The sequence below is a fragment of the Camelus dromedarius genome, chromosome 12 (assembly GCF_036321535.1).
Source record: "Camelus dromedarius isolate mCamDro1 chromosome 12, mCamDro1.pat, whole genome shotgun sequence".
In the NCBI taxonomy this organism is placed as follows: Eukaryota; Metazoa; Chordata; class Mammalia; order Artiodactyla; family Camelidae; genus Camelus; species Camelus dromedarius.
The window spans coordinates 23,230,299-23,374,477 of record NC_087447.1 but is presented as its reverse complement, the minus strand read 5'-3'; the positions used below and the strand labels follow the sequence as shown (position 1 = coordinate 23,374,477).

The window sequence follows — 144,179 nt, the reverse complement described above, 5'->3', positions numbered from 1 at the left end:
TCAACACTTCCAGTAATTATAATTTGGCTTCAACTGTCATTGATTAAACCAGAAAAGGGCTGAAAACTGAGAAAGAAGAAGTCAAACTTCTTAAAGTGACTCACAGGAAGGAAACTTGGTGAACAGACAGTTAGATGATTGGCTTCTGACTCACAGGAACTTTCTTTGCTAGAGATTTGAGGCCATTTATCACCGTTAGTTTGCTATCAGCAAAAGACTGAAGCTTCCTTGGCAGCACGCAGATCCTTGTCTTCGTAAAAGACTTGGGTTTAGAAGAACTACTGGGTACTTGCTGGTTCTACATATTGAATTAAAGTGGACCTTTTTCTCTCTTTTTTTCATTTACAAAAAGACTCTTAGATTAAAAGCAGAAGGCTCCGTGAGGGCTGTGCCCGTGGTTTTAAAGCATGATGTCAGCCCTGCGTTCTGTAAAGAGGGTCTTAGGAAACGTTGAGAGAAGTCAAATCTGTGTGACTCGCTTTGTGCTGTGGTCACAGTGGATTAAACCTCACCTGCAGTGGAGAGGATGTGGGTGAAGATTGTGCTCGGTGATGACTTTAAAGAGATCGGGTGATATGTAACATATGTAGAAAATATTAATCCAATATGAATTTCATCAGCCCCCCCTCCATCTGTCACTTCTCCAGCAGCCTTTCTCTCATTGTGATAGTCTCAGAAGTGCCCACTTGGGTCTCCCTTCAAGAAAGAACTTGCTGTTCTGGGGGAAGGGTATAGCTCATGTGGTAGAGTACCCACTTAGCATGTGTGAGTTCCTGGGTTCAATCCCCAGTACCTCCTCCAAAAATAAATAAATAAACCAAATACCCTCTCCTCCAACCTTAAAAAAAAAAAAAGAACTTACTGTTCAGCTGTGAAAAGTGCAGTGAGCACACAGCCCCCAGCTCTGGTGCCTCAGGACCCACCGTGCTTTTAGAGCTGGGGCCACGCTCTTCTGGGGGCAGCCCCCAGCCAGCGACCGAGCACAAGCAGTTGCTGGGCCCAGCCATTTCTTTTCAACATGAGACTCCTCTGATGAGCCATCCTTGTTCTAGAATTCCTCATTGAGTTGGCCAAAATAACTGATCTGCACTGTGGTCTGGGGCTCTCCTTGTCCAACCCTACTTTCTCCCTTTTCTATCTTTCTATCTTCAGTGTTACTCACCAAGAAACCTCTTGTGATCTTAATTGTCTTGACACAACCATGATGGCCCCAGGAAAGTGGGAAGAGCAGGTCCCATCTCAGGAAAAACACATGTTGAGGGATACACCCTCACCAGAAAGGAAGGCGGGGAATGGGCGAACTCCTTTCTGTCCAGTAGAGCACGGAAATGAGGAGAGAGGTGGAGACAAGGTAAGCCCTTCACACATCAGAGTGTTGCCTTGGCTCTTCCAAGAGGCCAAGGCTTTGCGGGGAAGAAACTAAAAAATATTCAGAAAAGTATGGAGAGACTAAAAATATTAGGGCAAGTGACCTACTTTCTCACACATAGCCTGGAAGAATCTGAAAGCAACCAAGAGAAGCCCAACTTCTGTCTTGGCCCCATGTCTAACCTAGCTTGGGTGGGACAGTGCAGCGTTAGCACATGGAGGGGACCTTGGTAGATCGTGATGTGATGTATCCCTGTATTTCCACATGCCCTGCTGAAGGTCAGGGAGGTTCAAGATGGAGCGCTGGAAATACAAAGGCTTGAAGTTGGAAACCAGAGGCCAGAGAGCTCAAGTAGTTTGATGTCTAGAGGCAATGGCAGTGTCAATGTCCCATGAGAAAGTTTGTCCATTGCATGCCAATGGACAAACTTGACCTGGAGCATCTCAGGGGACAGTAGCAGAGGACCTCAACAGCCAGCAGGGCTGTCTCTCAAGACCAGAGAGGTCACCATACTGATTCCCACACCCAGCCACATGGTAATGACCCCCCTACCAACCAAAGACCCAAATGCTAATGTCAGGAGACCAGGGGATACAAGAAGAGGCCAAGATATACAAACTGACTATGTAAGTCCAATCTTTTCCTTCATGATCCATAGGGCTGAGAGAATACAAGGAAGATGAGATCAGTTATGGAAAACCAAAGAGCTGCCTGTATCAGCACATCTGAGTGTGTGAATCACTTGGTGACCCCACTGCACTTGCATAAAACATTTTACATTTTGAATTTTAGTCCAAGCCATGGAGTTAAGGAGGGTCAGACTTAGTGTCTCTAAGTCATATCTGAATAGCCTGCCAAGAACCCCCACGGGTTGGATAAATTATAGCATCTGTGGATGGTGAACGTTTGGTTTTTCTCTAGACCGCATTTTCCAAAGGGTGGGAGATTTTAGGTTGTGTGTGAACACCTCTAATTAACACTGAATCACACCCAAAGCATGCCATTTCCAGTTTTTCTCCATCCTCCTGATCACGTAAGAGGAAGTCTGGGTGGCGCTCTTGTCTCTAACCTCCCCAACACTTTTCAATTCCACTTTTTAACAATGTGAGAGCAGACTGCAGACTCAGAATATCGGCAGTCCTCCACCCTCAATCTATTCTCCATGAAGCAGCCACGATGATCCTTAAACAGAAATCAAACCATCCTCGTCCTCTGCTGAAGACCCTCCCATGCCTCCTCATTTAACTCAGAGGCAAAGTCTGAATCTTCTCAGTGGCCCCCAAGCCCGACCTGGTCTGACACATCACACTCCAGCCTCACCCTCTCTCCTCTTCCTTCACTCACTCTGCTTCAGCCACAGGAGCCTCCTCATTGGTCTCGGGCTGTTTCTTCTGTGGATACCAGCACCGCTCAAGTCCTCACCTGCCAGGACTTGACTCAGAACCACGGTTGTAGTGAGGACTCCTCAGTTCCCCTCTCCTGGATCGCAACTCCTTCCCATGCCCCGTGTCCTGCGTCCTGCTTTATGTCTATGTGTACGCACAATAGATTTTACATATGCATACTGTTTTGTTGTAATTTTGTCATTTGAATTTCCTGCCTCTCTCACTTAAATGTAAGCTCCATGAAGTCAGGAATTCCTGCCTATTTTGTTGACTGCTGCATCCCCGCCATCTAAAACCGGGCCTGGTATGTAGTGACTGCTCACAGTGTTTAGCAAAGGAATAAATGAATTCTTGGCCCCCTCCTACTTGTGGTTGTCAGTATCATGTCTTCCCTTTCTCACACACCTCCCTTTTAATTCTACTTCCTTTCCTGGCAAAGTAAACACAAACACACAACAAAGAAAAACCACAAGATACTGTTAGTTCCCTCCTCATCATGGAAGTTCTAATATATCATATATAACATATATTTTAAAATTGTATATAAAACACATACATGGAATATTTGGTATATAATGTATTTATGTATATATATAAAGTGTAGATATAATGTTTATATAAATATTAAAACGTGTTATATAAAAACATGTAATATGAAAAGGAATAGTACATATATTTTTATATAACACATTTTTATATTATATACATTATATATACATTTAATACATGCATTATATATCATATATAACATATATACAGTTTACATTGTATGTATCATATATTACATATATTTTTATATAACACATGTATATATTTTATATATACTTTTATATATATATAAAATTATATTTGTATATATACACATTATATTTATATACACATTTTATATATGTATACACATTGTATTTTCCTTTCAGATGGGAGATTTGGGGTGTGGAGTGCCAAGGGAAAAGAATTTGGGGAATTCTTGACCTGGCTGACCTCTGCCTTTCTCCCAGTTCTGGGTCCCTCTTCCTTCCCACCCCGGGTGCTCACACCCCTCCCACATTCCTGCGTGGTGAGTTGCTCCTCAGCAGCCTGGAGCATTTGGACTGGGATGGTTGGAGGCTCAGCATTTCTAGCATCCCCTCTTGGACTGGGCGGGGAGCATCAGAAACATGTGTGCCAAGACGCCTCTTTGGGGGGCCAGAATTTGGCGTCGCTGTTCTGTTTGAGTGAATGACAAGTCACGAACACAAATCTAGAACTCAGGAATGGAGAGCCAGCACGAAGGAAGGAGTGAGCCGCCGAGTTCCCCACAGCTGACTGATTCTGTCCGCCTGTTTCCTCTCGGCAGCAGTGTCGGGTTACCAAGGAGATATAAGGGAACATACTGGTGAGACCGTCTCGGGGCGTGGGCGGCAGCAGACGGTCATGGAGGACCATGCCCTAATCCTTGGCTCCGCCCCTCCTCCCACGCCCCAGAAGAAGCCAGACAAGGAGCTGGAATTGGAGGGGCTGCCTTTGAGATTCAAACCAGAGCTTGCCCACACGTGCTTTCTGGCCCGCCCTGCCTCCAAGCTTGGATCTTGCTGTGAGCTTGGATCTTGCTGTGAGCTTGGATCTTACTGCTGGATCTGTGGGCTTTTCAGAGGCTGGGGGGATTGTATATATATTATATATATTGTAAGAAAACTCCTGGGTTTCTTCAAAGATCAGACAAGATGAGCAGCTGAGCTCTTCTGCTCTCCTGTGGATGGGCGGCTGTGACCTGGGGCCCTTGATCACCATGGAAACCCTGGACAATTTGAAGGAGACATTCCAGGAGCCAGGCCTCAGGGCCTGGATTCCTTCTCTGAGCTGACGGCCTTTAGCAGAACAAAGTGATAGCAGGGAGACATCCACACTGAACTTTGAGAAGGAACAAGGCCATCTAACCGCTAACTCCGAGGACAGCCAGCCCTGTTTGTACATGCCAGGGCCTAAATGAGACTGTGATTGGATTTGACAAGCTTTTTGGGATATATAGTAATTCCATAATCATGCTACTAAATGCACCCAAGGCTTCCATCTTTGCAAAGCTTGTCAGGTCTATGCTCAGTCTTCTTCCCACATGACGAGAGTTTTATTTCCCTCATTTTACAGATGAGAAGATGCAGGTGGAGCAACTTTCTGCTACCATAAAAGCAGCAGGAAAGCATTTCAAACCCAGATCTCATGCCCTACACATGGGGTGTTTCCCACTCACTCCTGGTAGACGAGTTCCTTAAACAGGAGCCACACGAGTCTGAAGCCTGAAACCTCAGGGCTTACTGATGCAGCTGCAAACTGCAGCTCTCAGCCAGAAAGAGAAAAGTCAAGGAGAAGAGAAACCCCATTGCACTGGTGGACCTTAGTGTGTCTCACACATGCTGACTGTTTACATGTGTTCCCCACACGGTCTCCATAGCAACTGGCAGAGGTGCAAAAATGCTTCTCGCTGTTTGTAAGATGAGAAGTGGGTAGGGCAGAAAGGTTTCCATCCACTGGCTTTGTGATTTCTCCCAGCAGCCACTTGGCAGGAAGGTTTCCAGCAGAAGGGAGCTCATGAGTCAGTTCAATCTACATTTGAACCTTGCAGGATGGAAGGGCCTCATCTCCTGCTCCCGCTTCCAGGCCATTATGCACAGAGTCAGGAAGGGATTTTGTTATTAATAAGTCTCAATGGTAAGGAGTTGAGAGGTTGTGGTTTCCAGCTTTTAACCACAACATTTAAGGCGTGGCTCCATCTTTCTTATAGTTTTCCAAGTGCACATCATTACCTAATTCTCCCTGGTGAATTGAAATTGCTTTATGATGCATATGTATCAGTGATGCTGAGACTCGGAGCCAGGAAACTGTCTTTCTCAGAAACCTCCCTCCCATGTCCCTTTTTCCATGTTGCACCTTAAAATGATGACTTCTCCCCTTTCTTCCTCAAATGGGCTCCTTGATCAGGAATAAAGCCTACGTTGCTGTGATTAAAACTGTATTTCAACTCCTCATATGTACCACAGAATATTTTATCTCCAACATTTCAGTTTGTGACAGACTATGTGATTTATGTGCTGTTGGTTAATGTGTTGTGCGTCCAAAGCTTTTAAGTGCTTTGGGAGAAACAGGAATAAAAGAATTACTGACCCCAGAGATCTTACAATCTATTTTAGCTAGGCTCTTATGTTGCATTCATTCAATTCATTCCCAGCATTACACACTCAACATGTGACCAACACATCTATTAAGGCTCATATGAAAAACTGAGCCCCTCCGCAATTGTCCCTGGTGGGGCTGGATTGATGGTGGGGCAACTGGTGTCACTGCTCAAGCCTTGTACTCAGAAAGACTTGCTTGGGGTTTAATGTATTGCCACTACTGTCTTGCATTTCTTAATTTATCTTCGAATTTGTGTTTTGTAAGTGAAGTCTAATGAGACAATGGAGCTCAGTTCACTGGTGGTCCTGCCTCCCACCTCCAGCCCCTGTTGTTCCAGACCTCAACCTACTTTCTCTTTCCCATCCCCATTCCATGACTGCTGCCCTATTCCATCCAGGGTGGGTACCAGATCTTGTCAGCATGCGGGGAGACCTCATTCTGCCTCTGCTCCCTGGAGGAGACCTGGGAGCTGATGTAGGAAGAGGCGTGGTTGGGCATGCACCCCACGGCATCTTGGGGAGGGACATGACAGTGCTGTCCCTGCCCTGAACTGGCAGTGTCATGGTGCATTTGACTTAGTGGAGGTTTTTCAATCACCTCGACTGGTGTACCCAGTGCGTGCTGGAGGTTGTAATCCCTTGAGGGGCACCATGGGTTGACGTTACTGACAGTGGGAAGGGGAGATTGACTTCCCTGCCACGTTTTCATTTCATACTTGAGCCGGACTAAATGGACTCCAGTGACTTCCTCCTTTCCATCAAAGCAGGTCTTGAACAGCTGTCATGAAAAAAGCCCGTGTAAGTCCATCCTGCCTCCCTATCAGTTCAATGAAAAGCAAATTGTACTGTGTTCCTCAGAACCCATTTCAACCATAAAAGTACCAAAATTGTGGTGTTGCAGAAAAAATGTGTTACAGCTCAGTTGTGACAGCAACCTGGATCAGGGCGAGAGACCAAACAGCACTCAGAGAATTGGAGAACTCAGGTTTATTATGCCAGTGGGCCCAAAAGAGTTAACACTCCAAGCTCTGGACCCTGTCTGTGGGTTTACACAGGCTTTTATAGGCTGCCAGTTTATACTTGGCAAAGTCATATGCAAATAAGGTGTAACAAAAGTTGACTAATTAGGAACAAACTTTGTAGAAATGGACCAATCAGGTCGGAGAGAAATAACCAATCAGGAGTGAGGGAAATGGACCAGTCAGGAGTGAGAGAAATAACCAAGCAGGAGTGAGCTCCATGCAAATAAAGTACTATAAATGGACCAATCGGAAGTTAGGGAAGTGGACCAATTAGGAGTGAAGGAAATCACCGATCAGGAGTTAGCTCAGGGAACCAATAGAATTTTAGGGGTAAGTTCCACTTTCCTAGAAGTAAGCCCTTTCAGAGGCAAAAACTGAGATAGAGCCTCTGGGCCAGAGAACCAGATGGTGCTGGCAAGAGAGTAGTGGCCCTGCCTGGGGGTCCTGCTGGTCTTTTTATGGGGCTTCCCACCTCAGTGGAAGTGAGATGTGAGTACTATAAAGTCACTTCCTAAATGTATTTAATACACTTGATGCATTTAATACATTCAGAATAATCACGATCTTTAGAATGTGCTATTTTAAGACGTGTTCTACATCTTAAGCTTTTGCAAGCTTTTGCTTATTATGGAAAACCAAGCACAATGTGAAATTCACATCATAAACGTGCCTTGTGGGAGATTTTCCTGCAGAGACTGAACTGACTAAAGTTTTGTTCTCTAAACTCGGGCAGACATGTTAAGTGTTGAAAAGTGTCATTTTGATGACGATTTCTTTCAATGCTCTTCCAGCGTTAGAAAAAAGAGTTACAAATAACAAGGAACGAGATTCCCCTCAGAGGCTTATTTTTAGCAAAATAACACCTTGTAAATTTCCCCCTCCTTGCGCTCAGCAGGGAGGCGATGGCGTAGGAAGTGGGTCCAAACTGACACATAGTCATTGGGCATCTGCCATGATAGGAGCTGAACCCTGGGCCCTGGGCAATGTGGAGGAGGTAGTGATGAATAAGACTGTCCCTGCTTTTAGGAAGTATATACGCCCCTCGGCTAGGGAAGAAGTGTAAATTTGTAGCTGCTGAAGGGAGCTGGCCAAGAGCTTCTGGGCGGCTGGCAGGCCTTTCTTAGTGGCTTACTCCTTTGGGGTGCCATATTGTCAGCAAAAGGCTGCTTGGCCAGACTGACTGTGGACAGGGCTTGGTCACTGACAGACCACTGGGAGTGGCTGTCCACAGCTTGACACACTGAGAGCCTGGCTTTCTGTTCTCTGTCTAGGATAGGAATTGCTTTTGGAAAAGCACCATTTCTTGGGTCAATATGCTGATCACCCTGTGGAAGACCCTGAAAATATAAACTATGAGCAGATATTTTTGAAGACTTGCTATTTGTGAGGCATCATGCCAGAGTCCAGGCATATACTCTTTGCTTGGTGTCATGGTAAATTAGAGGAGCTGTGTCTATAAGCAAATGACTAAGTGCATGGAAATTGAACATGGGGAAGTGACAGTCAAAAAATCTAATATCCAATGTCAGCTCTGACCAGATGGCTCTGTGACTTTAGTCACGTCCTGTAACTTCTCTGGATTTTGGTTTCTTTATTTGTAAAATGGGTTTGTAGTTGGAAAGGAGAGAAGGTGTCTATCTGGTCTCCAAGTTGCCTTTCTGTTTTAAAATTGCCTGTCTCTTTGAACCTCCTAGAAATAACCTGCACTCCATAGGTAAGATTCTCCCTGCCCTTGTATTCGTTTTTTAGGTCTGCTGTAACAAAATGGACACCCAAATTGAGTGTTCTCAATAACAGACACTGTCTCATGGCTCTGGAGGCTGGAAGTCTGAGATCAAGGTGTTAGCAGTTGGTTCCTTCTGAGGGATGTGAGAGTCTGTTCCATGCCTCTTCCTTAGTTTCTGGTGGTTTGCTGGCAATCTTTGACATTCCCTGGCTTATCCATGTTCTATCTTCATGTTCATATGGTGTTCTCCTAAGTGTATCTATGTTCAAATTTCTCTTTGATGTGGTTACCAATCTTATATATATATATATACTGAGGTCATATATCTCAGTATAACACTTTCTTAACTGTATAAGCTCATCTTAACTAATTATGTTTACAATAACCCTATTTCCAAAGAAGGTCACATTCTGAGGGTTAGGACTTCAACATATGAATTTGGGGAGGGGACACAATTCAACCCATAATAACCAGTTTTATCCATTTCTACCTTGGAATCCTTGGTCCATTCTTATCCAAGGTGGTAGATCTTTTTCATTTTAGTTATCAGCTCTGATCAATTGGAGAGATTATCTGGAGTGTTGTGTAGAAAAGTATTCTGAATTGATTTCCAGGATTCATTGTAAGGTGACTAGAATTGGCTCAAGTTTTGTTTTTTGTTTTTTTTTCCTTCATGGCTACAGGAGATAAGGAATAGGGGTCTGTCATGTGCCTGCTCTCCCAAGGAACAGAAGACTTAAAAATTCTGCTGCTCATCCCTAAAGCAAGGACCTCACCATAAAGTGAGAAACCTTCAAAAGAACTGCTTTTTTCAGATCTCTCCATTTGAGCTGATCCTCTAAAGGTGATTGCCAATTTGCAGTCTTGCCACACGAAATCATCCTTGCACAGCCTTCCAGCCTAGTGCATGAAGGTGTTGCAGTCTTCAGCAGGACTCGGCTACTCCACAGTGAGGGGGAAAGGAGTTTGATCTTTAGAAAGACAGGAGCAGTCTGGGCTTTCTGAATGCTTTCTGGAGCCAGATAGGAAGTGAGCTTCTGGAAGCACCAGAACTAGATCCTTACTCCCACTCTTGACACCTTTAGCACCAGAATCATCAGATGATGGCAATTGCTGTAGAAATCTAAGTCAGCGCAGGAATGCCCACCTTGAGCCAGCCAAGCTTGGTACAGGAGACAAAAACTGGGAAGTGACAGGAAGCCAGTCGTGGACACAAAGGAAGTATTTTCAGAGGGGAAGTGACTTGGGACCTTAAAGGCGGCTTGGACTATTTCCAGGGAAGTCCTTCATTTTTGTTTCATCTGCTGAGTTCCTTGGTGAAAACCTGGCAGACTGATCAACACCAAAGCCTGCTCACCAGCAGAGAATATTTTGATTGAGGCCTTTGCACTCATGACATTCCTCTGAAGTATGATTGTCACTGATTTGAAACATTTTCCATCATATAAGAGGATCAGGGTCACACCTAAGGCCTGTTTTAAATGTTTCCCTCTAGTAAAGGCTACATTCTCTTCTTGTCCAGAAGCTACATTTCTGCTTGTCTCTCTTTGACCCTGGCCCTCCTCATGAAAATATGTCCAGGCTAATCTGCTGGAATTAAGTCAGAGACACATGATAGAGAACCAGGTCATCTGGCCAAAGCCATCCTAGATGAACTATTCCCCGGTCACCTATCAAACTGACCACTGACACAAGCTTGAACCCAGCCGTCATCACCCAAGCCCAACGCAGACCAGCAGAACCACCCAGCTGAGTGATAGTCTTGTGAGAAATAAAAGGAATGTTTGTTATTTTAAGCCATTAAATATTTGGATGGTTTGTTATACAGCAATAACTAACTGTGACACATGGTCTCCCACACGTAGGGGTAAAGAAGGAGGGTAATAGATTAGGTGCAAGCTGTGTGCACTGTTGGAATTCAGCTGTGACTAGGAAACTCTGAGAAGTTGATGGGGCAGATCTGTTAGAAGGCTATTTGCCTAAGGTGCATCCCAGAAGAGAATTCATCCCAAGGGATGAACAAGTCAAGCAGAGAAGCTTGGCCTGGGAACAATGACTTAGACGTGAGAGACTGAGAAAATCCACCACAGTGTCTGTCATTCTGATGGGTCTTCTGGCTTAAGGTCAATGGATTCTTGTCTGACTTTTATGGTTGAGCATACACGGAAGGTACAGTTAGAAAGTATTATTTCACTGACACCTCTGTAGGACATTGGGGTACAAGATCCCCAGATTTAGGATCAGTGTAGGAGTTTGTAAAGCTGAAGGAGCATGAGAGAATCTATGGACAAAGCAGAAGTTTGGTACCCAGAAGACTTCAGCACCTCAGTCAGAGATGGAGCAAAGATAGGGTACCCAGGAGAGGACTAAGTCACATGTGTCTAAATAGCTACATTAATTCAGTATTTCATTTATTTCTGTGTTCAACAAACACTGAGGGGAGACAAATGCACTCCTAAGGTAGGGTCCCTGCCCATAAGGAGCCCACAGACTGGTTCACATTTCAAAATAGGTTCTATCTTGTGTGCTCTGATTGATTGATAATGGCTATCTAGAGCAATGACTGTCTTGAGGAGAATTTGAGTGGCTGCATTCTGATTCAGAGGAGTGCTGTGATTGACTAGCAATGTCTGCTTTGGCCACATATGTGGGATCCTGGTAGTCTAGATTTATATCCTGGCTCCATAGTACTATTTAGATCTATAAACTAGACCTCTTGCATATATTCTATGTAAATCCATCTCCCACTGCCTCTTCCTATCTTGGCTGGGTGACAAAGGGCTGTATTGATGCTAAGGAAGGTGGTTCTGAGTTGGCATTCTTTATTAACAAACAAAGGAGCGTGACATTTTCTCTGTTTCTCTTTCTGCTCCTCCCCTGTAAGTCAGAAACATAATCCTTAGAATGAGGATGGGGTAGAATGGAGTATGGAAGGAAACCTATGTACAGTGACAAAAAAAAAAAAGCCTCCACCATCCTCCAGCAGAGTGATAAAGGTTTGGAGGTAAAAAGACCATAACCCAGTCTTGAAAAGAAGCACTGAAATAACACCAGCCCATTTGGACTTGGCATCACACGGGCAACAAAATAAGAAAACCCAACCAGTCAGGTTTCTTGTGTTTATCTAGTGCGAATGTGGTTAATCTGTTGACAGCCTTGGCAAGCCTGTGAGTCCTCGAGAGGGCTGGGCAGTGCTCCCAAAGGGCGTTTCACAAACACAGTGGAAACTTTTCAGTAGCCCCCCTGGAGAGCCCAGACTGGATTGGATGCACAATATCTGGACAACTGCGGGGAGATGAAAGATTTTACATTCACTGCGCTGCCCTGTTCCAGAAGGTCTGTTCACTTTGTGAGCCATCTAGAACTCAAAAGGCTGAGTACTTCATAAGCACTTAATCCAATATGGCTTCTGTCATCCACAAGACCTGCTCCCCAGTCTCTTCTCTGCCCTTCTCCACTCGTGTGACTTTGGAAAAATGCCTTAACCCTCAGGGTCTTCATTTGAAAAATAGGGATAAGAATAGAACTTACCTCGTGGCTTTGGTGAAGATAGAATGCATATGTAAAGTACTTAACAGAACGCCTGGCATATAGTAAATGCTCAATAAATGACAGCCACAATTATTAGCAATTTGGTTCTGGACTCTTTGGGAGAATTTCCCACACCTCATCCCCTTTCTGCTTTCTCCGCCTTACCCACAAGTGGCATCAGGCTCTAACTGCCCAGGGCCAGAATTTCTGGGTGCTTGCCCCCAGTGGGCCTGGCTCTCCCCTCTTCCTTCCCTGGCCCAGCCTCCAGCTGCCTGCCCTGCGAACACAGGCCGTGTGGGGGTGCACGCGACGCCCTAAGGAGATGCTGTTTTCTCAGCAGCACAGCTCGCATTTCCAGGCCCCTTGGGCCTGTGTCACTGCAGACAAAGCCCAGTGTGTCTGTGAGGCCCCAGCCATTGTGACACTGCGTAATGAGAGGGCTGGGCAGAGGAGGAAGACACAGAGATGCTGAGCCAGAGCCAGCAGGACAAGAAGCCAAGGTGCTCCAGGCCAAGGGCTGTTTACACCCGGCTTTGGACAGTGCCTGCTGTCCAGGGGGAGGGTTTCAACACTGGAAGCTGTAGGGCCCGGGTAGGGCTACCCCTGCCAGACTGCCCTGCTGGGCCACAAGGATCCAGTCATCTGGCCTGGATGGGGTGGTGGGGATAAGTTTTAGAGGGAAAGAATGCTAGGGAGGTGGGAAGGATGCCCTCTGGTTCTCACTCTCTGAGCTTCCATTTCCTTTACTCGATGGGAAAAAGCACATGCCCCATTGTAGTACAGTGTGGGAGGAGCACAGGACTTGACAGAGGCAGCTTGGCTTCAATATCTCCCCTGCTGCCTTCCATCAACATATTCTTGGGCAAGTCCCATTGTCTCTTCTTGCAGCCTCAACTTGCGTATCTGTAAAATGGGGACAACCACAAGGTTGACACAAGGATCACAGGAGATAATGTATGTCTCAGCCTTTTTAAGGCCAGCAGTTGTGTGCACAAATACTTCTTTTGCTTATTTGCTTCCTCTCTGTGCTTTCTTTTCCCTTTGTCCAGCCTCCTTCCTATCTTCATTTATTTCCTTTTTTTTTCCAGGCCAGGGATTTTCTTAGGTCAGGGATTTTTCAAACATCTCCACCAAAATGCCCCTAACAACCAAAAAGGGTAGAAAAGATTCAGCCTAAATTTCCCAATATGGTGTGAAATTTCATTGGCATCTCATGTGTATTTCTGAGATTCCTGTGAATCTTGCGTTTGGCTCCGTCATAGATCCATGTGGAGCAGTTACCGTTCTTGGTTGGAAACGACAGAACCTGTTCTCAGCAGCTCAGGCAGAACAGGAATTGAAGGGCAACTGTGGACTTTGTAGGTGAACCAGAGAGTCGAGCTCTCCGCACACAGGAAACACGCCCAGCCGCCCCTCGGGGCCTGCCCCAGAGAATCCCCAGTAGCACTGACCTTGAACACAGACACCACAGCTGCCAGATGGAGCTGCTGGCTCTGAGCCCACTGGGGACGGGATACCCACCAGGCTTCACCTCTGCTGCATGTGGAAGTCGGTGCCCCTGCCACCATGCTGCTAAAACTTGGGTACCCCAAGGCCTCCACCCTCACGTGGCTTTCCGCTGAATTGAAGACTTGCGTGAGTGCGTCCGTACGACGCGGCCTCAGGCACAGCCGGTAGCCCGGCTTCACGGGAAGAAGAAAGAGCGAAATCCGTCAGGCGCCCCCACCCCACCCCATGTGGGACATTTTCCCGATAGTGAGGAGACTTTAGAAGACACTAAGTGGTCATAAAAAGCCTCACCTATACCCCATGTACTGTAACATTATGTTTTAACCACCGATCTGCAAGTGAAATGAATGGTCCCGAAACATATGCTGTTTTCCTTTGCTTTGTGTACCTGTCACAGTTTGTGTAGAGACTCAGGGACAAAGGTGCTCCAGCTTGAAAAGCCAGGCCTTAGACCCTCCACAGGCATTCCCCAGCCTCACCAAGTGTACCCGGGGTTAGAGTCCTCTCCCTGGAAAGAGCACCCAGTTTCTCTGTCCCCTAGGAGCGGAAGCAGGTTGGAGACATTTGAATGGTGCCGGCTATGTGACTGTCATAGTGGACCACTGGAGCTGACACTCTTTAACTGTGCTGGTCACCAGTCCCAGTGTGAACATCACCTAATGTTTCAGTTGATGTTGGTTTCCATGGCTTCCTTCCCCCCTTTCCTGTGAAGGCTTGGTGCCCGTCTGGTGCAGGTAATTCAGACCCACTCAGCCATCTCAAGTCCGGTTTTGTTTATAGTAAAGCATCAAGCCCCTCCCCTATCCTGGTCCATAATTCCTGCTCAGAATGGAACCCACTGGGAGAGAGCCAGGACAGGATTGCTGCTCTTTTCTTGAACTTTGACTTTTCTTATACTTCCTGAAATTTTCCCATCTTCATTAGCTGAGAGCCCCAAGGCCATCAATGAATCACCGAGAGAAACAAAACACGGTTCAAATTTCCCTGTGGCTGAAGGTAGTCGGGTCGGTGCCATGGAGGTTCACATCTTCTCTGCACAATGCAGGCTGACATTCTCCTAAAGGCAAGGGCCTGTCATTGTTGGGAACTGCAAACCCTCTCCAGGGAGTGGACTCTGAAACCACTGGCCAGATTTCAAATATGTACATGCAAAATGAGAGCTATTTTTCCAGTTGGTCACTAGAAATAGAACCCTAAAATTGGAAAGTACATTTCATAGCAGTTTTTGTTCCCCTAAAAATAGAAAAGTAGCTTTGCTGTGCGAGAGGCAAGACTGGGGCCCTAGCCGGGAAGGAGAGGAAGGCTGCCTTGTCTTGACCTGGTGAGACTGGCTTCCCCGCTTGGGGAGAGGCCTTAGCTCCACAGCCCCCCTGCTGCCCAGCCCCGCTGTGTTCCACACAGAAGGTGTGACCCTTCCATCTCTCACCATCCTGCCCAGAACCGTGTGCTCGCTTGCCAGAGCTTACCTTGGCACAGGTCTGGGGTCACTGATACCATGTGTACCTGCCCCAAGAAAAACCAATGTGTGGAGGAGGCATTAGAGAGATACTTAAGGTAGTGCTGCGTGTTTGCTGAATGGAGGAGGATATGGGTCCGTATATTGTCATGTGAATCTGAAATGTGGCTTGTGTTTTCTCTGTGCACCCAAGGCCACCGCTCGGTTCCACAGCACCTGGAAATCTCTGCTCAGGATTTTCTCCCAGCTTGTCTCTCCCCAGGACTCTCACGTGGCATCCATAGAGGGCGCGCCGACATGGCCAAGCGACATTGCCATACTGGACCCGGATCCCACACTGGCTGCTTTGCCGTCAGGCCAAGCTTCTCTCTCCTTCAGGGTCCAGTCCCTGCTCTGCGGCTGACTTGCTGAGTGATCTTGGGCAAAGCTTTTGACCTCTCTGGGTTTCAGTTTATTTATCTGTAAAACACAGGAGATGTGCTAGCTTGTTTCTGTAATCCCTTCTGTTTTAGGATTTGATGGCCCTTTGGAGGCACAGTGCCTTAGCAGCCAATACCCAAGAAGACATGAGCTAGCTCCATGAACCAAGCAGTGCCAGGTGCCCTGTAAATAAGGACTTGTTCTCTCTGATGAGAAACAGGCTTCTCTGATCATCACTCTGTTTAAAACCCTCCAGTGGCTTCCTGTCATAAGTAGAAAAACTCCAGACTCAGTGGCTTCCTATCTTGGTGACATCACCTCATACTTCTTTTACTCTTATTTAATACACTCCAGATGCACTAGCCCTCATTTCATCCACGGAACATTCTGTGTCCTTTATTCCAGGGGATTTGCACGTGCCCATCCTTCTGTCTGGAGTGCTCTTCTCCCAGACCACCCAGGACTGGTCCTTTCTCATCATTTGGGTTCCTGGGGGGCCTTGCTTAACATCCTCCACTGCCCAACCTCGCCACCCTACCCTCCTGTCCCAAGGTTTGGCAAATTACGGTCCAAGGGGAAAATCTGTTCACACCCATTTATTCACACGTTGCCTGTGGCTGTCTTTGTGTCACAACAGCAGAGTTGAGTACCATGTATGTGTAGCAGCAAACGAGACCATACGGTCCATAAGGCTAAAGCTATTTACCATCTGGCGCTTGACAGGAAGTCTGCCAACCCCTGCCTTTCGCAGAGCCTCTTTTCATCCACGTCACCTTTCAGTGTCTGAACTACGAATCAATGTTTCCTTGCGTTTTGCTTTCCTCCCCCCACAAGAATGTAAGTGCCATCCAAGGACTCATCTGTCTTGATCTGAGTGCTTTCATTCTTTCTTAGCACAGTGCCTGACACAGAGCCAACAAATAACGGTAGCCCAGATGATGGATTCAGGTCTATTTCCTTTTGCTCCATTGCAGCAACAATGACATTCAGTATATACCTTAAGATAAGCCCCATCTCCTCCATGGTCACCTTCACACCCCCATTACCAACTGCCAAGCTCTCCTCTGCTCCCATCTCTTGCCCCCATTTTGTCTCTTTCTTATCCTGCTTGGACATCCCCAGCTGCCCGTGTCTTCTTGCTTTTCACCTTGTGTACTTTTTTTAACCCAGTTCTCGACCTTCCAGGAAGCCAGCAGCCCTCCATGCAGCAATTCGTCCTTAGGAGGTCGACCAAGGCAACATGGCGTTCCTCTCAGATATTTCTAGGTGGAACTGTGAGGTGTGATGTTTTGAGGTGTCTTAAAGACTCACACACATTTTTGTACCTTCATACCATGTAGAGTTTCTCTATGGGAGGTTATTTGAAAAATAAATCCAGGCTCTTTAGGGAATGGAACTCAGGGGTCAGGGGAAATTTATCTAAGAAGCTCTAGATGTCAGATATGGAGAAGCTTTGTGTAATCACCTGGTGCTTCTCAAGTTTCTCTGCCAAAAGTCACCCAGTGGCAAGTGAGAAGGACACTTTTCCCCAGCAGGGAGTGGAGGTGTTCCTTAAACCTCACCTCCCAGAATTCATTAGAACATGGTATTTTATTTCATATTAGATTTTTAAAGAAATAATCATTTTTTCCCAAGTCTTCAAGAGGAATTGTGAGCCACGTCACACCATGGCTTTATCCATCCCTCACACTCTCCTGCCTGTGCCCTCACCCCCACTGGTACTGGGACAGCTTGCTAAGTGTGGAAACTAACCAAAGTTTCCTTTAATGAGTGAGGAAACTGAAGACTCAACAGAGATGGCAATAGAAACGGAGCCTCCTTACCTTTAGGCCTGCTCCCTTCCTGCCTTCTTGGGAGGGTGAGCTAATCTGTGGTGGGATTAGGCGTGTGCTGAATGGCCTCTGGCCGCCCCTCCAGACCCACCTGCCACCCTCCTCCCCACGCTCTGTGACCCAGGAGACTGATATTTACATGCTGCATCTATGTCTCTCTTGCCCGCTGACTTCTGATCAGGGACCAATGGCAGACAAGGGCAGGGGAATGGAGAATGGGATGGCCAGCAGATAGACAGGCCCTTAAATTAGGAAGCCCACCAAAGTGTGGGTCCTTGCCGCCGGCTAGGAAAGAATTCAAGCAGCAGAAGAGGCAGAGGGACAAAGTGAACAGCTGCTCTATTGCTCAGAAGAGGAAAAGGAAAGAAAGTGCTGGAGCGGAAAGAAGGAAAGAAAGGCTCTTGAGGCAAGAAGAAAACTCCTGAGTGGAAAGCCATCAGCCAAGATGTCCAATAGAGACTGCTCCGGCTGTAGCTCGGGCCACGTGGACTTCCATGGAAGGCTTCTGCCATCATGTCCTCCTTCCTGGTGTGCTGGAGCCAACCGCCTTTCTTTTCTGTCCTAGAATGGGCTTCTCCAGTGCTTGTCATGGCAATCACCAACCGTCACTGCGCTGGTGGGTGTGTCACTTAGCATGTTAATACATTTCAGTGAACATACAAAGAGGCACAAGGTCCACTGGAAGTCAAATCTTCTGCCATCTTGGGCTTCACAGATTCTAACCAGTTCTTCTCTTTGCCTCCTGAGACTTAGGTAAGAGTAATTGGTTTCTATTCAAGGGAGAGGCAGGGGTAGGATCCTGGGGGCAACAGCCTAGTAAACCAGAACCCTGCCCCATGGCTACAGTATTGTTCCTTGACTGTTCCTCTTTCATTTCTGTATTCCCTCCCTTCTCTGATTAACAACTGTTTGAATCTGCCCTTTGGAGCTCAGGGAAAATCAAGGAGGCCGAATGAAGCCTATTTCCTACAAACAAGAAACAGGGAACATGGAAAGATTTGTACCAGGGAGGACCCCACAGGGTCCTGCTGGGTATCACGATGAGAGAGTGGTCAGGGTTTTTGTTTTGCCGTCCCCCTCCCTGCCAGGCCTCAGGCTGACAGTGGCTGTGCTCCTCTCCCGCAGCCAGCTCCCCCGTCCAGTTAGAGGCCCCTTTGGGGTGTGGGAACTACTCCTTTCTCCTCCTTTAATCTAGGGGTAGTAGCAGCTTCTTCACCTGTCAGCCCTAGGGTGTTTCACTACCCCAGCCGCACGTTTGTCTACAGTGCCGTCATGACATTGTCCTCAATCCCCTTTGTCCGAGTGCCATTTGTTTTCTGCCAGGACACTGATCATAAATGGTACCAGAGCAGCCCAAGGAAACAGCCCCTTAAATGGGATTCTGGGACTGGGCTGCTGGCACATTTATCAAGCATGTGTGTGTGTGTGTGTGTGTGTGTGTGTGTGTGTGTGTGTGTGTGTTGAGGTGGGGGGGTAGCACTGGTTATTGTGGTTTGTGGTGCCCTCACGATCACTTGAATCATCACCAGCTGTAGCAGTGGATGGACTGGGACACACAGGGAGGGTATTACGTTTTGAGATCAGTGCCTATGCCACTCTGGTGACAGTGGTGTTTATGCAGGCTGGCTACCTCTGGAGACTCTAAAGAGTATTTGCAGACAAAAGGAGAACTGAAAAGTTTTGAATATCCAACTGAGAAGGCAGATAGAAGGCAGATAGATCAGCAAGCCTCTGTGGTCTGGAAGGCACAGCGCGCTGTCTAAACAAGTGGCTCAGACCCCCACAGCCCTCACTCCTCCTTGCAACCATAACTAAGGCACCGCGGAAGTTTCTCCTCCTTCTCCTTCTTCCTCTTCCTCATCCTCTTCCTCCTCGTCTTTCTCTTCCTCCTCTTCTTCCTCTCCTCCTCCTTCTTGCAAATGACAATGACAGGCCAGGTGATTGGGGGGATACATACAGCATCCTGACACCAGCAAGAAGTGGATGGTCTGGCCGCTACTTACACACCTGCTCAGGGGTGACCGTAAAAAATAGTGGTGATGAGAAATCCACCAAGTGGGTAGAACTTTGGGCAGTGCAAGGACTTCGGCTCTGGCAGGATTAGGGGACTGTGACAAGGAGGTCCTGGGAGAGGTAGGTAGATGGATCTCTGGGAGTGGGTGCAGAGTATAAAGACAGCTGTGTCCTATGAATATACTCACCAAGGGCACTTACTGCAGATGAGGTTCCAAATGACCAAATGGCTGAGATGATCTGTCTGAGGGATGCCAGTCTTTCTTCCAGGTGACCCTGTGCTCACTCCACATGCAAAGTGGTCACGGCAGCAGGGGTGAATGGCATGCATGGGCCCAACAACATAGATGGCCCCTTACCAAGGCTGCCCCAGCTATCACCATCACCAAGACTGTCATGTCAATATAAGCCTCTAATGTGGCTCTATTCCCCCAGGAGCCAACAGCCACTTGGTAGCAGGATCATTACATTGGACCCTTTTATTTGGAGAAGGCAAGGTTTCCTCTTCGTGGGAAAAGATACCCATTTCATTTCTAGAGTTTGCCTTCCTTACCCACAATGCATTTGCCAGCATTATCTTTCAAGGATGTAAAAAGAGCTTTATTGATTATGATGGTGTTCCACACCAAGCAAGGAACTCATTTTATAAGAACAACAGAAGTATAGCATTGGACTCATGACTACAGAATTCACTGGGGGTTCTAGATACCCTATCGTCCAGAAGGAGCTGACCTAATATATTAGCTATCTATTGCATATTACCCCAAAACTTAGCATTTTAAAACAATAAACACTATCTCTCAGTTTCTTGATGGGTCAAGAGCTTAGCTGGGTACCTCAGATTAGAGTCTTTCACAAAGCTGCAAGCAAGATAAAGGCCTGGGCTTTTTTCTTCTCAGGCCTTGACTAGGGGAGGAGTCACTCGCTCACATGGCTGTTGGCAGGCTTCAGATCCTGGCTGGCTGTTGGCTGGAGAGATCAGTTTCTTGCCGTGTGGACCTCCCCAGAGAGCAGCTCACAACGGAGCAGCTGGATTCCATCAGGGCAAGCAAACCAGAGAGCAAGCGAAAGCCAGCAAGACAGAAGCCAGGGTCTTTGTAATCTTATCTGAGAAGTGACACCCCATCACTTTTGCTGTATTCTGTTCAGTGAAAGCAAGTGACTAGGTCTAGCCCACATTTAAAGGGCGGGGAATGCACAAGGGCAAGGATATCTGGAAGCAAGGATCTTTAGGAACCTTTTTAGAGGCTTCCTGTTACACTGCAAATAGCAGTGAAACAGCCTGATGAAGCCTCCTTTGTGGTTCTACTTGGCAGACAACACCCTGTAGGTTAGGGTCCTGTCCTACAGTCTATAAAAATGAGTAACAGCTAACCTAGGGCACCACCTCTCCCATCCAGAGAATGCACAGGTGTAGAAAACCAGGGATTGAGGTAGAAGTATCCTCTCTCACTATTACAAGAAATAACTCACTTAGAAAAATTTTGCCTCCCTTCCCTGTGTCCTTGAGCTTAATGGATTTGGAAGTTCTGGTGCCCAAAGGTAGAATGCTTTCCCCAGAGCCCACAACCTTGGTTCTAATAAATTATAAGTTGAACCTAGTACTCTTCGCCTTTTTGTCCTGATCATTGCAAAATGATGGCATCCAGGACTTAGATCTGGTGGGAATGATGGTTTGGGTTGCAACAGGTAAAGGATCTTACCCAACTAGCTTGCTGGCAGAAGGTCTGGGAAGAAAAGAATGGATGGCAGAAGAAGGAAACTCTGGTCATTACCTTAAGCTTAATGTCTAGGGCTAGGTGTGGGGTCTGTAGAAGCCATATTTTATGTTCATTATTCCTTTGCCTCTGTTCTCCCCACTACTTTATAAGAATAGCTCTGGTGGTAACTGAAGTTTTAGATTTCAGGTAATGGTGTGACAGAATATCATCCTGAAATGACACCATAGTTGAGGGGCTTTGAAACTGCTGAGGGACAAAAGGGGTGGATGGAAATGAATAGTTTCTATTTGCCTATCCTGATCCACTCTGTTCTCCTCCATCTGTCTTCTCCGTGCCTTGATCTTTACAGACCTTATCAACTGGGTTTTCTTGCCTCTGGCTTCTGAGAGGTCCTGGCAGGACATCATGGGGCTGGAAGGACATAGGCAGTGTTACTTATCCCTCTAGTTCCTGCCATGTCCAGTCTCAGATTGACAGTGATTGTGTTTCTCTGCCCACGATTGGCTTTCTGTGTTTAAGTTTGCATTCCCTTGAAAGCAGTACCTGAGTATTGGGGGTTTACTTGGGAATTGATCCCAGGAAGCAGAAGGAATAATAAAGTGTTTATTAATAACCTGGTTATTGCCCTGGGCAATGGGGTTCAGCCACTTTGAGGACTCTCTGAGGCACTGATAGTATGTGCCCCAGAAGGATTCCACGGAGATTGAGAGGTTTGGCCACTTATCCACTGACTCCTAGTCACATTGATTGATGTTGCTTCTGCAAATACAAACTCTGTGAATTTCTGTGTTGTACCTGTGTTGACTAAGTGGCCTCCTGCAACCTTGGAGAAAGCTCCAAGCAACAAAGTAGAGGAATTCCTTGAACAGTCTCTCTGTCCTTGATGTGGGACCTTGATGTGTGACCTTGATGTGGGTAAAAAGCACGGAACTGTCCACCACATGGTACCAGAGTCAGGTGGACAGAGGGTCTACGGTGGAGTGTGTCACCAGCGTCTCCTAGCTCTCTCACAGCTACAGGACCCCAGGGCTACTTCTTTCCTTTGTCCCTTCAGACCCAATCATCACAACAACAGCTCCCTGCCCTTACTAGCCTCAGGGTGCTTCATTATCCCTTGTTTGTTTCCGCTAATGAGGACTGCACTTTGGTAAATAGCCCCTCCTTGAACTCTCTTCAGTCATCCTTTGAAGTAGCCATCTGTTTTGTGCCAAAACTCTAACAGATAGAAAGAGTCTCCAGAGATGAACATATAATGAGCTAAAATCCAGACAGCTGGTCTAGACAAGGTCTAGTGTTGCTATAGCCACCCACCACACACATATTTCCTCCTTATTGAAATGTTCACAGAATCAATTTTATGGCTCCTTGAGATCCAGAGACTTTGAGGAAGCACTGTTCATGCCAAGGAAACACATGCTTTCTTTCAGAGCTAGCATGCAAGTGTCTTATTTTTTTTACAATTCTCTGCATGACATGGAAATACCAGAGGAGGATTTGTTTTTTTTTTTTTAAGGAAATGAAAATTGTATAGTGTTTAATTTCCTGAAATTAGCAGATATCTATCATTTTGTTTGACTGCCCAGGATCTAAATCTCTTTGCTATGTCAGTGGGCTAGGAAGGAGAGCAAGGATCCCAGGTTGTATCGCCCCGCCAAACTTCGTGGGAGGGTGTGAACCTAGAAAGAGACCGAGGGGGCTTTAGCAGATAGTCTTGCCGCCTCATCTGTGATTTTCTTCAAGGGACTGTCATCACTCCTGCACAAATAAACTGCAAGTTTGTAGGAAACATATGAACTTTGCATTCTCGTTAGTAATGTATGGACTTCCCATGCTTTTCCAAAAGAAGGCAAAGAAATTATATACTTGGATTTCCAAGTTGGATAACTTGGATACAGAAAAAGTGTGAATGTTTTGAGGAAACACTGAAAATAGCAGGTTTTGAGGAGAAAGTCACAATAAAGGAAAGAGGAGGAGGAGACTGTTAGAACCTTCCGGAAGTCTTGGAGAAAGTAATTTTACAAGTCTAAAAATAGCAGATGTTTAGGATAGGGAGACAACCTGACAACGATGTCTGTAAATGTTTCCCCATACACAATCGTGTATATTCAATCAGGCTCTCCATATGCTGTGGGATGTGCTGTCTCTCAGTCAGGATAATCACTTGGCATCAGAATCGGCCGGAGGGTTTGCGTGAGTTGCCTTCTGGGTCATGTAGTGGCAAGTTGAGGGCAGTCATGATGGGCTGTGGGTGGTTAGGAAAAAGCAGTGGTTCTGTGGGAGGCTGGGAGAGTTATTTACAAAGCTTTGTGTATTTTAAGCAAGCCATTCTAAAAGCTGACTTTTTCAAAAATATGCCAACAGAGGTTTCAAAATTGGCCTGAGATGAGATGGTTCCTAGGTCTAAGGCAAGTTACCTACGTCTCCTGGAATTAGAACTTAAAGTGTTCTTCCCTTCACTGATTCAAGAAAAGCGTATAAGAAGCTAATGTTTGCCGGAAGCTGTAATGCCCTGGGGATGCACTGGTGATCAACACAGTGTGCAGACCCTGCCTTCCCTGAGCTTGTGTCTGGTGGGGACTGTGTGTAAGCAAGTGACTTTCATAGTGCAGTGTGGTAAGTCCTTCGTGGGGTCTTGGATGATGCCCAAGGTGGTACTGACCTGGTCTCTGGAAGTAAGTCAAACTGCGCTTGACTGCAAGATAGCAGATTCCATCTCCTCACCCTAACCTCTTCCCAGGGAGGGGGAGAAAACGGTGGTTTTAACAACTAAGAACTTCATATTTCCAGAAGTAGGCGGTCCAGGCAGCTCAAAGATGTCATCAGGACCTTTGCTCATTCTTAGCATATGGATTGTGTCCTCATGGTTGCAAAATGGCTTTTAAAGGTCTACGCACCAATTCTGCATTCCAGGCAGAAAGAAGAGGAAGAACAGTGGCACAATGCCAGGTGAACATGTTGGAGGTTTTCCAAAATTTCAATCCCGTGCCTTCTTATCTTTTTGGCCACAGCTCTGTCTCATGGCTACTCTAGAAGCAAGGGTGGTGAGGAATGTAGCTTTTGGCTCAAAGTCTTGCCCACCCAGGCTAAACCCACTTGTTCATCAGGAAGAAGCTGAAGTGACTACTGTGGAGAGGCTTCCAACAATCCGTCCCAGGGGCCAGGGCCGGGGGAGAGGGCAGGCGCCCCTTCCTGTGCTGTGGCCCGCGTGGTTTGCTTGCTTGCTGGCTTGCTTGTTTGTTTGTTTTCAGCTCTTCCCACTCCAGAAGTTGCAGTTGATCACAAGGCTGAGGCAGGTAAGGAGGACTCGCCGAAGCCTAAAATCCCCTCCCCCATTCCTCCCCTTTCTGGGCAGAACCACCTGCGAGCACCATGGGTGTGCTCAGTGTCAGATGCAACAGGGAACCGGACGGATTCCCCCTGCTCCGAGATGCTGCATTCAGTGAAGACGTCAAAAACACAACCATTCCCACTTGAAGCATTTCAGTGTTTTTTCACGTCGTATTAATCCCTCCCAGCAAGCTTGAAGGGAAAGCAAGCGTGTGGTCTCATTATAAGGGTAAGGAAGCAGAAGGCCACAGAGGATGGAGACAGCCCAGGGCCACGCTGCAGGTTAGGGGCAAACGCTGGGCTGAGATGCAGGGCTTCTGCTTCTCTCCTGTCCAGGGCCAGGCCCTGCCCCGGGGTGGGTACCCACGAGCTGCCTGTGCTGAGCAGGACTGAGAAGAAAGCCTAGCTTGGGGGAAGGGGCAGGTCAGAGAAGGAGGGCGAAGTGGTCAGACATGGCATCAGAGCGGTCAGACATGGCATCCACCAGGCGGGCTGATGGGTGCCCACTGCCCTGGTCCTTGCAGGGGAGACGGTGCTCACTCTTCCCACAGTCAGAGGCTTTGGGAAGGCGTCCCCGTCCTCGGCCGGCTAGGCTGCCACCTCCCTGGACAAGTTCTCTGTCTTCTACGAGTCAGGCCCAGCTGCTTCGTTCCCCTCCGCCAGGGGCTTGGGCTGTCTTCTGTTGGCCTGATTTCCATCCCTCCCTGCTCTCAATTCCTGCGGAGCCTCCTTGGCCAACAGCAGCGTGTTGACTGGGTTCAGGGTGGAGTAGCTCTGAACCAGCCTTGGGAAGGAGCGGCCCTGGCCCTCCCCTAAGACTTTCGCTTTTCCTCCCCACCCTCCCAGCGGTGGCTCTGGCTGTTTCTCCTTCCTGTCGAGTCCTGGCAGCCAGGGCCTCAATATTAGATGCTAGGAGGAACTTTCGGGCTTCTCCCATGGACCACGCCTGGGCACTGAGCCTGGGCACCAAGCTGGGCCTCCGTGGAGGCTTGTGAAGGAGGCTGTGTGGATGGAGTGTGCTGAGCCGTGCCTCTCACCACCGTTCCCACTGCCTACTAATGCTATCCCTGCTCCTGCGAGGCCAACATGTGACTTACAACTCAGTTCCAGTGTATTTCCTTTGGCAGGTCTTCCCTGCCCTCTGTCCCCTCCACCGTCACATGCTTATCTCGTCAGTGTTAGAAGATCCCTTGCCAAGGCCCACAGGTGTCAAAGCATCAACCTTCCTCTGCAGGGTACATGTCTGTTTGCCCACCTTCCTTCTCACCCCCCGCCCCCCTGCCTCCGAGACTGTGAGCCCCTTGCATTCTCCAGGTCTAAACAGTGCCTGGCACTCAGCAGGCTCTCAACACACATCAGGTGAATTAAGGACATATTCTGGTGCAGAATGTAATGCAAGCATCTCTCAAAGCTTCTCTCACACTCTTGAGGTACCTGAAGCTGAAGCAGTTGCTGAGAGGGAGCGAAATGATCATAGTCCATGTTTGCTGAGCGCTTGATACACGCCAGGCACTATTAAAGGCTCGCTGAACCCTCACAACCAGCCTGCAAGGTGTGTGCGCTCTCCATTTTGCTCATTAGGAAACAGAGGCACAGAAAGGTCAAGTAACTTGCTCAAGGTCCCACAGCCAGGCAGTGGTGGAGGAATTTCAACTGTGGTGATCGAGCTATTAACCCTTTACCACACTGGCTGCATCTTTAGTGCCAGCTCCCCACCCTCCCAGCCGCACAAGAGGATCAGCTAGACCAAAAGGCAAGACACAGCCTGCCCAGCCCTTACCACTCCATCCTTGTCCAAGTGCTCACGTGGGAGTAAGAGGAGCAGGGGGAGGGCTGAGGGCCGGACGGGAGGGAGGGCTGGGGGAGACTTCCTCAGAAAAGGTGCGTCCTCATCTGCCTGGCAGTATAACTGAGCAGGGCCCTCCCCCATGTCCTCTGCTGCAGCTCCTCTCTGAAGTACCCAGATAATAGTATCTCGTGTATATTTCCTGAGTTTTTCAGATGCTTAAAACCATCACCAAGGGGCAGAAATTAACTACTTGATGATCAAGAGCACATGGCCCCCAGACCTTCTGGCGCCTAGGGGTTGATAGTTTTGACCACCTTGTTCCCTCCAAATCAGCCAATCAGAGAATTGTGCATAAGCTGATCACGTACCCTGAGACCTGCTCCCTTACCTGGCCTTTAAATATGCTTTGCTGAAACCCTGCGGGGAGTTCGGGGTTTTCTTGGGCATGAGCCACCCCGGTCCTCCTTGCTCGGCCCTGCAATAAACCCTTCTCTGCTCCAAACTTGGATGCTTCAGTCTGGCCTCATGGTGTGACGGGTGTATGAACCTGCCTTCGGTAACAGGAGGATGCAGAGCAGCAGGTCCTGTGCTCACGCCTGAGGAACTGACACTGTTCCTCCGTGATCCCTGCCAAGATGGGGCAGGGGGCAGCAGCTGCACGGAGACACAAGCCAAGTGGGCAAGGTGCCAAGGCTTCCCCACCACCCGAGGAGAAAGGTGACTCCTGTTTGTCAATCCAGGGTGGGCTGGGAAGGTCTCGGTCAGACAGTGTCTGACTTTGGGAGCAGAGGGGGTTGTCTCCCCCTCCTCCAGCTGAGCTAGGAACAGAACCACCCTGGCAGGACTTGCTGTCACCCAGCAAGGTCTCCGTTCTGGTGCTGCTACACTCTCTGAAATGCCGCCATCAGTGAAAGATTGGGAAACTTATGCCTTCCTCTTCTTTCAAGATAAAAAGAGCTTATTTCATCTGAGAACTTGTCACGAAAAGCATTCAAGCTTCCTTATCTCAGTTGAATCTCCCAGGAGGGCTGGGAAGCCCGCAGGGGTCTATAATAGTTGTTGAAGCACCCAAGTGATGCAGCTGTTTGACTCCCACACAGGCTGTTTGAATCTCACTGCCGACAAAACCGGGACAATTCACCTAACCTCCCGTTGCCTCAGCTCTCTTTGCCCATAAGTGGGGTGATGAGAGGACCTCCTCGTAGAACTGGTAGGATTAAATAAGTGACCGATGTGACTGACATCACCCAGCATTGTCTGGCACGTGGCAAGCGGTAATGGAAACATGAGCTGTTATCATTATTCCATTTTATAGGTAAGGGAAACCGAGGCTCAGAGAGGTGGGGCACCTTTCCCCAGGCCACACAGCCAGTTGATGGCAGAATGAAGATCCAGTCTCTGTAACTTGACTTTCCGACTCTGAGCCTGATAATCCACAGTGGGGAGGGTCCCCCTCCTTCATCAACCTCCCAAAACAGTGATGCTCCCTGTCTTTGGGACAGGACCAAAGGTACCTGGTGGAGAGGATCAAAAAGATGATGAGAAGGGAGAGGAATGCTTGTTAACATTCTGCCATGGCCCAGACTGTCCAGATCAGGGGTTGGCAAACCTTTTTCTGTTTAGGGCCAGATAGTAAATCCTCTAGTCTTTGTGGGCCGTCTGGTCTCTGCTGCAACCTCTCAGCTCTGCTGTTACCACCCAAAAGCAGCCACAGGAAATACATAAATATGACTGCATGGTTGTGTTCTCATAAAACTTTATTTACAGATACTGAAGTTTGAATTTCATATAATGTTCATCTATGGTGAATTACTACTCTTCTTTTTATTCTATTTTTCCAGCCATTTGAAAATGTAAAAACTATTCTTGGTTCGAGGGCCACACAAAAACAAGCAGGACCCCAGGTACCCGAGGGTGGAAGTGTGCTAACCTCAGAGGTAGAGGTTTAGAGTGAATTAATCCTGCCAGCACCGCTGAGGTGCATTTTACACGAGAGGAAGGTGAAGCTGCGGGAGGTCCCATAACCGGGCCCAGAGATGGGCTAGTGGAGAGCAGAGCCGGGACTCAGCTCCTCCGCCCCGCGTGTTTGCTCCATGCAGCCCTCTCACCTGGTTGTTTGGGTTCCCTCTGCATTTGTCACCACCTTATGAAGACATAGTGAGACCCACCCTTTATGAGACAAGAAAAGCTGTCCTAATGAAAGTGCCCCTTCAAAGTATGATGACACTTCCTGTGGCACCTGGGCCCTTTGGTGAGACGTGGATTAGCCGATATCCAGGAAGCAGGGGGCCCAGCCCTGTCACTGGGCAGGCGCCGCAGTTCTGACTTGGTATATGGCATGGGACGGTGTTCTGTCTAAACTAAACCACCTCTGGGCTCTGTGGCCCTGGGGACAAGATCTGCCTTTCCCTGGGCTGTGCTCAGCGAGAAGGAGATTGGGAGGTCCCCCGGCAGGCAGCCCTTAAGGGCTAACCCAGAAAGGTAGCTTGGTCTTGGGGACGTTGGCATCATAATGGGTACGTGACAGCAAAACGGGAATAAGATGCGTGTGTCTGAGAGACAAAACTGGGCCAGGCGCTTTCCTGGAGGGTGTGGCCGGGCCTGGCAGAGCTCCCAAGAGGGCCACCCGGCCTTCGTCTGGCTCTTGCCCACTCTCCACACGGCAGGCCTCGGGCACACACGCGGCTGAGCCAACTGGGAGGCCGGGGACTGGCGCCTGGCCCTTCCTCCCCGGTGCACGCTGGAGAACCCTGAGCCCGAGCTGTGGCTCCAGACGGCAGCAACGCCTGTGGCTGCGGTCCTCAAGCCCAAGCTTGCAGAGGCTTCACCAGAAAGGACAACGCCCCCGCCTTGTGCAGTGGGTGCGGCCTGTTCTGGGATCTTCCGCGAGCCAAGCCCAAGCCCGACTGAGGGACGGTGACTGGGGACCGGGCACTTGTCTATTTATTCTGCATCCTTTTAATATTGCTCTTTCAAACATGAACACTCCCAAAGAAGAAATTTTAGAAAATATGGAAAAGGCAAACGAAGAGACAAATCTGTAGCCCAGCCTCTCGGAAGTGAGTTTGATTTCCCTTTCTTTCCAGTCTTTCTTCTGCTGGTGCACACGTGTGTGCTCGTGTCCTTAGCCAGATGGGACTGTAGGATGCTTTCTGCCTGGGGAATCTGTTTCTTCTTTATTTCACATTGTCAGGGGAGCACACTTCTATGTAAAACTACATTTATCTTTGCCAATACTTTTGCCCACCATCTGTTCTCAGCAAGTTCTCGTTTAAAGGTGTGTGGAACTTGGATCAGGGTTGCGGGTCCCACCTGGATCCCAGGATCCAGCCCTTTTTAGGTAAGAGTGCTGGGGCAGGCTCTGTGGTTTTGAGTAATGGAAAAGCCCCAGGCTCGCTGTGTGCAGCCAGCATTCCTGCCCCAGCCCTTCCCTGACTCATGGGGCCATCTTAGACTAGTCACCTCACCCCTCTAGGCCTCAGTTTCTTTGCCTATAAAACGGGATGGTTGGATTAAGGGCTTTGCCAGCTCTAATGTTCCATGACTAAGCACTTATAGACTCACGGGATTCCAGAAGCCTCTGGGAGCGTTGGGTGCTGAGGGGAAGTTGCTTCTTCCTAGGGAGTAACCCAGAGTCTGGGTCTAGGCTAGCCAGGCTGGGGGGGCTCAGTCTGGTAGAGCTAACGGCTCCTCCGGGGTAGCCAGTGCCCTGTGCTGTGGTTCCCAGGGCTTCCCAGGGCTGGGTTCTCTCCATCTTCTCGCTCCCCACCCATGTGGAGAGGGAAGCAGCTGCTCCAGGGCCAGCACTGACCTCAGAGCTCCACCACGTTTCAGTCATGGTATTAATAGATGGAACCAGCGGCCAACAGCTGCTGGTTACATTTTGAAATACAAACCACGTGATGGGGCAGGAAGCGCAGCTTCAGCAAGTGCTGGGGCCATACTGCAGAGCTGGCAGGATCTGGGAAGGGCCTGGCAGAAGTCTCCTTGGGTGGGCAGGCCTTCTCCACCTCCTCTCTCCTAGCCCCCACCCCCCCCCCCCTTCCTCCTTTGCTCCTGGAGCAGCAGCTGGCTTTTGTCGGTTGGGTTTGAAGAGATCCTGACGTGATACTTGGAGGCCAAGGCAGCTGCCGTGTGGAGGCTTCAAAGGGGCAGGAACATTGTGAAATAGAAGCCGAAGAACCCTTCTCCCTGAGGCATGAACTGTTTGCCTTCCACGTTCTCTTGTAGAAATAATAACAATCTTAGCAACATCGCTGCCATGTAATGAGCGTCTGCTGCGTGCCAGGCAATGAGCCAGATGTTCACTTGCTTCCTCTTATGATGGGGAGTCCTCGTTAGACAGCTGCCCAGAGTGAGGTCCTGCTACTATTGTCTCCCTTTTACAGATGAGGACGTTGAAGTTCAGAGATGAAGCCATTTGCCCAAGGCTCCCCAGCTAATGCAACTGGACTCAGGACTGTCTGACCTCAAGCTTGCTATCTTTAGCATCCCGCCCTTCCACCTCCTGGAACTTCATGCCTCTGTTGGTCAGGATCCTCCTACTGTCATTTCAGCTTTTTCTTTGTATGCAGAGTTTCCCAGAGACTTCATAATTTTCTTGATTTCGGGCATCTATGTGCCAGGTCCTGGACTCACCGAGGGGTTACCCCAAATGTATGAGGCTTGGTCCCAAAGCTAGAAATTAGTTGACGAGACCAGGGATGTAGATCCTGTGATCCTGGGATGCATTTGTCTTTTTCACAGCATCATGGAAAGAGCTGGTATTTCAGAACTACGCCTGCTGCAATTTGAATCCCACCTCTGCCATTTACTAGCTGGGTTGCTCTGGGCAAGTCTCTTACCCTTTCTGTGCCCCAGCTTCCTCATCTATGAAACAGGGGTAATACTACCCATTTTATAGGTTGACTCTTAAGGATTAAAGAGACTATGTAGAGTACTGTCACATGATAGGCACTTAATAAATATTAGCTATTGTTTTAATGACTGAAAGAATAGGGTCCCGTGTCAGATAGACTGGGTTTGACCCTAAATTACCTACTTACCAGTTACATGACCTTGAATTGTTTACTTTTACCACTATGTTCCTCAGTTTATTCCTCTACAAAATGGGGCTAATGATAGGATTATTGTAAGGAGTAAATGAATGCATAAATGTGTGTCAGAACAATAGTAAGTATCTCAGTAAATATTAACTAAGTACCTTGGAAAATATTAACTGCTCAATATATGCAACTCTTCACTATTAATTATTCTTACTTTACTATTAGCATCATGTTGTTATTAATATTACTATTAGTCGTGCCTCTGACTTATGATAACTTAATCTCAAATCCCTTTAAGTTTTCTTTCCCCATCTACTGTTTTCCTGTCAGTTCTGCCTGGAATGTTTCTTCCATCCAGACTCTCTTTTCCATTCCCACTGGTCTCATATGTCATCAGTCATTTCTGGGAGCCTCTCCTGGGAGCCATTTTTGATGTGGGGAGAAGCAGACGTGGTGGCAGTAGGTACGTGGTTCTTCCACATCCACTCTCCTCTGCTTGGACATTTCTGATCACCACACCCAAGTAATTATGCCCTGAACTTAGTTCTCTCTATTCTCCTGCTGGAAAAACAATCAATAGCTCCCCCATGCCTTTTATTTTACGTACAGATTCCTGAGGCTGAGACTTAAGACTTTCCACAGTCTGGTCCAAGCCTGCCAGGAGTCACTGTTGTTGACTTTCTACCTTGCATGTTGATTATACAATTATTTTATACCATCCATACTAATTCCCCTGTGATTGATTGGCTCAGGATTGGGCAGTCCTTCGTATCAGTGGGATCTGAGGAGAGATTTGCTTAGGGCTTCTTGGAAAGAAAAACTTTTTTTTTTTAATTCTCTCCCTTTCAACATGAACACCCTATGCCCTGGATGTTGCCAGCAGCCACCTTGTGATCATGAGGCATCATGAGGATGACTGCCACGAGGGCAGCGTCAGCACAGAGCAGAGGAGAACCAGGAGAAGAACAGAGAAACAGCACGGATCCTTGGTCAAAATGCTTCTGGAGTTCCCCTGCTTTCACCTACAATGTGTGAGATACATTAAAACATACTTTGGTGACTTGCAGCTCAAAGAACCCTAACTGATACATCCACCTTTCCAGCTTTATCTCAAGCCATAGAGAAAACCTTACCTGTTCTGAGAGTTCCCACACATTCCCACTTTGGTGCCTTCACTTATTTTTGCCTTCACCTGGAATGTTCTCCCCTAGACTTGACTTGTTAAAATCTTTTGCACTCTTCAAAGTCCAGATCCAAAAGCACCAACTCATCCTCTCAATCAGAAGGACTCTCTTTCTTTTTGACTCTCCAAGATGCTTTGTATCTGCCTGATAGCAGTAGAATATTTAGCTTTAGAGAATGCTCATTTGCCTCCCTCACTGGATTGCATATTCCATGGAGGCTGCTACCCTTTCATCATCTTTGACTCCCTTAGTCTGGACCAGATACGCTTAGAACGAATTTGTGGAATTGAGATGTGAAATTCAATACAAACGACTGCCAGATCTCAAAAGATGTTAACGAAAATAATCATTGTTCTGTGGACTGAAAAGTGAGGAAAGGATTCTTAGGACTTGAGACGTGTCCCCAGTGAATGGGTAGAATTCAGATAGGCAGGGCTGGGGATTTCTCCATGCAGAGGGCCAAGCAAGTGCAAGGGGTCTGTTTCTCAGCTCTTCTAGCCTCTGCAGTATGTTTCAGAGGTTCTCTATAACTACTGGGAAGTCCCAGTAATTAAATTCTAGTAAAAGAGGGAGAAAGTTGGCTGCAAATGGCACCTGCTGGGCAGAGGCTGGACAGTCCTTGGACACTGACTCTACTCCTGTTCTTGGGGTCCCACCTGGTCCTATCACACAATGGCCCTTCTTTTAGGTCCCATAGACCTTCTCCCTGATAATGCTCCTCTGACCCTCCTCCCTCCTCTGCCTTTCATTTTGACAGATACTGCCAAATCAACTTACACACACACACACACACACACACACACACACAACACACACACACAAGCCCATTTCAAGTCCCATCGACTGTCTATGGGGTGGGGTGAGTGCCTAATTCACTTTGTACTACCTAGCACTTTATATTATCAAGCTTTAATTTTTGAAAAATTTTTATTGCAGTAAAAATGCATAACATCCATCTCACCATCTTAACCATTTCTAATGTACAGCTCGATGGCATTAAGTGCATTTGCATTGTTGTCTGACCAGTCTCCAGAACTCTTCCACCTTGCAAAAAAACTCTACCCACTAAACAAAAACGGCCCCTTTCCCCTCCCTCCATCCTCCCCCCAGCAGCCGCCATTCTACTTTCTGTTTCTATGAACTTGACTACTCCGGATGCCTCACATAAGTGGAATCATGCGATATTTTCTTTTTGTGACTGGCTTACTTCTCTTAGCATAATGTCTTCAAAGTTCATTCAGTTGTAGCATGTGACAGCCTTCCTTTCTTTTTAAGGCTGAATAATGTTTCATTGTATGTATATACCACGTTTTTCTTTTCCATTCATCCATTGGACACTTGGGTTGCTTCCACCTTTTAGCTGTTGTGAATGGTGCTGCTACGAACATGGCTGTGCAAATGTTTCTTCAAGACCCTGCTTTCAGTTCTTTTGTCTATACATCCAGAGGTGGAATTGAGAAATCATACAGTAATTCTAGTTTGACTTTTTTGAGGAACCTCTATACTGTTTTCCATAATGGCTGCCATCATTTTGCTTCCTACCAAGAGTGTACAAGGGCGCACTGTCTCCACATTCCGGCCAGCACTGGTCACAGTAGCCATCCTAATGGGTATAAGGTGACGTCTCACTGTGATTTTGATTTGCATCTCCCTAATGATTAGTGACATTGAGCATCTTTTCATATGTTTGTTGGTTTAATCTGCTTTGGCTTTGTATTTCCATTTTTTCATTCTATTCAAAGGGCAAAGAGGAACTTTCACCCCGATAACGAGATGTTTACACTTTCAGGTCTTACAAGGACTACCCCAACTTTGCAAACAACTGCTCAGGTCTGCGATGAGCGGCACCTCAGCGGTGGTAGGAGAAGCTCATGTTTTGATCATCACGTTCATCAGATGCAAGGTTTACACAGCACTTTGTAGTTTACGTGTTATCTCACTTGATCACAGCAGCTTCGCAAGATGCAGAAGGCAGATGAGGAAATTGAGGTTCCGAGATGAGAACAGAGAAATAGGTAGAAACTAGTTCTTTAAAATCATAACCGCTGAGACCTAGTGATGCACAACAGACATGGCTGGCTGCCTACCCGACATCCGTTCTCTCTTTTTCTTTTTGTCAGGGCCCTAGTTTTGCTGGGGTATCCATCCTTGCTAGTCATAACTCCATGAGGAGGTCTCAAACAGTAACAGTGGTCCCGGCCTCTTGCTTAGAGATTGGTTTTGCAGTTGTCAGTATGGTGTGAGGGGGATTCTAGGAAAGATTTCTTCCTTTAAAAAAAAGGTGAAACAGGGGCAGCATGGTCTCTTCTGTCTCTTTTCTTTTTCTGGATGAGGTGGTCCCTGGACGGGGTGCCTGGAATTTCAGCACCTATCTTAGGAACACAAGTGGGACCAATTTTAGGATGAAGTCAAATTTTAGGATGACAGAGCAGAAAGAGCCTGGGTTCAGTATCACTGAGTCATTGACAAGACCACATTCAGGTTTTCCCTTGACGTCGTGTGAGCTAATAAATATCCCAGATATAAACTGGGCCAGTTTGATCTGGGATTTTTGTTTTGCTTGTTTGTTTTTGGTTTTGTTTTTTGTTTGTTTTTGCTTCTGACATAATCCTATTCTATGATGGATGGACTTATATATACATGGACAGGAAAGCAGTGTGAAACCATGAATTAAGAGCCGTAAATGTGAGAGCTGCGTCCCCATGTTGGGGGTTGTCAGCTTTAGGCCAACACTGTCCGGAGCAGGGACTGCCTGGGGCTGACAAGGGGAGGGCCAGGGAATAAGGAAGGGGAGAGTGGGTTTAACCATGGCTGTGAGACAGACAATGCAAGATCCAGATGGTGAGACGGGAATTATGCCCAGCAGGTCAGCACAGGATCGAATACTGGATCCAGAAAGAGACCTGTTGTTCCCTTGCCTGATATTTTCATGTGGAGAATTTCAGCTAAAAATACTCCTGGCCTCTCTGATCATCCTTTGCTCCCTCTTTTTTTGCGGGTGAGTTTGGAGAAAAACTGAACATTCTCCACTCGGCTCCTCCCTCTCCCCTCCTTCAGATCTGCCTGCCTGCAGCAAGGGACCATTCTGGGCTTCCAGCCACTCCGTGGCAAATGGGAGAAGCCTGGAAGTTCATTTCGGGAGGCAGTATTAGAAAGCTCTCTGTGGCCACATATTTAAACCATATTCTTTTCTTCAGCTTTTCCTAGCAATAAAGCCATTATCTCCACCTCCATCTATCTGACTCCTGAATGTATTTCTTCTTTGGTTCTGAATTCAGGAAGGAAAGTGAAAGTCATTATTCACTGGAATAATGAATCAAAATTATCAGGTACTTAATTTAAAACAAAACCTCACATTACATCTGCTAGTCTATTGCTTCTATATAATTCTATTTCCTGCAGGATATGGAGGCGGGCGGGGGAGTTTTAATATACCTGATGTGATCTGGAGTATGGTTTCTGAAACAAAGAGGGCCAGGTTCCCACAAAGACCTTTAAAGAGCCTGAAAAGAGACCAGGTCAGGACCGAGATTTGATTAAAGACTCAGACTCTGGACAGACAGGAGATGCGTGCAGGGAGCAGGTGGCGAGGCTGAGAGATGTGCATGAAATAAGAAGTTCTAGAATAGTTTGACCTGTAGAATGATTGCAAACCAAATTCTGTTTGCCTCTAAGAAAATATTTTGGGTTTCAGCCACATGGTTTTGAGTCAGCTGAATGTAAAGAACAGAAAAAAAACAGTGTTCGTGTTAGCAGCAGTTGTAGCCAGGGGAGTACTAGTAATAGGTAAGATATATGGAATGCGTTGTATTTTATTTTATTCAAGTCCTCACCACAACCCTATGGATTAAGCATTATGTATTAGCTTTGTTTTACATTTGAGGAAATTGAGGCTTAAAAAGATTAAGTGGTTTGTCCAAGGTCACACAGCTAGCAAGTGCCAAACTTATGTTTTTAACCTGGTCGTTGGAACGCCACTCAATACTAACTCTGTACTGCAATCAAGCAGTTCATGACCATTCGCATTCCTGATATATTTTCTGAGGAAATAATTCAATTTAAGCAAAAAGCTACATGCATAAAAAAATTTTCCTTAGAATGTTTTATGTAATTGTGGCCAGAAGAAGCAAATTACGTGTACCTCAACAGGAAAATATATTAATAAATTATGCTACATCCACTCAGTGGAATGTTAGTCACAATTTTAAAATAGTAAATTGTGGAACTTACAGTGAAAACTGAGCACTAGAGAATACAGTGCTTAGGGTACAAAACAGAAAAGAAAATGTTTTGAACAGCGTGACAGCAAACAGGGTAGAAAAAAAGTCTGAGAGTGCATGTGATTAAAAACTGAAAGGAAATATGCAAAAGCAAAAATAACTTTTAATGCCAAATGGGATCCGGGTGAATCTTTTTTCTTTTTACCAAAATTGTTTTCTGCATTGCAGAGACACTACCTTGTCAATAAAATCAGAACAGATCTGCACGGGGCGCCGTAGGCAGAACTACGTGTTTGTGCATCAGTTAGTGCGTGGGTGGGGAGAGGGTCCCTGGGCATATGTGGGACGGCTTGATGGGGTTCAGCCTCCATCTGACCCGTAGATATTAGCCTGACCTTGTGAGGGCTGCAGTCGGGTCATGTTCTCCCCTTTCCTGATCTCAAATCTTTTTATTTCAATGTTTCAATAGAGTTTAATATAAAATTGATCAAAGAATTAAATTAGGTGACCTGAATTTACTCTTAGTATGCTTTTATTTCATTTGTTTTTTTATGTTAGTTTCTGGTATACAGCATAGTGATTCAGTTATATATATTCCTTTTCATATTCTTTTCCATTATAAGCTATTATAAGGTATTGAGTATAGTTTCTTGTGCTGTACAGTGGGACCCTGTCATCTATTTTATATATAGTAGTATGTATCTGTAAATCCTAAACTCTCAATTTATCCCTCCAACCCCTCTTTCCCACCTTGTAACCACAAGCTTGTTCTCTATGTCTGTGAGTCTGTTTCTGTTTTGTAAATAAGTTCATTTGTGTTTTTTTAGATTCCACATATAGGTGATATCATGTGGTATTTTTCTTTCTCCTTCTGACTTATTTCACTTAGCAAGACAATCTCCAAGTCCACCCATGTTGCTGCAAATGACATTATTTCATTCTTTTTATGGCTGAGTAGTATTCCATTATATAAATATACCACATCTTCTTTATCTAGTCATCTGTTGATGGACACTTAGGTTGTTTCCATGTCTCAGCTATTGTAAATAGTGCTGCTGTGAACACTGGGATGCATGTATCTTTTTGAATTAAGCTTCCCTCTGGATATATGCCCAGGAGTGGAATTGCTGGACCTTATGGTAAGTCTGTTTTTTGTTTTTTAAGGCATCTCCATACTGTTTTCCATAATGGCTGCACAAAACTACCTTCCTACCAACAGTGTAGGAGGGTTCCCTTTTCTCCACAGCCTCTCCAGCATTTCAACAAAATATTAGCAAATCAAATACAGCAACACATAAAAAAGATTATACACTACAATCAAGCTGGATTCATCCCAGGGACACAGGATGGCTCAACATGTGCTAACCAGGTCTCCATTTAACTTGAGGAAGACACTGAAATCCTGAGCGCAGCTTCCTCTAAGCATCTCACAGGGAAGGGAAACTTTGACCCTGACTCCAGACAGCTAGAATCCCGAAGCACCACGGAGCGGGGAAGTGTTCCACAACTTGCCCAAGGGGCTGGTGACATCACTGAGATGTGGGTGGAGAAGTGCATGGGGCAGGACAGGAGAGGAGGTGAAGACATTTACACCAAAAACTTATCTAGAGGAAATGAGATGCAAATGAGTAAAGGGCAGGAACGAGGGAAACAAGTATTGAGGTGTTGGATGGTAAGAGACTTTCTCAGATGGTTACGACAGAAAAAGGAACTCCAGTGAGCCAGTTTCCTCAGTCCACGGAGGCCCTCACTGCAGTGGAATGAACAAGTGCTTTGACAGGAGACCAGGTTCTGTCGCTGGCTCCGTTGCTGTGTGACTATGGGCAAGTCACTTAGTCTCTCTGATTTTCAGATTCTTTATCCTTAAGTGGCAATAGCCAGTCCTACAACACAGAATTCAGTGAGACATCCTGAGGTTGCCCTTCTCCCAGTGCCTGCCTGATAACATAAATGGTTCTTTCTTTGTCCTCCATCTCTTTCCCTGTGGAGATGGGGTTCTTTATAAGCACTGAAACTGGAAGGCATTTCCCATGCCCCCCATGCTCATTCCATGAGATAACTTCCTAGCATTCTGTCTTCCCCCCTGCTTGAAGAAGCCTGTCCCTACTTTCTGAGGGAACAGAGAAGTGTGAAACTGGAATATCCTGAGGGCTGCACCCCAGAGCCATCTTTCTACTCTGAAGGTGAGTTTCCAGATTGCGTGTGATGAGAATGGAAACACATGAAAAACTTAAATCAGGCCGCCTGGGGCTGACACTCTGTGGGTGGGGAAAGAGAAGGGGACAAACCCCTGCTGACGAGGTGGCAGATGGGCAGACCAAAGAGGCGGGAGCAAGAGTGAAGTTTTAAGAAAATGCATAAATGTGGCTGGTGGGAGGGGAAGCCAGCCAGCCAAGATGTAGGAGTGAAGGGAAACTGGGGAGAGGTTGAATAATGAGGATGTGAGGTGGGCAGAGGAAAAGCGAGAGGGACAAGTCAGGAGAAAACAGAAGTTAAAAGAAGATGGAAAGAGTGGGGAGTGAGAAAGATGAAATGTATCTGAGAAATTGACAGACTGCCCGTCATTCGTCTGCATCCTGCAGACATCACCCACCTGGTCCCAGCCTAGGTGCATCATGATACAATGTGGATGTGAGCAGGAACCAGTCATTGGACAAGGGGCAGTTTCTCCACTAGATGAGGCAATGGAAATGCCATTGTTGGTTGATTTCTCGGTGGAGATCCATGACCCCTTGTCCTGGGGATCCCCCTCCTCCGCAAGCCTAGGCCAGAATGAAGAAAGTTTTCCATCCTTGAATAAGGCAAGCCCGGTCTTGACAGCACCAACCATCACTGGTGTGGCCCCGTTTGGACTGGGAAAGGGGCAGTGGTTGCTTCTGAGAAGCCAGATTAGGTACAACTGGAACAAAAGCCAACTATAACTTAGGTACAGTCTGTCTTTCTGGGTTTTCCCTCTGGTTTTTCCTGAGTATTCAGAGTTCTCATGCCCTCACCCACATCCACCATCCCTGAGCCAGACTTGCTGGTGAGGAATGATCTTCTAAACTCTCTGACCCAGTGGCTAGTTTAGATGGCAGATGTCAGGGCATCTGCTGTCTGGCAGAAGAGGGGCTGACGGGACCTTCTCTGAAGGATGTCACATGGTGGTCCTGCCTCCTGCTTCCCAGCTGTGATAAACTCCCTCACATTGCTTTCCAGAGGCCACCAGTCTGGACCACTCACTTTTAAGACTGGACCAGATTCCCCTTGGCCCCATTTCCCACAGACTGGGATGAGAATGGGCAGGATTTCCCTTCCAGGTCTACTGCAGGCAGAACAGGTCCACCCAGTTTGTGGTAGAGGCTGCCTTCGGGACCCGGGTGTTTCCCTAGAGATGATGTGGGCGCCACTCAGCGTATGTGTATGGGGGTGTGTGTGTGTGTGTGTGTGTGTGTGTGTATGCTTGTGCACGCACCTGAAGATACCAGTGATGCTTACTGCATCTTAATATGTTTTTAAAATGTGATTGTTAGATTCAAAAGTAATGTATTTATGGTATAACTGAATCACTATGCTGTATACCAGAAACTCATACAACATTGTAAATCAAAAAATAAAGATTAAAAAAATCAACAAGTTTTATATATATATATAAAATGATTCATATGAAAGCTTCTGGTGGAGAAAATTTTAAATCACCCATAGGTGGTTCTGTTATTGTAAAGAGCTCTTATCTCTTACAGTCACATATTAAAGTATTTATAGATAAATAGATATGATGTCTGGGATTTGTTCCAAAATAATCCAGGGGTAAAGAAGGAAGTAGGGGGTGCAGATAGATAAAATGGGCCATGAGTTGATATTGTTGAAGTTGGGTGATGTGTACGTGGGAATCCATAATATTTTTCTCACTTCTTGTTTATCTATATTTATGATTGAAATTTTCTATTATTTAAAAAAACCTTTTAAAACTTCTGGTCTTCCTTTTGTGCCATATATATCCTTCCATTAAATCTTCATTGCCTTATTTGGAAAAAAAATCACCAGCATCTCACCCCAGTCCTTTTTCAGTACACAGATTTACACAAGGTGAAACTGTACTCTATTGGGATTTGTAACAGTGCGTTGAAAATAAGACCTTGTTTGGTCAATATTAATATTTCCACACTTTATTGTGTGGATTTCAAAATTATGTTTATAAAATAAATTATGTTTATATACTAACTTTCTGAGAAATTTCTTTAAAGAAAGGGGGAAGAATCTGCAGTCAAATAATTTTGGGGAAAATTGCATACCTTGGCCCCCTCTTGGAAACGTACATTGTGTATTACATACTATGGAGAATCAAGACTGCGTGGGCAAATACACCGCTGACCTGCAGTTCCTGGAACAGACAAATATTCCACAAGTGGCCAAGGGGTGAAAAGAAACAGACTCTGCAGTAAGGAAACCTGTTAACCCATAGTTAGTCCAGTGTTCGCAAACGTATTTATCAATGAACACCTTTATTGATGAGCACCCTTACATTAACCTCCCTTGAAATTAGTATTTTGGGAAATGGGCTCAACACATTTTACAAATAGTATTGAAACTAGCCTCACAAGGTCCCAGTGAGTCGGCAAAGAGAGGCACAGCGTATAGTCCACTGCTAAACAGACCAGTTCCCTGCTTGTGCACTGTGCCCAAGGTCCTAGATGGCTGATTTTGGAATCGAACCCCTGCTGCCACCCCCACTCTCTTTCTTTTTTGCTCCAAACCAACCCTGGAACTACTTTTCTCTGTACTTTTTGGTTAATAAAACAATAATGGCTCTCCTTAAAAAATAATAACAGTAACTACAGTTTTTTGGACTCTGCTCTATTCCCAATCCTATGATAATCTACAGAGATACGTTGTTACATGATATATTTTAATTTTCATGATAATTATATAAAGCATTAAATGAGGAACTTAAGCTCTGAGAGGATGAGTAAATCGCTGAAGGTTATACAGCAAATAAATAACGCTGTTCCACATCATGTGATAATTCATCCAAAATGCTAAATCTAAAGAGCCAGGTACGAGTAAAGAGCCCACTGCAAGATCGTGGAAAGGAATGGACCAGGGAAAGGGAAGGGTTTAATGAGCTTGCAGTGGGGAGAGTTGAGCTACAGGGTGACCTTCTAACAAAAATATCCATCAAGATCTCTCTCGCGTACCCGTTCTCTATAGAGCCTTTCTGAACCTCACTGGTCCACCTCACTACTCTTCAAACTCCTTTTTTATTTACTCCTCCCCATCCAGTTCAGTATAGACTGCCCTGAAAGATTACTGGACTTTCTTTAAAGTTGACTTACATGTCCATTTTTACTGCTTGCAGGGCCTTCTGTATCCACAGATTGGTTGAACAGCAGGTGCAGAAGCAGCAGATACAGAGGGCCAACTGTATCATTGTACTTCACCATTTTATATAAGGGACTCGAGGATGGGCAGATTTTGGTATTTGTCGGGGGCTCCTGGAGCTAATCCCCCTTGGATACCAGAAGGACAACTGTACTTACATTAAGTTCTCCTCCATCTTTAGGCACATGGGAGAATTACCCTTCCCCAGCCTTCTTGCAGCTAGACGAGGTTGTGTGAGTAGTTTTGGCCAATGCATTGTGAGCACTAATGGCATGTATTGTTTCTGAACCAAAGCATTTAATCGCTGGTCTGAGGTCCTCTACTGTTCTCTTTCCCTGATGTGGCAATTGTGTTAAAACGGAGTTTCCATAAAATTGAAACACACAGAATCACTAAGCTACTGCATGGAAGACAGCTGCCTTGAAGCACTGCCTGGACCCACAGCAGACTTAGCATGGCAAGAAGTCACTCAGGTGACTGTGTTAAGCTATTGAAATTTTGGTGATGCTTTTTCTGCCGCATAAGTCAGACTATCCTGACTAATACAATGTAATATTCTATCCTCATGAGAGATGGCACATACTGACCATTAGCATTATCATGCAGATAGGATATATACTAACAACCCATCACTGAACTCTTCTTACCCATTGAGCTATAAGACCTCAGAATCTTTCTTATCACAGTGACCTAGGCCGTCACTAACTAATAGGAGCTGGGAAATGAAGGGAAATCCACCAAAATCATTCTACTGAATCAGCGTAAAATCCAGACTTCCTACCATAGCCTGCAGAGCTACACAAGAGCTAGCCCTTGGCCTCCTCTTCAATCTCATTTCCTAACCACTTATTTCTCGTTCATTCTGCTCCAGCCACACTGACCTTTCTGTTCCTCAAACACACCAAGAATATTCTCATCTCAAATCTTTACATTTGCTGTGCCCTCTTTTTTGAAAGCTTTTCTCTCATATTTTTGCAAGTTTGGCTCAAATGTCACCTCTTCAAGCAGAACTTCCTGTTCACCGTATTAAACACTAGTCTGTCTTTTTTTTTTTTTTTTTTTTTTTTTTGCTGTTGCAGTCCTAGTACTGAGTGCTTCCTGATGCACGGAGGCGCTTACTAAATATTTCTGGAACTAATAAAGGCAACTCATCTGCCAACCTTCATAAGGACTATAATCTTTTTTGGTGAGGGAGGGCAGGTCCAGTTCGTTTTTGGCTTTTCCTCCGTGCTTTGTCCATGTAATGCCTCCGGTAGGAGTCCATTATGTTCTTGACTGATCTATGGTTAGAAGGCTTTTATTTCCCTTTGTACCATGGTGGCGTCATGTCTGTGCCCTTTTCCCTTCCATCTCTTATGTGCTCTCTCAAGATGTCTCTTCTTTTTTCTCTCCTCCCTTCTCTCTCACCACGTCCTCTCCGATGAAGCTCAGTTCAGGTCTCCCTCTCACCCACGCAAGGCCTTCCAGAGCAGCAGTCTACTGTGGCTGAGGTACAGCATCCAGCAGTAAAATGGGTTTTGGCCTGGCCTCACATCCAAGTTCAGTACTTACTCCCTTTTCTGTAGGAGTTGATACCAAGCCCCGTCCAGACCTGGCTGGAGCCTCACGCCTGTGCACTAGAGCCCAGAAGTTTTACCCTTTGGGTGTTTTGAAGAGAAGCAGCTGTTACCATTTGCCAGCTGAAAGGTTTTGTCTTTAAAATAGATTGTAAGGCATGTTCGGGCAGAAAGGGGCTTTTTGGAGAAGGTTTGGGAAGACAGGACTCAGAAGACCTGCCACTCCTTCGGATTGCCATGCAACGGTGGGCAAATCATCAGAGATGCCTAGTTTCTATAACAGTGAAGGAGAAATAGTTGTATTCTTTCAGTATAATTAGCCGATGGCAGGGGAAGGAAACTGTAGGTGAGGCCAGGTAGTGAGAGAGTATGGAACTTAGAATCAGAAGACCTGAGATTTAGAGTCATAGTCCTGAATATAAAACGCGGTAGAAGGCACATCCCGGCCATTTGTGCCTCTGTTTACTCTTTTGTGAAACAGACGGATGCCCTCCTTATTCAACAAGTCTTTTGTGTACAGCAGAAGCCAGATAAAGCTAACATGAGGAGAAGAAAGGGGGTTTGTGAAAGGACATCAGGGTGCATCACACGCGTCAGGGGGAAGAGTGCAGTCAGATGTCTAGGCTGGACTAGAACGAGGAAACCAGTAAAGTGTCAGAACTCATGTCTTCCTGCCTTTCTCTCAGCTTTTCTTCTTTCTTTTGTTTCTCCATCCACGTGGAGGTATGTGGCGACGCCATAGCTTCCACGTTTTGTTTTCCAGGAAGAGCCACACTCCACTCCCAAGTTTCTAGAAGGAAGACTCTGACTGGCCCAACTTACATCAGGTGTCCGGCACCTGGCCCAGCCAGTCAGGGGCTTGTGGGGGAGGGGCCACATAGTAAAACTATGACTGCCATTGGGGGGCAGCCTTTCAGGATCTAGACACAATATTGAGAGAAGGAACTATAACTTGTGTGTATGGCCAGCAAACAAAAAAGTGTCTCATGAGGAGCATGTCACTGAAGAAACCTCCCAGTGCTATTAACAGAGAATGGTGTTTATTTCTAGGGAGGACATGCAGCTATCTCACGATGACACTCTAAGGAATGAAGGCAGAGTCCTATGCAAATCTAGAATTTTCTAGTAAGTAATCAAACCTGAGTTTATATATTTCAAGTTGCCTCATTCTAACAGTCTAATTTTTCAGTGGGTTGTAAGAATCAACATTCTCCATCTTTTATCTTTGTAACCTGCTTTCTGCCTCCCCAGCTCTAACAAAAGCTTCCAGAGGAAATGTTCCTTCTTAAAAGAAACTGACTGGAACAAAATTCAATGAAAACTAATTAATTAAGGCTCAACTGACTTAGCATTTTTGCTAGATCAAGTATCAGAAAGGGATCAAAATTTTCTATCTTTCCATCTCTTAATGGCAAGAAAGATTTCCCTTAAGTGAAATGAAGATGTGACTTTGAACAAGTCAACTGACTTCCTTGAGCCCTGGTTTCCTCATCTATAAAATAAGAATGAACCTTTCATAGGGTTGTGATGATAATTAAATGGCATGAGGTTTGGCAGGTACTAAGCACTGGCAGTTAGCTGCAGTGTCGATGATCATGGGGTTGTGGTGGTGGTGGGTAGTGGTGACGGTGATTGTAGTGATGGTGGTGGTAATGCTGGTGGTGGTGATTATGGTAGTGGTGGCAACGGTGGTGGTGATGGTGTTGCTGGCAGTGGTGGTGTGGTGGTGGGGGTGGTGACGATGGTGGTGATGATGGTGGAGATGGTGGTGGTGGTAGTGGTGGTGATAGCAGCAGTGGTGGTGTGTGACAATTAATTATGATGGAATCAAAAATGTTTAAATTTTGCTCAACATCTAATAGTCACATGTGAATGAATGAAGAGAACAAACAATTTTCAGACAACCTCAAGGATATTTGCTAACATTGTATATCGATCATGGATGTGACCAACACAAATCATGCTTAAATTTTCATTGATGCAGATCCCTTAAAGACTTCCAATAGATGTTTAACTAGCAATTCATACGACGTGAAGAGAAGATGAATAAATAAGAATTTTAGTTACTACGTGAACTTAAAAGGAATACTTAAATTTCTTTTAAATAATAATGCACACAATATAGACTCTCATTTGTCTTCCTAATTAGCTTGCTACATAAAGTCACACACTGTCCATTCAAACCTCATCTTCGAAAATTCACATTTCTTAATTAGTTACCATTTGAGTTGTCGGATTTGGTCCTAACAGCATACTATTTTAACTTCCAGAGGTCTGTGTAAAGCTTATTTTGTAACTGACATGCCATATCTGGAGTCCAGAGGCATCGTACCTCCTTGGCATTTCCAGGATGCACCAACTACTTTTGTTGCCATAATTTGAAAGCCTTAGTAATCCTAAAGGCTCAGCTCCATAATCACACTTGGTTAGCTCAAGATCAATTAGTCATGCAATGTCGTTTATGTATCATGAAGATTACTTCCCAAAGTACAGATGTATTTAGACTTCACTGATAATTATTTCACAAGAGCTTTTTCACCTCTGCTCACGTGCATATGTGGAATTCACACTGTGAGGGTGACCCAGGAATGGATTTATTTTTTGAGTGAAAGCTGAACTGGAATGGAACGTTTTCATTCACTTTGCCAGATTGCTCCCTCCCTGGGAAGCAGCCCCATGTGTGCAGAATTGAATGTTGTCCCTTTAAAAGAGCCTGGTGGCCTGCTGTGTTCATAACCCTCAAATCCCAGGATTGAATCGCCCATCTCCCAGGCTTGCTCCACACATTCCTTCTAACATTTGCTTTTGATCTGACTTTTCTTTGCTTAAGAAGAACAAGATGTATTCCTAGTCAGAAGCCAGCGGGTCCCAACATCTTAGGGAAAAAAAATAAACAAAGCCTAGTCTGCCAGCATGAACTAGACTCTGGCTCCCTCGGGTCTGAAAGTGGTCACCCAGTTGTGACCCTGCTGCTTGTATTTGTCTAGAAAGCACCAAGTTGTCCCAACGCTTCTACCTGTTGGCTCATGTGATTCTTGAAGTCACCCTCTAAAGTGTGCTGGGAGGAAAAAGAACAACAGAATGAACAGGCATTCATGCATTTATGGAATTTTTTTTGTTGAGCACAGCACATACAGAGAATCATCAGGCACAGAGAGCTGAGCGTGCACGGGACCTAAGACAGCCATGGTCCAGTCCTCAGGTGACTTAGAGGCTGGCGGGTCATGTGTCCCACCATGAAGCAGGCACCCCAGTCCTTGCTGCCTTCCTTCACTTACTGTTCCTAACAAATTGTGCGAAAAATCTGGTTAACCTCATTTTGTGGACAGGATAACTGACCCTCCCAGAGGTTAAGTGACCTGAATAAAGTCACCAGCTGATAAGGGGAGAGCTGAGGCTCAGACTTGGTCTTCCTCATCCAAGGCTGCAGATCGAATTCTGGATTCTTCTCAAATAGTGTAATCTCACATCAACCCAGATCAATTCAAGCTCTCTATTTCAGTTTCCCACATTGCATGGTTTGGCTTTAAGAAGTGTTTGCTTAAAAGAAAAAAGTATTTGCTGCAAATTACAAGTGATATTGAGCATCTAAGATTAGTAATTTTGAGGATTTCACCTTTATAGAGCACGGGAAAGACTTGGTGAGACCAAGACCCATGGGTGGGAGTGGGGAGGGGATTGGCTCAGAGAGGTGATCCAGGAAGTCCCAAAGGCCAGCCCTGACTCAGTAAGTCACCAGGTCAGCTTGAAATGAGTCATTTGTGGTATGGGGGCAAACAACCTCAGTCCCTCACTAAACTGTCGGGAAGCAGGCAGGCAAAAGATCTCCCTTGGGAGAATAATCCTAATTACAATGCCTCGCATTTGCGTGTCCCACTGCAGTTTGCAAAATACTTTCACATCCATTACTTTGTTTCTTTGTTTGCTGAGGTTACCACACAAGTGCAGAAGGGACCAGGCTTCAAAGATGACCTAGTCGAGTGGTTTTTATACATTTTTTAAAGGTGAAATTCTTTGTCAAAATGAAATCTCACCCAGTAGTTGAGTGTATAAAATTGATGCAAGTGGCACTTCTGTGGCTGTGATGGGGACAGTGCTGGGGGCGGCACAGACCACTCTGTGTCTGCTTCTGAGGGGTTTCCAAGGAACCTCCAACTTCCATGAAGCACAGAAAGACAGTTTGTCTAGTAGTAATATAATACCCATCCCACGTTTCTCCCCTCTTCCAAAAAAAAAAGAAAGCTGGAAGCCCAGGAGGTGACATGAGATGGCCAAGGCCATCCCTTGTGCAGTGTTCTTGCCATGAAACTCACCAGGGCTGGCTTCTCAGGTGGTTAGAGCCTGGAGATCTACCTGGGAGCCAGTTTGCCCCCAGTTGTTTCAGGAGAGCGTCCTCTTGGTCACAGACAGTGGCAGGGCCTACTCTGCTGCTACTGGCAGTATTTTTCAAAGTGCTTGCTCTTCAGGTGGGGCTCAGGGGCACTGTTTTTGTTTCAAACACACCACCCCATGAGTCATGGGATGCCAGTCGCTGAGTGGTTGGAGAGTGGTAGGTCCAGTGATTTTTTCAGTCCCGAACACTCTCCCTGAAAATGCAAGAGGAGCAGCCTGTAGTCAAGCAGTCTCTCCCCAACTCAAAAAACTTACACTGAGCCAGATAGTGTTTGTTATTGGCTAAATGTTTGCCTCCCACCAAGGCAAATTCATACTTTGAAATCTTAAACCCCTCAGTATGACGGTCTTAGGAGGTAGAGCCTTTGCGAGGTAATGAGGTCATGTGGATGGAGCCCTCATGAATGGTATTACTGCCTTTATAAGAAGAGACACACAAGAGATCTTGTCCTCTCTCTCCTCTCTCTCTTCCTCTCTCCCACATGTAAAGATAGGAGAAGATGGAGAAGACAACTATTTGCAAACCAGAAGAGTGTTCTTACAAGAACTAGACCAAAATGGCACCCTGACCTTGGATGTCTCAGGCTCCAGAAACGTGAGAAATAAATTTTTGTGGTTTAAGCCCCCCCTCTATGTTATTCTGTTACAGCAGCCCGAATAAGACAGTGGTGATGGTTGCACAATTTTCTGAATGTACTAAATGCTACCTAATGGCTAAAATGGTAACTTTTAAAAATTGATAAAATGGTAAATTTTATGTTATGTGTATTTCAGCACAAGAACAGTAACAACAACAACAATAGTAATACAAATAAAATTCACATTGGCTCCTTATTTCTTAGGAATCAAGCTCAAACTTCCTAGTATAATTTATGACCTGGCCCCTGTTTATCCCCCGAGCCGCATGTCTTGCTGTCCCCCCTCAACCTCTTCATCTGATCAAACGTTCAAGTCATTCTAAACTGCTCTCCAAAATCAAAAGGGAATTACTTTCCCTCAGAAATTCTGGCACGGCTCCATCATGGTCCTGCCATAGTCACTGGTAACGACTATTATTTTCTGTGTGTCTCACAAGGCAAGAATTCCATTCAGATTTACTTTCAGCAGTCCACATTAACAATAAATACTGCTTTTGCTTTTCAATATTAAATCATGATATATTATAGGTAGATATGAAATTACGATGCAAAGTATGGTTTTTCAAACTTAAAATGCAGAATATGACAATCTCCTCCCGTTTTTGAGATTTGCTGGATAAGATAGATGGGGAAAGTGGATTAATGTTTGCATAGATAGGAGTATAAATGAGAGCAAGAAAGAAGGGATAGTTGTATGGGTGGATGACAGGATGGATAAAATGATGAATGGATATATGGATGATGGATGGATACATGGATGAACAGATAGGGGGAGAAGAGGATAGTATATAGATGGATGTGGATTTATAAAGAGATGTGAAAAGATTAAGAAAGGTGGATGATAAATTGTATGGGAGGGTGGATGGAAGAATATGTGGTTGATTGTACAGATGAAAGGATATGTGGTTGGATAAATGGATGGACAGGAGGATGGTTGGATGTGGGTGCATAATGGATGGACAGTGGATGGATAGATGTGTGAGCCCTGGAGGGACATAGGGTAAGATGGGTAGATAGTTGAATGGGTGGATGGAAGGATGTTTGGGAGGATGACTGAGAGTGTGAGTGAGTGGATGGATGAATGGGTGGATGGGTCCAGGTGGAAGGTGACTGGAAGATGACACATGGGTTAGTGGAGCCCAATAACAGCCCCACGGCTGGTTATTATTAGCTTTCGCTGAGCAGTCCTGATAAGAATCAAAAATCCACCTAAGGCACATGGATTTCCCTTCCCTTTCACGGCGAAAGAATGAGCTCTTCCTCTTTCCTCTGGGAAGAATCACAAGCTGCCCACCGTGGGCAGGAAAGCACCACTGTCCAGTGAAGGACCTGGCCACTGTCCCGGCTCCTCTCCCAGAAGATCCAGCTGCCTGTGAAACCCAGAGAGACGAGTTCCCCAGCTAGATTCAAAGAGAAACTTAGCGGAGAGGAGAGGCCAGAGGCTCATCCCCACGAGGAAAGGTTTCAGGACTCAGTCTTTCCCTTCTGCCTCCGGAGGCCGCGCTCCCCGCCGGCCGGAAAAGGAAGGTCGGCGCGCCCCGGGTGCACGGGGACCCCGCTGCCCTCCGGGCGGCCGCCCCGGCAGCCCCGCTTTACCGGCTCGGCGGAGAACGGGGCGGGGGCGGAGGGGCCAGCGCCAGGGAGAGCCGGTACGTCTTTAAACGTCTGCCGGCTGCTTAGTCACAGCCCCCTCGCTTGGGTGTGTCCTCTGCTCGCTCCCTCCCTCTTAGGTCACTCTCGGCCCTCGAATAAAAACTGCACCCAACTTCCGAGGCGCCCTCATTGCCAGCCGGACCCCAGCCTCCGACAGGTTCGGGCGCCCTCCTCCGCCCAGCGCTCCGGCCCCCGCCCAGCGCCCCAGCTCCACTCGCTTGCTCTCTCGGTCTCTCCGACGCCATGGACACGTTTTGGTGGCGCGCAGCCTGGGGACTCTGCCTCGTGCAGCTGAGCTTGGAGGTGCAGATTGGTGAGTGCCCGCCGCCGGGGCCGCGGGAGGGAGTGGCGGGCGCGGCCGGGACCCAGCCAGCAGCCGCGCGGGCTGAGTTGGCCCTTGGGGGCCGGAGTCGAGTGGGCGGCGAGCCGCGCGGATTTGGTTAAGGAGAGCAGGGCGAGGATTTGCGCTAAGCTGTTGGAGAGCCTGTCGGTGGGAAGCACCGTTTTGTTGAAAAGAGAAAGAGCGAGGACAAGTTTACTGGGCAGGCTGCCGGCGCGCAGTTTTGGGTGAGGTCGATGGAGCGGGAGCACCAAGGCGGAAAGTAACTGTATTCCTGAGTGCGCGCAGCCCGTGTCTGGATGGAACAGGCTCCTGTGCCCAAGGGCGCTCGAAGTCAGGCGGGGCTGAGTACGGGCAGAGAAGGGCAGGGACCAGGGCTGGGACAGAGGCAGGGACTGGGGCAGGGGCAGGGGCTGGGCTGTTAGCGAGGTGGCCAGAGTGGTGGGCATAGTTGCCATGTGTGAGAGCTGGTGGCAGCGAGCTTTCCCGAGAGGAATCCTGGGTTCCTGCGGCTCCCTCACTGCGCCTGGCCTCCGAAGCTCTTACAGTTGGCCCCAGCTACTAAGGATCTTAGCACTTGTGGGAACTTGATTCAGCCCTGTGGTGAGGTTCTGGGTCGCCACGAGGTGCCGGGCTGGAGCAGGGAGTGTGAGTAGGAGAGGCAATGACTGGGCCAGCAGCTCCAAGCTTGCAACCTCCTGCTTCTGCCAATCAGTTAGGGGAAATCCAGACAGAAATGCTGCTCGGATTCCCTGCCCGGCAGCCTGGGAGCAGGAGGAACTTGGGCACCAGGGCTGCATCAGGGATCCTGGAGTTGGGGCTGCCAAGATCCCATCCCAACAGGGTCTGTGCCTTTTGATGGCTGTGGAGGGCCTGGGGGTGGCTGCGTGTGAGATATTCTGGCCAGGCTGAACTTCAAGCATTCCTTTTCTTTGTCTATATATATATATATATATATATATATATATACAGATAATTACATGGCTGATTTGCTTATCACTCGCAGAATTAATTTTTCTTTTAAGAAGTGCCAGCTGGGTTGTTAAGACAGCTCAACCTATGGTTAATTCCACTCAGCAAGTATTTATTAAAACCAGTTCTGGGGTGTACCAAGAAAGTAAAAGACACCGTCTGACCTGGGTATTTTAGACTGAGGATAAGTGGGGATCTAGGATTTAGATTCCTGAAACAAACAAACAAACAAACAAACAAACAAAATTAATAATAATAATAAATAATACTAGGGGTGGCAGCATTAGCCAGCATTTATTGTAACTTTCGTCACTATGCCAGGCATCCCGCTAAATTCTTTACATCTCATTTTACCCTCTCCATGGCCCGGAGAGAAGTGTCGTGTCATTAGCCCTGTTGTACTGGAGGGAAACTGCAGCTCAAAGACGTTAAGTCACCTGCTAGTATTCACACAGCCGGAAGGACTGGTGCTCCTGTGAACCAGACCCCTTGGCCTGTGCTTAGTCAGGATATGTTAGGCTGTCCGTATGGCAGGGACAAACTTGGACAGGATTTTATGGAAGGAGGAGTGGGGTGGACAGGGGCCTTAGAGGAAGCTTCCAAAGGGAATGGGAGCTCCAAGGAGCCCTTAAAAGGCAGACATGCTTGAGATGAGAGAGAAAAGGGAAAGACTTTGGGGAGAGCCCTGAGCCTGCCCTCAGGGAAAGGGATCCATGCTGGTGTTTCCGTGGCCTCCAGACAAGTTTCTTTGTCTGTTAATTTCCTATAATGTCTTCTGCTTTGTGAGGATTCTGACTCCTGACTCCTTCCACCCTGTATCACTGATTTTTCTAAAGGGCCCCATCCCCAAATATTTGGCAATGTCCTGACCCTTGAAGTTCTCCCTGAGACCAGCCAGCTCACTCCTGCCTGCATTTTCATGGTCCCTTGGGTAGCGGTAATTCGGAGGAAGCACAAAAAAGTGCTAGTAGCAATAACTGCCTGGGCCCAGGCTTCCATGTGCTCATAAAGTTGTTTGAGAGGAACTGAGACTTGGACAGGAGACGTGACTTAACAGCGGGCTCGGGCTGGGGCTGGGGCTGGGCAGGCAGAGAGGGCAAGGAGAAAGAGAAGGCGGGGAGGCTCTGTGGCACCCCTCCAGTGGAGGCAGTAGGCTCCAGAGGACAGTGAAGAAACTTTGGAAAAAGGCAAGACTTTAGGGAGGAAGAAAAGTCCAGTCTTCATATTAGAAAGGAAGAAGTAGAGAAATGGCCAAATGTAGTGAAGCAGCATTGGACCCAGAATCTGTAACTTGGAGAACAGATACCTTGAACTAGGTGTCACATGTGGAAGGAAGAAGGTGGCCCTGGGCAGTGGGCACCTCCTTCTCCTTTCCTCTTTGGGTGAGAGGTCATTGCTAGGGAATTGCACTCCTGGCGTTTAGAAAGATGGATGTGTCTGAGAGCTCTTGGGGCTTGGGGGTGGCCTCTGAGCATTAGAGACCCCTCTTTCTGGGAGTTCCGGCTTTAGTCGTGTTTTCCCAGGTGAAGAAGCAAGGAAGCAAAACACCATCATTGCTGAGGTTAGCATTAGTTAATTCAGTTGTCCTCCACATACACAATGGACATCTTACTTCCTGCAAAGGCATGGTGCCAAGGAGGTATGTTTGAGGCTAGCAGCTAGTAGGGAAAGTTTCCATTTCTCCCCCACCGCCACCCCGCAATAGCCCCATGCAGGAGAGGGTGCTAGGCAGCATGAAATTCTTAGTTGACGACAGATCCCCTTTCATTCATTCAAGAAATATTTCTTGACTTATTGTTGTAGACTCAGAGATAGGGACTCTACAGATCATTCTGAAAAACCCCTTCTTTTTCCCACGGAGGAAACAGATCCTGAAAAAGAGAGAAGAGAGGAGAAGTCACTATCCTCTCTTAGGCAGAGTGTAAGCCAAGGACATTTTCCAAACTTCGGGTCTCCAGAATACCTCTATCATCATAGGCTGTCATGAGCCGCACCTCTACCCACTTCAGTGGGCGGGGAAGGTGTGGTCTACCGATGGAGCAATGTTTGTTTCATGCCTTAAATGCTATCCTCAACACTCATTACAATTTTGTATTTTACTTCACAGTGTACCCAGTTTGAGTTTAATATAAGAATAATTATATAGATTTCTTATTATCAAGCAAAGTTGCTGCTCAGGGAAGAGTCTCTGTACCGTCCAGGGTCTCCTGGAGTGTTGCTGGACCCCTCGGAGGCACTCTGCTCCTGTAGCTTCCTGAGTCCCCAAGGAATTCAATTTACTGAGTACTGACTCTATGCTAGGCATTCAGCCAGGAGCTTAAGTAGGTTATCCTATATAAGCCTCACGATAGCCCTATGTACATTTAGCTCTCTCTTAGTTCCTTTTTCTAGATAAAGAAATTGAGGCTCAGGGAGATGGCATGACTTGCCCAAGGATGCACAGCTAGTGAGTGGTGGCGTTGGGGTCCCCCACTGTCTGACATCCCTCGGGTTAGACTCCAGGGCCTGTGTTCCTCTGGTTTGTTACTTAGCCTCTGGAGGACATTGGAAATTGTATGAGGCTGGCGAACACGAAGCCTGGTGTGAGTGGCTTTCCTCTCCCCCTGGCAGGCTGAGGACTTTTGGCTGCCCTGCTCTGCCTTGGCCTGTCTCTCCCCAGGCCTGGCCACAGCTGTCCAGAGATGCCAACCTAGTTATTTGTAACTAAAATTAAACCAATTCCCTTATCAGAGTCCAGCTGCCCTTCTAGACATGCTCTCATTTGCAGGCTTGGTGAAAAGGGAGAGGCTGTTCCTTGTGTAAGAGACAAGTCAGGGCAGTGCCTTCTGCCTGGAAATTAAGAAAGAGGCCCTGTGGAGGCTCTGACCCTGTGAGCATTTTGAGTGCGATGACCCAGGAAGCTCCTTTGTCACATGTTCGGTGGAAACCCTCAGCGCTTAGCAGGTTGTATGTGCGCCAGTGAGGGAGAGTATTAAGGACCCTGGGGTGGACTGATACGGTTCTCTAGAAAAATCAAGGCTCTTGAATGGAAAGCCATTGTGGGGCTCTCGGAGACATGTGGCCACCCAAATGAGATTTAAGATCCGCCTTCGGTGTCAGGCAGTTCCAGGCAGGGTTCCGTGATGGACGGGGGTGATGGGAGGGGAGCCGACCTCTTCGGCCATCCATCCTGATCAGGGCTGGGCTGGGCTGTCCTTGTGTTTCACCAGCGCCTCCTTTTTAACCGACTCCACCCAGAGCCTGAAAGGGAAGTGGCTCTTGTGAAAGAAAGAGCTGCAGTAGGTGGCAGATGCTGTTGGACAGAGCTGTCCTCAAAGGGGACCTTTTCTGTCTCAGAGAAATTCTGAGGGGTTTGCACAGCAAGAAGCCGATGGCTCAATTTCCTTTGTGTCCCTGCTTGCATGGGAAATACACAAGTGTTCTTTAGAATGGGACCTCCGACCTTACATTGGAACCCCACTTGTCACTCACTTAGCAAATTGACCGTTTTCCTTAAAAAAGGTACTCCCTCAAAGCTGGCCAACAGGGGTTTGGGAAGCCAGCCTGATTCGCCAGAGTAAGGAAGGGGTGTTTTCTAAAGGTTGTGGTTGTGGAATCTGGCTTGGCACAGACACTGGGACTGTGCGCTCCAGATTTTCCAGGAGAGTCAGGATTTCAAATGTGCCAGTACTCTACCAGTTGAAGCCTAGTGTATATTTTGACCAAATATCTATGCATTTTTCTACAAACAAATTCACGGCTTCGTGTGATTCAAAGTCAGAGACTTGCAAGGCTTTTTGCTTGAGTGAATTCATATCCATACAACTCCTTAATCAGTCTAGTGTCTGATTAAATTGATATTTGGTCCAGAAGACATGTACTTTTGGAGAGAAACATTTGTATTCCTCTGTTCTCCATCCATTTCTTGATCACCCCAATATGTGAAGAATCAAGAAAAGCAGCATATTGGATTCTTGGTTGCTTGATGTGGATATAGACACGTTGTGGGTGTGCTTGTAGGTATATATGCCTCTGAACACGTGTGTCTACACATAATTTGGGTATTGCTGGTCACTCGTGAAGCATTTATAAGGTGTCTTCTGTGGGTCCCACATTGTGTTGGGTACTACAGGGGAATTAAATGTGTGAGATGTGGGACTTATTTCCTAGAACCTATAGTTTTACACGTGTAACACAGTGCAATCGAGTGACAGCCTGTCCAACTGAGACCGTAAGGCTAACACATTGTCAAGCTGAGGCACAGCCAGGAGGGCTGGGGAATCAGTGATGGGGAAGAGGCGGCAATGTGGACAAGAGACAATTTGGGTATCTGAAGAGGGGATGAGTTAAAGGCGTGTATATTTCTGTTACCCTGCTATTAATTTATCCCCTCTCAAGTAAGTTCATTAACTGAATGATATAGTCAACAAGTGATTATGCATTGCCTATTGGATGCACACAGCGGTTGGGTCCCGAGAACTCACTGCCAGGGCACAGTCCTTGCTTCCGACTAGCTCACGGTCTAGCGTAGGGTTTCCTGGATAACAGCTGACTGTGCACCTCTGGCTTCCACACAATAGATTCTGGTAGTGCGCCCTCCTCCGAAGATGTGACAACCAAAATTGCCTCCAGACATTGCCAAATGAGGGGGAGGGGGTTAAAGTCACCGCCTGGTGTAATGGGATGGTGGCCAACTCTGTCTCTGACAATGTGGTATCTGGTTCCCATAGATCCCCAGTTAATTAGGCTAAAAGCTGCACAGGAAAATCAAGATAAAGAGCCATATTTATCTTTTAGGGCCAAGAGGTGCTAATGACTTTCACACTTCTCAATGGAGGAAAACCCCAAACCGGATCTGTCTTCTCTTATCTCTCTTCGGCAGTGCTGTGGGAGCCCCCTAACATCAGGCATCATATCGCATTCGTTTTTGTGGTCCCAGCTCCCAGTCATGGCCCATAGTTTTTACCAGTAACTGTGGAACTGAAATTAATATCTAGAATATAGAAATTACTACAGCCGTATATATGAAAGCATGCTGGAAAGTCTACCCAAGATGCCAAACGTTTATCTGTATGTGATAACGGTGGTAATGGCTGCCTCGTTCAGGACTGGGCTGAGAAGGGCGCTTGGCTGGCCAGCTGCCCACCACAGGGCTTGTGTTTGGTATGCCGAGGGAGGGACATCGCCTGTCTATTTGTGGCTTTGGTGGCTGCTTGCTGTGGCTGGGGACGTCTGTCTGAGGACAGGGTTACTAGATTCTTGAGCTAAGAAGGGAGTGGGAGCCAGGCAGGATGATGATACCAACCCCCCAGTTTAAGCCTCAAAAGAAAACGCTCTGGAGCAGCGGCCCGCTTGGAGGTCTGGTTATTTTGGAGTTGCTGAGCTAAGGCTGGACTCCCTGGGTGAGAGGCCCACAGCCTTCCAACTCCCGCCTCCTGCTTCTAGAAGGTGTTGGCAGTCGGGAGAGAAGCAGGAGTACTTCAGAAGGCTCTTGCTCTTTCTGTAGGTCTCCTGCAGCTACTAAAGGTCTCCAGGGAAGCCTGACGTCGGAGGGGGAGCCATATTGGCAAACCATGCCTCCTCCCCACTGAGCTTGGCAAGTGTGAAGTTGTCCACAACGGGGGCGGTCCTGCCCACCCGTAGGTCAGCTGTCCCCTGGAGCTTGGGGACAGGGAGGCAAATACAAGAGGAGGGGTGGGTGTCATGGGGCAACAGAACCTCATGAAGCCGGATCTCCCTGAGTTTGTGGCGCACTGGCTGCCTGGGTGCGTCCTCCTGAGGCAGGTGTCCCTCCTAAGTGCAGGTGTGGGCACGCAGGTCCCAGGTAGGTGGGGAGGGGCTGAGTCACCAAGGAGGTGATTTGCAAAACTCAGGCACCCCCCACCCCCCAAACGTTCTCAAGTCTTCAGCTTTTGGGAGTAAACGTTAATTGCAAAACTCTGGGGAGAGAGAGAGATGACTCCCGTAGACCAGTAATTCTGAGCATTTGCTGTGGTGTCGTGGCCAGCCCCCTCGGGCTGTGCCTGACGTTCATCTTTCTTCCCCGCACCCTGAGAGTTACAGCTCTTGTTCCTTTTGTGTTTGTTTCTTTGCCCCTAGTTGTATGTATTTGAGATACCATGACCTTTGCTGGTAATAACAGCAAACAGAGTGCTGACCACATGTTGGCACCACCTCAGTTGTTTCCCAAATACAAACTTGTTTAATCCACGCACTAACCTCGTGAATGAATGCTTTGATTATCCCTCTTTCACATATGAAGAAACTGAGGCGTAAAGAATTTAAGTAACTTGCCCAGGGCCACAGGGCGGGTGAGCGATGAAGCCGGGGTTCCACCCCAGGTGGTCCAGCTACGGGGCTCATGCCCTTGGTCACTGCGTTGCTGTGCCACCCTTAGTGTATCAGGATGTCAGGGCATCCCAGAAACCCGTATGACGGTACCTGATAGTACGCCGGTTGTCTTCACAAACTCCGTTCAGGAATCTGACGTGGGCAGGATCGTAACATCCACAGAGCTGGTTTTGCTCTCCCTTTCTACCATGATGTCGCAGGAGGAGGCTGGAATTGCACATATGAAGGAGAAAGAAGTTGTAATGGAAACTTCTTCCCGTTCGTCTTCTGAGTGACTCATTCATTCCAACTCCTGGACAGAAGTTCTGCTTTCTTCTATACGGGCTGATGGGGTAGGGGGTGGGGACTTAGAGACGGGTTAGGATTGAAAAGGATGGTGAATTGAGTTGTTTGTTCAACTGGATGGAAGATGAAGATTGCTGACTGGTACTGCTCCATCATCTGGGACTTTGGATCGTAACAGGATACAGTTGGGAAATGAGCCCATCAAATAGCAGCAAAAATGTTTGCCCTCAGCTTAAGGGTCTTTAGTGTCAGGGCCTCTCTCTACTGGCTAGAACTGGTGAGGGAAGGAGGGGGCTCTGAGAGCAAAGGCTGTCAAATCAGACTACCCTCACCCTGGGTACCAGGAATGAGCAAAAGCTAGAGGTGAGCTGCATCCCTTCTTCCGAGCCCCAGCGCAAACCAGAGGCCTGGCTTCTGCTTGGCCCCAGCAGGTGACCTTTGCGTGGGGGGAGGGGAAGGAGGTAGAGAGCATTTTCTCCAGAGGGCCCTGCCTGAGGAACAAGCCACCCTGGAAGCAAGGAGGCAAAGCCCCCTGGAGACATCTGACTCTGTTTTCAAGAAGGGACCTGAGCCTTTGGCCCCAGGGCAGAGATTCAACCCAGATCCCCATCTGTTTCATTTTCAGTACATCTCTTTGCACTTGAGCAGGTCTGCAATGCCTTCTAGAAGAAACCACATAACCATCATGGATCTAGGCAGTGTCTTTTTCTACTTCCTCTCTCAAAGAGAACCCACCAAGGTATTAGAGAAGATGGTAAGGCCTCTTCACAAGTGTTCACCGTTTTGCAAACTGAGACACCAGGGAAAAATGAACAAGTCCATGCAGCTCATACCTGGTCTCCTGCCTTTGGCCTAGAAGGTCATTTCTAGGCCCAGGCCCTGGCCCCAGTCTTCGTACACTCCAAAAGCATTAAACGATTATCTACTGTTTACCAGTCAGATGTTGACATTGTTGAAGGTGTCCAGTCCACGAAGCAGGTTCCAGCAGAGCTGAGCACTACCTTACAGTCTGCAGGTGACCAGTGGATGTCACCGAATCAGCCCCGCAGCCACCAGTAAGTTTCAGGGCCACATTTCCCTGAAAGGGGAGGACAAGGGTTCAGGTACCCACCAGAGTGCTGGGCACACAGATGCAAGCCAGAGTTTGGAGAGAGAAGTAACATTGTCATAGAAGTCTCCTGCCCAGAAGTCCTTCGTAGGGGGTCCTCTGTGGTGGGACTGGTTATCAGTGTCAGCCTTAGGGGTCAAGTACGTCCCTCTAGACTTCCCAGAGTGACTTTTACTTTTCCCTGCTGTCTTCTAGTTGTTTCGCCCTGATAATTCCTAAAACCTTCACAAGCATATCTTTACTAAAAAAGATGTTCAAGGGATGCCTTTGAGCTATATTATGATAATCTGTTCTATTTTACAGATGAGCATATAAGTGCCTTACAGAATAATCTCATGCATTGTTGTACATTTATGGACATTAATACAATTTTGTATCGTTGTAGTCCCCAGCTGTCAGTTCCTCAGTTATAGTACGTGTTCAGTAAATACTGGACGACTGAATGAGTAAAATTTCTAGATTTGGCTAGCAAAGCCATCTCTATCGTTTACCTTCTGTGATTTTTTTTTTAATAGTTTCTGGCTAATACGTTTGCGCCCTTTCTCTTCTTTCTGGTCTCTAGAAAGCTTCTTCTTCTTCTTCTTTTTCTTCCTAGGGTCTCATGTACTGATCCTCAAATCTCCTTGAAATCACCTTTGTCTGCCTTCTCTCTCATTTGAGTGTATCTTTCTTCACATTTGACATGTCAGGCAAGGCAGGGGAGATTTAGAGCTCATTGGGTTTGTGTCCAGTGGACCAGAACAGAACTTGATTTCCTAGAGGTCTGTCTGCCTCTCTGCCCCAGTGCTCCCCTCCCAATCTGGTCTTGTGTACAAAGAACCCCAAGTTGCAAAGTCATGTTCTTAACAACACTCAGAGAAAAGAGGTTGGCTTTTTGGTCACTGATAAAATAAAAAGGGAGAAGTTGTTTCTTTCCATGGTTTAAAGACCTTCCGTACCAAACCAGCTGTTTCCTGTGATGTGATGGAAACGAGGAGGCTGGCTTTGGAGGAGGACCATGTAGAAGGAGTCAGGGCTTTGAAACAAGACAGACCCCAGGTTGATTCTCCTTCCTGCCACTGAAGAGCAGCGTGAGACCCTGTGGTTGCACACGCTGAGTGTCTAGAACAACGTTCAGCACGTAGTATCTGAAGCTCAGGGTCTAGTACATAGAAGGTGCCTCAAGAGCAAAAATGACTATGACATTTTAGTTCCTCTCTGTTTCTGATTTGACTATGTGATGCCGAACCAATCATTTCACCCCGATTTGCCTCCAGTTTCCCACATGTAAAATGAGACAACAGGATTCTTGTAAGCTCCTTTTCAGACCTCCTGTTCTATAAATCCATCATTCTGTGGGCCTGTGAACGCCTAAGCCTCATAAAACTGAATGGAAAGAGTAACATGACTATAAGGCAGTGCCGCCCTCCCCCCACCACAACACACAAAAGTGATGCCTGGTTTGTATCAAATATCACAAGTGAATTATTAATCCACACCAGAAGCAACAAGCGAATGGACCCAGATACACTCTAAACTCCAATGGGCAAGAATGACTCTTGGGCCAAGGTGCTTTGCTCAGAGGACTCCACCGAATCCTCCTGACCACTGACAGGAGAGCAGATGGAGAAGCTTGCAGCAGAGAGGTTAGCACCAGGTCTCAGTCACACAGCGACAACCACAAGAAGCCAGTCCTGGGATTAGCTACAGGATCTGAACGCAAGATGCTTTACTCTGAACCAACATTACTTCAAGAGGCCAGAAATGCCAACTCCTGAAGAAGAGAAAAGATTATATCCTTCACTCTGAAAGCTCCATGAACACCTTGGATTTCTTGGCTTCCCTCAAGGGGACCCTGGGATGCGTTGGTGCAAAATGGGCCACAATGTTCAGACAAAGCAGTGCTTAGAGGGCGAGATAACTAGGGTGGCCGTGGGAATCTGAAGAGAAAAAAAAAAATAGTCAACCAACACAAGCAAAAAACAAATGTATATATTGGTGTGTGTGTATATACACACACACACACGCCAAAGCACTGGGCAAGGCAGGCCTTTGGGATGGTGAGTTGCTACTTCTATGGAGAACCTTCCAGATTCCTACTAAGATACTTATTTCTTTTTCATGAAACTAGAGAAGCTCTTCTTGCTCACTGCGGGTTGGTGGGGAGCAGGGAGGGAGGGAAGAAAGAAAGAAAAAGGAGGTTATGAAGACTACGTTACTTAGGTGTTTGCCAAAGCGGAGAGTCAGAGACCGTATGCCCTGCTGGGGTTCTGACCTTCTGTCAGTCCCTGAAAATCCTCATCAGATCACAGTCCACCCTGGGTGGACTCGTTTCATATCAGTCTTAGAAGCGGCCGACCAGAAGTTGAAAGATGACACCATAGTCAGTGGCCTTAGTGATCACTGGGTAAGCTTCAGTCATCTGTATCTCCAGCCAGTCCCCCAGACACAGAGTTCTAGGAGAAGTGAGAACCACGTGTGGCCAGCAGGGACCACATTTCTCCCTCTTAGTCACAGGATGACTGTGGGCAAGATTCTGCCTTTTTTGTTTGCTTCTGTTTCCCCAGTTGTAAAATGGGGATAGACTCACCAATTCAATGCACTAAAATCTATTCTGTGATTGGCACTGTGGAAAGAAGTGAGGGAATTAGAAGACATAGTTTCTGTCCTCACAGAGCTTACAGTTTGGTGAAAGAAAAGCAAACAGGTGAATTATACAAGAAAGCAGACATCTCCAGGAGTGGCAATTGTAGAGGATGGCATCATGGAAGGAGTGAGATTTGAGGATGAATTGAGCATGGGAAGGGAGATGGACAGAGAGAGGGGAGCAGCCCAAGCAAATGTAAAGGATGAGCTGAAAATTTAAAGTGGGAGAAATAAGTATGGCCTGACTCGGGTGGAGAGGGGGCTCAGTCCACCTGAATAAGAGAGGCCATGTTGAAGAGCAGTGAGCGGTGAGGTTGGCGTGATTCAGGTGATCAGGTAACAGTGGCACCATCTATGCGTTCCAATTCTTCTGCCCCAGAGACTTAGAAGTTCTCATGACACCCTCTTTAGACAGTACTAGACAGACTTCAGGAAAAGGCCAGCTTCAGATAAAGAAAATGTGATATATATATATATATCCCATATATATACATAATGGGATAATACTCAGCCATAAAAAAAGAATAAAATGCCATTTGCAGAAACATGGATGGACCTGGAGATCATCATTCTAAGAGAAGTAAGCCAGAAAGAGAAAGAAAAATGCCATATGTTATCACTTATATGTGGAATCTTAAAAGAAAAAGGACATAAGTGAACTTATCTACAAAACAGAAACAGACTCATGGACATGAACAAACTTATGGTTACCAGTGGGTAAAAGGGGTGGGAAGGGATAAATTGGGAAATCGAAAATTGCACCTCTTGGGGAGTGATGGAAATGTTAGTGTGATGGAAACGTTAGCTATCTTGATTGTGGGGGTGGTTTCATTGGGGTACACATCTATCAAAATTCGTCAAATTGTACATCTGAAATATGTGTAGTTTACTGTACGGAAACCATACTACAATAAAGATGTAGAAAGAAAAAGAAAGAAAGAGAGAGAGAGAAAGGAAGGAAGGAAGGAAGGAAGGCAGGAAGGAAGGAAGGAAGAAAGAAAAAGGCCAGCTCTAACATTGGTTTAGATAAAACTTTGGTAGCTTTGCCTGAGTAGCAATTTGAGAGAATCCCAAACAGACTCTATGGCAGGGCAGCAATGGCAAACCAATTTCAGCTCATGTACCATTTCCCGCTGATCACCAGAGGCATCCCAGAGGACTGTGCTGAGAAGCCAACCTTGGCTCAGCCACAGAGAGTGCTGTGGTCCATTAGCGATGTCTGCCATGGGCACAATATGGAGGGTTTGATCCCCTTGTGTCACATAGATGTCATCACATTGCAGCAGTGGGCTTTTCCAGTCTACCTTTCTGATAGTTGTGTGTAACTTGGGGCGGGTAGCCAGTTGAATCCAGTCAGCTAGCCGTAGCGTAGACTCCACCTCCTTTCAGAACAATATAAATGCAGTCTCTTACCCAGAGGAGTTTGCTCACTCCAGCCTTCTCTTAGGATTCATTCACAATCTGTTTTCTCATCACCCCAAGCGAAGTAAGATGCCGGGGCCAGGAATTTCCTCTGTTTGAATCAGGGCCAGACTTCCTGGCAAAGGGCCCCTTCTCGCATCAGCTTCTCCATCTGAAAGCAGAGAAGACAGAGTGATGCCTCAGCCACGGGGGTGATAGGAGGCATAACTCGCTAATGTGAGTAAAGCCTTTGAAGATGAAAGGGTTGTGTGTGCACGTTAATTACAACTTTTCCCAGCCCTGGAGCCTCTGCGTTCTCAGCTGCCACCGGGGCTCCTCCGTGCCTCCCAAAAGCAAACAGTGGCAGCATTCCACAGACTGGTCCTGCTGGGTCCTGCCGGTAGCATCCAAGCCGAGAAGGTTGGATTCTGAACTCACCCTGATCAGCCCGCTCTGGGCCGCCCAAGTTTCCCCGTACTCATCCCCAAGGGAAAAAAAGAAGCTTGCTACCTGGGCAGGTAAGATAAGATAGAACCAAGGTTTGAACTAAAGGCTCCGTCAAGAGTCTACTAGAAATAGCCCCTGGGTGAGATTAGGACATTCTGCTCTAATTCCCACCATGTCAAAGCCTAATTGTGTGACCTGGGGCTGCTGGCTTTATCTGCCTAATGTTTCAATACACTGTGTGAGCCACCTGGGGATAATAATCCGTCTGTCTGCCCCAGACCTCTCCACCTCTGCCTGCTGGTGGGAAAGTGTTCTGTGCTAGTAGGCAGGAGCACGTGAGGCAGAACTACAAGGTTCTATTATTACCTGAGGTAACGTTCCCCTTTATCTCTGTCTCCTGTTGCTGGTTGACCCCAATCGTTGAAATTGTATTCTTCGGAATGCTCACCCATCTCCTCTGAGCTGCCGTCCTGGGCAGTGCTTACCTAGGGGACCTGGTATGTGTTCAGATTCTTGGTTCTGCTGCTTCCTGAGGCCGGTGGATGCAGCCAGCCTACAGGGGACAGGGGTGCCCTGCCAAGTTGAGTCCCAATGCCATTGCTGGGGTAATTCAATAAAACTGCTGGAGGCAGGTGTGGGAGGGTTTTCAGATGCTTTGCCAGGGCTTAGAAGGTGCAGGCTGACCTGGGTCCCCATGACGGCACCAAAGTATGGCTCCAAAGAGGGAAAAGTGGAGAAAAGGAGAAAGGGCCCTAAGTGGAAGTTATCATGAGCTGGTGACACAGTGAAGTGATGATGGCGTGTTAGGATGGGGCAAAGTGCTGGAAATGATGTAGCCCACTTGTTTTATTGGACAAGTAAGGGAAGGATGTCTCAAAAACTGCACGTGACTTGCCCAAGTTCACACAACTAGTTAGAGTCAAAACCCTGGTTTCTGACTCTCAGTCCAGTGTACTTTCTGTTTCATCCTTTGAGATGATAGAGGAGAGGGAAGGGCACTACACAAGACAGTGGATGACCAGGGCAGGAAGACCTTGAGTGACAGAGAGAGGAAGGTAAAATGTTTCTGGGTTTTCTTTTTTGTTCGTTTGTTTTTCGTTTTTGCTTTTTTCGTCGCACAATGGGAAATAGTGTAGATGTTTACACTCTACTGAGGCTGTCATTGTACTTGGATCTGGTTTTCTGGGCAGGACCTTGTACATCCATATTTGGCCTTCATTTTGATCCTTTTTGATTCAATGAGCATCCGGAAACCAGAAGGCCCAGCATAACCTGGCCTAGCTTCTGCCCAGCCTGCCTGAGCAATCAGCGGTTTTCAAGTGATTCTTTTGTTCACCCAACATGTGTTTATCAAATACCAACATGTACCGAGCACTCTGCCAGGCGCTGGGGCTACAACCTTAAACAAAAGACGCACATGCTCTGCTCTGATGGAACTTACGGTCTATCTGAGAAGACACAGTAAACAACTGATGACGCCTTTGTTTGATGACAGTGGTGGTAAAACAAGGAAAGGGAAGCACAGGAGCTGGTGACAGCATGTGACAGGGAGACCTCAGCTGGGCAGGGCCTCAGGGAAAGCCTCTCAAGGCTTCTCAAGGATGAGTAGCACTGCCGGTGTTTCTCAGATCCCCGCAGTTCCTTGTGGGGGCCGACTTGTTGGAACTTCTCAACCCCACCGGCTCTCAGGACCAGGGGACAGTCTGGAGGGTGGGGTCAAATCTCCTCATAGCAACTCTAGCCAACACAGGTCCTGTTCCAGCTGCCTCATGTGTGGGCCATCTGAGTGAGACAGCCAGGAAAGAAAGTTCTATACGTCAACATTCTGAAAGCAGCTGGCTTAGCGCATACGCCCTGCAATAGACTAGTGGTGGGAAGAAAACCATGGGAACCTCCAAGCTGACTCAGACTTTTAGAAGCACATGTTGGGGGAACAAAGGAGCCCAAACTCTGGGAAACAATAAGTGTCATTTTTTCCCATGGGAGAAAAATTCATTATTTAAGAATCTTGAACATTAAGCCTTGGTTTAGGATCAAGTCTGGTCCATTTTATTGGAAGTGTCTTTGTCTTGTTTTGAGCACTTTGGTGGCTAGAGCGTGGCCCAGGCTTTGACTGGTGTGTGTGAAGGAGGTGGTTTATAGGATGACTTCCAGCAGCCACGCAGGTGCAGCTACTGGGTCCAGGAAGAAGGAACACCCAAGAACCCTGGGATAGATGTCCAGCCGTTTGGCTCCAAGGGCCTCACCCTTTTATCTTCTTTGCTGGTGGTAACTACTGAGAGATGACCAGAGTGGACTCTATCAGGGGAGTGTGATAGATGTGGTGAGAAAAAAAATCACTTAAGATGCTTTCAGAGGAAAGCACATGTAATAATAACACTATTTATTAATTGGTAGAGCATAGGCACCAGCAATCCGAATGGTCTGTTATGAACAACTGTGTCTTGTAAACATGAACAGATTCCAGGTGATCATCCCAACGACGATAACATCCTTTCACTTCTACTCAGATGTGCTTTCTTGGGTAGAAGAGATAAGGGCGGAGTTACAGCTATTATGCTTGACCATAAGCTACAACCCATCCATGCATCAAATCATGATCTGCCCCCTATGTAATTGTTATCTGTCACGTGTTTCTTGATATACGCATATCAGTGCATGTCAGCCGAGTATCTCTGTAAGTAACAGAGCAATCAGCCCTCATAAAACGTTATCTCCCACAACAAGAAGTGTGGAAGCAGGGCGATTCCAGGGGCTCCGTGGTGTTTATCAAAGACCCAGTTTTCTTCCAAGTTTCCACTCCGCTGCTCACAGTGTCTTCCTATAGGTTAGCCTCCTTCATGAGCCTAAATTGACTCCCACAGTTTCAGGCATCCCATGAAAAAAAAAATATCCAGTACCAGAAAGAGGAGTGCTTATTCACAAACATCTCTTCTAAAAACTGGAAGGATGGCTATTCCAGAAGTCTTTAATTGACTTTAATTCTTATTGCAAAGATGGGGTCTCACATGCCCCGGAATGCCCACACTGAACCAATCATTGGCGAGGAGAACTCTGGCTGTGGGTCTTGACTTACATCAGCCGTGACCTATCCATTGGAGCTAGGAGTTGCGGTGGGGTGGGGAACTCATCTTCCCTGAAGCATAGGTTTAAAATTTTGAACAAAATCAGTGTTCAATTAGAAGAATTTTGTTGCATTGTTAATAATGTCTGTTACAGTGAGTAAGGCCCCAAAGGGTGTCTGTACATCTGTTAGAGTTGTGGTTTGAGACTCTGTAGAGTCTATGAAAAAAAAAATAAAAGCTAAGTTCTTTTGTTCCTAAGCCACACCCTCAACTTTATTCCAAGAAGACATGCCTCATGGATAGAGTTCACAAGGTGGACGCACTGCAGTTTGAAGCTTAGGTGGTCTGTGGCTTATGGTCACAACAGCTGTAACTTTATCCTTTTCTCTCTCCAACAAAAGTGTATCAGGGAATAATCTTAAATCTGTTATAATTTACAAGAAATAGTCAAACTCGTGCACACTTGAGTACTTTATTATTAGAAACTCATTATTGCAAACCGTCTCAGCACTGCTGGAGTGCACCAGGCATGAGGACCACTACTGTGTAGCGGTCCATTTAAAAAGAATTGCTATGACCTTGGGCAAGCGGCTCTTCCTGTAGATTATGAGGTGGTGACCCCCAAGGGAGATAGCCTGCTTCCCTTTTCAATAACTACACTCCTGGAGTGTTTTAATGTGTGTGAAGTGTTTTCAGCTCCATTATCGAATCCACCCCTCACATTAACTTCATGGTTAGCATCATTACACTCCTGCAGAGGAGAGAGGTTTAATGACTTTTCCAGGGTCAGGTAGCTAATTAGTGCAGATTCAGGATTTGGACCCTAGATGTCCACCCCCCAGGGCTGAAGTCCACGTTCCTGCGCTGTGTTGGATCCCAGTGGATTTGATTTGCTTTCGAGTAGTCTGGAATTGACTATTGAATTTTACATTAATAATTGCTCTTTCACAAGCAGGAAAACTCCTTCCTAATAGTTTCTTTGAGTCCAAAGCTCAAGGGCCCAACATCTTAACACTTTCATAAGCCCAAAGATGAACAGGCGGGTTTTCTGGGCCAGTCCCCTCCCTCCGTGTCGTTAGTTCACGAGTCCATCAGCATGGACGGAAACTTCAGGATTTTTGCTTGTTTGTTTGTTTTCCATTCCTTTTTTTCACTTAAATATTATTAAAGGATTTATAATGACTGAATCTAGGGATGAGAAACCCAACGATGTGTAACGTGGACCTCAAGGATGTGACTATTTCTTACACAGGAAGGGGGCTGCTGCTTTTCAAAATCTAATGATGAAACAGCTAGAGGAAATGGATTCTATTAAGCTAAAATGATTTATGCTTTATTTTGAGGGTGAATTTCCTGACCATGAGGCTTGCTGAGCCTGGCCTGAGAGTCCCCATCCATCCTTCAGCTCTCAGCTGAGTGGCATTGCCTCGGGGAGGCATCTCTTAGGGACAGAAAGGCCCTGGGGAGGAAAGGCCTCCCTTTAGACTAAGCGCTCAGCACCTTGTACTTCTGTTATAATGTTCATTATGCTCTGCTCTGGACTTGTTGAATGTCTGTCTTTTCTCCTGGGCTATAAACTCCTTTGGGGCAGTAACCCTGCTGACCTTGTTCAGTGCCCTGGTCCCAGTGCCTAGCACAGTGCCCAGCACATGGGGGCATTGAATGAAACCTTGTTGAGTGAATAAATTTGGGATTGGTGTTCTCTTTTCTGAAGGCTAGTATCCACTTTTAATGTTTGCTTGGGTTTGTGGGATTGTGGCTTACCATGGTGGAGTCAGGCTGTGATGTCCAAATTCAGCTTACAAAGAAACTTTATCTATCTATCTATTGGAATAAGAGACAAGTGCTTAAAAAATAAATAAGAGTCCGCAAGCTGACCATATCTTCTCTCCTTCTGCTTTATGGCCTTGCACCACCCCAGTTCCCACCCTCGTCTTTGGCTGGTGTCACCTAAGAAACAGTCTCTTCCATGGTTTCCTGCCAGACCACCAAAAGGGAAGCTGAATATGTGCAATGTTTGACCACTCAGGATGGATGTGAAAGACAAGGAGGAAACCTTTTCTGCTGAGGGACGGGAAAGATGGGGCAGGGTTTGGGGAAGCAAGCCTTGGATATTCCAGACTCTTCTTGCTGGGGGCAGAGGGAAGGTCTCGCCATTGCTCCCCTCTGGGACGTGGTGGGGGACAGCTCTCCCTCCTTTCAAACAAGCATCATCAGATAATCCCAGCCTTCCCTAAGGACTGTTTATCAGGGTAGAGGAAGGGTACCCTATTATCTCTTTGAGCTTCCTGTTCTTTGTATTGTTTGGAAGGCCAAACTTAATAGCCACGTCTGCATTCTGCATTGTGAAAGCCTGTGAAGAACTCTTCCGGTTTCTTCTCCAAATGAGCTTTCCAGTCCCCCTGGAAGACATTTAGGAACAGACCCCACTTCAGATAGGCCAGCAGGAAATGACGTCTCTCAAACTCATATTCTCTACTTCCTTTGCTAAAGGCTGAATCTGAGGACGTTTATGCCTGGTTCGGTCTGTGGGCCAAGCACAGGTCGGGTCTGAGTCTGGTTCTCCCCAGCTCTCAGAAAGCAGTGTGGGTCCTGGAGTTAAACCTGGCTTCAAGTCCCGCCACTCATCAACTCCATGGCCTTAAGCAATTGACTTAACATCTGAGCCTCAGTTTTCTCATCTTTAAAATAGAGCGATGATACCTCCCTGCAGGGCTGTGTGAGGACCACTCTGATCGTGTGCGGAAGGGCTGTTCTAGACCTGGGACCTCTCCCTTCCCCATTCAGCCCACACTTGGTTCCTGTTGCACTTGAGAAATGCTTCCAACCACCTTTGGAAGACTTTCATTCCATTTCTGGGCAAAACATTAGCCTAGTAAGATCTCATTTAATTTGGGGGGAGGGCACAGCAGAGCGCTGACACCCACATGCTCACTGGAACAACGGACGGTTGCAGAGCAGTTAAAGCAGCCTGGGATGTTCCAGGAAGCTTGGCTATGGCAGAAGCTGGTGAAAGCGAATGGGGAAACACACTCCAGGTCCTGTCTTTACTTGCACAACGGCAGTCAGTCTCCCAGGCTGCTTGTCTCAGCAGGACCTGCCCCTTCCTGCCTTGGGTGCTGGCAGTGGGTGGTGGGGCCGGAGGACGAGATGGTATTTTCCTCCTTCTTGGGCAGAAGTGTTTTTATAAAGTGCTGTTCTCTGGCCTCGGTCTCGAAAGGCCCTTAGGGGCAATTTAATGTGATCACTTCCTTCTCATTCTGGAAATTGTGAAGTTTCCCAGTGCCCACTTCCTCCCCAGAAGCCCAAGCTTGGAATTTCCTGATGGTGGATGGGGGACCAGCTTTTGAGGGCACGAAGTGCCCACCCGTCAATCACTGGGGTGTCCAATTCTCTCATCTCCAAAAATACCTTTAATTGTCTTTAACTTCGTAGTTCTGTTTGCCTCTAAAGAGAGGAAGATCTGGCCCCTCCCAGCCACACCTCAGAAGTGACTGAAACTTGTATCTTTTAATAGGAGTGTTTGCATTTGTGGCAGGTTCTCATTTTGCTTTTGATTTTATGAGAGTGTGGCTGCAAGCTGTTGTCTGGGCTGAGAGGAAAGCACAAATGATGGCTCATGGTGCAAGTACATTATAAGTTAGAACTTGGGCGTCCCCTTGGTATCCAGGGGAGCTGTGGATTGTCCAAGGCTTCATCTTCCTGTGGGAGAAGGAATACGATTGACATTTACTCAGCACCTGTTATGAAACAAACTGAACCTGTGTTTATTCTCTTACTCCCCTAAACCTCTCTTTGAGGGATGCAACAAATAACCTTTGACTAAATGAATGAATTTCATTAGAGCCATTATGCAGGCTGAAAAACTGAGGCTCATAAAATGAAGGAACTTGCCTAAGAAGCCTCCACTCTCATGTTGTGGGGCTGGAATTTGGTCCAGAGCTCCCTTCTCCCTTGAACTTCACAGCGGCTTGCCCAGTCAGCTTTCTGGGGTGCATCCTGCTCTTCTAGACCCAGAATTGGAGGCCTTGAAAATTCAAGACATCTCCTGTTCCTGAGAGCCTGGATTTTTCTGGCTCCTTGACCATGGAGGGCCTTGAAGCAAATTGGCACTACTGAGAGTTCTCTTCGAGAAAGGAGATGGAGGGAGCTTCCCTCTCTGCCCTTTGCACGGGCCCTGGAACCTCCGAGACCACCAAAGATCAGGGAGCCAGCTGGGGGTGGGTGTCTGGACTTCCAGTTGTGCAGGTGGGGGCTGTGCGCAGCGGCTCACTTGAGGATTGTCTCACAGCTGAAGAATGGTTTGAACTGGCTGCAGGGAGCACTGGGGCCGTTTGGAGTGATTTAGGAGTAGTCTCTCTAAGGAAATCAGCGGTCCTGCTGTATTCCTCTTAATTGAAACCATTCTTTCCCTCCAGCGACGATGGGGCAGGTCTCTGTGTGCTGGACGGCGGTTCGTTGGTGTAATTGGAGAGCAGGATGCTGGTTACGCTCTTGTTTTGTCTCTTGTGTCTTTTTGCTGGCCGCTCCAGCCTGCCTGACGTGCTCATCACACCAGCACTGCCCGGATTCCAGAGGGAAACGCCACAACCCTGCAAGCGAGTGGGACCCACTCAGTTTCTGGAGTGTTTAGAGAACAAGTTACAAAGACACGTAGGCTTCCCTTCTGGAGGCAGAGGGCTGGGTTGGCCAGGGGCCTAGAGACTACCAAATCCAACTTCCTCCTGGTCTGATGAAGAAACTGAAGACTTCTCCAAAGGGCTGACAGCTTATCAGTAAGAAGTCCAACACGAGAGCCCAGGTCACTGAACTTGGTCTGATGCGTTTCCCATTAAACTAAAGAAACATCTGTTGGGCGCCATACTGTGCATCAGACATTGTGAATGTAGAGCTAATAAGGGAAGGTCCCAATAGAACGTTTCATGGGTTAGTATCACTCGAGGCAGACTTCTTCCTAAAGTGATGTTTTATGATAGTGTCTGTCTATCTATGCTTCTGTCCATTCATTCATTTATCCATCCATCTGTCTATTCATCTATCTATCATTTGTCTTCCTTCCTTCCTCCCTCCTCCCTCCTCCCTGTCACCGAGAGCCCCATAATAAAGTAAAATACACCCATAAGTTCATGGAAGAGTGAGCGTCAGACCACACAGCCGGCCTGGCAAGGCAGTCCGTCATTCTCTCCCACAGCATAGAATCCCCTTTTGTTTTGGGGTCACCCTATCACTACCTGAAGTGGCCTTGTTTCTATGCTAATTGTTTACCTGTATACTGTCTGCTTCCCGCACTGGAACATAAGCTCTTTCAGGGTAAGGACCTCATATGTCTCCTTAGCATCGAAGGTCGTGTCTGGTACAGAACACTCGTATCTTCCAGAAGGTGCTTTGAATGGATGCCTGTGCCATGCCCTCAGGGAGCTAAGAATGACTTGGGAGGCACAGACTTCAGAGGAAGAGGCCCGGGTCTCCTCTTCCTGATGTTTCTAGCCCTCAACTGTCCTTGGTGAAACGAGCTTAAGCCTTCACCTGAGTGTAGTCTCTTGCCACATTTGATGGCCATTTATTTGAAGGAACATCAGGATCTTATTTGCTTTGAAAACTTCACAGAAGGGTCATTTGTAACTTCCTCCATTTCCCAGCCTCCTGGCTTTTTTCATGAGCCATGTTCCTTAAAAGCAGGAAGTTATGGTTGGCCCACTCCAGCTGCGCATGAAATGGTAAAGATCTTGGTCCAAACCCTGTGGCTTGAGTCGGATTTAAAAGTTTGTCAGAAGTAAGTTCTCCAGAGCCTGGCGTTTGCAAGTGGCATCTGTGGTTACAGATGAGATTTCACGGATTGAAAGCTCAGGAAGGGGTGTGAATTACAAGCTATTAGCTCACAGGGCAGTTGGAACTGTACTAATCCTGGAAATCTTTTGGCCCAGATTTTTAAAAAATATCCCCACAATCCAGCCTCTCCCTCTGTAGGGTTTCTGCTTTGAAACATTTGCATGACTGGTGAAAGCATCTGAAGAATGAATAATGGTAGGATTCTTGGCCTGGGGAGGAAACTTACCTAATGATTTCTGAGCCCCCTTAATTCAGATTCAATGGAAATCTAGACCTCTCCTCGGTCACTTGTAGTGCTTGTTGCTGCAAACAAATACTTTTGCAGCTCCATCACTTCGCTGCTGATGTGTTTGAAGAGGAAAGGGGTAACCTAAAGGCATGGTTCTTGTTCTATCTCAATCCACATGTGAGTCAGGATGGGTTGCAGGTGAATTATAAGTACAGGGCTACTAGCGACCAAGTACCAAGGCCGATGGATGACTTTCTTTTCTTTATAAACTGCAGCAAACCCGTGGCTAGTCCCAGAAAAACCTGCACACTCACATACTTGCATTCAGGTAAGATTTTTTGAGTGACAGGGAGAGGCCACTGGGATTGCAAGGCACCTGGTGCCCATCGGAGTGTGACTGGCATGGTCCCTCCTGTGAATGGAAGTGGTGCTGTGGGGCAAAGAGGGTAAAAACCATCAGTCTAAGGGGTGTCTGAACCAGATAGCATCCGTCATGGGAAGAGCACAGGTAGTGAGAGACTCTCAAAGCCAGGTAGAAATCCAAGCCATTCATCAAGCTTTTCCTCAGACTGTGGTTCTGAGATTGTCACCCCTGTCCAGGGCACAGGCCTCTTAAGTCCCAGTGTAGGACTGATTTCTCTATGAAAATGTCCCCATCTCACTGGGTCTATTAGTTACCCCTGGGAGGAGACAGTAGTAACCAGCTCCCATCCACCAACTCTCTTGGCATGGCACTAGCAAATACGAATCCAGTGGTGCTCAAACTGTCTGGCAAAAGACGTTATCCCAAAACTCACCAGGGACCTCTGGAAATTAAGCAATGAGAGAGGCTTTCCTGTGTGGCGGCTAAGAGCGAGGGGCCAGACTGCCTGATTCTGCAATGGTGCAACTTGGACAGGTTTCTAAACCTCTCTAAACCTCAGTTTTCTTATCTGTAATAAGGTCGGATCCTATAATAGTCCTTACGTGTTTACTGTAGGGATTAAATGAGATAATCGGTGTGAAGCACCTGGCACACAGTAGGTACTCTGTTAATGTTACTGTTGCTGGGGCCCCAGCCAGAGGCTCAGCCACACCCCACGGTGCCCTTGCATTCCCAGCCCCCAGGGGGAGAACCCGTGTGCCCCGAGCGGGGGGCGTGGCTTTGGTAAACGCCTGGGCTAAGGGATGTCGGAGACCAGCTATCCTCCCAGCGTTTGACTCACGGCCCTGCCGCTTTCACAGCAAATGTTGTCAGTTGTGCTCTGAACCTCACTTGCTTCATCTGCAAAATGGGCTTAATGATTTGACCTCTCGAAGCGGCTCTGGGGATGCCACGGTGTGACACCTGTTACCACACCTAGACTCGTGCCCGAGGTAGGATAGCGGCTCCATGAATTCCAGAATCTTTTCTTTATACCTTGAGAAGATGCTGAAAAGAGAGAAGAGGAAGTCAAATCCAAGATGGAGATACCCTGGCCTGTGTGGTGATGTCGGGCTCTGTGGGGATCGGTGCTGGCCGCTCGCTCCCCTCCGTCTGGATGGCTCTATCGTGAAGGACAACAGCCTCACCTCAGCTTCTGACTCTGTCAATCCTGTCAAGTCTGCTGTTACCCAGCCCCCGCCCCTGTAGAACAGGATTTTTTAAGCAAACTTTGCTATCTCCTCTCCGTGGGGTGAACTAGAGACAGTCTTTAAGGAGAACTTTAATTGCAAGGTATTTTTATTCTTGAGACTGAGGGGGAAAAATACAAAAAAAGAAAATACTCAGCCTGCATCACCTGTAAAGCATTTTTATACAATGCATTTCCTTTGAACTGCAGAGCCCTGGGCTAACCGCTTGGTGCTCTGAGCCTCTGTTTCCTCAGCTATCACGCTGGGCTTTGGAGTCCCCCGCACATGGGAGGCCTTCCCAAGTGGTGGTTATCATTGCTAGGATTGGACCCTCCTGCGGTGGTTTCCAGAGTGTTCCACGCAGCCTCCTAGAGCATTGTGGAGGGTGGCGGGACTATTGATGGGGTGGGGTGGGGCCGGGCAGGAATGAGTAGCTGGTGGATTGGGGGTCGGGGGTCTGTGGTCTGCCCTCCACCCTCACTCCCGCTCCTACTGGGGCAGCTCTGCCATTACCTCTCCTAAATCCTGTGGTTCCACCTAAGACATCATTGGGGGGAGGGGGAAGTTTGAAAACCATCGCTCTTCTCTGAGTGCTGCCACGTTTCCCATTTGCTGACAACCCAGGAAGGAAAGGGCAGTACCACAGGTAACGGGGAAAATCAGAGGACCTTGGAAATCTGAGCTGAGGTCTGGATTTTATTCAAACGCTGTGAAACTTTGGAGTCTCTGCATCTCTTGCTCCTAGCTTCTTCATCTGGAAAATGGGTCCATACTGCCTACCTGACAGGCTTCACAGAACTGCTTTTGGATGTGGAAGTGCTTCTTAATTGAAGGAGGAACGTTCTCCCGTGGCGCGATTGCTGACGCTTGCTTGTTCTTTCATGCATCTGTTCTGCTGGGGCTGGGGCCTGTGTATGCCTTAATTTATAGGAGCTTTCTGAGGTGTTCATACTGTCCCAGGTGTGTGTATCCCCCCTCTCCCTTTTATCCCACCAGCTCAAAGCATTTCTTTACTCCTTCCGTATTTCATCCTGGGAGACAGAGGCTAGGTGTGAACCAGACAACTCGAATGACTTGTTCAAGGTCACACAGCTTATACAACCCAGGATTTAGGCTAGAACCCTTTCATTCTTCTCCCAGATGGAGACCCCTGGCTCATCAGTGTGTCAGTGACCCACTAACTACCCCAAAATGCAGTGATTACCTGTGAGTGACTGTCTCAGCTCACCTCGACTCTCATGACATACTTCCTTCAATATCAAGTCAGCCAGTTCCTCAAACATCCAGTGACAGACCTGAGCAAAAGTTGTACCTGAACTAGGTGATGTAGCCAAAACTGTAACTAGCCCTGGGGGAAGAAAATCTAGTTACAAAACAAAGAGGGACCTCTTTTTTTTTTTTCTACTTGCAACAGGAAAAACCCCATGTGGGCCCCTGAGATGCTTTTTCATTTCATTGACCACATCCTGGGTTTGTGCTAGTCAGTCTGCTAAACAGATACGATCCAAAAAAGAAGAAAACAAAGTCTTAGGGCCAGAGCCAAGCATTTCATGGTCACCATGGCAACACCCAAAAGGTACACACTGCGGTTTCTCTCCCTTGACTGTCTTCCCCGAGACTTGCTCCCCAAAGACCACTTGGCCTTACAGAATTGGGGACTGAGGTGACAGTTCTGGGACACACTCTCTTCTTCGCTGTTGGATCCAGGCCCTCCCCACCCCTCGTCTCCCCCAGTTCCCATTACCCCACTAGGAGGCAGGGGTGAGGTCTTTCTTCAGACTCTGAAAACAACCAGAAGGCCTCACTGGGTTGGTCATTTGGAGGCCTGGGCTGGAGAAAGGCCGAGGTAGTGGCTGAGGGAAGCCTTGGACTCTTCTCTGGCAGAGGGGATGCGATGGGCCCCTGTTGGCTGCCATGACAGTTTCTTTGGACAAGAAGCTGAGCGGTCAGGGAGTATAGCCAGGTGCCAAGAAGTTGGGGTGCATTTCTTTTCAGAGTGCCAAGAGATGAATAGCTCAGTTGAAAGCAACCCAGGACACATTCTGGAGGAAATTCTCTGGGTATGATGGTGTCTGACTATTTTCTCTGCTCCTTAAACCCTCGCCTGCCTCCAGGGCAATTCCGGGAGAGACTGAGTCACTCAAGACTCATGGTCTGCCCTGGGCAGCCAAAGGCGATTCGGCCACCAAGTGTGATTTTGGCCTCATTGAGAAGTGGATGCTGAACAATGGAGCCTTTCACCAGGCGCCCATCACATGGACGTCAGGGGATGGGGGCGAGTGATGTGGGGCGGCAGGAAGGCTGCCCAGCCCTCTGGACGGGCAGGCCTGGGTGGCAGCAGGGGCTAATCTAGCCAGGAAGACTCCCAGATGGAAACTTCTGGGCTTTGAAGACATCAGACAATCATAGTGAAGAACAGAATGGCTTCTTCATGTCCCATTAAGACAGTGGATTGTGGCTTTATTGGAACAGCTTGCACAAGCCTCTTATAAAAGGGGTTCAGTAGTAAGAGCATTGAACTAAGGGTCAGGAATCTGGCAATTCTGGACCCCTGAGGTCCTGCTTTTCTCAAAACTGGCTTGGGGACCAGGCTCAGTCATCGCGGGTTTTGTTTTCTCTTGCATCTCAGGAGAATTTGGTTAGAAGCTGTCTGTTGTCCCTCCTGGCTTTAAACACAGATGATCTTATCAGCAATAAGGCTTTTTAAAAAATTGGCTTTTTCTCTCCCTACTTCTGATCAGAATCATTTTGGTTAGATTTGTGAGTTACATAATCCTTTTTCGGACACGAGCTCAGCAAATCAGAAGACAGAAACAGAAACGTCACTATTTCATGATAAACACTATAAAGATGAAAAGTGGGGTGAGCTCACCAGTGCTTTTGGCTGTCATTGCTCAGCAGACTCGCATGTAACCGACTGCAGGAGCTCAATGGGGTCGGGAGCTCAGTGGGGTCGGGAACCCACAGCTTGGAGTACAGTGCTCCGCTACAATGGCCTGGTCTGTTGAGATTTTCGGGTTGAGCAACTATCATCTCAAAATGTCACAAGGATAGCCTGTGGTCTGGCGTCCCAGCCCTGGGCCACCCTTGAGTCCGGGGTCCTCTCTTTATTCTGCCCTGCCTGACCTTGGCCAGAGCCCAGAGGAGGCATGAGGCTGCAGCTGGAGTTGGATTCTCTGATTGCCGAGGGGCTCATGGGAAGAGCACAGGGGGAATGGGGGAGAGGAAGCCAGCCCACTGTTAGCGAAAGCCGGTGAACACGAGACCTCAAAATCCCCCTGGGGACTGGTGGAAGTTCCATTAGTTCAGATTTTCTCACTTTAAAGTCTTACCAAACTCTTGGGCAAAGGGCCTTGCCCTTTTAAGCCCCATGTTCCAAAATCAAGAGACCTCTGATCTCAAAATTATATTTAATGAACTCCAGTTTCCCTCCCCAGAGCTCTGTTTTTAATCCTCACCTCTCGGCACTGTAAAAATGCAAGATGGAAAATAAGAGGGTTTCCTGTGCTTTAGTATCTTCCCACGCACAAGGGATCACTTAACACCGTGGTGTCACCAGCCAGGCTGCCCAGTCTGAAACCACGTCCACCAGCCCCTGGCTCAGGTCTCTCATGTCTTCTCAAGGAATCAGTTACCTCCTGCATCAAATGGGGATAATAAAAGTGCCGACCACACGGGACTGTTGTGAGAAGTCAGTGAATTCTTAGGTGCAAAGTGTTGAAAACCTCGCGTGGGCCGGACCAGGCGCTGGGTGCGCGCTCGCCGTTGTCATCATGGCCGTGGGAACCGCACGTCATTGGGTCACAGGGACCAAGCCTTATTCCCATCGTCCAGAAAACCAGCTTCCCCAGACACAGAGCCTACTCGGGGACCAAATCAGTAGGAAAAAATCTAATCCTGCCTCCTCCCTCCTGAGGAGGTGACAAAAGGGACCAGGCACATCTGGCTGGAGCCTGTTGGAAAACCAGTGGGTTCAATTTTGGACCATCCGGAGAAGTCTGGTTTGGAGAACGGGGAGTCTCGGGCACCGTTGACTGTAGACCGTCTCCTGTGGTCTTCGCACAGGATGCACTGTATCTGTCGTCCTCTCTCAGATCTGGCCTCAGAAGAAGGCCGTGCTCATCTCTGAGATGACAGCCAGACAAAGCCTGTTACAAAGCTGACAGCTGGTCTCTGAAACATTTGCTTTCAGGGAAAATAGCAAAGCAAATCAGAAGCAAATCCTTCGAGTTAAAGACATGGGAAGTGTCCAGGTGGGAATTCTCAAGGCACAGGGCCCAGCTGGCGATTCTTTCAGACGTGACGAGGGGAGTGGACCTAAGACATGTCTCCTTCGCACCCCACAGTCTGCTTGTCTCGTGGAGGGGGGAAGGGAGGTATAGTCACTCACTCATTCATTCATTCATTCATCTGTCCCACACGTGCCTACTCTGTGCAGTGCTGTGCTGGGTCCTGAGGGAGAGATGCGGTCCCTGCTGTCATGAAGCCCATAAAGAGGTTCCAAAATTCCAGAATCTTGGAATTTCAGATTACTGAAGAGACCCTGAAGATAATTTCCTGTAATTCTTTACTTGTTTCTGTCATAGATATTTTTGAAAAGCTAATGGAAACCCAGGGATGCTGTCTTCACCAAAACACCTACACACACACACACACACACACACACATATATACACACACACAGTCTTGTGTATAGTTTCCCAGGTTTCTAGACCCCCGAAGACCAACTCGTGGATGCCAGGTTGAAGACCTCTTGTCACTCAGCTCCACTGGTCAGTTGTGTGACACCCCCGCCTCCAGCCCTGTTCACCTCTCAGGAAAATTTGGAAACTCGTAGATAATGGCAAGTTAAGTACAAATGACGCGGTGCTCTGCTCTCAGCAGACACGATTTTCTACCACTTGCAAAGTGACTGGAGCACACCCAGAAGCAATTCATCTCAGGGCCTAGGGAAGGTTTTGAAATGTGCCAGGGCAATTTCACTAGACAGATCTATTTTCCTTGATGTGAGGCTTAGTGGAACATATAGGTAGATGACTGGTGTTACTGGTCAACTATGGTTTGCCCAAGTGAGAATGAATTTACCCAGAGCCCTGCATAATTGGCAACATAGCAGAAGTTAGAACGCTGACTCTCCCATTTAGATGACTTTTGGGCAAGCCACTTAACCTCTCTGTGCCTCAGTTTGCTTGTCTCTAAAACAGATCTGGCCGTAGTGCCTACTCCTGAGCATTTGTCTTTTCAGAGTCTATAGCATTTTTGTGGGAATTAATTTAGCTGAAGTGTACAGCCACCTAGTAAGTATGCAATGCCCATTGGCTCTAATTAAGTGCCAAACGCTTCTTCCAGTGTCCGACATGCCTTAGCTCATTTCACAGTCCCACAAGCCCTGACAGGGCAGTCCTGTCCTCCATTAAGGGAAGGCTCAGTGTCAGAGAGGTTAAGGTTGGTTGGCGCTGGAGAGTAGGTGAAGCCGTAAGGATGCTCTCTTAGAGAGCTGCTTGTTTGTGGTCTTCCTAGCAGATCACTGGCACACCTTGTCCCATGTGGGCAGTGAGAGCCCTGGGTGCTGGGCCCACGACGCCTCTGCCCTCCTGGCAAACCTGACGGTAACCGACACTCTCCCTCCAGAGGGGCCCCACCCTGAATCTAAAAGCGGCCTCCAACAGTCACTGTTGCCCATTGGCTCTCTCCGAGCGAGGACCGTGGGAGCATGCCTTTATTACATGACACAGGAGTTTAGTGGAGACCAGAGGCCTCAACGGAACACATTCTTGATCCACGTCCAGTTGGAGAGTCTTGTTTGAGAGATGTGATCGGCTGTTTAATATTAGGCTCTTGAGAACCGGCAGATCCCGGAGCCCAGAGGTCCTTGTTTCTCAGGAGAGACACACAGACCTCCTGGGGAGTCCTGCCTCTCTGCGGGGGTTTGCTGTGTGTTCCGGACCATTCCCGGGGACACAGGTGTCTGTCCAGTGATCTGTGGTCCACGGCTACTCAGGCCTCGGCCCTACTCTTACTTTACTCAAACCTCGGGAATGTTCTACGCCGGGGTGATTGAGACGGAACACAAAGTTACGTGAATCGGGGTGAGGAGTGGTAGCTGGTGGCTGAGCCTGTGGGCTCTTGGGACCCCTACTGGCTGGCTCTCTCATCACTAGCTCTGTGAACTTGGCCACGTTTCTACCCTTCTCTGTGCCTCAGTTTCTGTATCGGGAAAATGGGGGTAATATAATTACCTACCTCTTGGGGCTGTTTTAAGGATGAAATGAATTCATACTCGGAAAATGCTTAGAAGAGTGCCTGTCATACACATGGTAAGTGTACAATATGCACTAGTTGCTCTTATTGCTGTATTGTTAGTACCCTTTGGGGTAATAATTTCCATTTGCGTTAAGTGTTAAGGAAGCCTTTTGGAAAGACTTCATCAACTGTCGGGACTTAAAGGATACGCAACCCTGAAGCCTTGGTCCCTTTTAAGACACAAGGGACCCAGAGGGGAGGAACTGTGAACACTCACGGATAGTTGACCTGAAACAAAGCTTTTGGCAACATCTTTGTAATTCCTAGATGGCTCAGTGCCATCAGGGTTAGGAATCAGACCCTTTTCTGTGAAATGAAAAGAAATGTAAGCTGTGGAAGTCTCACATCACATAGAATTTCTTCATTCATTCAGCAGCTCTTTTCTGAAAAGTGCTATACCGTCTGTTTAAGCCTCGCAGTCCAGGAAGGCTGAAGCTTGAGTTTATCTGTCCCTTCCTGTCTTGGCTGACCACAGGCACGCACAACACGCACTCGCTGCTTGCATGCACACCCAGAGACACACACATGCGTGTGTGTATTGTCTATCAAGCGATGTTGGCTGCTGCCCACGGAACTCAAGGGATTTTACTCAGAAGTCTCAGTCAGAATTGGCTCTTTTTGCATTTGCATATTTTGTGTGGCAGGTGGCAAACTCAAATTCATTTTAATAAGACAGAAACTGCCGTTCAGCTCCAAACCACCGTCCATGCCGCAGACTTTATTTTTAACCTGGGAGTGACAGTGGCCACCTGACCGTGCACTGATGGGAGGTCTGCCTCTCTTGGCATCTGCTGAAGTCTCTGCAGTCAGCCTCACCTCCGAGAAGCTGATCGGGAGGCTTTGTTTTTCTTTTGGAAGCTAGACATGGAGGGTGCCCGGAAGGACGGTCACCCAGCGTGACAGTTTCCTTTGGCAAAGATAAGCTGACCGAGACCAGAGCTGAAAATGTCAGTAAAAACAAACAGTATTTCAGAAGGACTGTGTACATTTCCCTGCTCTGTGTTCCCCCTGCCTCATCAGCCAAGTATTGTGCCGGTGGATTTAGAAGGACACCAAAAAGGAATTAGACCCAAAAAGGAATTAATTGTCCCCAAACACATTTTCTCCACTTCACCCAGTTCTGATGCTTTTAAAGGGCACCTGCATGCTAATGATACAAAGAAAAGAAAATTACTTGATACTGGCCTATGTCTTTTCAAAGCTCCATTTCTTGTTTCTTCTTTTACCATTTTCAGTGTCCAGAAAGGTTGTACAGAAATGTAACTGTTCTCTTATCATCTCGGTTTGCATTTGTCAGACACTTTTCTAGTGGTTGGAACCTGCTTCCTGCCAGAAAGGAGAAAGCAGTTGTTGGCTGTACAATTTCAGACCATGGACCCTATCTTTGTCATTATGTAAGTTTAGTTTGCTTAGGTCTGTCTCTCCCCTCCAGAGAGAGAACTTGCTCTAATGATACGAAAGGATCCTTGTCACATAACAGAGTGGATTGGAGCGTGGCTTTTGGTGTTAAACAGGCCTGAAATGGATTTCCAGCTCTGCCACTAAGTAGCTGGGTGACTTTGCAAAGTCATTGAACTTTTCTGAGTCTCAGTTTCTTTACCTGTGAGTAATACATACCTACATACATAAAAGATGCTTCTTAGGGTTCTTGGAAGATGGTACAACATAGAACCCCAAAAGTGCTGGGTACCCAGGGATGCTGCAGTCACAGGCCTCCTCCCCTCCCCTGTCTGTCAGCCCAACAACGCAGAACAAAGCCACTGGGATTCAGGAAGGCAACTCCAGGCTCCGGATAGCAATTCTCACTTCCTTGGGCAACTCACTTCTCTGAGCCTCAGTTCTTTCATTGATCACTAAGCAGAATCTTCCTGGCTACCTCTGGACGTGCCCATGTGAGAGGGAGAGTCTGAGTTAAAGCCAGTTCTGTCTGAATCCAGACCTGGCTTGGGAATGATGGAGTGGTGTTGAGTCTGGCACATGGGCCACCATGTGGTGGGCCCAGAGTCAACGCCCGTGAGCTTCCTTAGAGAAGGACTGTCCCCGAAGCTCAAGGACGTGCTGACACTTCACCAGGATGGCTTCAAGGACTTAACCTTTCTGTGTTGGCGTTTACTCTAGTGCAAACCAAGCGTAATACAGAAGAATAACAAGTTTTCACTGAAGGTCTTTGAAGTCTTCTGAGATTGTTACGTAGGGTCAGGTGATTTTTTTTTTTTTCCTAGCTCCTATTGAGATTTCAGATTCGTGTCTGCAGAACTCACAGAAGTCCTAGGACTAAATCATTTTTTAACTGGTTGGTGGCAGTTAGGTTTCGTTTTGGATGCAGTTAACTCTTGGGAGGAAAGAACAAGTCCTGGGTCAGTCTGTCAGATGTTCAAAGTGTGTTTTTGAGGAAATTCCAATGAGTTGTTTATTTACTCAGCAGATACTTACTGAGCATCCTCTCTCTGTCAGCCACGGTCCTGAGTGTTAAAGAAACAGCCGTAAACGGGCAAAGGCCCTTGCTTCCTTGAGGCTTTCATCACAGAAAGGGCCGACGGAAAATAACCAGATACATAAATCACAAACGAGTTGCTGTGAAGACACAAAAGCAGGGCGAGGTGAGGGAGATGCTGAGGGTTGGATAAGAATGTTCAAGAAACGATCCTACCATGAGGCAATGTGGAGGTGAAAAACAAAAACAGGATGATTGGAGGACAGAACATTCCAGACAGATATAGATGAGGGAAGATGGCTATAAATGTTCTAAGGTGGGGAAGCGCTCAGAACATCCAAAGGAACTGAAGGAAAGCTTTGTGCCTAGAGCAGAGGGAGCTACTTAAAGGTTAGAGGGGGAGCAAGGAGCCAGATCATGTAAGTCTTATCAGCCATGATAAGGAAATTTATTCTGGGTCCAACTAGGAGCCATTGGAGGTTATCAACCAGGGAGCAACATCACATGATGGTGGGGAAATATTCATAATGTAAGATTAAGTGGGGAAAAAAGTTTCCCACAGCTAAAATTGTATATTTAAACTATACAAGCACACACACACACACACAACACACACACATTCAGAAAACAGACTGAAACAAGATACAGGAAAATGTTGAAAATGCTTGCAGTAGTCTTCTTAGAGGTGAAGTTGCTATTTCTTCATTACCTCCCTGATTTTCGTAGGTTTGCCATAAGTTTGTATCACTTTCTTAACCAGAAAGAAATCATCCGCTTTTAACAAACTTTGTTGTGGAGCTATCGGTGGAGAGACGGTAAGCGCGATGCTGCTTTAACTGAGGCTTACCTCTTACCGCACATTTGAGCTTGAGCTAGTGGGGCTTTGAAATACTGCCGTGAATGTCGAAGGCTCTGGCCAGTAGGGAAGATCATTTGGCTTTTTAATGAGGTTGCTCTAAAGCAGACTTGTTACCCTTTCCAAATTAATGATGCAGAAGACTCTAACGTTTCCCGTTTCATCCCGCAGATCTGAATATAACCTGCCGCTACGCAGGTGTGTTCCACGTGGAGAAAAATGGTCGCTACAGCATCTCGAAGACTGAGGCTGCTGACCTCTGCAAGGCCTTCAACAGCACGCTGCCCACCATGGCCCAGATGGAGGCAGCCCGGAACAAAGGGTTTGAGACCTGCAGGTGAGAGACTAGCACCAGCCCTCTGCTGAAAGCTGTCAGCCTGGGTGCAGGGGGCGGGGCTTAGAGCCGGGAAGGCCCCTCCCAGACAGCTGAATGGATGGTTGCCTGAAGAGTCAGCCCCGCCCATTAACTTGGTCTCGTCCATCTGGAACCCGTACGAAGACTAAAATCTGAGGCCGGCTAGAGACACTTTGTGAATCAGGGCGGGGTTGCCCAGAGGAGGCCATTAAGGGTCATGGGTTGGCATCCACTTGCCTGAAGTGCTTCCACAGCGCTCTCTCCGGGCTTTGAAGAAGCGTGCAATATTATACCACTGTCGGAACCACAAGAACACGGAAAGCAAATAACAGTGTTTAAAATAAATATGTGCCTGGTGGAGTCCTGACCCTGCAGACTTGGCTAAAGCAGATTTTTCTAACAACTCTCTCTCTTTATTTCGTTTCTCTTCTGTGTTGCTCTATTTTGAGAGAAAAGGACATGGAAATTATTGAGATATATTCTTTTTTCTCTAAGTCTGTTTTTATTTTATTTGTTTTTATTGTAGTATAGTTGATTCACAATGTTGTGTTAGCTTCTGGTGTACAGGATAGTGATTCAGTTCTACATATATAGATAAACAACAGTGTCCTCCTATAGAGCACAGTTCAATAGCTTGTAATGACCTATCCGATGTATTATTACAAGTGATCAGAGGAAGATAGGCGGCCTCCCACCGGATATCACCGTGTTCATGGAGCTGGTCGCCGGGCCTTTTGCTCAAGGACATTCACAGCAGGCATGGCCCTTATTTTTTTAATTTTTTTTTATTTTTGAATTTCTGATGGCCTGTGGTGAGTGGTGCACATTAGGAATGAGCAGTGGTGACCACCGTGGTGAAGTGTTTTGGTCTGGTTTGTTTTTGTTAGAAGAACTCTGGGGAATCTGAGTGACTGCTCCGAAGTTTCCACCCCAGCCTGCAGCTACCCTTCTGTGCTTTTGCAATGTGATGTCCTTAGGTAACTTGGTTCTCTTTTTTCTTTAATGCGCACGTATGCAACCAGACTGCTTTTTAAAAAGTCAAGCTGCAGAACTCTTTACAGAAACCATTAAACGTAAGTTAAATACACCTATCCCCTGTCCTTGGTTACAGAGTGAGGCAGCCAGAGTATGGATGGGAGCTGAGACTCTTTTGCTGAAAAGGAAAAGGAAAAGGAAAAGGAAAATCTTTACAATTGCACTAATGTGGTAGCTACTAGCCACGTTCACACTTAATTAAAATTAGGTAAAATCAAAACTTTAATTCTTCAGTGGCATGAGCTACATTTCAAGTGCTTCATTAGTCATAAATGACTAGTGGCTACTCTTATCAGACAACATAGATTAGAGAACATTTCCATTATCACAGAAAATTCTGTTGAGCAGCACTGCTGTAAAACAGAGCCGAGGTGTGCAGACAAGTGTTCAGACCTACGTCTGGGAGAAAATTAAAGGAACGGACTGCTCTGGTAGCTACTGCTCCTGAGCTGTAGGCTGCAGTGAAGGAAGGCTAATTAGCAGATCCATTTGTTCTATTCCCAAGGCTAATTGTTTAAATACAGCCCTGAGAAGCCAGTCGCCTGAGAAAGTGGATTTAGTAAGCTGAATTTTGATTGTGAAATGCAGACAAGACAAACTTATGAAATACAGAAACGTTCTCCTATGCTGAAAACAAGGGAAGTTCTTACAACGCCCACTGGCCAATCATCGAGGGCTTAGATCCTGGGCACCCCCGGCCCACCTGCCCACGTCCCTCACTCAATCCTCAGACTGCACCACGGGTCAGTTTTATTATCCACTTTATAGAGGAAGCAACTGAGGCTTACTTCTGCAGCCCACTCTGGGCCACATCCCTTGCGGGGGAGGAGTCGGGTTTCCAGACCTGCTTCTGAGCCCAGGGCAAGATTTAATGACCCAGCCTTCCCCAAGGACTGAGAGCAAAAGGGAGTTGGAAGTGTGCTACTGGATGGATTTGCTGAGTATTTCTCTCCTTCCTGTGATCGGCAACCCACTCCTGCTGTATACACACTTATAAATTGTAATATCCCCAACTCAGGGGCAGGGCGACTCATAAAACTGGCGGTCGACATGATGTGTGGCAAAAAACTCAGAGATAATTTACAAAAGGAATTACAGATTCTGGCACCTCAGTGTTACATGGACTAGCTGAAAATGGGATGGGGAGCAGGCTCACCAAAGGGTATTAGTATTTAAAAAAGAAAAAAGAAAAACTGTGCCAAAGAAATCTATCGTTCCACCCATAGCTGGTTTTAAGTGTTGCAAAATTCATTTCCATCATTTCACTCGGGTAGCTATGAATCAGATACCCGCCGGAGGACAGATGGGAGAGTCTCACAGGTGATGGTAAAACCTTAGCAGCTACTCTCTTCTGTCTGCCCCACCCTGATTAGTAGCAATTCTCAGATATAAGGAAACGTATTAACATTTAATTGCGCCCCCTCCCCCTCCAAACTCAGGAGTCTTTGGAGAAACCAGTCTGGCCATTCAGATGAGGAATGAGTCATGCCAGCTTTTGCAACGTAGACATAATGAGTTCTAAGTACTTAGAAATGTCAAACTCACAGCCATTTCCATGGGTCTTGCAGGGTGATGCAGTATGTCGCCCCTGGCAGGAAAGATTTAAAGGATTTGGGCTGCGCATTTTAGCCAGCATTGCATTTTCAAAAACCTGTTGGATTTAGCTTCTCCCTCTCTGCTCTTCCCTTGCAAATGGTATTTTCTCAGCCCACATCTCATTTTTTGAGGCATTTTTTTTTTAATCCTAGAGAATTCATGCAGTGAGTATTCAGCCACCGTGATGCTAGTGGAAGAGGCTGGGTGCTGTGTGTTGTATCTGAAAGGGCTTCCCGCTCCAACAGGCTCCCAGAAACACCATGATGGGGCAGAGGGGCTTAAGCGCTTCTCTGACCGCTGCTTCTGGAAAATTCCTGAGCTAATGAGACATTGCCATCTATTTAATCACTATTACTCCCATTTTAATGGTGGTCAATTGACTTCCACTGGCAATGGAATTATGCCCTGGATGCTCACAGGGCAAGATGCACTGTATCTGTTTATATAATAAGACTTCGTGTTTAGAGCAACGAGGTCTGGGGCAAGGGGAATGAAGAAAAAGGCGAGGCCAGGGAAGAAGAGGAGGGGAGGGGAAACAAGGCAGGTTTGACATTCGTGGACGGAAATGAAGAGCCACTTACTGCCACCTCATGGGAGCCAGTCATTTTCTGTATTTTCTGGAAAATAGGAAGGAAATGGAGGGCCAGAGTGGGTCTCACACCATAAAGGGGTCATTCTGTCTTCTGTGACTTGGGCTTCCCTCTGCTTGTTCAGACCAGCCTGACTGCTGACCACAGATTTTATTTGAAACTAACTTTTTTTCCTTCATGAATCTATTTTTTTTTTTTAGCTTTTTATAGAGCTCTAAAAAAGTCACTTTGTCTCCATCAGCCTTGTTGATCCCTTTGACTGCCCCTCTGCTGTCATGTTTGGCTTTCATTTACCTCAGTTGTCGAAACTGCTAACATCCCTAGGGGTGAACTGAAGCAAGCATTGCACGGCATGCAATGTCACTCAGCAGGATATTGTGAAATCCCTGGTTGCAGCCTTGCAGGTGGATAACCTCTGGCTTTTCTTTTGCAGGTATGGGTTCATAGACGGGCACGTGGTGATCCCCCGGATCCACCCCAATTCCATCTGTGCTGCCAATAACACAGGGGTGTACGTCCTCACATCCAATACCTCCCAGTACGACACGTATTGCTTCAATGCTTCAGGTTGGTTCCAGGTGGACTGGCTCTGTGTTTTGGGTTGCCTTGACCAGCCAGCCTTCCACAGCATGGCTGACAATCTCCACTTAACTTGGGAATTCCCGTGGCCTCCATCCACATAGCAGAGGCTCACTGAGTGTCTCTCCAGCAGGAAAAAGATTCCTGTCTCCAGGGTGCTTACCTGCTACGTTGGGGGGGGGGCAGCAGTAAACAAATAATTGTTAAGTAACTTACATGAAGTCAGAGAGTGACAAGGGTTATAAAAGAGAAAGCAGAGCAAGGGACCACACGAGGCTAGGGAGGCTTCTTTTCTGAGAAGATAGCGGGTCTGGGTTTAGGGCAGGCTGATCGGAGCGAGAGAGGGAAGCCACAGTATGGTGGACAGCAGTGCAAAGCCAGGCACGTGGGAGCATCGTGGCCTGTTCTGAGAAGAGCAGGGAGGCCATGGTGGATAAAACCCAGGGAACAGGGGGAAGAGTGCCAGGGCGGAGAGGTAAGCAGGTGCCAGATCACACAGGGCCTTGTACGCTATGGTAGAGAGTTTGGACTGTATTCTCAGTGTGATGGGAAGTCACTGCAGGGTTTGAATAAGGGAGTGACATCAATCTAATGGTAGAATTGGGGTGTAAGCCAAATGGCTTGGCTTAGAGGCATTTATTGTCTGTGGGGGCTGGAGAGAAGGCTGGTAGGCCTCTGACCTTGCTGAGTGTCCTTACCTAACAATTGAAAGCCCAGTAACTAGAGAATAAGATGGCCAAGTTAGATTGTGCATGGTGGGCTGCTGGTCAGGCCCCCTCCTTGGGTGAAGGATTTGCTTCCAGCCACTAGCCTGGAAACTCATGCTTACAAGCCTAACTCAGGCCCCAGCACAGTTTTAAAATTCTATCCATCGTGGGTCTTTAGGATCTTTTGTGGAGAGTTAAATCCATCAGTGTCAAATTTTTGAATGCCAACGATCAAATGTCTTACTTCTCAAACTGGGCCTTCTGTTCCCCCTTAAGGTTTAAGATTGTATGAAGGGGAAGATGAAGTCTTAAGGTAGACTTGGCGCATCTGGACGTGTAAATTTCTTTAAACATGGGAAGGGGATGTTAAATTAGCTAGAAAATGACTTAAGACATTATCTGCATGAGACACAGATGTTATTATGTGATGACTTAAGACACGGCATTTATGAGACACACACAGATATTATATATGGTAGTAGAGTATAAAATTTGACACAACATTGTAAAATGACTATAGCTCAATAAAAAAATGTTACAAAAATCTGCATGAAGTTTTAAGGTTAAATAAACACATCAAAGAAATTACGAGATTACATCTGTAGCTTTTGGCTATACCACCCACCCACTATTGCGTGAGTAGTAGGAATCAGAGTGGGAATTCAGAAAGGAAATCTAGAGTTTAGGAGAAAGAGAGAGTATCAGGGCTGGTTAGCTGAAATGGAGTGTGTGATGTGCTAGCAAATTATGAACCAGTGGAGAGACACTCAAAACAAGGAGGAGAGAACTGCAGAGTGTTTACTCTTCCCTGCTGTATAAGTAAAGAACACAAATGGAGTTTGAGCAAAAGGAGGAGAGTCCACCTGAGGCTTAACAATACGTGATTGATACCCAGTCTCCATACCCACACCAGAATGTCCATTCTAATGACATGATAATGAGAAAAACCACGTGCAAATAAACAGGAAATAGACACAAAGCATCATGTGGTCTTGCTAGCTTATCTTAATCTCAGAGGACAGAGGAAGCCTTTGGGAAGGCTTTGTGTTTAGGTGAAGGGGTTGGTCACGTGGGAAGGGCTGGCTGGGGACTGTGGACTCTCCAGAGCCTCTGAGCACTGCCTGTTGCTCCCCGCACTGAACCTTCTGGAGTGAATGTGTGCAGTCGGTTACCTTGTTGTGTATGCTCGTTGTCTCACCTGTTTTACAAGTTGGTATCCCTTGCTGGAGACAACCTTCACTCAAAAAGTTAGAAGCTCACACTGTTTTATTGCCTGAAGTTGAAGCCATCTAGACAAGTTACTGCTGAGACTTTTCTCCCTGCCCTCATTTTTGCTCATAAGATTGGGCCCATCTTCAGAAAAGAGAGTGAGCAGTGCTCATTAACTTCTCTCTTCTTGGGGGAGGTTAGTTCCACTGAAAACTTGAGAAGTCCTGGCCGGGGGTGTTGCATACCAGATTAGCTGCAGTAAAGCAGTGAAGTTTGAAGTGATGTTTTCCTTTTCTCTTGTCCAGATTTACTCAGTATGGTTAGAGTGCTTTTATCAAATTTTGATACGTTTTAAAAAGATTGTTTATTGATCAATTTCATGTGCTCAGTACCGTGCTGGGCAGAGTGGAGTGAGAAGGAACCAGAGGCCATATTTCTTGTCTTGGGAGTTCACGTTGTTGAAGGAATGAGAGGAAAAATAAAGGGCCGAGGAAGAACGTTTATCCAAGGAAAAATAAATTCTAAATGTCTTGGTTTAGAGTTGGATGATGGGGGTGTTAAGTGAGCTACAGAGCCTAATAATTTTCTGCTCTCTGCGAAGGATCACATTAGAAAGGTCCTTGACTCCAGCTTAGCCTGAGACCTCCAAGCAGGTGTCAGGACCTTGGGATGGGATCCCCCACAAACCGGCTACGTCTGGTCACTACCAGAGCCAGCTCCGTCTTAGCAGATGGCTCCCAGAAGCTTACAACTTCAGCAGTATTTTTATAAAACACAGCCTGCGGTTTACAAATGAAAATAAGGCAGACCCTGAAAAGGCTTCATGATTTTTTATTACCCCTTCTCTCAGTGGTCAGGTCCATTACAAGCTTGGTGACTTTTGTATTAACACAGAGAACTGACCTAAATTAGTTCATTGTCAAAGTGTGCTTTCAGTAAAATGCCTCATTCTTTTTGGAAGGAGAAATTTAGGGGAAGATTGTTTATTCATTCGCTCATTTATTCAATGTATTGGATACCTTGAGTGCATTAGGCATCGAGGAAGGTGTCTTTCTACCTCTCACTGAGTGGTTGGCTAGACTGAGTAATTAACATTTCTCTTGGCCATTTTGGTGTGGTGGAGGCTAGGTCTCTGAGATGCAGCCCACCAGGAAGCCCACGTCAGAGTCTTTCTAACAAATCTTTAGCTTCGGGAAAACCTCACCAAGCCTGATTGTCCCAGCAGTGCAGTGCTCATTAAACAGAATGAAAGGCTGTCCAGGGAGGCCCTGCTTTCCGACATGGGAGCATGAATGTATGAATTGCACATTTGGGTCAGCATCCATCTTAGTCTGCTTGCCAGCTTTGATGTTCTTTATAAAAGTTAGGGTGAATTGGAGCGTGAAGGGGCGCCATTTGAACAAATGCTCTAATCATTTGCAAAACTCTTTCAGTGTTTTTGACATCACGCTTCATTCTATTACAACTTCATTCCTGGAAATTCCCAGGGCACTGCTGTTACCAGCAGTTGTATTTGAATTTGGGGGAGGTTATTCCATCCCTGCCATTAAGAAGTCATGTTCCAAAGACCTGTTTCTGGGTCTCTGCAGCATAACAGTACCAGAAACATCTCACAAGTCAGGCTAATTTCGGGTGGTATCCCCGAAATAGAGCAGGTCAATACTCTTCAAGACCTCCCAGGTTGGCTGTTTGCCCTGATCTTCAAGTGAGGGAATCTTTGGGAAAATTTTTTGAAAATTGTAAAAATGTAAAGAAATGTCCCCCATGACCTGTGAATTCTTCCAAAACAGGGACAAGAAACATTCATCTTTTGCTCCTTGTTTGTAATGTAATCTCTCATATGTGTTGAGTAAATGCTTGATATGAATAAAGGAACGGATGGATCTGAAACTTATTTTTTATGGCATTGCCATTCAGGGTTTATCTGAATGTTTCTTGACCTGTTTATAGTTGCAGACCATTTTGGGGGTTAACATCTCAGGTACGTTTACTGGAAGGATGGACTTTTGGGAAATTACATTGGTACTTTTTTTCTTTGTTGTTCATTCAGCGAATATTTGAGTGCCTCTCTGTCCCCATCACACATACATGTTCCAGCTAAGACAGATACAGTTACTACTAATCTTGGGGAGCTTACGTATTTCTATGGAGATGGGTGGGTAGCAGGAGGAAGGGGATGGGAGATGTGCTGTCACGTAAAATGAACAAGATAATTTCAGGTAAAGGTAAGCCCGAAGAAGAATAAATGAGAACAAGTATGTAATGGTGATGGGTGTTGGGGAGATGCGAGGGGCTCTTTTGGATTGGATGGTGAGGAATGGTCTTTCCAAGGAGGTGACTTTCTCTTTGAAGAATCTCTCTTCTGAAAAATCTTTTAATCAGCCCATGCAAGAATGGCTATTTCTAAAACCTGCTTTTCTCCAGTTGAATATATAAAGCTGCTGATTACTTTTACCGTGAGACAAAAGGATAAGCAGGTAAAGGACATCCCTTGTATCTGTGGGAAAAGATGCTCTTAGGAACTGGAAAGCGATCAAACCCTGTTTTGTTCAAATTGTGTTTTTGTCCAATGTCATGAGTACCCAGCGATTTATGCAGGACCTTTAAAATACTTATGATGACAGACTTCCTTGTGACAGCAATCTGCCTGCCCGCCTCCCTCTATCCATTCACCTATCCATCCATCCATCCATCCATCCATCTGTCCACCCATCCCTTTTTGTTCCTTCCTCTTTGCCAAGAAGCAACTCTAGAAGAAATCAGCCTAACAGATGTTTCCATTTTACATTAAAGCACACACACACACATACACACACACAGTATAACAGCCGTCATACACAAATGAATCCAACCTTTTTATAACTGCAAAGCCAGTTCAAAGCGCTCTGAGTTTGTAGTACTCAACACAAGGTCCAGTTACGGACTAGAGCATTTGGGCATGAATGGAATGATTGGTTAAAGCATCCTACAGGCTTCCTTTAGGACTCAAGGGAGGGCAGGCAGGGTGGAACCTTCAGGTCTGCTTTCAGAGGGCCTTAGACAGTGCTTCTCAAATCACTGCTCGTAACATTTGTGGGTAGTCAGGCAGGCCCAGCGTACAGTCAGAAATTTTTATTCCCAAAGAAGAGGGAAAGTAGAAGAGGACAAAAAACAAAGAAGCCAGAGGTGCCCATGGTGAGATATGCCAAAGCAGTGGTCCCCGGAAATGATGTGAACACCTAGACCAAAGGTGGACAACCTCAGAAACTACTTGGTGAGAAGCAGTCTACAGAGTAGGCACTTAAGGATTTTAGTTAAATAAATTATTTAATGCATTAATAAAAAGACTAAAGGTTGGTTTTTGAAAAATACTGCTACCCCTAAATTCTTTGTTGATTATTTTAATCTTCAGATTCTCATGCTGTTCATGTTGATAAGCATTTGATTACATTTGTTGGCCATGTTGTCCCATCATTTCTATATATTATTGGGATTACACATGATTTCCTCATTATAGTTCATACACTTCTTTATTTCAACATGACGTTTATAATAACAAATTTTTAAAAGATAACTCCTAACATACGCCTCATTAGAGAAGGACCATGTCTGTCTTATTATCATTCCGTCCCAGCCTTCCACAGCCCCTCGTGTGGAATATATACATTGGTTAATGAATGGATTTGTTGGCTTGGGAAGAGGAACAGATAAGCTTCCAAAAGTGTACAAAGTGAAATAAAAGTGGAAAAATGCATCACAAAATTCAGAGAATTTCTTAAGAGACTTAATCAAGTTTCAGAAACTTGTCATAATAGAAATGGACATTAATTATGCTCATATTTTTAGTGTTCTCATGCCTTTTTTTCTTGTCTACCTCTAGCTCCACCTGGAGAAGATTGTACGTCAGTCACAGAGCTGCCCAGTGCCTTTGAAGGACAAGTTACCATCAGTACGTACCTCTTCTAACCTTGAATAAGTTTCCCTGTTCTTGGGCAAAGGATCAGGTGCATTTCCTGTCTTTTATATTTGAACAGAATAGCACTCATTTCCCTACAACTAGGGACACTGACTATGATTTACCATCCCTTCCCCTTTTCCTTCAGTGACTTGAAACTGCTATCTGGTTTACCCCAATTCTTTGTTCCTCAAACTTTGGTCATTTGAAAGCTTGCACTTTTTTTTTTTTTTTTTTTTTTTGCATCTCTGTGGACATGGCACTGTCATTTACTTGGTATTTTTCATTTAATTGACCCATTCTTTTCTACTTAAAATACATTTTTAAAAAACTGCAAATGGAAAACCAACATCCTGATCATAAATAGAAGGTAACCTAATTTAAACATAGGAAAAATTCAATAATGTTCTTAAATTCTAGCTGCTAAAAGCTCTGAGTCTGAACTCTAGGCTTTCTCTCAGAGAAGGGGGATTAATAAGTTTTAGGGGTAAGGGGCATTCCACACAGAGTTTCTGTTTGATTTAACTGGATTATTGAGAAATGATAATAAAGTGTACAACCTTCCTGATACTTGTTTCAACATTATTTACACCATGTCAACCTAAAAATCATCTTGATTATCCCCAGAAGTAGGCATTTGGCACTTCAGCAAACAGAATATTTCAGCCAGAACTTTTGAATAGGTCACTCTATTAACCCTGATCTGATTGCCTCTGAGCCTCATTTTTTGAGAAGCATCACAGTGATGAGGAGACTGGATTTCTGCCTCCTAAGAGCCAGACCCCTCGGTGTGCATAGGGACAGTGGTGGTGGCGGCAGGGGGACTAGAATCTTTCTGGACCACAGAAATCCAGCCCCTCCTCCCCACCTCCACTATTACATAAGGGATTGCCCCTGACCCATACTTTGCAAAAGGAAGAGGAGGCTTGCAGTGTGAGATGTTCTGGCTACATCAGGCTGGTTTGAAATCCTAGTTTTTTACCATCTGGCTGATCTTAGAGGGATGACTTACTCTTTCCTAGCCTCAGTTTTCTCATCTGGCTAATGGAACAACAAATGAGGCTTGTCATGAAAATTAAGAAAGACAATGTGTCTGATGTCTGCCTGGCCCATGGCAGATGCTCAATAAGTGCCCCATTTTCTCGATCCCTATAGATCTTCATCAAAGTCCAGACCTGTTCAAGTTTGGTCCTGTTTCCTTATCAGATCTTCATCTGCAGAGATTATCAGGGTGATTGAGACTCTGGGACATTTTTAATACATGTTTTATTAACAGTTCCACTTGGGCAACCAAGATAAGTGGACAAAAATAATCTTTAGCCCTACCAGCGCAATGTAGCAGAAAATCATTTCAGCTAAATACACATTTGTGCATTGAGGGACCCACACTTGAAGGCAGCAGACACTTTAAGAGGGGAACAGTGAACGACTTCCTGCTTTTCTTCCTCCTGTCATTCTAGTCATTTCTTTGTTTAAACCAAAGATCTTGATCTTTATGTCCATCTGTGCTTCTTAATTTCAAGTTGAATTTCACAGAAGGTAGCAGAGGGTCTGCCAATATTTAAGCATGCTGATTTCTCAGCCGGCAGTAGGAGTTCACTTAAACTGACAAAACTGGCACCTTAGAAAGAAAATCTAATTCTTTGTGGCTTTGTAAATGTACAAGCATACATCGGAGACACTGTGGGTTTGGTTTCAGACCACCGCAATAAAGTGAATACTGTGATAAAGATTTTGTTTGTTTTCCCAGTGCACATAGAGCTTACTTTTACACTCTGCTGTAGTCCAAGTGTTCAACAGTAGTGTGTTTTAAAAATATACATGCCTTAATTAAAAATACTTTATTGCTAAAAAATGCTAACCATCATCTGACAGCACAAGAGTTGCCACAAATCTTCAATTCATGAAAAACACAGTATCTGCAAAGCCCAATAAAACGAAGCACAGATAAACCAGTAACGCCTGGTTGATCCCTGCAAAGACTGCTGGCCTCTTTGTCTCCTAGTTTAAATCCTTTTTCAAATAGGTGGAATTAATAGCAACAAATATCACATGGACTTAAGAAGGGAGGGTGGGAACCAGGAGGAAGAATGATCACTTATTGAGCACTAACTGTATTTTGGATACAATGTTAAGCACTTTCCATACAACGTCTCCTGTAGTGCTCACGACAGAAGGTGGTGTTATCCCATTTTACACGTGATGAAACTGAAGCTCGGTTACCTGCCTTGCCTAGAGCCACACAAAGCTGGGATTCAAACATGGGGACTCCCAAGCACACCTGCTTCCTTCTCCCCATTTCCAGGGTGTGAGGGTGAGTAGGGGAGGGTTCATTTCCTTAGTGCATCGGCCACTCTGTGTTGTTTTGCTCAATAAAAAAGGAAAGTGACTTTGAAGTCACTGTCTCATATGGTAACCACAGTCTTTCCTATAGTCAGGACACGTCAGCAGGCAGGTTCTGAAAGTGCCTTCTCTGTCTCCCAGCCATCGTTAACCGTGACGGCACCCGCTACAGCCAGAAAGGGGAATACAGAAGGAACCCCGAGGACATCAACCCCAGCAACACGCTCGACGATGACGTGAGCAGTGGCTCCAGCGAAAGAAGCACTTCCGGGGGTTACAGTATCTTCCACACTCACCTTCCAACTGCACACCCGACCCAAGACCAAGGCAGTCCCCCGGTCTCTAGCAACCCGGAGAACACCGCTGCTACCAGTAAGGAGAATGAATCACTGTGCTTTCCAATAGCAATGAGTTTGCAAAAAACATCTCTGATCTTCCCCGAGTGCTAGGCACTCGTGTGTTGATTGTGATAGAAGGTGGTGACCTCATTTGGGGAGGGGGGCGGGCTACTGTGGGTGTCAGTGCGCTGTATGCGTTGACTCCTACTGCCTACAATTTTTTTTTTCATCTACGAGAAATACCTTATTGGAAGTTTTTTAGAAGAACATCCTTTGTTGATGAGATGTGACGGTTCAAGCCTGGTGCGGAAGCTATTCGCATTTTCGCGTGTTTCCTTCTTGTTTTTACCCACCTATGGATAAGATTGTTTTTGTAAATTGGGATGGTAGTGTACGCATACCATCCATCTGCTACTTTCTTCAGCTTCATTTTATATTTTGATGTTCTAACCTGATTTATATTCATGTTCTTAATTGTGTCCTTAATTATTATTAGTCATAGTCACCATCCATGATTGACTAAAAATTCTTTTGTTTTTGGTCTGAGAAAGTGTATCTGAAGGAGTTACCTGATCAAATTAAACCTTTTTAAGAGTTTTATATCCCAGCCGATAGGGGAAGGCTCTTAATACTTGCTTGGTTACGTGGCTAATTCATGACTTTGGGGCCGCTGGAGCAGAGATATGTAAACATTGCACTGGATTTCTTGGGGTTTGGCCCCTGGTGCTTCACTTTCATTGGAAAGTGTTGACATCTTCCTCTTGTCTCCGTTTTTGCTTCCCTCTTTGCTTTTTCCCTATGGTTTGTTTTAGAACAGGTTTCCAGATTGGCTGCGTTCCTCCTGTGGAGGATTATTCGAACTCAAACAGGACATCTGCCTCCTGGGCAATTTTCCTAGTATGGTGTGGATTTTCTCTTTTCCTGGCTACAACTCTTGAGGGGTGGAACGAACTCTGAGCTCCAAAGAGTGTGGCAGAAATGTCCTGGTTTTGCAAATGCTCAAGACGGGGCCCTTTTCTCTTCCTCATCGCCCAGAAGCCAGGGCAGTCTCCAGAACACTGTGATGTAATGTAAGGTTACTTTCTCAGTGGTGTTCTAAATTTCTGTTAGCATCTTACTGAGGGGGTGGTACAGATAGGATTGGGTTCTGGTCATCCCCGGCAGATTCTGTGAAACATTTCAAAAGCAGATGTTTTCAAATTGCCCATGATTTCCCAGACTATTGGCTCTCTGGAGAGGGTGTCACTGTGTTGTCTATAATCACACAGACGATCCTTCTTGAGAGAAGCCTTCCCTGCCGCTTCCTGAGTTCCCCGCCTTTGTAAAGTAGCCACGTTGAAGGTGGTTATCACCAGGGCATGCAGTTTTGTCAGATGTTGGCCAACACAACTGTTAGTGCTCTCAGCGGGAAGCAGATCGGGTCTATCCTCAAGTCCCATTTCCCACCAAAGAAGAAAATCGGGCCAAAATATATCTCATGGGAGCCAGAAGAAATTAGCAGTCAAGCTGCTAATAGCCTGTGTAGAAGAGTATTTCACATGTGCTTTAGAAAAGGCAATGAGGACATTTTATAAACATTCCTAGCACATCTTTTAAGGACTGCACCTTTCCTGCCTAAATTAGTCAGCAAACATATTTTGGAGACCTACTATGTACCAAGCTATTCTCGTGCTTGGGATCCAACGGTAAACACTATTAGGAAGTAATATTGATGAGAAGGAAGGCCTAGCAAGCTCTAGCCATTCATTCTGCTAGTATTTGAGGTCTCCTTTGTGCCAGGCATTGCTGTAGTTACTGGGGACTCAGAGCTGGACGTGTCTTCATGGAGCCTGTGTACCATTCAGAAATCAAGGGAATGATTTAGTTAAGTGTGTTTTCTTAACTAAAGCAGTTCAGGATTTGAGTTGAGAAAAGAATTATGCTTTCCTCTTTCCAGAGCACTTAGCTAAGTTTCTTTTAGTGGTTTAGAAAGAGACTCATGATGTCCAGCAGAGTGAGAACAGGGCCAACCTGAGAGTCAGGGATGTGCTGTAGGGGCCAGGAAGGCCAGTGGTGGCTCCAAATAAGTCAACTCATGCAAAGAAAACTGTCAAAGAAAACGATCGGGTAGAAACTTGACTGCAGCATACGGTGTACTCAAAACAGTTAGTGCTAGTAAGTTCCTGAATAGACCGTATTTACCAAATCCAGTAAGGAGAGTCCTCAAGCCTCGTGACTGTTGGACTGAGAGGTGGGACTCAGTGAGAGGGAGTGATTGCAAATCCTTCTTGATGCAGGCAGGGGGGCAGAGGTCAAGGAGGGCTGGCTCAGTACAGAGAAGTGCATCTTGGGCTTGTGCAGCTCATTCCATCCTTAAGCGTCCTTAGTGGGTGGCAGTAGGGAGAGCCAGTAAGAACCACCATCTGGGTAGGTTTTGACTTCCAGCAGGCTTTTTATTATAAATGTTTTTGGAAAAGTCTTCCTAGAGTTCTGTCGTCAGCCTCTTCTCTGTTGTTGATCTGGAATCCTTTGGAATCCAGTAACTTAAACGAATTCAAGAAGCAGACTCCTATTTGGAAAGCTCTATTTCCTTGTCTTCTGGGTTATATATTTTTTAAATATATATTTAAAATATATATTGTATACATTTATTATAATAATTATGTAATATATATTTTATATAATATATTTGTGTATATATGTGTGTGTATATATATATTTTTTGGTCTGGCATGGTCCACTTGGGTGGAGAAAATTGAAAACTGTGCTGCTTAGGCAGTAGCTTTAATTTTTTTTTCTTTTTCCCCAAATCTCATACAAATCTCATACAACTCACTCTTGTATGTTTCCTTCCTGTTGGTCTCTACCTGATGTACTATAGGGTGAGGAAGGCCACAGTTCTGCATCTTTCATAACGTTTCTGAGGGAAGAATGAGCTCTCTGCAGATTTTCCAGGGGGTTGCCCAGGTTTAACTGGGGGCGTGATTGGTGAAATTGGCTCCTGTCTGTCTAGTTCATCCTGTGTAAATGTGTCCTTTGTAGCACAGAACATATTGTGTGGGCAGTTAACACTGGATGTGTTTAGAATCAAAGCTTTTAACCTGGAGTTCATGGACTTCCAGTTGACTCGATTGGCCATGAGGCATTCAAAGGTCACCTGAAATAATATGCAAAACTTTGAAACTGCATATGTGTAGGATCTGTTTTTTGAGGAGAGAAGCCATAACTTAGATCAGATTTTCAAAGCGGCGTATGATTTTAAATGGCTTTTAAAAATCTCAACTGGTTTAGATGTTTATCCTGATGATCTTTGCCATTCTGCTGCTACAGGGAAACATTCTGGACTCAAGTCCAACTTGAGAGTCAAGTGGGAGATTTCAGATTGCAAAATAGCACTGGTTATCTTTTCTCTAATTTGAATAGAGTCCAGAATTTTTCAAGCTTGGGCAGTTTTGTTTCCTTTCTGGAAACACACTCTGAATTAGAATTAAAAGTGACGGGAAGTGATGGATGAATACTTGAGGAAGCGTTATCTGATTTCAACACTTTGAACACACACCCTTTGCAAAGTTCCCGCTCGAGAATGAAGCTTAACTTGAGATTAACGAGTGTGGGTGGAACTTTGAAATGCTAGTTGTCATCACAGGCTACCTAAGTAAAATGCTAGACAGACCCAAAAGATACAAGCAAGCACTTCTAAAGATACTCCGAAAATAAATGAATGAAAAGCAACTTTATGAGATGCTAATTTCAGCTCATGCCTGGGTCACCCTATCAAGTAGATAGAAAATCTCTTTTCCATAATTGGTTCTTAAGTTGCTATTTGATTTTGCTCTGAGCCTGTATCCAAGAGGCTCAGTTGGAAGAATGAGTAGTACTGAACTGATACCCATACAGAATTCGCATTTCTGATGTCCTAAGATTCTAAGAGGCTTTCGGAGACTGCAGAGATAAAACCAGGCCTCCATCTTTCTTGTCCGATCTTCATTCTATGATATATATGTACATTATACATAGATGGAGCTGAGATAAAGGTTTTATAGAAAGACCTCACTAAATGATATTTTTATAATTGATCCAGTTACTTCAACTGTGCACTCAAACAGTCATGCAGCCGCTCAGGAGCAAAATAATTGGATATGGTCCCGGTATGGTAACTCACGGCTTAAGACTCAGGATCAGACAACAGCAACGACAGGTAAACTGTTACATCTTTTGCTCATCGTGTTGCCCTGAATGCCAAGGCCTTCAGTGTTAAGGAAGAGGACATCCGTTCTCATGCCAAAGCTTCCTGCTGATGCTCTGTCATCATCCTTAGTGAGAACAGGGTGTGGGACCATCCAATTTATGAGAGGCCCACGGGTCTGAGGATATAACTGGATTCTCCTAAATGTCCTCCTTGTTTTCCATTTGGCAACATGCACATAGAATCAGAATTACTTTTCCCTCAGAGGCTTCAGTTAGGAGATTTGTTCAGAACACGTCTTCTTGAAAGAAGTCTATTAGAAAATGCCTACTCCTATTTTCTGCTGATCTAATTAGCACAGCCAATCATAATGCCAGAGGGAAATACTGATTTACAGATGGAAAGTGTCAGCCCTGGATTCTTGTTTGGATGTCTAAAACCTCAACTGTGAAATACAGGAATTGACTTGTTGCTTTATGTCAGCATCTGAGCCTCTAACAAGCTCCCTAGATGCCTGACTATTAATTCTAAATCATTATAAAGTGTTTTGACTTGAGAGCTTTTGATGGGAAAAGATTCAAAGTCTATAGCCATTGGAGATTATAAGCATATGTTCATTTGTTAACTTTCATTGATGGAGGATATGGCTATATTTCAGAATAATTAGGCATTCTTTTTTCAGAAGAAGAGTTATAAAAATAGTCCTTTACAGAGAGGAGGGTATAGCTTAAGTGGTAGAGTGCATGCTTAGTATGCAGGAGATCCTGGGTTTAATCCTCAGTACCGCCTCTAAAAATAAACAAACCTACTTACCTCCCACCACCACCAAAATAAAATAATTAAGTAATACAATAATAAATAAATAAAATATATTTTTAAATGATCCTCTACATTTGCTTAGCTTATAAGACATTGAATAAACTGTATTTTTTATTTGGACAAATACTTCTGTAAGGAAAATAGTGCTGATGTGATGTTATGATTACATATCATAGTGATTAAGATGATGCTGAAAAGAGGGAGAGAGATTGCCTGCAGAATAAAGAAATGCTATTTTAAAAAGTTTACAATGCATATCTTCATAGGACAAACACTGTGAAGGAGAAAGTCTTCTTGTCAGTACTTCATCTTGGGCTATTTCTGGGCTTTCTTGATAGCTGGAAAAAGAAATCTAACTTACTTTACTTTTGTATTTGGGTGTAATAATGGCTCCAGCTTCTCTCCTTGAACTTTTTCTCAGTTTGTTATCTACTATTCTCTACTCTTCCTCTGATGGACATCCTGGTTGCAGAAATGGCAGTGTTTGGAAGCTTTCCAACCAAGACTCTTGCTTCTTGTCTTGTTCATGCGATCATGGGCTCAATTCTTCTCTGTCTTGCCTGATTGATTATTCTGTTTTCAAAGACTGGGACTCAGAATATTCTGTTCTGCTTTGCAAAATCTAGTGCTGATGTAAAAGTGACCATGGGCAAGGCTGCTAGAGGATTTGGATGCTAAATGGAGAAAAGTGGAACAGCATCTTTTTCAGTCTTCCATTTCCCGTGTCCTTCTTCCACGTGTTTCGGGTTGCTGGGGCTTTGTGTCTGGGACTGCTGGCAGAAATATCATACCCTAAATTATTGGAGATGATATTGGTTGGCCAAGATGGAGTATGTAGAAGACAAAAGGCTAGGACTCTGAAGAGCTGGGTTTTGGAATCATGGATGCTCAGATTTGGAGAGGATCTTAAATGGTCTAGTTCAATCAGCATTTCTGATCTTTTGTTAATGTCTTACACATAATATTTTCCTGCTAAGTGATCTTTCCGATGGTAGGGAATGTAATACTTTATGCAAAAGCTCACTATTGGATGGTTCAGATGATTGATTACCTTTTTAAATCCAACATCTGGAAGAATATTCATCCCCTTGAAATTCTCACCAGCGGTCCTTGTTTGGCATTTGGGGAGCACAGATAAAAATGTAATCCCTGATTTACGTCAGAGCCTTTCAAAATTCAAAGACAGTTCTCATGTTTTCCTCAAGACCTCTGTCTTGTTTAACCTTTTTAACAAGTCAAAGTCTGTCCATATGAGGAGCACGAACCAGATATTTAAGGTCTTTCCATCTCTGACATTCTGTGAATCCCAGCTTGGGCCTCTGAAAGAAATGGAACATCTGTGCCTCTTCCTTTTCTTTCGCCGTCGATATCAAGTAGAGATGACACTTGAGCAGTAAAAGAGTGAAAGCATATACAGTGCTGTTTCTTAGGAACTGATAATTAACCTTTCCACACTCAATTCAATTATGATCACAACAGCTCTGATGATCACTAGTGGTACAACTTCCAAAACAGCAACCGAGAGGCAAGAAGCCCAGGACTGGTTTTCATGGTGGTTTCAGCCATCAGATTCCAAGAGTCATCTTGACACAACAACAGTAACGGCTGGTAATGAGTTATTATTATCATCTCATTTCGTATGTTTTCTTGACAGTCTTCAGTAATTCTTGTTGACCTCGGGGATGTTGTCAAAGTCTAAAGTCCATTCTGGTTTCATAAATGTTTTTGATGACTTTAGAAGGATCATGCGCATTATGATTTATGTTTGATTTTGTAACACTCATAAGCACATTTCTTCTATGTGTCTTGGGAGGAGGCTAATAAGGGGGCTGCTAAAAAGGCGCTAGGTCTTTCTCAAAGACAGAACAAAATTTCGATTCTGAAAGATATTCTAAAACGATTGAAGTCATGAAACGTTCTTGACTTTTTATGAGAAAATAAAGTAGCATAGCTAGAGCTAACAAAACACAGAAAACCTCCAACAGTGAGACTGTTCTTGGGATAGATACTCATAGTATGAAAATGCAAGTGGTCATTCCAAAAGATAGCATGAGTCTCATTCGAAATGTAGAAAACCCCTTTTTCTTAAAGGTAAAGGGAGATTGACCACTGAGTAACCACTGAGAAGAGGTGGAGGCTTTCCACTTCCTTGCCTATGACTGACTGCATCCAAAAGGGGAAAAGTGAACATTTCCCCCAATACTGGCTACAGTCCACTTTAGTCAACCCTTTTGGTTAACTAATAAATGCCAGGCATGGTTTTTTGTTTTTTTGTTTTTTAACATTTTTTATTGATTTATAATCATTTTACAATGTTGTGTCAAATTCCAGTGTTCAGCACAATTTTTCAGTCATTCATGGACATATACACACTCATTGTCACATTTTTTTCTCTGTGAGTTATCATAACATTTTGTGTATATTTCCCTGTGCTATACAGTGTAGTCTTGTTTATGTATTCTACAATTTTGAAATCCCAGTCTATCCCTTCCCACCCTCCACCTCCCTGGTAACCACAACCAGGCATGGTTTTTCTGTTGATTGACTAACTTTTTTTTTCCCGCTATATGCGGAAGTGTTACAGGAAACTGCAGTGTAGCTTTCGTTTGCATTCAGAGCTACAGAGACTGGGTGCTGGAGAAGACCAAAAAGTGAATTGGCCCATTGTGAATACAACTAACGGGTTTTAGAAATGATTGGCATGGGTTTAGATTCCAAGATTTTTCTAAAGGTGGCTTGACAAAACCAATAGGCATGTGTGAAATCTTTTCGTTCTATTCTTGACATTCTAGCTTTAATGGCATAGGCTTCACAAGTTAATAATAAATGCATCTGAAAGCATGGGGGAGTGTTTATTGGCTTTTTTTTTTCTTTTACCTCTTTGGTGGGGTTTTGTCCACATTTATTCTTTTAACTTCCTTAATGAGAGTGTTCAATTGGAAAGATCCTCGCTAATTGTTTTAGGATCTCTATATTAGCTTCAGAGACCAGACTATGAGCATTTGGGTTGTACAAGTCAAATGTCTCACTTTTTTTCTTATAATCTTGGGAATTCCGTTATACATTCTGAGCCTGATTTTCTTCCTTTGTCAAATGGGTTGCTTGGCATCCAGCTCAGCCACTAACGCAAGTCACCACAACAGGTACGGATTCAAATATCATCTCAGCAGGCTGGGAGCCAACTGAAGAAAATGAAGATGAAAGAGACAAACAGCCCAGTTATTCTGGATCAGGCATTGATGATGATGAAGATTTTCTCTCCAGCACCAGTAAGAATAATCCATTCCAGTAGAACCATTCCTGCCAGATGTATCGATTAATCCGATTGATGCCCAGTAGTGATTTCCAATCTTGGGAAACAGTTAATATGAAAAATGAACATAAGCCTATACATTAGTTATACTTTGATGAGACTGTAGAGGAAGAAACTGCTCTTTGTTTGTGTTTTTTTTTTAATGGAAGCCAAAACGTATTTGGAGGAGAAGTGGGAAAAATGTCTTTTATGCAATTCCTAATACCTCATGTTCTTCCTGTTTGGTTTAAGTGTTAAAGCTGAGCTACAACAAAACAGGGCCAATTCTTAAAGACAAATAGTGAAACCACTGCCTAATGGTACCCAAATTGGTGGCAATTATAAAACTTTTTGAGAGCAGGGACTGAAATTGAGCTGAAATATCCCCTTAAAAATTCAAAGATTCATCTAATATTCTACCAGATGACTGAGTTTCCTGTTCATGCCTGTAATGATCTAAGATATTACTGAACAGAGATGAGAATCTTGAGCCTGATTTTATTACAGCTCTCCTTTTTTTTTTTTTTTTTTCAGAGAAGGTGTACCTTTGGGGTGCTATGTGAGCTCTCTCAGGTCATTGAAATTCTGTCCATTCTATTGAAACTTGAGAGTTTCATTCCCAAGAGGTCAGCACCCCAGGAGGGAGGGCTCCAAAGGAAGAGCTTAAGCCCAAGTGCATCTGAATGGAGGACATCGATAACAATAAATACTGGAGATGAACTAAATGCTTTATATCTAAGCTTTTAGGGAGTATATCCTTCAGCTGGACATCTCCGCAGAGCTTAGTCTAGGGAACAAGGAAACTATCTTTAGTAACTTCAGAAAGAAAACCAAATAACCCCAAACACTGGAGATTTATACTGTCTCCTGAGTTCGGAATGTGGCCGCATCTTCTAGGTGGGGCCATCGTAAAGATGTGGTCTTGATATCTGAGAAACTAAACTCTTGGGTGGTAAGCCAAACAGATCAAGCTGAAAATAAAACATATGCTTATACACCAGGGGAAAACTTCCCTTGATATTTTCTCATCTCTGTGGCATATTTTCCAATTTTAGCTCACTTTTCTTCTTGGCACCTGTGCACGTAATTCAGCAGGATGCCCGACTTTTTTCTGTTGGGGTGTGATAACTGCCACTTTCTCATGCTTACTGAGAATGTGGTTAATGGCTCTAAACCTGACTTCATTAATTTGTGAAATAGAGCTGAAAGTATTATAGTTCTGAAAAGAGTTTTGTATTATCTGGGCATCAAAATAAAAGTTGGAAAGAATTAGGATGGATTTACAAATAACCCTTCACAAAAGACAAAGATTCTGATTTCGTCGTGGTTTTGCCAGGTGCATCTCTTACTCCAGCTCTACTGTTTTGGGTGACAGCATCAGGGCCCTGGTGGATGGACGCCACTTTTTAGTTTCCGGGAGCTTCTGCGGATGGTGGTTGGTTACTTAACGGTGTTTTTCTACTGAATGTATGCGTCTCTGTTTTCTTTCATTGGCTATGAATGGCTTGCTTGTGAAATGCTTTGTTTTTGGTGAGAATACTGTAAGCGTTTGATAAATATTCAGAAATGTATAGCTGAGTCATATGGCTGTTCTAGGTAGCTATTCTTTCTTGGACTCATCTCTAGGAAAGCTCTGGCTGCTCATGGTGTTTCTTTCCCCACCAAAACTGCTAATGAAGTGAAGTGGTCATCGTGGTATAACTTCCAGGTGTCTACGCTTCAGCCAGTGGATCTCCGTGTTGCTCACTTGCCAGTGATATGAATTCCCTGGGCTTTCAAGTGCAGAGGGTACTTGCAGACTGCATGGATGGGCAAAGCTCTGATGCCTTTGGTTATCCTCGGTGGAGGGCTGGTGTTTTCAAAGCTCTTCTTCCTCCTGCTGCAGCTTCTTTGGCTGCTTTCTCCAGAAGATCTCATGTTCTGACCCCAGCGTATTCTCTGACAGAATGCAAAGGACACTGAGATGCTTAACAGTATGGCTGAATCAAGCTGAAGGAACTCTCTGCTTTCCCGGCATTTCTACTTAACCGTCTATACCACCTGGTATAGATGACTTACTTTATAGACTAAAGAAGGGAGTAATGTGCAAAGCAAGTGGTGAACTCCAGAGTAAGCTCCAGAAATAACATTTTCCTAATTACTTCAATCATCATTATCACAGTTTCAACTACACCCTGGGTTTTTAACCACCCACAACAGAACCAGGATTGGACCCAATGGAGCCCAGGCCATTCAAATCCAGAAGTATCGCTTCAGACAACCACAAGGATGACTGGTAATGGGTTATGCATACTTAATTAAATATTTTTTTTCCCTCAAAGTCTTTGATGTTGCAAAGATCAATCATCGGGACACAGGGGGAAATTTAGTTAATATCTCATCACAAATTTTTAGTGAACTTTCATGAGGATACTCAGGTCAACTTAGGAGTCATTTATCAATTATATCATCTGAGTACAGGATAGTTTATGTTCTTCATTTTAAAAATGAATGCATTTAAATGGTTTGTGATACTGCCCTTGACAAAATGGTTATAGTGGAATAAAAGGTAAACATTAAGAAAGTCCATGCCCGTTGGTTTTCCCTTGGGAGAGATGAGTGAAGTCACTCAAAAGCATTGAAGGTAGATGCTCAGAGGTACCATTTAGGCACAGGACCATTAGAGGTCATGTACTTTAGTGGAAGAACAGAATCATCAAAAGTTGGTTGATAAAAAGTCACTATGTGTATAACCATCATCACGACAGATGTGGACAGAAGTAGCACCAGTGCTTATGGAGAAAAGTGGACCCAGACGCCACACTCGTCTTTGAGTCACCATGATGAAGAGGAGACCCAGCATTCTACAGGCACACGTAAGAAGGATGGTGGTCAGCAGTCCTGGCTGAGATGAGTTAGGGAAGTCATTCCAAAGAATAGGGAAGACTCTTGTGCAGACACTGGCTACATCTTCTATTTCCACACAATAACTTTTCTTATCCCCAGAGCATGAAAAGCTGCCAAATATGCGCCCAATTTCTTAGAATTTTGGGGAAAAATGCTAACTTATCAGATTGCCTAAATGGCCAAAATGTCTAAAAAGTTAAAATGTTTAAAAATATGTGAGATATTTGAAGAATCTGTGTTAAAGATTCCCAGAGTTTCCATCTGGGTAATCTGTGTGTTTTCATGGAAGTGTATGATGTGTGTTCTTTTGATGCCTGTAGTGGGACCTGGAAAGAAAACATGAAAAGTGCAATGATCTTTGAAATCTTTACTTTCTATGAATATCTTTGATGAATCCAGTTTCTTTTTCACATTCTGTTCCTCACTGCATTGTAGAAAGGCACCCCTTGTACCCCTTGGAGGAACGTTAGTAGCTCAGATGGTCTGCATTTGAATTCCATGACTGTTTTTTTTTCTGTTTTTAAGCCCATGGTAACTCTTGGGGAAGGCTTTGATGCTGTTATTCCTACTTATGTGCAAACATCTCAGGTTTCCTAAAACAATTTCAGGTCTCACTGCTGGACTATGAGGATAGAACAAAAAAAGAAATAAGAAGTTTATACTCTTCTTTTTTTTAAATCTACCTCTCAGGGAGATGCTTATGATGTTTGGAATAAAAGAAGATTTAGCTTAGGATAATAGCTCGTAGCATGCTTAAAATTATGGTTCAACGATCATTCTCATAGCCTGGAATACTCCTAAAGCAGAAATGTAAGAAATAATCACTTAGAAGCCAAAAGAGTTTGGGAATCCATGATTGAGGATGTCCTCAGACAACAAAAGAAATGTCTCAGACATCAGCTAGGACTGAATAGGTTAATAAGTCTTGGGCATTGTATTGATTACGCCCAACAGGCCTACGTCTCATTATTTACCCTAATAGATTTGATACACGCATGAGGTTTACGAGGTGAGTTAACAAGAGTCTTTCGATAGAAGAAAAAATTAAGAAGCAGAGGTCTCTTCAGAATGGGATTCTGTACCCATCCCTTTGGGTCCTAACAGTATATCTTAGAAATTATTTTAGACAGTTTGTACTTAAAAAGCAGAAAACTATTTAGGAGGCTTGGAATTCATAAGCCTATTGCCAAAAGTTGTGGGGAAGGGGCATGATTACTGGAGGGTAGTTGAAATACGGGACAACACAGAACTGAGCAGAGGGGAAGCAGTAGCTGCTACGGCAGGTCTATTATCAGGACTCTCAAAACAAAGAGATTCTGATTGGTGAGCTCTGGGCTTTATCCAAAGAACATCACAACTTCTAGAAGAGATCCAACCTTCATATTTACAATGGAAGTCCTATACCCTGCTAACCCATATGTTGAAAGCAACAGAAGATTACTGGATCTTTAAAGGATCATTGTGTTTATAAAGACAGTGGTAAAAGAAGTATAGAGCAGTGGTGGGGTGTGTGTGTGCGCATGCATTTTTTGGTTTGTTTTATTTTTCTTTCTTTTTTTTTAAGCTTTAAGTAGGCAATCTATGTTTGGCTAAATTTTTCTTTTTTTTTTTGTAATCACACCCAGTGTTTCTTCTAACTTCATTATTGTCAGGAGGTAGTGATTTAGTCAGTGGGAGGTAAAATTTAAGAGTTTGTTTCTTTCTTTTCCTTTCTTTTCTTTCTTTATCCCTCTGGATAACCAGTTAACCCCAGGAATGTTTTGGCCAATGCAAGGGTAAAACGAGGACAATACATTTTATTTTTTTTAAGTCTTTGCTATTATCAAGTCACGTATATCATTTTCTAAAATAATGAAATACAACCAGTTTTACAAGTTGCAAAACATACTTCGAATTGGCAAGTTTACACACTCATTTTCTTTTCTTTTTTTTATCGAGATATCATTGCTGTGTTATACACTTTCATTTTCTCGATGAACCAAAAATTTACTATTAGTTGCTATAGATGAAAATGTCAGTGGCTTTCTGATTTTTCCCAAAGGCACCCTGATACAATTTTACTTCATTCATTTTGTCCTTTTTAAAACTGAACAATTGCAACCCTGAGTGTTTGAAATTTTAAGCCTGTCCTACACTGCTGTTGTTTATATAAATGCCAAACACTGGCTAGAGAAGTTTTCTTCCACTGAATTACTTTTGTTAAAAAGTAATTTTGGCAGTTTTGGATGCTCCATAGACATAACCTCGTAATATGTCAGCGGAGTAGCATCCCAGCCGTTCCCAGCATCTTTCATGCTGGGCAGATCCACTGCTGGTGCGTTTCCAGTGTGTGTGGTTATGAGTCATGTGGCCACCATTTGAGAGAAGGCTTCCCACTAGGCTGGTCTTGTCATTGATTCTTATATAATATATTCCTCCCCCCAAATCCCTGGAGACAAGAAGTTAATTTTTTGAACAAAGGGTTTTCTCAGACAGGATATATGAGTCCACAGACTCTAGTAAAATATGAATAATACTGGGAATTCATAGATCATGGTCTAGTCCTAAGTTTGTACCAGTCTGACTATATGATTTTGAGCAAATCAGAACTTCTTTGGGCTCTAGTTTTCCCATCTGAAAAATCAAAGTCTTGGACCATTTGATTTCTGATACTACTTTCAGTGTATCAGTGGTCTCGCTCCTTACTCCTTTCCTCTTCTACCTTCTCTCCTACGTGTATGTGCTCTCAGGGTAGAAAGATATATGTTGGTAAGGAAATTAACTGAACAATAATGGCTCACAATTGACATTCTTCTCACAGCCTGGGCAACCCCTAGTAGTACAACAGAAGAAACAGCTATCCAGAAAGAGCAGTGGCTCGAGAATGAACGGCCTGGGGAATATCCCCAAACACCAAAGGAAGACTCTCATTCAACAGCAGGGACAGCTGGTAATGGATGGTTTAACAGGCAAATTTGGGTGAAAACTTCCTCTTGGGTTAAATGTTGGGCATTGAGGGCAGTGAACAAGAAGACTTTGAAGGGACTGTCCCAAGATGTTAAGGTTCCTTCATCAATGATGATGCCGTCGGCGCAGAGCCAACCCTTAAACTCTCGTAGCAAATTCCGTGAAGAGCAATGGATTCAGGCACAGAAGGGAAACACAGGAAACATGCCCTTGCAGGTGTCACTCTCAGACCTAGTTTGGAGTATCCCCTAGTGAGACTGTAACAGAGACTCTGATCTTACAAAACACTCCCTTTTCCTTTGTAAAGGCATCTACCCTATGATGTGGGTCCAGCTTTACAACATAGTTCTATGAAACAGTGGGCTTGTTAGAAAGCATTTGTTCATAACCCCAGTATTTGAGGAAATGGAGCCAGACATTTTGAGAAAAATACCTGTCTGGTGTCATTTGGCCCTTTTGCCATGTTTGTTTGGAGATTTCTCCTTGAATATATAATGATTTCTTCTTAGATGTACAGAAAACACCTCTTGTCTATTCTTGAATTCTGGGATTGTGGAGACTGGACTCAAATTTCTAAATGATGCCCGCTAACTTGGCTCTGCCGGCTCCCATGCGTGATTCTTTTGTCTGTGTGACAGAAAGACTGAAATGCATCCTGCCTTGTTAAAGACTGTGAATACCATATTCTTAGTTGGTGTCAGCGAGAAATATTCCCATGTTTCCATTTGCAACATAGACTGTAATGCATAATGTTGTTCCCGTGCACGGCAACTTCTGAATGCATACCTAGCAGAGCGATGGATTCGGTGACTGGCTGTGTGGTGTGGTTGTTGCTAAGGGGCTATTCTTGTCATCGTTGCCACCTATACTTCTTGGCTCAGAAGGAAGCAAAAGCATGCGCTTCATTCCTGTATGTCACTTGTGCCATAAATCCTGTTGTTAGAAGGTAATGCTTCTAATGGATTCCATTCATGCTTTTGAGATGAGTGGCATTTACTTTCGTGTGTATCTCATGGGAAGCTGTTACTTGATTCCTTCTCTAAATCACCGCTGGCCTAATGTGTGTTTTGCTGGGATGTGGTTGTCTTGGAATGACATCATGTGTTGGGCTCTTACACTTCCTCCTTTAGGGGACAGTGGCAACTTGGCATGGGTCAAGAACTGCTCCTTCATCTTTACTTTGATGTCTATAACTTATTGTCTACCCACTAGAGAAGTCACTAATGGTTTTGGGTCCTCTAGTTCACATGCTGATTGCTAGGAAAATGAGCCTGAATGAACCCATACCTGCTAAGACATTCTGCATTTATGCTGCTTCCTGGCCCTCTAAACCTAGAACACGGTTTCATTGTCTTGTGTTGAGAATACAGTCTTTTTTAAAAAAAAAATCAGTCTATCCTTGGCCAAATGTCAACTAACATTTTGACACTTGCTTGAACTGCATAGTCACAACAGCTTCAGCCCATGACAGCCATCCAAATCAAAGAGTGACCACACAGCATCAAGAGGACAGTTCCTGGACTTATATCTTGGACCCAATCTCACATCCAATGGAACGAGGTCATCAAACAGAAAGAAGGATGGGTAATAGCCTCTGAGCTTTTATATATATATATTATGTTTTTTAAAGCTGCCAAATGGCTGTTCTCCTAGAAATGTGCCCTTGAGTTTTGACCAGTCTGCTTTCCTAAGGAACTTTAAGTTTCTTAAAAAACTAGTTTTCTTGGTAAGAGTGATATGCACATTCATCTGGATATGAAGTCCTGGTTGAGGGTGGAGAATTTGGCAAGGGAGTCAAAGAAGAATTAGTCCTAAGCTGTTGAGACTGGAAGTCATTTCCTCTGAAGAGGAGCAGTTTCAAGATTTCTTTTCCATTTACTTCTAAATGCAGTGTTTTAAAAAGAGTGAAGTAATGCATTCAATGACTATTTCCACTGTAGGCCCAAAGATGTAACTTGTCTTTGGTAGTGAAATCTTAGAGATCAAAAATTGGTGAGTACTCATTCCAAACAAGTACCTCAAAGGCTCCAACAATTTTATTATTTACTCTTGCATATTTAGAAATAAATATGATACCCAGTGACTTACTGATGAGCAGATAGATGTTCCATTAAATTGATCATGTCAGGAACATTATAAATGGCTTCAACCATGGAATGGTGTGATACCTCTTAAAGGATTCCACTTATCAACAAGAAGCTGAACAAGAGTGTCTAGGGACCATCAACAGGCAGGACTTTTTCTGGAAGAATATCCACTTGGGGTTTTGATTTGACTTAGCTAGCCTTTCTTTTTTGAAATCTGGGATAATGGAGTCAGCCACGTTTTGTCCTTTTCTTTTTGTATGTAAAGGCTACAATGCACAGGTGGGTGCCTGATGGTCCAGTGTTTCCCTCTGGGGTGATTTGGGACTGATTATATCTCCCCCGAGGTAGCAGTGTGGGTGGACTTCAAATCGAACCAGCAGTGGTGATGGTGTTTATGGGTTGTGTGACCACTCTTTCACCCAGAACTTGTTATTTCAGCAGAACTGATTGGTGATAATTATTAGAAACAGCTTCCGTAACTATTGTCAGTGAAAACTGTACTGCTCAACATTGTACATGTCACATTCCAAAGACATCTCCTGCTTGTGTTTATGGGAAGAATGATTCACTGACATCCACTGCTTCTTATTTCTTGCCCTAGAATATTCCTGTGGCCTCCATCTAGAGATTATTGAATGATGATTTTGTGTTTTATTTGTACCTTCATTTTGTAAAGCAAAAGAGGAGCAAATGAGGGAAGAGGGCTGTAAAGAAAATTATTTTGCCAAGTAAGGAGGATGTAACACAATGGCTCCTGAACCAGTGCACTTTGTCTCGTCTCCACGTGTCACATCATGTGTATGGAACGGGACAAGTCACACAGGGGTTAGACTTCTCTCTCTGCAAGGCTTGGGAAGCCCATCATGTGCTCATTTAGCGTCCTTCCAGACTCAGCAAAAAAGAACAAAAATCACAGCTCTTATTATAACTCGGCCCTTCAGGGAAAACCAGTTACTTCTCGGAATGCTCTTTTGGAGAAATGATAATCTACTTCAGTTCCTCTTATTCAAGTTTGAATAGAAGAATAATTTGTCTCTAGACCATAAACCACCCTCAGGTAGTAGTTAGGAAATCAAGTAATCACCCCGATTTAATTCCTTCAGATATGGACACCAGCCATAGTACAACGCTTCAGCCTTCTGCAGATCCAAACACAGGTTTGGTGGAAGACTTGGACAGGACAGGACCTCTTTCAATGACAACTCGTAAGGATAATGACACTCAGTCTCTTTATTTATTTATTTGTTTATTTATTTATCTTAATGGTAGTACTGGGGATTGAACCCAGGACCTAGTGCATGCTAGGCACACACTCTACCACTGAGCTATACCCTCCTCCAGTGTCCTTATTGACCTGTATTCCTGCTTCAGCTCTTGCTCCCGTGGACCCTGATGCAGAGCTTGGTGGTGGAACAGCTCGCTCAGTGCTACGTAGCTCAGCTCAGCTCAGAACGTAAAAGCTGTCTTCACTGTCTATATTTTCTTGATGAATTCTTTAAACCTGATTATACCTCCATTCTTGGTGCTTCCCAGAGTCAATGATTTTATGTTAAGAAAAAACTAAAAAGGGTGTGGGACTCCATTCATTCTCTGAGTAGTAATGTCAGTGAAACCCAAGACCACAGCTCAGACGGTGGTTTCTCTACGTTTTAACTGACCAGCTCCTTTTGATTCCCATCTTTCAGTCAATGCAGAATAGGGGTAGGACGTTTTGATGGTTGTAAAAAGATATTTTGGGGCCAGATAGTGGTGGAGAGTAGGGAAATCACATCAGGTCACAGAGGAGGAGCAAGGCTTGCTGTTGACAGTTGACATAGATGGCAGGGCCAGGGAACAAAAGAGGAGCATTTGCTCATGTCTCCTCCTATCATCATGGTAGAAACAGTGCTAAACTTCTAGTAGCCTTAATGCCCACTACATTTACAGGGCTATCCTGGAGATCACCCATTCATAATTTCTTGACAGAATATGAAAGAAATCCAGAATTAAGAAGGTCTTACATAATGGGCAGAGTCTTTCCATGTGAGCCCTTTTAGGCAAAAGGAAAAATTAACAGGCATGTGTTGATCGTCAGGAATGTAAATAGCCCAGTGTTAAGCATCAAAGGAGATGCAGATAAGCCTAAAAGTGGTCCTTGCCAGTCAAGGGTTTTGTATTCCTACTTTATGTCCTTGTTGACTTTTGCTGTGCAGTTGAGTTTGGGATTTGGTGAATGTCTCTCTCCTGGTTGTAATATTTACTTGGTGGTGGACATGGTGTGCTTAGTGGTGTGCTTTATGGAGTGCTTGCACCTGTAACTCAGAGGTTGGTATGTTTCTTAGAAGAACACAAAAGAAATTAACTGAGAACAATCAAAGCTTTTTCAGATACGGGCAATGATTCAACATGAAATTGTACATATCAGCGAGGGCCCTGTGTTTGCCCAGATAAGAGTTTCCTGGTGTTTCAGCTCAGTGATGAGAATCCGCATCCACAGATGAGATCAAAAACCTAATAACTGAGTACGATGATAACTTTAATATTCTTCAGAAGAGATTTAAGTGTTTCCTTGTATAAATTTGGTCTGAGTTACTTGAGCAAGTAATTCTAGATAAACTTCTTCCTCTTTTGTGGTGACAAATACGCTATCCGCTATGATGGTGTTTATTTTCTCTACCGTCACGTGTCTTGACACATAGCTAGGTGCTCTTGATGGTTAATAGGAACACTGGGATTCACACGTTCCTTTTTCTTTGTCTCTGTGCTCTCTGGTTTTCCCGAGTGACAGGAAGAAGTGCTATAATTGGGCCACAATGATCCAGGATGGACAAAGTTTTGGCTCAGGTGTCACCTTGGCACTTGACCTTGTTGATTATACTGAAAAGCAAAGCCAACTAGGGGCAAAGCAGAAATCTGTTGTGCATTTATGTCAATCAGAGAAGAATGGCATGCCCAAACCTTGGTATTCCTACGCACCTACCCATCTGACACTTGTAGCTAGATAACAGAGGATTTGTTTCATGGCTCCAAATTAATACCAGATTCATCCCTCATTGAAACAGAGTGGAGTGATACTCTGAGCTTCTCTACATCACACGGAGGCTTGGAAGAAGATAAAGAGCACCCGACGACTTCTGCTCCAACATCTAGCAGTAAGGACTGTAAAGCCCAGGTGGCTTCAGCTAGTGAAAAAAAAAAAGAAATCAATGAATTATGGGTGCCTTTGCAGTGTCTTTGGTGGAGGGACATCAGTTGGCTGCAGTTATGCTGATACTTCTGATCAGAAGGTGTGGCTGGTGATGGGTCTCTGATTTTTCTGCTTGTAGACCTGTTAGAAACTATTGTACATTAAAGGCAAACTCTATTTTTTAATCTTAAAGACTGGGCTTCTTCAAATCCAGAGTTAGTGGCTTGGTTTACACATAACATCGCTTATGTATGATTTACGATTGGTATAAAGGTCTGAATTATGTCATGCTCTGATTTCCTGGCATTAGTAATATTACTTTGCTGTTTATCCTCTGGACCATAAATCCATGATGCTGGTGACTAAGAAGCCGTGTGAAATGGCCAAGGAAAGAATAATCAAAGCCTCTGGTCTTTGAAACTTTTCATTGGCCATTCCAGTTGCAGGCAGCATAATTTTACCTTTCAGTTCAGTTTTACCTTCCACTTCATCAAAGGTGGTGGTCCAGTAGAGTAAGAGCTCAAGATTATCTGGTACTTGGGTTGACTTCAAGGTAACAGTTCTAGCGGCATAAACCTTATTTTAATAACCCAGGCGGTTGTTGTAACAAATGTCTCTTCTGGGTATTAAGATCACCAAAATCTCTTCCATTGAGTAATATCCAGGTGGTGTTGATTGCAAAATATTGATTCTGCCCAGTGGTGTAACAAACCTCCCTGTCTTTTGCTCCGTGTTCACAAATAACAAGCGACAAGCTTTTGCAGCAATTGCACATTCTGAAGACAAGCATATGATGGGTGGTGTTCTTACAAAAGTGGGTTTACCATTAATTCCACCTTCACACAGATAGGAATGATGGCAGAGGTGGAAGAAGAGGTGGAAATCTTCCTGACGACTCAGCCACTTCAGTGGAAGGTTATACTCCTCATTCTCCAGACACAAATGAATACACAACCCTCCTCCCAGTGACCCCTACTGAGCCTGAGTCCCCTGGAGTTACCGGAGTTACTGTTCTTGGAGATTTCACCTCTAATCTTGATCATTCCTTATCAGGTAATTTGGCCATCTGTTATCTGATTTGCTTTCTCAATAGGGAAAAACAACACACTTTCTTATTACAGGGGACATTCTCTTGTGTAGGCTGTGACGAGACTGATTTGTGACCCAGGAACGGCTTTCATCACAGATCATCATTGTAGTGTGCAAGTGAACAGACTTCCTTTAGATAAATAATGCTTTTATTTGCTTGTGTAACTTCCATTTATTTTTTTGACTTGGTTGTTATGGTAGAATTTCCTTCTTTGTCTTGTTTCTGATCTTATGATATGTTAAGTTGAATCATATGTCAGTCAAAGTAGCCAAATATTAGTAATTTCATTTGATTCAGCATATGCCACCCATTAGTAAGGTTTTACCCAACTTGTAAATAATTTCTATATACTGATGTCTTTGCTCTGAAATTATTTTCTTCTACTGGTGATGGATTGGTGAATATACTTTTGGTGAAGGGCTTATGGATAACCTTTTCCAGTTAAGATACACACTTAATACGATTTAATCTCCTATTAATGAACAGGCATCGTTTCTCTTGTGATGGCAAAGAGATGACTGAAGATGACTTATTCAGTTTAAGATGGACATGAACCTAGTGTAAGAATGAGACCTTTTTCCTCAAATAAGCAGTCCTCCCAACTTGACTTTTCTGTGTTTCTTCATTTGCATTAAGAAACTAACACTGAAGAAAACAGAACTGCAAAATACCTGATCTGGCTAAGAAACTAAAACCGAACTCTCCCTCCTGATGGCAGTTATTCAGGTGTTTTTTTTAACCACTCAACCATTAAGACATATTATTTAAATATATATGTATATGTATTTATGTGAGTATGTATGTACATATGTAGCAGCATTGGTCCTTTCCCTGCCCCTTCCACCTCAAAAGAAGGATAGATCTTATGAGAACCCAGTATTTAAAACAGATAACATCATTGGCGCTCTAACTGATGTGGAGACAGAAACCCAGAATGCCACATGCTCAGCCTCTCCCCTCTGGGCTGCCCACCCCAGGGCTTCAAGGAAAACAGGTTTTAAAAATACTAACCTCAGCAATATTAGCAAGACAAATCCCCTTACATCCACTGGCTCTTTATACAGCATGATTCTGCTCTCGGTTTATTCAAAATTCCAAGTAGTGTGGTTGGTATTCTTCGGGAGAAATGAATCTTAAAGCACTGCCTGGTTTCTCTTGGCAAAATAAGACCTGTTATGTAGCCTAATGAATTTAGATTTTAAATGGCAATTTTAATAGTCACAGTAGCCTAGAAGGATTACATAGACTATTTATTAGTAAATAAAGTGTTCTCCGCAAAACTGATTTTTACATATGCTGATTCCTTCTACATCCTGCGGTGGTACAGACTTTCCGTTGTTCTCCATGGGTAAATGATCTGACTCTCATCCTTGGTTTTCTTCCAAAACACTTGGATAAGGCTCATTTCTTCCCATACAATGTAAACATTTGGAATTGTGGTAGTGGTGGTAATGGTGGTGACGGTGGTGATGGTGGTGGTGATGGTGGTGGTGGTGGTGGTGACTGTGATGGTGGTGGTGGTGGCGGTGACTGTGATGGTGGTGGTGGTGGGGGCAGTATTGGTGTCATCTTTCAGCAAATGCTATTTTCAGTTATTCTTACCATCAACCAAAGAACAAAGCAATCTATCTCCTCTATACAATTACATGAGAGATTACAGGTAATCTTCACCTACTCTAATCAAGGAAATGGTGATGATCAGATTACTGTATATTCCTTATATGTACTTTTCATAATGGGTGACTATAGCCATTTTATGAAATTATTGTCCTGTTTTGTTTTAAGATGCCATTATAGTTTTGGGAAATGTGTGGGGAAAAGGGAGAAGAGTGAGTTTCCATATGTTGAGTCCAAATTTGACCTGCGGCTTCAGATTTTGGCAATTCATGAACTTGTCTCAATCAAAAGCCTTTTGGTGATGGATATTTGAGGATATGGGACCACATTAACTTCCGATATTAAAAATATAGATTTAATTTTTGAAAAATATTATTATTTGAAACATATTCTAATAACCAGGGACACCTTAGTCACATGTTACTTATCATTTCCCCATTTCTTTTTCACTTATTTTCAGACTCTTTTTCTTTAAATAAGCAGTTGACTTTTCTCTTTGAATCTTTATATACTTCAACTCCAATATTCTTTATTGCACATCAAAACCTTTTTCTATTTCCTGCCTCAAAGAAATCTCTTTAAATGTCTCATGCCCTAAGCCACAGAGTACACCTGTCCCCAGTAATCACATTTATCATAATCCAAAGCATACAGTCCTTATTTCAAAGATATAGTATCAAATCCCACCATCAGACCTGCAAAGACACTATAATATTTTTGTTAAAGTGTTACAGTTTCTACTAAAGCCACACTTCCTATGGTTATCTTTGATGGTCTGTGCTGTCCCAGGTTTTAAAATTTTGATTAAAGCTCTGGCCCACTCATCAGTGGATTCAGCAATGAACAGTAATTAATATCATGGACCCATGCAAAGCTCATTTGTCATCGTCTTTGGTTACCTTTGAAAGACTACACTTTGTGATGGGCTGTATGAAAACACAGATGCAGCGTACCTGAACACAGTACTGAATCTTCCCTCGTTGCTTCTTCCAGATGACCAAGTCTCACCGGTTGACTCCAGCGAGAGGTCTCATACCACTGACGGATCTGAATCAGCTGGTGAGTTTGAGCTGCTTTATTTATTGAGTTATTTTCTGTTTTCACCATGGAACCTGCTGATTATGAATGAAGTATGTATGAGTCAGTGTCTCCTGAAAAATTGTTCTCATATTTTTCTTTGGATGCATCACAATCTCAGAGGGAGCTTACTAAATCACATTGCTGGGCCCCCATCCTTAAAGCTTCCGATTCAGTAGGTCTGGGGTGGTGCCTGAGCATGGATTTCTAACAAGTGCCCTGGTGATTCTGATTCTGCTGGGACAGGGACTCCACTTTGACAACCACCGCTTTCAAGATAATTCTTCCATCTGAAAGGATCAGAAAGAATCAAGCAGGCTGTCCAGTTTAACACTGCATTACACTAGAGTGAATAAAAACATAGACTTTGCCATAAGAATGGCCTGGGTTCAATTCCAGCTCCTCCATATGTAAACTGGGGGCCTTATTTAAAGGATCTAAGACTCAATTTCCTAACCAATAAAACTGGGGTAATAATAATTGTCACAGGGCATTGTTTTAAAGACTAAATGATGATATACTTATAAAGTATTTAGCATAACCCCCAGCACATGGCATGATAGCTAGCATTCGTTGAGAATTTCCTGTGTGCTGGCGGCATTGTTCTAAGCACTTTGCATGTATTAAGTTGGACGATATGAAACTGCCGTTTCTATAGGTCAACAGTCAAATATCAGCGATTTCGTATATTTCATTTATGATTAACTCACTTAATTATGTCAGTCCTATTATTATCCCAATATTACAGATGAGGAAACTCAAGCTCAGAGAAGCTAAGTTACCTGGCTGAGTTGACATGACTAGTGAGCTGGGAGGTGAAGCCAGGTTCCCAGCCCCAGGGATTTGTTTTGCCTCTCAGAAGCATGATCTGGAGAAAGTACTCTGTAATGACCATTATTACTGCTGTAATTACTGTACTGATCACACCCCTAGAAATATGACTTCAGGCAGCAAAAGTCTGCCATGAGGCAGGTTTACGTGTGACCACTGACACTGGGGCTACTGAGAGGTTCTGCTGGTGCTGTCTTACTGGGGTCTCCCTGGCATCTCCAGTCCAGGTGACCCCAGGCAAGTCAGGTGATCCATATGAACTACTGTCCCCTTCATGCCTAAGTGGGAGGAGGGTTGCCTCTAGGCTTAAAGTTCAGACACTTAAAGCAAATATGAAGATGGATATTTACATGGTGACTTCAGTAATGACCTATTATGTAAGAAGAGCACAGGGGTGAGGGGACTCAGTAGAAACGCTTCTAAAATAAAGACAGAAGTCCCAGGCTCTCTGGGGGCCTTGGGTGGGGCATTTAGCCTTTCCCAGCCATAACTTCTTTACTAGTAAAAATGAGATTGGAACACCAGCCTCCATTACCTCCTAGAGTTCTTATGAAAAGCATGAGGTATCAGGAATATGAAAGGATTTTGAAAATGATCTGAATTTGGAGTTATTACTGCAAGACAATGCTCTCTAAAATCAGGAGACCCCAGCTATTCCACGTGTGGTCCTAGGACCAACGGCAAGGGACATCACCTAAGAGCTGGCTGGAACTGCAGAATCCCCAGCCATCCTGGACCAGTTGAACCAAGAGCCGCATTTTAACCAGACCTACCCCACCCAGCCCCACTAGGTGGTTCGTATGTGCAGTAAAGTTTGAGAAGCACTATCCTAGGCTATTTTGCCTCACAGTCGCACCAGCCAGTTGAATTATCTCTGTGCACATGTCTCAGATTGGATCTCACCTCCCAGCTGCAGTGTTGAGCATCCCCTTTGCAGAACCTGCTTTCCCAGCCAGCCCAGCTCCGGCTAGTTTGCAGACCTCTAGGGTGCAAGGCAAGACCGGTGTATCCGGTCCATCTTCTGCTTTTGTTTGAAGTGAAAATCAGGTGGGCGGGAACGGTCTCTTTTGTTTGACTCCTGTGCAGGTGTCTGTTGTTCAAACGGGAGGTTTCATCTGGCCGCACACACACCCAGATCTTTCCTTGCTGGGAGCACTTTTTTTTTTAATCCTAATAAAGAGATTATGATGCATTAATGGCCTCCCTTTCAATTATCAGAGGCTGCTGTGAGTCAGAGACAGACCAGCAAGAGTGGTTGTACCTCTTAGGTGGTTTTCAAGGCCAAAGATCTCCAGTTTAGATGGCAAATATCCTATGACCTGTGCAGGCAAACACCTGCCAATGGCCAAGGCCACTGGGAGGCAACTACAGAAAACCCTTTGGACTCCTTCTGAGGTTTGTGAAGCAAAAGGCCACTGTCCAGATGGCATGTTGAAACAGCCAAATGTCCGATAGAATCTGTTTTCCTCTGTTTTGAGTTTAACAAGAACATCAAATTGCATGAACAGGAGCCTTTCTATCCAAAATGACGGCAGTTAACAAAATTTCAGTGTCCACTGTGCACCTTCGACAGTCTGACTCTCTGAGAAAAGCTTTTCATTGAAGTCCTGATCATCTCCATCCACTGACTAGCCAGACAGACTTCCTGGGTTATTTTCTTTCCTTGGGAGCCCTCAGAATTCTGCAGTGGGTTCCCACTGGGTAGGGCAAAAGAGTTCATTTCAGTGGGGATGTTTCACATTTTGTTTTGAAGCAGTGAAGGAAGCACACACACACACAAAATACAAACAAAAACCAAAGCTTTCATTTGGGTGCGTCTCTTCACAAGATGTCTTAGAAGTTTCTTGTAAAACATGATTCACCCCTGGTTTTGATGAACCTCTGGTTTTGACTTGTGGATTCTTTATCTTGCGATACTTCCTGCTTCCTTTCAGTCTGAGATTCTTTCTTTGTCTCCTTAGTTGGTTTTGTGGCAGTAGAAAATGTTGTCTTCAAAAGACAATGCATGTTGCAGGAATATATTAGCCGGTACTCTCATTAGGGTGATTTTGTTCAGACAGAAAAGACCATTGCCAACCCCTTCCCCTGCCATCTGCCCCAAATCCTTATTTTTTAATATTTATGCCTGTGTCTACTGAAGATATTGGATGTAATTTTTAGATTTGCTTTGGACTATTTGGAGCCTTTGAGTCCCCTAAAGGTCTTGTTAAAATGAGGCTTCTGAGGTTTGGGGTGAGGCCTGGGACTCTGTACTGCTAGCAAGCTCCCATGTGGTGTTGCCTGTCCAGGGACCACACTTTGAGTAGCAAGGTCCTAAATTAAAAGTCGAAAATAGTAAACTGTACACGATCACCATTCTTGCACACTTCTTTAAACCTCTGTAAAGTGATGAGGAAGTGGATTCTATTGTTACCCCATTTTATGAGCAAGAAGACTGAGACCTGGAGAGGGATGACTTGACCTAGCAGAGGTAGGACTCGAATCCGGCGCCGTCCTGCCCCACAGCCTCTTAAACACTGCACAGTACTGCCGCTGAGAGTTCTCGTGCTCTTGTTGAAAAATAACATTTCCAAGCCTTAGCCTTAATCAAACCAAACTTTTCTGGGCAGATAATCTTTCGTGTAACACATTATAATGTCAGTGGCTTGAATCTATAAATAGTTTTGCAGTGATGCAACACATAGAGGTTGGCTCTGTAAGGAACTCGTGGTTCTGAGTTCCAAATTTTGGTTGAGAGATGTCGTTTTTCTCTTTAGGACACTCAAGTGGGAGTCAAGAAGGCGGGGCAAACACCACCTCGGGTCCTATACGGAAACCTCAAATTCCAGGTGAGTTTTGAGCTGTGAAGCAAGAAAAAAAGATGCTAAAAGCAGGTCTGTCTGGAGGTCCTAGAAAGGAAGAAGAGGCCAGTTGGAAAGCACATTCTCCTAAATGTCTAACCTTGAACCTGCAAGCTAAAGGGTGACTGAGAGCACCACAGCCTCTTGGTAGGAGAGGATTGAAGCTTCCTTCTGGCCTCTGTCCCATAGGTTGGCAGAGCTCATATTCAGAGCTGTCCCTGGCCTGTCGCAAAGTAAGCACCATGTTAGTTACTAAAGCTTCCTTCGCAGATGAGTGGCCCCCCGAGGACTCCACATCACCCCCAGGGCCTTCTTATCCCAGTCCAGTTCCTTCTTTATTTCTGGGTTTGGGGGTGAAGTATGTAACTTTCCTCTTACTTCGCAGACAGTGAAGAGATACAAGGGTCATGTGTGTTGAGTGGAGTGAAAAATCTTATGGTTCCCAAGCTACTTTTTCTCGTGGGGCAGTCTGTACCGATCCAGACAGGAGAGAGGGAGACGCCTGCAGGGAGAGGGCTGGGCCACCTGGCTCCCTCGAGCATCAAGATTTGAGGCATTGTTTATTTGATTTGGGCTCAAAATTGAGCATTTGTAAAGGGAGGGGTTACAAAAAAGGAAGGTTTTTCCTAGGGTAGTAAATTATTCTTTACAAATTTGTAAACTCTCCACTCTCCAGAGGTCTCCAAACTGAGCCTTCCTAGGGGAGAGGGAAGGACATGGTGGGGGCCTCGTCGCTTTGCCTTGGCTTGTCTGAGCTGAGCAGGTGGAAAGGCAGAGTGGGCTGAGAAGGTGGGGTGAGTGGGACGCAGTTAGCTATAACCAGGCAGCAGGATTTTTCCCAGCTCTAGTCAGAGTGAATACAGAGCATCTCAAGGCTAGAAACCCAGGGAAAGAACAGAAATGGTACCTTCTTGTCAGCCTCCCCATCTCCTGACTCTACCTTCCTCCCCAAACTCACCTCACCAGGTAGAGATCAGGCAGGACTGAGCAGGAAATCAGAGGAGAATCAAGATTCCCAAAGAAGAATGGACAATGAATGACTTCCCATCTTCCTTGTTCCTTAAGCTCTAGTTCATTGCATGGATATTCAACCCACTTTGCAACTAAATTTATTCAAATTGTCAAGTCATATTTTAATGCTACTAAAGCTTGGTTTTAAAACACGTATATGACATTTTATTGGTCTACAAGTAACCTATTAATTATTGGAGACATTTTCAGAAGGGTAAAAATATAAGTCCCTTATTATCTACCTCATCATCCATAAACACCACGGTTACCATGTTCATGTACGTCCTTGCTGTCACTTTTCAATGCAATTTCCATACAAACCCATAATTATACCATATACTACATTCCCAACTGATCAGCCACAGCTTTCCAGTGTCATTGCATACACTCCTCCTGTATCTTAGTACGCAATACAATGGATGTTCCCTCATTAATTTAACCAGTCCTTTACTGTTGAATAGCAGGTTGTTTCCAACTTTCACTATTATAAATAGCACAGAAATAAATATCTGTATAGCTAATTCTGAGGTCCTGTAAATTCCTGGATCAGAAGCATGGACATTTTGAAGATGCTTGACAAGTTTTGCCAAAGAACCCCCCCTAACAGTGAATGCACACAAGTTCAGCCCTCCACAGGAATGTCTTTTTTCCCACCCCCTAGTATATGGCCTCTGCTTTCATTCCTTAGTAAAATGTAAGCTGAATGCTCTCATACAGGAGAAGAATGTTCCTTTTAAGGAATACCCCTTTAACCTACTTAACAATGCCCCAAAGGCATCTACAGGTTTCCACAGGTTAATCTGCACTTTTTTGGAAACGTGTTTCTCCCGGAGGGTCTTGGAAATCTTGACTGATGATAAGAGATGAAAACAAGAGACCTGTTGGACAAAGACCTATATAGCAAAATTATTCCTCCAGTATTACCTGATTATTGGCTGGACCTTTGGTTAGACCCATGTGCAGAGCTGACTGTAATTCTTGTTTGGACCAGGTCCATTTATAAAGTGCATTTTTGTTTTCACAAAGTGTGTTCCCCAAGCTCACGCGTGCCTTTTGCTTCACTCACACCAGAGTGGCTGATCATCTTGGCATCCCTCCTGGCCCTGGCTTTGATCCTCGCGGTGTGCATCGCGGTCAACAGTCGGAGAAGGTAAGGGGACGGTCCTCAGGGCCTTCAGCTTTGAAAGGGCATCGTTTAAACTTAGGCTTGTGTTGTCAGTTTATGAAGAACAAATAAACCAATTAAATGGAGGCTATTAAAGAACCTTATTTAAAAAAAAAACCACTTTGTATAACTACTAAATGTAAAGTAGGTAAGCTACAAAGATATATAACACAGGGAATATAGCCAATATTTTGCATTGATTTTATGTGGTGTATACTCTATAAAACTATTGAATTACTATGTTGTACACCTGAGACTAATAGAATATTGTAAGTCAACTACACTTCAATTTAAAAAAAAATTGAGGCGTTATGTCCTTGCGGCTCAGAGTGTAGCCCCCGGAACCAGCAGCCTCTGCACCATAGGAGCTTGTGAGAAATGCAGAATGCCAGGCTCAGGCCCTACCCCAGACCGCCCGTATCAGAGTCTGTGTTTTGATAAGACCCCAGGCCCCTTTGATAAGGATTCATGCGGGCAGTACAGTTCAGGAAGCCCTGTTCTGGATGCTTGTTAGAGAAACGAGGCTGTGAGTATTTGAACATCTGTTTTTAAATAATGGTTGAATCTTTTGTGCTTCTTAATTTGGGGGGAGGCCGGGTGAAACCCATGGGGACTTTATCTGATGAAAGTTGTGAAATATCTCACCAGGAAGGCATGAAAGAATATATTCATTCATTGAGTCATTAAGCAAATATTTATTAAGTGTAGTCATAGCTCACGGAAACGCTGTTACGGAGATTCAGAAATTGGCCCTTTCGCTTGTCTGAAGCCCATAGAAACTTCTAGAACCCTTCCCTAAAGCAGGCATTGGGTTTGTGTGTTTGTTTGTTGTTCGTATTTTGTAATGACACTGTTTTCTATTTTCTGGAAGCTGCCATTGAAAAGATTCAGGTTATGGCCTAGGAAGAGTTCCCTGAGAGTGAGGTCTATGAAACAATGAAGAATTTTCCTTAGGAAAGTCTGAACAAAGACAGTCAACTCCCTAGAACTGGCATGTCGGCTGTTTTCATTTTGTTAAGGCCCCCTGTCTCCCTACCTGGACCAAAGCCTATCATTTTGGAATTTATACAATGTGTACACCTGATTGAGCTATGACCCTGCTCAGAAATTCCGCCACCTAAAGTGAAGTAAAAGAGTAATTCTAGCATCAGAGGAAATGAACTTACTCCAGAACCTAAGAGTAAATTCCCTATTTGAGATGCTTTAAAGATGCATGATTTTTCTCCAAGCGAATGGAGAGGAACTTTAAACCTTTCATAAACATCCCTTGAGGTTTTTTTTCTTATAAGGTAAAAAAATCGTATTTCCACACGGGACCATCCTTTATCGTATCAATAAATCATCTAACAGGCCACAGAATGCCCCTTTATTTGGGAAAAGACTTGGAGAAAATTCTGGAATCTTTCCTGTTGGCTTTTGGAAAGCAGGAAACAGCTAATTCCATTGCCGTGTGCAGCTGGTGCTTATCTGAGGAAAGCAAATAATGCCACCTGACGCTGGTACAAGTTAATGAAAGGGCTTTGAAAGTCAAACAGCTATATTGCTCTCTGAACCTTTGAGGGCAGAATAAAAAAAAAAATTAGTCACGATAGCCGATTGCATAAGGAAGGAAAACTAGGAAAAGAAATCTGAAAGACCTCCTAGAAAAGCGCCCATGACTAAATGGAAAGAGATTTTTTTTTTTTTAGTTGAATTGAAATAATGCAACTTGAGGGAGCCTTTACAAAGAGCCTTTATATTTTCCCTCGGCCTCCATGTTTCCCCTTTGATTACTTTCACTCAATTAAATATGAATTTCCTATTGTTGGAACTCAGTCCTTGTGTTCCGGGCCCTAGAATACACCACTCCTGCTCACGGATATAGTCCGTAAGCTTCGCACTTGTCACCAGAGAAACGGTGGCCCCAGATGCTGTCAGTGCGGAGGAGACCTCAGGGAAGCATCGCAGCTGTCCCCAGAGCAGCTGGAGGCCCTACAGCGTGGCTCCTTAGCTCCCGCGTCGCTTCCCATCATATCTGCAGCAAAAAACGGGCCCCCTTGCTGCCCTCCCCCTCCTCCCAAGACCAGCAGTCACCCTAGCAACAGGCAAACAGGGACGCGCGGGATCCAGCACAGCGAGTATCTCACTGGGAAAGTAGCTGCTGAGACTCTGTAAATTACCAGGTCCTGATTTGATCATCGAAAACAGATTTGCCACGCAGTTAAAGGGTGGTTAACGGCTGCACCGGCCCCTGAATGTGCACTGTGTTTCTAAAGCTGCCGGCCCAGCTCTAATCCTCTTAAAAGGCTGGCGCCTTTCTGCTTGGAGTGTTGCCTTTTAGAGGGATACAGAATGCTATTTTCCTCAAAGAAAGTTTGGTTGGAGATAAGAGGCCTACAACAGGCACTCATTTATCCAGCCAGCGTCTTTGGCGTGACGGCTCTGGCCGTCAGCGCTGCAGAGGGGGATGAGGAGGCTAAAACGGAAAGGGTTCTTCCTTCCCTACGAGAATCTTGAGGTTTTGTGGCAGGATTGGCCTGCTGAATTTGAGTTAGCTAAGTGCATTGAGAACATACATTGGGCCGGCCACTGTCACATGAATTACAGATAAAGGCTGAAAGTGGAAAAGCATTCATTGCTGAAGCTGAGGTTTGAGAGTTGACTGTGAACTTCCATGACCAAGTGACCTGTGAGTCACATCATCTTAAAGATGCAGATTTAGGGGTCCTGCTATTTCCTTAGCTTTTCCATCCCTGTCATAACCCACATCATCTTTCCTTGCTGTTCCTCCTGTAACCAGAGTCGGTGAATTGCACCTTTCCAGTGGAAAGCATAGCTTTATTCACTGTCTTTAAGAGCCAACAATTGTCTTAGGAGTCAGTTGAGTTGGTAGATATTGAATGAGGCCCAAGAGAAGAAGTTAGGTGCTTTTCCCTTAAAGAATTTATCTGATTTATATGAAGAAGAGAAGAAAAGTCAGGACCTGGCCAGAGAAGGCTTCACAAAACAGGAGTGATTAAGGAATATTTCTGCACTGATTGTACAGAAAATGCATTTGCTGGCATTCACTCTCATAGGAATAACTGTCTTTTCTGTTCACTCAAGAGGACAGCCATCCACCCTGTGCTTGGTATGTCTCCTCCATAAAGCTCCACGATTTAGAAATGCCTTCCTTCTTTTAAGCTGCAGCCTAGCTCACTGTATTCTGAGCTCACCCAACCTGCTTCTGCCCTCTACAATGGAGCTGTCCCGTAGAACTTTGTGTTGACGGAAATGTTCCACTCTGCCCTAATATACAACCACTAACTAACTTGTGGCTTCTGAGCACTCATACTGTGGCTAGTTTACCTTAAAAAGGTGAATTTTAAATTTTATTTCATTTTAATTAGATTGAATTTAAATGGCCACATGTAGCTGGTAGCTATTGGATTGAATGGTACAGCTCTGACAGGATGCAAAATAAATCTCTAAATACCTGTAAGGATTGTCTGGTAGAAGAGACATAAGATCAGCTGTTAAGTTACCCCACTAAGGCTTTAAGATAAAAGCCCTAAAGGTATGTTACCTGGGTCCTAAGCCCTGCCCAGCCTGCCCACCCTCTCCTGGCCAGACAACAGTCTGGCATCTTCCACATCATGTGGTCACTGCATCTTCAGCTAATGCCTGAGATTGAAGTGGAAGGGAGATAACAGGCAAGATGCAGCTCAGTAGAGTCTTTGGAGTCAGAACGTCTAAGTCGCAGATACTATGTCGTTATTGCTGTCACCAGCAGTGTCTCTTCGGATGACATGCTTGACCTCTTGGACTCAGAGAAGAGGTGGGGACCCTCTGACGAACTTGGCTCTCAGGTTCCTTCTAAAATTCCTGTGACTAATAAGAATGAAGAAATTAGAACTTGTTTTTTTTTTTTTTTAAGTACTTATTAAATGCCCAGAGCATCAAATATTGAGCTGAGTTATTTATGAGAATCACCCTTCCCTCCTAAAAGAACTCAGACAGAAAACAGACACACACCTAAATCCAAAGAGAAACTGGGGCAGGACAAAACCCAAGCGCACACTGCAAAGCCCTGCAGGTCAAATGTTACCCACTTTCAAATCAGCTTCGTTTGGGGAAATACCATGAATCCCCCCCCGACTCACCTCCACGCACACACATTTTTTATGATTATAAATCACTTTCCTGCAATAGTTCATCCAACTTCTCAAGCACCCACGAGGTAGGCAAATGGGAATGACTTTAATAAGACACCTTTGCTCCAAAGAACACCTGGGATACCCACTGAGAATTTTAAAAACCACAAGCAGCCTTCCACCTTTGGCTTTTTACATCATCTTCATAGTAAATATAACAAGGTGGGTGGAAGTAGCCAGATGAAACAAGCCAAATCCATTTCACACGGCTCTGGTTGTACTAACAATGATAGTGAGGGTTTCCTGAACTTTTACTGAGTTCCGGATACTATTCTAAGTGTTTATCCAAGGCCCTGGTTTCCTCACCCCACATGGTTCATAACAGCAACAAATAAAATTGCAGCACACCCATGTATCCAGTGCCAGGCTCTGTTTCAGGGGATTTTCACAATCCTGTGAGACTGGTACTCTTAACAGCCTGGTGTCACAGATCAGAAAGCTGAGGCTCAGAGAAGTTAAGTGAGTTGCCCCAGGTGACACAGTGGCAAGGTCCCCACACCAGGCCGTCCAAGCTCTCGCTCCTGTCTATGTGTACTGAACCCATATTCCCAACCCCACAGACCAGCCCAGGTCAAGCATCCCACCCTCCACCCCTCACCACGCATCATGCCAGGGGAGACAGGATCTACCTCCTGTTCAGGAGGTATAATTTCTGCTTCCTCAAACAAGTGATTAAAGTTTATGGCCTTGGCAGTCCTGGAGGGAATGGCCCATGATCATGAATAATAGAAGCTTTGTCTGTACGACTCCAAATATCCAGCGGCAAAGGGAACAGTTCTGCCTTCATCCTCTTTCCACATCTCCAGATGGCTAGCAGCATGCATAGAGCTGGGCAGAGCCCAGGCTTTTGGCCATAAAAGCCTAGATTTGAATATTGACTCTGTCTGTCTTACTAGCTTTGTGACCTCTGGCTAGTTACTAAACCTCCCTGGGCCTCAGTCTCCACTGCTGTATAATGGGAATAATAGCTGCTTTATGAGATTATTGTGAGGATTACATGAAATTACATGTAAAGTGCCTGGCATGCAGGAGGTGTCCCATAAATACTATCCTGTTTCCCCTCATCCCCACCCCACTTCTGGTTGTGAAGTTCTGCAACTTTGCTTTCGTTTAAGCAACATCTGACTTACTAGACATGTGGCAGTGATCGTGTTACAGGAAAGAGGAAGGGTTACATCAGGCTGGGCAGGGTAAGGCAATGCTGTGACCCAGGGACAAGATCAAGGTCATGCTCTTCCGTGGAAGACCTGCTTTTGAATCTTAAGTAACGTTACTGAGAATTCTTAAAGTAACAGTGAACAACTTGCCTTAGGTAGTCAAACGTCCAGACCCAGGGTTGTACGGCAGTTAACCAATGTTAAGGGAAAAATCAGTATGGAGTTACACTTCCAGAGAACTATTGTTTCATTCTTCCCCGTACTTGCAGGCATAACCCTGACAAGGCCATCGAAGTGTTGACTGGGAGAGGAAGTCATGGGGCTTTCTTGAGTACACAAATCAGAATGATTGATAACCGTCATGTTGATGGCTTATCTGAGTCTGCAGGCACTGCTAGAGAGCTTAAGAGAGACAGACGTTTCCATTGCATCATATGGTAGGAGAGTTAGAACTTGAGAGTCAGACACACCAGGGTTTGAATCTCAGTTCTTTTGTTACTTATGGAGTAACCTGGAGCAAGTTGCAGAATTTTCTGAGCCCCAGGATTCCTTCAGCTGTAATAGGGGGATAATAATAACACTGGCTTCCCAGAGTTGTAATTCTCAAACTCAAGTGCACATCAGAAAGCTCTTGAGTGTTTGCTAAACCGCAGATCCTGGGCCCTCCTCCTTCGAGTTTTCTGATTCAGTGTGCCTGAGATGGGGGCTGAGAAATTACATTGTGACAAGTTTACAGGTGCTGCTTTTGCTGCTGCCTCAGGGGTCTTGCTTTGAGAAGCGCTGATTGTTCAGAGTCGGTAAGATGAAACATACTCAGACCGTCATAAACTGTGGTGATCGTGGCAGTGACAATGACCGTGATAATTGAATCATTGCACCCATTTCTCATCTGATTTTTATAAATGATTAGGTGTGGGCAGAAGAAAAAACTGGTGATTAACAATGGCAACGGAGCTATGGAGGAGAGAAAGTCGAGTGGACTCAACGGAGAAGCTAGCAAGTCTCAGGAGATGGTGCACTTGGTGAACAAGGAGTCGTCAGAGGCCACAGACCAGTTTATGACAGCCGACGAGACGCGGAACCTGCAGAACGTGGACATGAAGATTGGGGTGTAACACCTACTCCATGACCTTTGAAAGAAGCCACCGTCGGAGACCTAACCGTTACAGGGAGCTGGGACACTTCACAGATGCAGTGTGCTACTGATTGTTTCATTGGGGATCTTTTTTTAGCATAAAATTTTCTATTCCTTTTTGGGGGGGGTGGGTGTGTATCGGTGTGTGTGTGTCTGTGTCTGTGTGTGTGTGTGTGTGTGTCTGTGTGTCTGTGTGTTTTTAAAGTTAGGTCCAATTTCTAAAAACAGCATTGCTTTCTGAAATGAGGGCCCTATTAATTATTGGCACAAATTTGACAGTTCCAGTTCCCACCCAGAAGCCTCTCACCTCCTGGGATATGGGCTGACAGCTTCTGGCAAAAGCTACAAACCCATCTTCCTGACCCCAGCCTTCCCTCCACCCCACCTCCCAGGTGACAGCCTCCTGCTAAGGATGTCCCCCAGGGCTAGGAGGGATGGGTCCCTGGGAGGGAGCTTGAATGGGTCCACACTGCCCTTCCAGCACCCAACCCCTGGGCATTTCTCTCCCGTGGGGCCGGGAACGGGGGTGTACTGGTTACACATCACCTGCTACAGAACCCCTGGAAATTTTTCAAATGCTTCTGGGAAATACCCAAAGGGTGAAGCTATTTATCTGTAGTAAGCTATTTATCTGTGTTTTTGAAATATTAAACCCTGGAGGTCCTTTGAGGATTATGCCTTTGTTGATACTTTGTCAGAGGCATAAAGGGTTTACGCTGATTCATAATAAACACCTGTACTTCTTCCACCTTCGCCGTTTGTGCTGTATTCCTTCAGTTTTTTAATCAGCCAGGTCTGGGTCCCACCAGCTCATCAGGAAGATGTGAGGAGGTTCTCCTTGAAGGTCTTCACCTCTAAGCCGCTAAGCCCCGACTCAGGCGCACTCAACTGAATCTCATAGAAAGGAGACAATGCTGTTTGCTGAGGCTCCAAAGGCTTTCTAGTCCTGACCTAGAACCAGAGTTGTGAGAGGAGGAGCTTCAGGTGCTGTTATGTTTTCATGGCTATTGATTTTTTCCCCTGAAAGACTCTGAAAAGTCACATTACATTTGCACGACCTACCATTTGCGGCGTCCCATGTCCTAGACGCTGCCCCTGTTAGTGATGTCCAAAACCAACATGGAAGTGCCTTCTGACCTTCTGTAATAAAAGGAGAAGCCAGTGGAAATGAAGGAACACAGACAGTAGCCCACTGACTGGCACAGGTTGGAGAAGTGGGGGAGGGAGCATTGTAAATCCTGTTGGAGTATTTTTATGACTCTGTATTTTACCAAGCCAGTGGTCTGTCCCGTATGCAACTGCTACTCAGGGTTAAGTGCCTGGGGAGTCCCTCAAAAGGTTACAGGGCTTCTTTCCCACCACTGGAATCTTATCACCAGACGGGTAGGTTTATGGCCAGTTAAGAGAATAATAAGGCTTTATCCCTTGCTTGGCAAATCCTTTGTGTCTTTATTTATAAATTCAGGAGGCTCCCTTAGTCCTGAACCTTCCAGAGGCTACTTGTAACAGAAGAAATTGAATCTGGAAAATAAGGACTCCTATAAAACGGGACCTCCTTCTTTGGGCCCCCATAAAAAGTAATCTGTTGCTTAAACTGACAAACTTAACTGGCACTGTTTCTCAGACCAACTATGGGGGAGGAGGAGGAGGAAGATAAGAAGCAAAAGGTCCCACATACATCAGGGCAGGCTTACACCAAGAGCTGATTCTGAAGGATATATTTAAAGGAGAGATGCTGGCTTTCTGCCCATTCCCGACCTTTGCTCTCCCTTGTCCACCCTCACAAGCCCCTCCCCATCATGGTCTTTGAAAACCTTTCTCTTCTGTGAACACCACTGGCCAGCTCCATGTTCAGCTGTCTGGTGTCCATTTTATTTTCAAGTTGAATGAAAAGAAAACGGGCACACCAGCCCATGCAGTTATGCGGCCGCTGGTGTCCACGTCGCTCCCTGCTTTCCAAGAGCTCTCCTGGGTCTGCCGCAGACCCAGACACGCTCACACAGGCTCTTCGCCCCAGCGCAGCCCGCCACTCCAGGGTCAGGTTCAGAAGGGCCATGCCAGGTTCCACGCCAGCTTCTCTATGGGGCCATGGATGGTCATTCAAGTCTCACAGTTAGGGTTGGTTTTCCACCCGCTCTAGACAGTCCCATCACATAGGCTGACATGGGAGGTTATTTCCTGTTTAATTTTGGACTTAAATATGGCCTTTTCTTTTATTATTATTGTAGCCCCTCACTTGGATATACCTCTGTGTTCCCAAGGTAGGACTCGGGGAGGTCTGTACCCCTGCACTATTGCCTGTCCTCATGGAATAGGATATGTTCTCTGCCATTTGAAATAACGGCGAAACTACGGAAGCACAACTTGACTGCACATCACTCCTACCAGTGACTTGCCAGGTGGCCTGAGCTAAGTCACTAAATTGTTTATAAAAGAAAGGGGCCAGCATTTTATTATTTTGCAAAGCTTAAGAGAGCAAAGCTGAGAGCTTAAGGTGTAATTTTTCCTAGAACTGTAAATCTTCTGTGTCTCCTTGTAAATTAGCACTGGGTGAAAAAAAAATGGGGCAAAAGATATCTTCATATCCGTATTTTTTAGAGTCTAGCCTGGCAGAATAGATTTCTCCAGCAGAACCTCTCAAAAAGTTTTCCATTGAAACTGGCACCAAGAATTGATTTCCTAGCCAAAGAATCATTCAATTCTAGTACAGCAGAGAAATGGGAGAAAGGACTCTCCAACTTCTCTAGAAGAGTAAAATGTGCTTAAGGACGATGTTCACTCTTGTGTCATAGTATGCCTTTTTGTAAATCACTTGGGTTAAATTTTCAAAGAATAGTCATTGTTCAGGAATGGATGATGACCATTGTTACTCTGAGTTTTCTCTTCCTCTGATTTTTGTATATTTTTTAATGGACTGGTAATAATGAGGGAAGCATGTATTCTGCCCTGTTGAAAGCTCTTATTGGAACATATTAAAAGGCTAAAGAAAATGGACTCAGGAGTCTTTGACTTAAAGGGGTGGGCGGTGTGGGGAGGCAGACCTGTGATGATCGGGCTGTCCGAGTAATTAAGACGCACAAGGCTAACACTTTATGAGGTGGCTGAAGTTTCACACTCATTTCTGTCTAAAAGGAAAAATTATATGAATTTCTATTACTTGAGAGTCTTCTTTTGGAGAAAGTTTAATTTTCCATAGGAGGTGTGTGGTCCACATGTTTCAGATTAAATAAGATACCATGAAGTGTTCGTTTTTTAAAAGCCAAGAACTACCCCTGACCTTCTAGTTAAAGAGAGGATAGTGAACATACTCACCTTCATTCCGTCATGCAAGCCCCTAAAAAGACAAAGAGATATCACAAAAAATGCATAAACCAATAGGGTCAAAGAGAATGGAGAAAGAAACAAGAACAACAAAAATTGGAAGCTAGAAAGTGATGGTTCATTGGTAACTGACTGAAAAATTTGGAAGACCTGAATCCCAAGCCAGCAGTGGGGAAAGCTGAGAAGTAACCAGGTTAGTGTAGCAGAAGCCCCAAAGGCATAGGAACTAGTAGCATTAGCTACCTCTTGATGGGATGGAGAAGGCAGGGCTAAAATCAGGATGGGTTTAAAGTCTACTTAAGATGCAGTCAGACCCCCAGATCTTCTTCCCTACTGTAAGTACATGATTGACTGTTCTTTCCCAAACCCAATGCAAGACTTGAAGTTAATTCTCTGCAGAGGACAAAAGAGAGAGTCTCTGACTGAGGGGCAGCAAAGCATACACAGTTGACATTACAAATGTCACACTGAAAAGTGAAACCATACATAAGGAACGTTGAGGTTCCCTAGACGTTTCCCCGGCTTGGCTCCCAGAATGCTGGCAGCCAAGCATATAGGCTCCAGGCAGAAGCTTGTTCTTCCTGGGGACTCTGATAAGCTTCAGAGCAAACCTAAAAGATACTAACCAGATAGCTCTCCAAGGAAATGGCTCAGCAAGCAATCTACATTGACGATCTCAAGCCCTGCCAGGCACACAGGGCTCTCAGCTTTCTGTGGCTCACTCTTAACACATGATGAGCAGAGACAATTCGTGGAGAATAAAACTTTTAAAAAAATCATTAATAAAAGGGAGGGTATAGCTCAAGTGGTACAGTGCATGCCTAACATGCATAAGGTCTTGGGTTCAATCCCCAGTGCCTCCTCTAAAAATAAACAGACCTAATTACCCACCCCCACCCCCACCAAAATAAAAAAAATAATTAAATAATACAATAATAAATAAATGAAAAAGGAATAAAATATTTTTTAAAACTACCAAAAAGCATTAATAATCTCAGGAAGAAAAGAGGAGATAAGTGTCTACTCATGAAAGAACACAATACTAGTGTAAAAAGGAACATTCAGCAAACACCTAAAAAAGAAGCTTTTTAAAATTTAAACACAAAAGCACAAATTAAGAAAATAACCTCAGTGGAAAGATTGGAAAATAAACTTGAAGAAATATCCCAGAAAACCGAGCAAAGACAAAGCAATGGAAACAGAGGAGAAAAGATAAGAGAAGTAGATAAAATTCTAGGAAATCTAAGATGCAAAGAATAGGAGTTGCAAACAGAACACAGAGAAAATAAAGAAATCATCCAAGAAATAAATTAAGAATATTACCTAGAACTACGATGGCTTTATCTGGGCTGGCTGGGATGACCAGAGTCTCTTTCTATGTGTCCCCCACCTGCCCTCAAGTGCCCAGTCCAGGCAAGATGCCAGGTGAGAGGAGACGCCCACAGCCCTTCATGGGGCAGAGGCCCACAGCTGCACTCAGCATAACACCACATACCATTGGCCAAAGCAAGGCACAGGAGCAGCCCAGATTTGAAGGCTGGGAAACAGATTCTGCCTCTTAACGGAAGGAGCCGCAAAGTCATATTGCAAAAAGTGTAGCTACAAGGGGCCCAATGATCAGGGCCGTTAATACAATCAGCCTATGACAGGTGTGTTGAAAGATTCTTGTGTTCAAGGGCACCTCTCATGTTCATGTCTAAGATACAAACACGATTTTGGCCTTGCTGGCAACAATGTTAATTTAGAAAACCATGAACAACTCCATAAATGCCCTTTATTGGGACCCTGTGTAAATACAGTCTGGGAGAGGGCCGGAACAGTAACGAGAGCGTGAGCTCTGCAAAGAGACAAATCTGAGTTTTAATGCTGACTACCACGTGACTGTGCAATCCTGCTCACACATCTCAAATACTTTGAGTCTGAGTCTTCTCATCCGTAAAAAGGGGACAATAAAACCCTCACAGAGTCGCTAAGAGGATTAAATGAGGTAATAAGTACATGACAATGCCTGGCATATATCAGGTCCTCAAAAATATTGCTACCTATCTGAATATTAATCCATCTCCCACATATGCGCTGGTAAGTACTTTATTCCTCTCTTCACCATCCTCTCCAGTTTTCTGGACTCTAAGCAACTTTCAAATGTGCATTGCTGTTAACTTAGGGTACTTAGAACCAGAATAGATCAGAATCCAAGGCTCTGGTGAGGGAAGCCCTTTGATTTTAACAGAAATGGTTTTTGCTTTTAAAGCAGGGCTGAAGAGTAAGCAGTCCAGAAAGCAAACGAGCTGGATTCCCTGGTGAAATCTTGGCAATTCCAGCTGTGGCTGCAGATTAACCAGACCTGGGGCACCAACCACCCACAGCTTTCATCATGACTTCCAGGAAGCTGTCTCACTCCACCCTGACCCGGGCGGGGCCCGTTCTCTCCTCTCAGGGCCACCTCTTCACCTTGTCCACGTGTCATTGATGGAGGTCTTCTCTGCCATTTCATGAATTTGCCCGTGGTCCTGTCTCTTCCACGAGGTGGTGTCTTGAGGGCAGGATTTGGGTTTTGTGTCTCCAATGCAGGACAGAAGGCCCAGCTCAGTAACAGCCTTAAAAGTTAGTTTACTGAGCACTTACAGATACCTGGGGTTACACACCTTTGAGTCTTCCCTACAACCCATGAAGGGGAATTCTTATTCCATTTTAATAAGTGAGGCAGCGGCGGGGTACCAAGGGGTTAATTATGGTCCCCAGGTACCCAAGTAGAAAGTGGTGGGAACTGGAATGGAGCTCGGCTCCATGCAAAGTCTCTGACTTAATGTACTTTATTGCCCATGGGCAGAAGTTTGGTAAAGAGAATTTGTCAGTTAAGGGAGAGTCTCCAAATGCCACAGACCAGGTCAGCACGCCCTCATTCCTGGTGGGGCCAAAGGAGGCGTTCAGAAACCACAGGGAGGGGCTGGGGATGAGTACGTGAAGATATACTCACCACTTAGGTCACAGGTGAGAGAATTAATTTAGAAAACCATAAATAACCTCATGGATGCTGTGTTTATCGGAAGGGAAAGGAGCAAGCCACATGTAAATGTGATTTTTGCCATGAAGCCCGGGGAAAAGGGTGAGGGGAACAGGCAGTCGGGCGGAGCCATCCTTCTTTCCCAATAACCAGCACCCCAGCCTCCAGCCCCATTCCTCGCCTGTGTGATGTCTAGTCTTCAACTCCAATAGTTTGCCCGTCGCAGCTCGCCATCACCCGCCTCCTCAGTCCCGCCCCCTTGGGCTTCCAGACTGTTTGCTTCATCATGCGATGACTACTATTTTCCAGGAGTCTAGTCCAAACCACTTCTTCCTTCCTAAGTCCTCAAAAAGGAATGGCAAAACCTCAAGAAAGGCAGCTAAAGTTTAGTTAGAAAATGGTGGTTTTTAAGATAAGGCTGTGAGTTCAAATCCAACCCCAGCCACTTGCTCCCTTTATGACCTTACACAGGTTATTGAATGGCTCTGTGCCTCAGTTTCCTCATCTGTAAAATGGGGATCATAATTGCCACCAGAAAGACTACTGGTGTTTAAATAAGATAATGTGTAAAATACATGGAATATTGTGGATGTCTACAAGTTCCCTCCCTCCCTCCTTCCTGACATCTTCAGTGTTTTTCTTGGATGAATGCACAGTAGGGGCCAGGGTACAACATGAATCACGATGCAGGGGAAGTCATAGGTATTTCAAGAATTTTTGAGCCCCTCCTAAACCGTTCTAAGGATTGGAGTCCTTAGAACCTCTCACCCTGAGATGCCCAAATAGCCATCAGAAAGGACAGTAGGTCCCCCTCCCATTTTCTAGGGAAGGGTGGAATTACCAAGGCTCATTACTGACAAAATCTTACTACACAGAGGCTCTGCCAGAGCCACACTTGGAGGGGGGGTGTGCTTCTAGATGGGGAGGGAGAGGCGATGGGTTGGAATTCCAGGGGCCAAGCTGCAGAGATCCTGTTCCATGCAGAAGTGGAGAAACGGGTTTCCAGCACCAAAGGCTTAAGGGCAATACAAACTTCAGGCGAGGTTACTGGAGTTCAGGAAGAGTGGGACTTTTATTTTCTTCTCCTCCCAGGATTCTTTGAATCTCATTAAGAAATGAAGAAGGAAATGTCAGGAAAAGCTGTCAGAAGGATAAAAACAGAGAAAGGCAAAGAAGAGCAAGACTTGAACAATTGTTCTGGAAGAAACAGTACTTTATGAAGGACCGTCGGCAAACAGTGGATGAGAAATCAGAACAGGCAAAATCTCGGTAAGGACAGCGTCTCTCCTCTAATCCTCAGTGAGCTCTGCTGGCTGCACTCCCAGGGCAGGTTGGACTGGCTATACTTGGCCTCTCTTCTCTCCTGCCCTCTGAAACCCCTTTCCCTGGGCTCCGGGGCACAGCACCTTTGGAAGCACAAGGTCTAGACTGAGCTGCAGAGTCACTGGCAACCCAGGGCTCTGTCTTAGGGTAGCACCAGGCAGGGGTGTTTCTCAGCAGGCAAAGACTTCCTGACCTCCTATTTAAAATCCATTTGTCCTTTGGCAAAATTGAGAGATTTGTGTAAAAGCTGACGAAGAAAAGCTCTGTGTGTTCGTCTGCAAAGCCAAGGATGAGACCAGTGGGAATTCTCCCATCTAGTTTCAGTCCTTTCAGAAACTGATTATTTTCCCTTTTGAGCCAACCATCTTGGCGGCCTCTTCTGGCCTGTTGATAATGCGCCCCCTAGTGGACACTTCAGACCCCCCCCCCCACCCCCGCTCCACGTGGAAATGGAATCCTGCTACCTGACTTCAGTCTTCGAATCCTCAAAGTAAAATCAGATAGAAGAGGGTGAAGGTGGGAGTCTGTGCTCTAAAGCTTGTGTGTTGGGGGTGGAGTGGAACCAGGACACCTGGATGGTGAGACAAAGGGTCAGGGTACAACTGATAGTCCACATTTTCTTTTTTATCAACATCTTGTGTTTCGAAAAGGATTCAAACATCATGAGGAGAAGGAAATATTAATTAGCTGCCATTTAATCATAATTCTGAGTACCTCCTATGTGCTGGGCGCTGGGCACTGTGCTGTGTTCTGGGCTACACATCCTTGTCTGGGGGACACCGACAGTTGCAACAGAGCACCTACCATGCCACAGGGATGCACAACAGGGCATCTGTCTGTGATGGCTGCCATTAACTGGGGGTTTACTATCTACCAGACGCTGATTAAAACAAGTGGTGTGATGGAAGCATCCTACATACTCATCAGCAGAGGATAGATAAAAAAGATATATACACACACACACACAGGAATATTACTCAACCATAGAAAAGAATGAAATTTTGCCATTTGCAACAACATGGATAGACCTGGAACGTGTTATGCTTAGCGAAGTAACTCAGACAAAGACAAATACTGTATTTTCACTTACAGGTAGTCTCTTAAAAAATAAAATAACTGAATGAATATAACAAAACAGAAATGGACTCACAGATGCTGAGAACAAACTAGTGGTTACCAGAGGGGAGAGGGGTTGGAGAGGGACAAGATAGGAGAAGGGAAATAAGTAGAAACTTCTGTGTATAAAATAAATAAGATACAAAGATATAATGTACAGCACAAGAAATACAGTCAATCTTTTTTTTTATAGTAACTTTAAATGGAGTATAATCAATGGAAATATCAAATCACTATGTTGTTCACCTGAAACTAATATAACATTGTAAATCATCTATATTTCAATTAAAAACTTAAATAATCAAAAATCTTAATGTGGTGTGTATTAACTCAATTAAGTTATTTAATCTCTCTGGGGTCAGTAGATCACAGGACATCGCTTCTAGAGTTGTCAGAACTAAACAAATTGACATCGTGAAGGTCTTGGAACAGTGTCCGGCACGGAGCACCACATAGATGTGTGCTAAACTCAGAAACTGAAATAAGACTCCGAGCAACCATGCAAGATCAAGTACCTTTTGATCCCCATTTTACAGATGGGGAGACTGAGGCACAGGGAGTGCAGTCACTCAGCTAGTGAATGGCAGAGCCCGGATGCCAAAGTGAGGGGCCTAGAGCCAGGGCCTGCTCCCTTAACCCGTGCACAGACTGCTTCTGCCCCATCTTAACAGGAATGATTTTCATTACAGCTCCTCGAGACAGCTGGCATCAGCACCGATCAGCTGATAAATGAGTTTCAAAACCATCCGGGACTCTAAAAAGGTTCATGCCTATTAGTCGGTTCTAATGCAGCACATATGAATCCTCTGTTTGGTGTTTGGGGGAAAGTTTAATCCCATGCTAAATTTTGGCTCTCAGTTTTGGTTTGGAATCATTCTTTTGGCTAAATGAATTTGCTGAAAGAATCTAGGGCTCCTCAAAGCAGGGACTGGCTTCTTTGATGTCTTATATTGTCCATTAAAAGGAACTGAACCTTAAAAATACAAAATTGATGGTCTATTCCATCACTATAGAAAGGTAAATACACAACCAAACGTCTGTTTTCCAGAAAATACTTTATTCCCAGAAGTTTCATGCTAGAAATGTTTTCTGTTGCCAAACGTATCCTCTAAGTTTATTAACAGCTTATACAAATGAGTTAAATTTTAAATAATACCAGTGTGACTGCATGAACTGAGATCCCCTGCAAGCAGAGGAGGTTGCTCCAGGAGAGGTGATTCCTGAATGTCCTCCTCACAGGCAGCAATGAAGAGTGCTGGGAAAAGAAGGATTTACTAGGAGGAGGAATTAAGGGTCATGGGGTGACAGGACCGGGGAGGCCCTTTCAGGGAGCCAGATCCAGATCTATTCAAGAGATTTCCCTTGTCCACAGTATAGGGAGCCGTCTAACATCTGCCCACCAGGATTTCTGAAATTCTATGGCTCAGTGACTTGTACATCTTCCATTTGTCCTCTTTCCAGGAGAGAGTATTTATGGTGACTTAACTGTCCCTTTTTCGCCATTGGAGTATATTAGGGGGCAGGGTGGTGGAGAGATTAGGAGTTGCAGAAAACTTGGATTTTTTTGTCCTTTGATTTCTTGGCCAACAGGAGCCACATTTGAACCCTAGGTAGGAATTTTCATGCAGCAGTCACCCCAGGATCCTGGACTTTGAGCCTGACGCCATGGCTGGATGAGACTTTGATGTGGTCTCCCATAGGGAAGTGGTGAGCACATTTTGCATTTGGAAAGTAGAGTAAAACCGAATGTTAAGTGACAAGAGAGGTGGACTATGGTCATTTGCTAGTGCTGTTTAGCAAATGTGTCTGGATCTCCTCCATTCTGAGAACATGATGGTGCTGCATTGCCTCCTCTCTGGGAGCTGGGTGGGATCATGTGTTAGTTCTGGCCAATGAGTTGGGAGCTGACGTGACATTTAACTGCTCATGTGAGACCCTTCCTAGAGCTCTTTTCCCTTCTGGAAATGCAACAGACCTGTTTAAGAGAGTTGCTGGTTCATCACCGAGGGTTCCTGAGTAACTGCAATGGGCAGGATGACCTCCACCGACCTGTGGCAGAACTATGGTTGATCTAGTCATAAACTTACCTTGCTGAGGCTTGGGTGTTGTTTGTCACTTTGGTGCAACTCATCCTGACTGCTACAATTAAGGATGGCAGAGATAAGACAAACATAAATCACAACCTCTTCTCTCTTTCTTTGCAGTCGTTGATAAGCAAATATGATTCTTTCCTAGTGAGCACAGATAGTGTTTTGGAAACCCCTTCACTCTCAGTGGATCAGAGTTGACACTCAAGATGGCACTCATTGGCTTGTTGACTTAGCAAACGCTTTGGGGAGGAGAGTATGTTCTGACTAGCCGGGCCAGCTGTTACAGACGTACGTTGGCGCTCCAGGTATCCTTTGAGATCTTCTCTTTACCAATCATGGGTTTCATGTCTCCAGGGAGCAGTTAAGTAGGTGAGGCAAGGCCTTATGAGATGACAAGCATGACCAATCCTCTCTGAAAGCCCTAAAGTCACATGCACAATTGGGCTCCCAAATCAGACATGGAGGAGTATTGCCCACCACACAGAGATTCAAACGCCACTGAAAACTGATAATGTGGCGATACACTCTGCTGGGTCGTTAGGGAAGACGGAGCCAGTAGAGTGGGACACATTGAAACGAGAAAGACTTCCAGGCTGGCTGCTTCTTAGGTGTGTGTGTTTCTGAATCTCAGTTTCACCATCTGTAAAATAAGGAGAGTGGGAGCACCTACCTCACAGAGTCATTGGGAGAACTAGGAGCCTTAAAGTGCACAAGAGCCTGCCGCGTGGCAGGCACGTGCCCAGTGAGCGCTGTGGTAGATGCCGTCAGTCCTCTGCCCAGACCCCCTTCTCGGGTTGGTGCGTCCACCCTTCAGCCGCTGTGTTGAGGACTGACAGCTCCCGGCTGCCCCTCTTCTCCAGAGAATGGCTCTCTGCAGATGGGAGCTGCCTTACCCGGGAGGTTCTGGCCGCCTCCCTAAGTAGCCCACAGCCGATGACTGGCTGATATGGGTGCTCAGAGGCAAGTCCTCAAAGGGGAACAGCTCAAAGTTAGACTTTCCCTGAGGCTATCTTCTTGCTCAGCTCTTCCGCCTCCTTCTCTTGCCACCCTCATGTCCTTATAGCGTTT

General features: G+C 45.3%; 1 protein-coding gene across 13 annotated transcripts; it reads left to right on the top strand.

The window, feature by feature from the left end:
• The first annotated feature begins 50,252 nt into the window (after positions 1-50,252).
• Positions 50,253-133,005, top strand: CD44 (CD44 molecule (IN blood group)). Of its 13 annotated transcripts, none has more exons than XM_031459797.2 (19): positions 50,253-50,611; positions 84,287-84,452; positions 88,125-88,258; positions 94,046-94,114; positions 96,605-96,835; positions 100,862-100,978; positions 103,265-103,393; positions 104,899-105,054; positions 107,239-107,352; positions 107,825-107,932; positions 110,764-110,892; positions 112,356-112,493; positions 114,100-114,201; positions 116,038-116,127; positions 117,009-117,215; positions 119,863-119,928; positions 123,534-123,605; positions 125,700-125,778; positions 132,033-133,005. In XM_031459797.2, exons 1-19 carry the CDS (start codon positions 50,542-50,544, stop codon positions 132,235-132,237), a joined length of 2,382 nt encoding a protein of 793 aa, XP_031315657.2. In that variant the 5' UTR covers positions 50,253-50,541; the 3' UTR covers positions 132,238-133,005. The 13 variants fall into 13 exon arrangements, with proteins under 13 accessions (XP_031315657.2, XP_031315658.2, XP_031315659.2 ...); XM_031459798.2 differs by having other exon boundaries at positions 50,254-50,611; positions 104,929-105,054; XM_031459799.2 differs by lacking the exon at positions 116,038-116,127 and having other exon boundaries at positions 50,254-50,611.
• The last annotated feature ends 11,174 nt before the right edge of the window (positions 133,006-144,179 follow it).

Coding starts and splice junctions, on each gene's coding strand:
- CD44 (XM_031459797.2), top strand. CDS start 50,542: ATGGACACGTTTTGGTGGCGCGCAGCCTGGGGACTCTGCCTCGTGCAG. Junction 50,612..84,286: donor GAGCTTGGAGGTGCAGATTG/GTGAGTGCCCGC, acceptor TTCATCCCGCAG/ATCTGAATATAACCTGCCGC. Junction 112,494..114,099: donor TCAAACAGAAAGAAGGATGG/GTAATAGCCTCT, acceptor TAATTCCTTCAG/ATATGGACACCAGCCATAGT.